Source organism: Dendrobates tinctorius, unplaced genomic scaffold, assembly GCF_039654945.1.
Source record: "Dendrobates tinctorius isolate UK_male_01 unplaced genomic scaffold, ASM3965494v1 ptg000104l, whole genome shotgun sequence".
NCBI lineage: Eukaryota > Metazoa > Chordata > Amphibia > Anura > Dendrobatidae > Dendrobates > Dendrobates tinctorius.
Window position 1 is genome coordinate 12,296,212 of NW_027361772.1, and position 144,179 is coordinate 12,440,390.

Below are 144,179 nucleotides of genomic sequence, written 5' to 3' on the forward strand. Positions count from 1 at the left end.
TGCTGAAGGCTTCCTCATGCCTGCGCTTTGCAGGCACTGAGGAAGCCAGCTTCCTCAGGCCCCCGAAGGCCCCCGTCGCAATCTTGGATTCGGGGGCCTGGAGGAAAGGAGCCCCCCGCAGCAGCGCTGCACATTGCGCTGCCGTGGGGGGCTCAGGGAAGCACGGAGGGAGCCCCCTCCCTGCCGATGCTTCCCTTTAACCCCCGGTACACCGTGATCGTGTTTGATCGCGGTGTGCAAGGGGTTAACGTGTCGGGGCGGTCCGTGACCGCCCCTGACACATTGTGCCGGGTGTCAGCTATGATAATTAGCTGACACTCGGCCGCGATCAGCGGCGCTCACCACGTGGGCGCCGCTGATCGCGATGACGTAATATTCCGTCCATGGTAATTAGGTCCATGGTCACATGGACGGAATATTACGTCAATTGTAGGTAAGGGGTTAAAAGAACCTGCCATGTCAAAAACACTATTAACCTGAAAATGTGGGGTTAATCTGCAGGTTAATAGCATTCTAAAGCTGTATGGGCGCCCCACTGAGAGCCCAGCTGCCAGGAGAAAATTAACTTTATTCCTTCTGCTAGCCTCCGACTTTCAGTCATAGAGGCACAGCTGAGTGGCTTCGGTTACCGCTCAGCACATAGTGATCAGCGGCTGTAACCACGCCCTGGCACTGACTGACAGCCAGCTCTATATTGATGCACTGCTGATCTGTCTGTCAGTCAGTGCTGGGGTTGAGCGGTGAATGAAGCCGCAACTCCATGACAGAAAGCAGGATGGTTCCGGTAGGAATAAAATTAATTTTCTTCAAGCAGCGAGGCAATGGCAGCATGGGTTTTAGAAAGCGATTAACCTGCAGATTAACCCCATATCTGCAGAGTAATAGTATTTTTTTTATACATGACAGGTTCCCTTTAAATACTGACTAATATAAAGAAGAATTACTTCATACAAAGAGTTGTTTCCAGTTGGGTGTGGGTTTAGTTCTGCTCTGGTTGTCTGTTAGAGGAAGGAACAGTATTGCTTTGAAATAACATTAAAACCTCAAAATACACATATTTACATACTGTAAACTGCCGTAACAAATTAATCAAATATTTGGACCGGGAAGGGGAGGTTTGGATGTGGGTTGATTAGTTGTATGTGGTCAGAGCCTTGTATAAAAGCAGAACTCAATTACAACAATAAAAAGCATCAAGAGGCAAATATGGATAACGTGTACGGGAATGCAACGGGAAAAACTAAACAAGGTATTACGACGGTTTTATTTCACTTTTTATGGAACATGACATTATTTAGACAGAGTTGAGACATTTTCTTTGAAGTGGATAAGACTTGCGGTATCTATTCTTTACTAACATGTTTATGTAGTTGGGACAGTCAGTGATTTTATGCTGTAGTTTGTGTTTTTTGTGGTTTTAGGATTCCATGATTATCTTGTTATTTTTGTTCGTTTTTGAGGGCTATAATGTGGGTTAGATATTGGGAAACGTTTTGCAGTTTGGTTGAAATGATGGAAAACCCTATTGATTCTCTTTATAGTCTCTAAGATTAGACTGAAATGTGCCAAATTTATTGCAGAATTTTTTTGGACTCACTCATTCATCTGAGTATGGTCTGCCGATATCTATGCACATGCTGCAGTACGAATCCTGTTCACATGTATGGAACTATTTAACCCCATCCCGCCAATGCCTGTTTTCACCTGCCTGAATAGATCAAGTTTTTCAAATCTGAACATTGTCACTTTATGTAGTAATAACTCTGGAAAGCTTTTTATGACACATTGTACTTCATGATAGTAGTACATTTAATTCAATACGATTTGTGTTTATTCATGAAAATATCTAAAAATATGTTGAAAAATTTGCAATTTTTTGAACACTGACTTTTTATGCCGTTAAATAAAAATCACACCACTCAAAATAGTTAATAAATACCACTTACCATATGTCTATTTTACATCAGCATCATCGCTGAAAGCACTTTTTATTTTTTGTTGGGGCGTTAGAAGGATTACAATTTAAGCAGCAATTTTTTATTTTGTCAAAACCTATATTTTTTTTAATAGACCACTTTGCTTTTGAAGTGACTTTAAGGGGCCTGTATATAAGAAATCCCACAAACATGACCCCATTTTAAAATCTGAACCTTTCAACATATTAAAAACCACAATTAGAAAGATTATTAACCCCTTTGATGCTTCACAGGAATGACTGAAACCTGCGAGAAAGAAATCAAAAGTGATTTTTTTTTTAACTAAAATGTTGCTTTAACTCCAAATTTTTCTTTTTCACAAGGGTAACAGGAGAAAATAGACACCAAAATTTGTTGTGCAATTTCTCCTGAGTACAGGGATACCCCATATGTGGATGGATACTACTGTTTGGGCACACGGCAGGGCTTGAAAGGGAAGATTGGCTATTTTATTTTTGAAGTGTAAATTTGGTTGGAATAGATTGCAGATGTCATGTCGCATTTAGAGATCCACCGAAATCCAACTGAAGAAACTTCGCACAAGTGACCTCATTTTGGAACCTACAAACCTTGAAGGTATTGATCTAGGGATGCGATGAGCACGTTAATACAGCAGGTCATTTTCAGAATTTTATAACATTGACCAGTGAAAATTTAATGTTGTGTTTTTTCCTTTAAAATGCTGCTTTAGCCCCAAATTTCAAATTATTACAGGGGTAACAAGAGAAAATAGATCCCACAATTATTTGTGTAATTTCTCCTGCATACTCCAATACCCCATATGTGGTTAGAAGCAAACATTTGGGCTCACGGCAGGGCTCAGAATGGAAGAAGCATGATTTGACTTTTGGATGCCAAACCAGAAGAAAGAGATCCCATGTTGGAAATCTCTTGAGGAGTTCATCTAGAGGTGTAGTAAGCATTTTAAACCCAAAGGTGATACATAGAATTGTACTACATTGGGCAGCGGAAATTCTTTATATATATATACCGTATTTTATTCAGTTATATAGCACCGTCATATTCAGCAGCACTTTACAGACATCAGCATCTCTGTCCCCATGGGAGCTCACAATGTAGATTTCCTATCAGTATGTCTTTGGATTGAAGAAGGAAAACCTCGCAAACATGGAAAGAACATACCAACTCTTTGCAGATGTTGTCCTTGGTGGGATTTGAACCCAGGGCCGTACACTGTAAAGCAATATTGCTAACCACTGAGCCACCCCGTGCTGCACATAATAAATATAAATATATATATATATATATATTATAGATTTTTGTGGTCATCCATCACACCAAATAACTTACAAAATTTAGTCAAAGGGTTATTACAGTCATGTGGATGCCTGATATGTGGAGATTGTTTTATGCACTTAATAAATTGTATTGCATTTGCAAAAATATATATAGTTTTTAAGATAGGGAAAGTTTAAATTACTTTTTTAAGATGTTTTATTTATGTAAATATTTTGTACAAAATTCACTAAAATTGTTCATTTTTTTTCACTATAGATGCAGCATCTATAGACGCCCCAGTTAAACTATGATCCCATGGACTCTTTGAGATGACGGATCAGCCAACAAAGTTTTCCATGGGAAGCCGCTTCAAGAAATGAATGGCCGCTGTTTTCCTGAAGCGGCTTTACCACTGCCTTTGGGCTTTACATTTGTTCTTTACAGGGACGAAGAGCATAATAAAGTGACATAAGTCACTGGCAGCATGGAACAGGTTGTGCTAGGACCCAGCAGCTCTTCCATGTAGGGCAGACATCGGGCGATCATGTGATCGCTGGATCATAAGCATCGGCAGTGACAATCCTTCTGTACACCTCACAATGCTTATACTATGTAGTTGGCAAAGGAAAAGACAGAAGATTTAATAAACCACTTTTATCTTTTCCAGGTCCCCGACTGTGTCTGATAACTTGAAACCTGACTTGCTCCTGCAAGATTACAGGAGCTTTAACTTTGCTCCATAAATTTACAGTGGCTCAGGTTTAAAGCCCAGGACCAAGTGACTTATGGCGCTTGTATTTTATCAGGTTAAACTATCAAGGCTAAGTTCATGATATATATAGCAGTAGCTAAATACTTCATAACTACACAGACTATAATCAAAAGTTTATTAACACTATATTAACCCATGACATAGTGACTGTATCAATACTGCTGCAGAGCAGAGAAATACCTGGATGTGCGTTTTGCCTCCTTTATCAAGAGTTATTTGGGCTACCCTCACATGCAAGCAGAGAAGAAGGCATTTTTTCCTTCAGTGTCAGGAGCGTCTGGCAGTGAGAGAGTACAGCGTACACCATTACTTCTGCCCTTACTCCAATTACTTCTGGATGGCCACACACCAGCCACCCTGTATGGGTGCACTCCCAATCCTATACCTAAATTTGTGAACTGATCAAAATACTGGGCACGTGCTCTCCTGAAGAAGGCTGCAAAACACGTGAATTAGGGTGTTTCTTTGCCTGCTGCTAATATATTATGTACTTAGTTGTTTGATATATTATTAATTGCAAACCCAGTACCAATACTGGATGTATTCACTTGTATAGAATATTTTGGATGGACCCTAACTATTGGCTACGTAATATATTACTACTGTTGTTGTTATTGTTTTTTTGTTATTGAACTAGTCATCTACATGTTGTTGTTATTATTATTATTATTATTTATATGGCACCATTGGTTCCATGGTGCTGCACATGAGACGGGGTTACATCAAAATACAAATATCACTTACAGTAAACAAAACTAACAATGACAGACTGATACAGAGGGGAGAGGACCCTGCCCTTGTGGGCTTACATTCTACAGGATTATGGGGAAGGAGACAGTAGGTCGGTTGTTGCAGTAGCTCCGATGATGTTGAGGTGGCCGTGTGGTCATTACAGGCAGTAACCTTTTTTGAAGAGATGGATTTTCAGGTTCCGTTTGAAGGATCCAAATGTGGTGGATAACCGGACGTGCTGTGGCACAGAATTCCAGAGGATGGGGGAGAAGTCATGGAGGTGATTGGGTGTGGAGTGAATAAGCATGGAGGAGAGAAGGAGGTCTTGGGAGGACCGGAGGTTAGGTGAGGGAAGATATTGAGAGATTAGTTTGGAAATATACAGAGGAGAAAGGTTATGGATGGCTTTGTAGGTCAGTGTTAGTAGTTTAAACTGGATATACTAGGAAATTGGGTGCCAGTGAAGGGATTTACAAAGAGGGGAAGCAGGAGTGTAGCAAAGAGAGAGATTAATTAGTCGGGCAGCAGAGTTAAAGGGAATCTGTCACCCCTTTTTTCGTATATGAGCTGTGGCACCGACATCAGGGGCTTATCTACAGCATTCTGTAATACTGTAGATAAGCCCCTGATGTAACATGAAAGAGAAGAAAAAGGAGTTAGATTATACTCACCAGGGGGTGCGGTCCGGTCTTGGTCTGATGGATGTTGCGGTCCAGCGCCTCCCATCTTCATACGATGCTGTCCTCTTCTTTCCTTCCTGTCGTAGCTCCGGCACAGGTGCACTGCTCTGCCCTGTTGAGTTGAGGGCAGAACAGAGTACTGCAGTGCGTAGGCGCCGGACCTCTCCCGGAGCCTGCGCACTGCAGGACTCTGCTCTGCCCTCAACAGGGCAGAGCAATGCACCTGCGCAGGAGCCACGACAGGAAGGAAATAAGAGGACAGCATCGCATGAAGATGGGAGGCGCCGGACCGGATGGCAACACCCATCGGGCCGAACACCGGGGTGAGTATAATCTAACTCTTTTTTTCTTATCTTTCAGATTACATCGGGGGCTTATCTACAGCATTACAGAATGCTGTAGATAAGCCACTTATGTCGGTGCCGGCAGCTCATATTCGAAAAAAGGGGTGACAGATTCCCTTTAAGGATGGACTGGAGGGGTACGAGAGTGATAGAAGGTAAGTCACAGAGGAGGATGCTGCAATAGTCAAGGTGGGAGATGATTAGGGCATGCACAAGCATTTTGGTAGAGAGAGGGCTGAGGATAGGACAGATTCTGGAAATATTTTTGAGCTGGAGGCGGCAAGTGCTTGGATGTGTTGTTTGAAGGACAGGGCAGAGTCAAGGATTACTCTGAGGCAGCAGATTACTGGGACAGGGGAAAGTGTGAAGTCATTTAATGTGATAGATAGATCAGGTAGGAAAGGTATATGAGATGGAGGAAAGATAATTAGTTCAGATTTGTCCACATTGAGTTTGAGGAAGCGAGAGGAGAAGAAGGAGGATACGACTGTTAGGCGTCGAGTTTCCCCCACTGCACAGGGGGAATCTCAAGCCATGTCCTCTGCTGTCTCCCATTCCTGTGCAGCCGCAGAGATTCCTGCTCAGCAGAGACTTTGGTCCAGGTGTCTTGCCCAGGTTAATGCTAGGCGTCTGGTTGCTCCTTCAGGCTCTGCTGTAACACCATGCTTGAGTCAGCAGCAAGCAGACGCTTCAAGGACTAAGTCCTGTATTTTGCCTACTGAGCATGCCCGTGGGACGACATCTCATTGGAGGTCGGAGGTCACATGCGCAGGTCCCGTTCCTGCTCTGATTGGTCCACTGGGAAGGTCCCGGAAGGATGCATGGCCGCTTGACCACGCACTAGTATAGACTCATAATTGTGACGGACTCAGCTCCTGATAAGCCCATTTTCCTTTTTAGAGTGGACCCTCTGGGCCGTGGCACCCACCCACCTAGGGCGAGCTGACCTAGTGAGAACCCACCCCCTGTACAGGGAGTGTCAGGGGCAAGACCAAGGGGGTGAGCCACCACGGCAGCTGGACCAGACGGCCGGCGCAAGGAGACACTATTGAGTGTCTGACAACAGGACGGACAGGATACCAAACATAAAGCGAAGTCACACAGTTTCTTCCTCAAACGTGGATTCACACTTTATTCAGGTGCAAGGCATAACAGGGAATCAGGTGCAGGGCACAAACAGTGAAACATGGCAGGATGCGTGCAAGGGCACGCCAAATGTTCCAGGCATAGTACGTGCACGAAAACATACCAGGGTCCAGGACAGGATATGTGATAGGGATCACACAAGAGTTCCTAGAAGGGATGCATGCTAGGACATGCCAGGATCCAAGACGGGGTGCGATGGCATCGGACTCCGGACTACTGGCAACAACCGACAGGGCCAGGCATCAGGCTGCGGACATCAGCTCCGGACATCAGGCTGCAGTCATCTGGTTCCGGACCTCTGGCAATGGTCGGCAGGTTTCGGGAATCCGGCAGGCAAGCCAAGGTTCAAGGCAGGGTGCGTGCTTGGAGCCACGCCAGGGTTCAAGGCAGGGTGCGTGCTTGGAGCCACGCCAGGGTTCAAGGCAGGGTGCGTGCTTGGAGACACGCCAGGGTTCAAGGCAGGGTGCGTGCTTGGAGACACGCCAGGGTTCAAGGCAGGGTGCGTGCTTGGAGACACGCCAAAGCACAAGGTAAGACAGAGTGCGTGTGTAGAGACACGCCAAGGCACAAGATACTAGACAGAGTCCTGCGTGTGCAAAGGGGCACGCCAAGGTCAGGCGAGGCAGAGTCCTGCGCGTGCAGAGAGGCACATCAGGGTCAGGGTTCCAGGACTGGGTTAGGGCCTGTGCGTGCAAGAGGGCACGACAGGGGACATGGCAAAGCCTGCGTGTACTTTTACAGAAGCACGGGGAGGTATGCCATGGGCAGGCGAGGGCCTGCGCGTGCTTTAGAGAGCACGCAGAGCACAGTGCGGAAACAGAGTGAAGTGCAAGGGAGCACAGAGGGCACGGCTGGGGCACTGGCTAGCTGATCGGGCTGCGGCACTGAAAGATGGGCAAGACTCCAGCGAACCCGGCTGAGGCATGGCAGGCGACACAGCTGTCACTGACCGACGAGCACGGCTGAGGCACAAGCAGGCAGGCACGGCTAGGGCAGGCACGGCTGAAGCACAAACAGGAGGCTAGGAAGGCCAGGCGCATGCAAAGGGCACACGAAGAAACAGAGCAAGGGAAGACAAGACGAGAAACAAGACAGAGCTTAGGCAGTGTACGGAACCAGGAACAGAAGCATAGGCAGAAACACGGAATCAGGTCAGAGCAAGAACAGAGCTAGCAGCGGAGCGTAGGCCAAAGCCCAGAGCTGGGCCAAGGGAGAACCTTGGGACTAGCCTAGAAACGTGCAAGAGAGCATAATAGGAAAGAGTCAAGCAGCGGAGCGTAGGCCGAAGCCCAGAGCCGGGCCAAGGCAGAGCCTTGGGACTAGACATGGAAAAGAGCACGAAAGGAAAGAAAGGAGGGATGGTGCGTGTGCCAGGGAGCACTACAGAGCACCATAGGAGAGAGCGAGGCAGAGCAAGCAAAGACTGAGACCAAAGGGAGGAACAAGGCAGAGCAAGGCAAGGTACGAAACAAGGCATAGCGAAAACAGGCAAGGCAGAGAATAACAGAAGGACTACAAGTCCAAGCAGGACAAGGACGAACATGGCACAACGGACAAACATAAGACAAGGCACGGGACAAGAGATGGAGTACGAGCACGGAGCGTGTGTAGAGACGCACGACAGAGCAGAGTGCAAGGGCACAGAATAGAGGGAGCGCCCCACAGACCAAGCATCCATGCAGGGACACCACACACTACTCAGGCCCTGAACATAGGAAGGGGCGGTCTAATATAGGGCATTATAGCACCTCCTCTTCCAGGTCAGGACCAGGGGAGAACTTCCTAGTTCAGATGCTCCAAGATCTCAGAGCGCAGTCACATGATCAGGGTTTCAGATATGACGAGATGATCACAGAACCAGACAGTGCAGGATCTTAGGAAACGTCACATGATCAAGGTTTCAGACATGACGAGATGATTGTAGAACCAGACAGTGCAGGATCCTAGGAAAGGTCACATGATCAGAGTTTCAGACATGACGAGATGATTGCAGAACCAGACAGTGCAGGATCTTAGGAAAGACACATGATCAGGGATTCTAGACATGATGAGAAGATCACAGAAGGCAAAGCAGAAACGCGGGCATCTTGCAGCTCAGCAGACATGAGGTGAGTGTGCACACTGCTCTAGGGAACAAGCAGGATAGCAGACATGAGATGCACGTGCACACTGCTCCAGGGTCATGAGGCAAAACAGACATGGCGGACATAACAGACATGGCGAGCATGACAATAATGTTATTGGTGTGTGTGATGATGGATGCATGAATCTGGTGAATGACTCATTATATTACCCCCTCCTTTGATACACAAGAGATAGGGTATTTGAGTCAGTGCCAATACGTGGCTATGCTTTGGGATGTTCCGCAATTCCTAACAATATAGTAGTGCTTTCCCAGCTGAGTCCTGTGAAGTTAACAGGCTCTGGCTTTACTTCCAGCAACTTTATGAAGCAACAGAGTTCGCTCCTATACGCAACGGGGCAGTGGTTAACCGCCGGTGTTCAGGTAGAAATCCGCCATTACTTAGCAGCAGTATACCATCTCTGCACGGTGGACCCCAGGCTGCGAACGCACCTCATTATAATTTTATTATTTGGTGCTTTCCGCCAGCCTAACAACGGCTGATAGACACTCTGAGATTCTGGTGAGCAGAGAGGAGACATCTGGGCCAGTGAGGTAGATCTGAGTGTTGTCAGCATATAGATGGTCCAGGAAGCTCTAGGACTTTATGACTTGTCACAGGCCAAGGGTATTGATTAGAGTTGAGCGACTTTTGTTTTTTTAGGGTCGAGTTTCGTTTCGCGAAACCCGACTTTTCCAAAAGTCGGGTCGAGCAAGATCGGCCGACTATAGGGAAAAGTCGGGGTCGTCCCGAAACACGAAACCCAATGTAAGTCAATGGGGAATAAAAGACGGCAGTGAGAGGAGGACAGGAAACACACCTACAGTGCCCATTTGAATGCCAAAAGCATCAATTCTTCTTACTTAAGCTTGTCAACCTTAATTAACTTCATAATACAAGTTACGCACTGAAAAATGGGGGTTATTTGGCTAAAGTTGTGGAGGGGTAGGGCTGGCTCCAGGTTTTCATATGCCCTGGGCGAAATAGCGCCCCTTTAACACATACCACAACTCACCATGCTCCGATACGGCAGAGAAATAGCGGTATAGTACAATGAAAAATACTTCACTTTTTACATCTCATGACAAGGCCCATCTATTTCTCCATACAGAATCATTGGTCCCATATAATGTTTGAAACAGTATATGATGAGCTCCACATAATGCTACAGTATATGTTGGTCCCCATGGATGAAGCTCCACTGTCTTATGGGCCCAAATAATGCTCCAAACATAATGGGCCCCATTTCTAATGCTCTAGTGTATAATGGGCCCTGTAAATGCTGCTCCAGTGTCTGATGTCCACCTTTGGAATGTTCCAGTGTATGGTGGGCCCCATCTATCATTCTCCAGAGTATAGTGCTCCCCAAAAATTGCTGTCCCAACATTGAAAACAATGAAATAAGTCTCCTCGCTAGGGAATCCCTGTACTAGTCTGGACTCCTCATCGTCCCCATCTTCCATCTCACTGCACAGTATTTCAACCTTGCAAGTGCTGTGGTCCTGAGCAAGCAGGGGGGGCCCACTCGTTGGCGACGGCACTGGCACAGGGCCCCTGATAGTACGGTGGTGTGTCTGATGGCGGGTGGGCTGAACCTGCACTTTCATCTGCAGCTTCCTCTTTGTCACCGTGTAAGATGGAACTGCATATGGGAAGGGTAACCTGAGTTTCATCAGGGTCAGATTCAGGCCGTGAAGCGTGCGAGGGGAATGTAGTGGTCTGGGTCAATGTACCAGCAGATTCATCGAGCAGTGGCTGGGCATCAGTGCACTTGTGTCGCCCCCAGGAGTACGGTCGCCACAGTGGCATTACCTTCCTCCTAGGGAGTGTGATGTCATGCTTGGGAGCAATGAAGGATCTCTCTAGCAGGTTAACTGATTGGGCGGCGTTATTCCCACGAGTCATGACCCTCAAAACAGCGTTCATGAAGGCAAAGTGTTTGTTTTACGTGGGCTGTATGGTTGCAAAGCTGAACCTTAAAGGAATGTCCAGAAGGGCACCACCAGGAGTGGAGCCTACGGTTTAATTCGACTCCATCTGGGAAACCTCAACCATGCCAGCTACAGAAAAGATGCACACATTGCAAGCTTAATTCCGTTAACGAACGAGACTCCGTCATGCCCCGCGGTCCGAGTCCGGCTTACTAGAGGGACACGTGAGGCTCTGGCACATGAGATTGGCCAATAACTGGTGTGTCATGCCCTTACATGTCCGTGGCTGCATGTGCGCTACACTGAAAAGGCCAGCGTTTGTCGCTTACAGGTGCAGATAACCCCCTGAACAACGATACTGATGGGGATCTGTGATTACAATTATTACCCGCGAACGATGATTTCCCAGTAAGTGCAGTTCAACCGCAGTTCCGGAATTAGGCCTAACCGTCATTCCTGAAAAAATGAAAAACTTACGTGTGCAAACCACAGGTGCTGTAGCTTGCTTAACAGCTCGCCAGCCGTTCTCAGGCCCAGTATGGATTACACGTGATTGCACAAAGGTGAGAAAGGGTACCGTATCCCCGGATAACATGTATGGATAGCGTACACATTCAAAATATATGTCTATACATCAGGAGGCAGGCTCAGACGGTGTCAGGCACAGTATGGATTTGACGGCCCAGACTACACAGCGGAGGAGCAGGGAGAGGTAAAGATTGCAAATGCTGGGGCCCTGCCCAAGCAAGGGGGGCCCACTCGTGGGCGTCGGTACTGGCACTGGGCCCCTCATAGTACGGCGGTGTGTCTGACGGCGGGTGTGCACCACCACCGTCAGAGACACTTGATTGCACTATGAGGGACCCTGTGCCAGTGCCCGCGCCCAAGAGTCGGCCTACCCACCTGTCCAGGGCAACGGCACTCGCACGGTGTCGTGCGCTAGGTGATGACCCCGGCCATGGGGGGGGGGGAGGCAGCACAGTTAGGGAGTTTTAGAAAGTGGCATATGTTGATGTTGGACATTCAGCTGATGCAAAAGGCGAAATAGGTCAAGTCCCAGGAAGAGGTGGACCAAAGCAAGCCATTTTTCTGTCACCCTATGTGTCATCAGGGGAAGGTGGGACAAAATCCTTGGAAACCCATGCATGGTTCATTTTAATGAAGGTTAGATCATCCACATTTTGGGTTGACAGACGGGTCCTTTTTTCTGTCAGGATTGATCCAGCTGCACTGAAGACTCTTTCCGATAGCACACTTGCAGCTGGGCAAGCGAGCTCCTGTAAGGCATATTGTGCCAATTCAGGCCAGGTGTCCAGTTTAGCGGCCCAATAGTCAAAGGGGAATGACCTGTGTGGGAGAACATCGATATGGGAGGAAAAGTAGTTTGTAACCATAGTTGACAACTGCTGTCTCCTGTCACTTTCCATCGATGCAGTATTACCAGTTGTGTGAGCGGTACTTGAAAAATCAGTCCACAACATTGTCATGAAACTCCTGTCTCCAACGCCACTTCTGCTGTGTGCACCACGAACACCTCTGCCAAGCTGCCCCCGGCCCGTGCGGCTCGTGTGAGAACCATCACCGCTGCTGTGTGCTGGGAATGCCTCAAGCAACCGATTTACCAGAGTTGCTTGTTTATTAGCCAATATTAGGTCAAGGTTCTCCTGTGGCATGATGTTTTGTAATTTGCCTTTATAGCGTGGATCCAGGATGCTGGCCAACCAGTAGTCGTCATCGTTCATCATTTTGGCAATGCGGGGGTCCCTTTTTAGGATCTGCAAGGCATAATCTGACATGTGGGCCAATGTTCCCGGTGTCAATGATGCACTGCGAGTGCTGGTTGGAGGAGCACTTTCTGGCAAATCCACATCCCTCCAGTCATGCACAAACCCTGTATCAGACCTTGCCACGCCAACATTTTCACTTGCCCCACGAGATGCATCCTCATCCCCTAAGTAATCATCCACATCATCATCCTTCCTCCACCTCGTCCAGGAGAGGTCCCTGAGCAGACAATGGCTGAATGTCATCAAGGATTCCCTCCTCGTCAACATTGGCTGCAGATGCCTGCTCCTTAAGGTGCGTCAAAGTTTGCATGAGCAGACACATAAGTGGGATGCCTATGCTTAGGATGGCGTCGTCTGCGCTTACCAGCCGTGTGCATTCCTCAAAACACTGAAGGACTTTACAGAGGTCTTTCAGCTTCGACCACTGCACACCTGTCAACTCCATGTCTGCTCTCAAAGTGCCTGGCCGTGTATCCTCCCACAAATGCATTATGGCCTGCCTCTGCTCGCACAGCCGCTCAACCATGTGCAGGGTGGAGTTCCACCTTGTTGCAATGTCGATAATGAGGCGGTGGTTGGGAAGGTGGAGCAATCGCTGCAGCTTCTGCATACGAATGGAGTGTACAGGCGACCGGCGGATGTGCGCGCACAGTCTTCGCACCTTCTGGAGCAGGGCTGTTAACTCCGGATAATTTTTGAGGAAGCACTGCACCACCAGGTTCAAGGTGTGAGCCAAGCAAGGTATGTGGCTGAGTTTTGAAAGGGCTATGGCTGCCACAAAATTATGGCCGTTATCACTAACTACCTTGCCTGCCTCAAGTTGTACACTGCCCAGCCATGACTCAGTTTGTCGCTGAAAGTACTCGGCCAGCACCTCGGCGGTGTGTATGTTGCCCAAACACATCATCTGCAACACAGCCTGCTGATGCTTTCTACTAGCCGCTCGATAGGGGGACACCTCGTGTGCAACAGTGGCAGCTGCAGATGGAGTGCTCGTACGACTGCGCTCTGTGGACGAGCTTTTGCTTCTGGAGGAGGAGGGTCGAACGCCTACAGCCAACTGTTTCCTATACCGTGGGCTAGGCAGCACTGTCCCACCACCGCTGTCCCCTGTGGACCCTGCATCCACCACATTAACCCAGTGCGCAGTGATGGACACGTAACGGCCCTGGCCATGCCGACTGGACCATGCATCAGTTGTGAGGTGCACCTTTCCACTCACTGAATGCTTGAGTGCATGGACAATGCGGTCTTTCACATGATGGTGGAGGGCTGGGATGGCTTTGCGAGAGAAGAAGTGGTGACTGGGTAGGTCATAGCGTGGTACTGCATAGGCCATGAGTTCGCGGAAAGCTGCGCTTTCCACCAACCGATAGGGCATCATCTCAAACGAGATTAGTTTGGCAATGTGGGCGTTCAAACCCAGTGTACGCGGATGAGAGACTGAGTACTTTCTTGACCTACTCATAGTGTCTGGGAGGGTGAGCTGGACTTGAGAGCTGCATATGGTGGAAGTAGCGGTGGACAGGGCGGACTGAGAGAGGGTTGATGATGGTGATGGAGTTGGTGTTCTTTCTGATGGCCTAGATTCAGTATTTTGTTGATATAACAGTGGGATTCCCTGACTGCTGTGGCCTTGCAACGACACCTCAACATTTGCTGCTGTGCTGACCAGTGGGCTTACAGTGGGGGAAACAATGTAGCATTGCTGACTACCTTCTTTGTGATCAGTTGCACATGTGGTACTTGAGGTTTGGTGTTGTGTCCATGCTTGCAAGTGCATGGTGGTTAAATGTCTAAGCATGCAACTGGTATTCAAATTTTTCAGATTTTTCCCTCGGCTAAAGGTCTTTGCGTACTTCTTACAGATAACCTTGGCCTGATCATGAGGATTTTGTTCAAAAAAGTGCCACACTGCACTCTTCCTACTTTGGCAGACATTTTGCGGCCTAGCACGCTGTGATCTTTTGACCCTCTGGACAAGCTGTCCAGCAACTCTTTTGATTTTTGGAACCTGTCTTTGGAGTGCTCCGTGCCTGCCAGATAACAGCTGTTGCGATGTCGATGTCTGCTGTGGATGCTCCTCATCTGAGCTATTGGAAGCAGCACCCTCTTCCCCCAATGGATGCCAAACTGGGTCAACAACTGGGTCATCCATCACCTCCTCTTCAATGTCATGTGCACCTTCCTGTGTGTCACCGTGTATGGTGGTATAGTGTGCGGGAAGGGGCACCTGAGTCTCATCAGGGTCAGAATCTGGCTCTGTACACTGCGAGGACAATGTAGTGCTCTGAGTGAATGTACCAGCAGAATCATCTATCAGTGGCTGTGCATCAGTGCACTCCATGTCAGATTCATCTTGGCCTGGGTAATTCACCATTTCACTTGATAATCCAGGCATGGTATGTGAAAACAGCTCCATGGAGTAATCAGTAGTATGGCCTGCGTCATCCTTCAATTTGGTTGGGGTGAAGGACACAAGGAAAGGTGTGGTTCATGAACATGAGCCTCCAATGACGACTCAGTGCTTTTACTTTTTACAACTTCAGAAGAGGAGGCGATAGAGCTGGAGGCTGAGTCAGCAATGTAAGCCAAAACTTTTTCCTGCAGCTCTGGCTTTAAAAGCGGTTTGCCAACTCCTAGAAAAGTAAGCCTTCGAGGCCTTGTGGAGCCAGACGATGACGCAGGCTCAACACCTCCTGCATTCGATCCTATTTTGCGTTTGCCACTACCATCAGATCCACCACCAACACCATCATTACCAGCTGCCAACCCCCGCCCAATTCCACGGCCTCTTCCACCAGCCTTCCTCATTTTTGGTAGAAATGTAGACAAAATCCAACAAACTATATAGTAATGTAAAACAAGGTACAAGGTGTCTATAGGACAGGGGAGATTTTGAATTTCTGCACACACTTGTGGACACTGGACACTTATGGATTGTGTGAGGCCCACTGAATATCAGAGCGCTATGTCACAGGCTCGATGGCACAGGTGTGAAAAAAGTGACTACAGGATAAGGGAGATTTTGAATTTCTGCACACACTTGTGGACACTGGACACTTATGGATTGTGTGAGGCCCACTGAATATCAGAGCGCTATGTCACAGGCTCGATGGCACAGGTGTGAAAAAAGTGACTACAGGATCACGGAAATTTTGAATTTCTGCACACACTAGTGGACACTGGACACTTTTGGATTGTGTGAGGCCCACTGAATATCACAGCGCTATGTCACAGGCAGAAATTGGCTAGTGTATCACAAACTACAAGGTGTATATAGAATTGGGCAGAATAGGAATCTCCCTAGAGTGTAGGTCTGTAAGAACGGAACAAGTCCTCCACTTATCCTTCCACAGTGACACACAGATAGCTTCACTGTGGCCGTGATAACAGCTGTTACACGGTACTGAGAGGAGCGTGCACGTACACGGCTGTCCGGTGTACGTAAAATTGTCAAGCTCCGTGTTTTTTAAGTATACGGACTGACACACGCTGTCTCTCTATAGTTTTGAATGTGATCAAACAGCAAATATATTTAACTGTTTGAAAGCTAGACAAAACTAGAAGGTGCAGGTCTGTAAGAACGGAACATGTCCTCGACTTATTCTCACAGAGTGACACACAGATAGCTTCACTGTGGCCGTGATAACAGCCGTTACACGGTACTGAGAGGAGCGTGCACGTACACGGCTGTCCGGCGTACGTAAAATTGTCAAGCTCCGTGTTTTTTAAGTATACGGACTGACACACGCTGTCTCTCTATAGTTTTGAATGTGATCAAACAGCAAATATATTTAACTGTTTGAAAGCAAGACAAAACTAGAAGGTGCAGGTCTGTAAGAACGGAACATGTCCTCGACTTATTCTCACAGAGTGACACACAGATAGCTTCACTGTGGCCGTGATAACAGCCGTTACACGGTACTGAGAGGAGCGTGCACGTACACGGCTGTCCGGTGTACGTAAAATTGTCAAGCTCCGTGTTTTTTAAGTATACGGACTGACACACGCTGTCTCTCTATAGTTTTGAATGTGATCAAACAGCAAATATATTTAACTGTTTGAAAGCTAGACAAAACTAGAAGGTGCAGGTCTGTGAGAACGGAACATGTCCTCGACTTATTCTCACAGAGTGACACACAGATAGCTTCACTGTGGCTGTGATAACAGCCGTTACACGGTACTGTGTGAGGAGTGTGCACCGCTGTATGGTGTGAAAAAATGCACGCTCAGTACCTCAGCAGGACAAAAAAAAAAATTGGGATTGCTTTTAAAAAAGCAGTTTGCAGAGCAGTGGGTAAACAGCAATGCAGCCGTCAGGAAGCCTTAGAAGGCAGCCTAACAACCAACACCGCTGATCCACCAAAATATAGCCTCCCCTTGCACTGCACACACAGTGACTGGTGTGTTGTACAGGCAAAATCGCTAGCAGCAGAAGCAGTTTTTTTTTCTTCTTCCCTGCCTAACGCTCTCCCTACAGAATCAGCAGCAGCAACCTCTCCCTATGCTAAGATCGGCAGAAGTAAGATGGCGGTCGGCGTGCACGCCCTTTTACACCCCCTGTGACGCCCACCAAAGCAAGCCAATCACTTGCATGCCCTTCTGAAAGATGGTGGTGACCCCTGCCTATGTCATCACGTTGCCCACAGTGTCCGTGGATCCTGATTGGCTGAAAAAGAGCGCAAAACAAACTTTTGAAACGCGACTTTGGCGAGTAAGTCGCCGACCTCGTGGCCGACCTCATCCTAGGGTCGGGTTTCATTTCATGAAACCCGACTTTGCCAAAAGTCGGCGACTTTTGAAATTTTTCGACCCGTTTCGCTCAACTCTAGTATTGATTAAAAAGAGAAAGAGAAGGGGTCCTAGGACAGAGCCTTGAGGGACACCAACAGAGAGGGAGAGAGATGAAGTATGGGAGTAGGAAATGCTAAGTGTGTGGTTGGTAAGGCATGAGAACATCCAGCATAGGGCAAGGTCTTTGACACCAAAGGAAGAGAGGATCTGTAGTAGGTGACAGTGGTCAACTGTCGAAGGCTGAGGACTGGTCTAGAAGGAGGAGTATAGAGAATTGTCTATTAGCTTTTGCTGTAAGTTGTTAGTAAGTTTGTTCAGGGCAGTCTCAGTGGAATGGTGGGGATGGAAGCCAGATTGTAGGTGGTCGAAGAGCGAGTTAGATGCAAAGTGAGAGGAAAGTTCAGCGTGGACGTGCTGCTCCAGGAGTTTGGAAGCAAATGGGAGCAAAGATATGGGGCGATAGCTGGACATAGCGCTCGGGTCAAGGGATGGCTTTTTGAGGATAGATGTGATTGTGGCATGTTTGAAAGCAGAGGGGAAGGTACCAGAAGTTAGTGATAGATTGAAGAGAAGGGATAGGGATGGGATAAGTCTAGTGGTGAGGTTGGGGAGGAGGAGGGATGGGGTCAAGTGCACAAGTGGTGACGTGTGATTTGGAGAGAAGATGAGCAAGCTCTCCTTCACTGATTTTGGAGAGAGAATTTATGGGGTTTGGGCATTGGTCTGACATACAAAGAGATTGTGGTGGTCGGACAACAAAGACTTGCCTTGTTTGGTCTATCTTATTTTTGAAGTGCGTGGCAAAATCCTCTGCAAAGATTAGGGAAGTCGGAGGGGCAGTGGTGCGCGGAGGAGGGAGTTAAAAGTGTTGAACAACTGTTTGGGTTTGTGGGATAAGGACGATACAAGGGAAGTAAAGTAGGCCTGTTTAGCAGAGGTGAGAGCAGATTTGAATGCGAGTGTTGCTTGTTTGAGTGCAGTGAAATCATCTTGCGAATGAGTTTTCTTCCAGCGCCGTTCTGCATTTCTGGATACTTGCCGAAGCTTTTTAGTGATGTTATTGTGCCAGGGTTGTCTATTGATTCATCGCACTCTGCTATGCATGACAGGAGCGACCGAGTCGATGGCTGATGCAAGGGTGGCATTGTAGAAACATGTTAATTATTAATTAATTCATTCATTATAAAGCACACATTTTTCTGCAATGGTTTTCAAGTGTGATGTGATATTTGCAAAATGCTTAAGAAGAGAATCTGTTTTGGAAACTACACCATTTAAAGCACCACTCCAGCACTTTTTTTATTTCTTAGCTTTGGAATAGTGCTACTAATCTAAGTTTCCTGAGTCTAATCTTATACTTACCAGCCACTGTCTAAAGGTCTTCCAAGCACCACTCTGGTCCTGCGCCGCAATCTTGCAATCACAACTTCTGACTGACTGGAAGTCAGAGTTAACATTCACAAGCTCTCAATGCAAGTCTTTGAGGGCCTCATTCTGGCCTTTTTATGGCTCATATAGACTTATATTGAGTTGTGACTTCCAGATTGACTCCCGGATCGCCCAGCAAACACTGGAGCAATCTGAAAGGTCACACTCTGCTTGAGACAGACAGGATCAGCACCAAAAAACATTTGAAGACGACAGCTGGTAGTCATGAGACTAAGTACAGGGAAATTAGTTTAGTAGCACCACTCCAGCACTGGAGTAAAAAACGCTCCGCTTCAGGGTTCGGAAACCATGAAGCAGTAAAAAGAAGTGACCTAATCATTCTTCACGGGCCTAGAGTTTATAGGAGCCGCTGGTGAAACCGTTTCTGGAAAGCAACCATCAACCTGAAGTGACTTAGCCTGGGAAAACTTACCGACTGCGACCAGACCTACAAGATACCATGTTCACATAGCCTTATGAGGATTTTTTTACCTTTGTTTTCCCTGAAAAAGGTTTTACAAAATGCTAGATGGAAAAAAGTGCATTTCATTTCTTTAAATCAAAGGGCGGCAGGAAAAATTTTTTCCAAACCTGTCCCAAATTGCTTCAGGAAAAAAAAAACTCCAAAAATTCGGTAACGGTATGTGCACAGTGTAGCCACTGAGCTTTTTCTATACAAAGATGCTTCAGGAAAACACCGGTGGCGTCATTTAAGACCTCTTTGTGGCGCTTTTGCCACTGAGATTTTTTTTGTTGTCAATTACTTATAGTATTGATCGACTTTCAAATGGAAGCCACAAGAAGAATGGATCGGACGGTTCTTTTAGCTGCTTCATGACTTTCAAAGACTGAAACAGTTACAAGAAACTGAAACACACTGATCGTATGTACGGCAAGTTGTTTTGACATTACTGTGCTTTTGTTCTTTCTTTTCAATGCTTTATGAGTTATTTTTCAGGTGGGCTCCACAAGGAATATACCTGACAAAATTATGTAGTGTGCACATATCTCAAAAAAAGAGAGTTTATTGAAGCATTTTCTTACCTGATAAACTTGTAATTTTTGAATGCCTCAAAAAACTCTTAAAAGTTATAACTTTTTTACTTTTGTGTTGATAGCGGTGTGTGAGAGGGCTTGCTTCTGGCAAGAAAGCTTTAGTTTTTACTATTTTCATCGGGCACTTGGGAGTTTTTGATCACTTTTTATTTGATTTTTTGGAGGCAAGGGGACTAAAATCGGCTAATTTGGCTTTCCATTATTTTAATGGCATTCACCCCATGGTAAAAATGACATGATAATTTGTAATTTTAGTCATTACAGATGTGGAGATATAAGTATGTATAGTTTTTTCATTTTTTAAAAAATAGAATTTAAAGGTTTAAAGGTATTTAATCGGGAAATAAAACAGGCAATTTACATTTTTATTAGCTATTTTTATTTTTCAACTTTTTTTTATTTTCTTGCTTATTCCAGCTTTTAAATCCAGTGCTCATATCACTAGTATAATACACCTTAATAACTCTGTGTTTTAGTGTACAGTGTCATGTAAAAGTTTGGGCACTCCTGATAAAAGTTACTGTTATTGTGAACAGTTAGGAAAGCTTAAGATGAAATGTCTCTAAAAAGGCTAAAGATAAAGATGACGTATTTCCTTTGTATTTTAGGCAAAAAACAAATATTCAGAATTTACACATTTACAGAGCATCAAGCCCTACATAAATCAAAACGCAAAATTATGCTAAAAATAAACACTATATTGTTCATCACATAAAAACACAATTGTCATAGTAATAATAGATGCAGTGGTTGGTATAAAGAAACAAACAAGACATTCCCAGGAACCACTCAAAGCATAGACACAGTAATATGCACCATTCAAATACAAAAGAGAACCAACCATCTCAGGGAGAAAAAATAAAGCGGTAAAACAAGCCACAGTGCAAAAATAAACAATTGCCAGTTGCCTCTACCTACACATATGTTCAGATAGTTATCTGTTAAGGTACCACATGTATCACAGATGGAAGTCCATCAAAAGGTAGAAGGACTGTAAGGAGTTGATAAATAGTGTGACTGGCAAAAGAATGTGACTGACAGAAAAAATGGCATCCCAAGGACTGATCTATATGTCAAAGACTGGTGTCCATTAATGCATAAAGTGACGGTGCAACTTAAAGTGCCGCTTAGTGCTTACCCATCTGGGTGAGTATCCCGGTTCCAGGAACGTGCCCCGACGCACGTTTCGCCGATTTGTAATTTTTAACATTTTAAAATTATTGAAAGGAAAGTGGGACAATGCAAAAGTGTGGGCACCATGTATGGTTAGTGCCTAGTATCACCCCTTTTGCAAGTATAACAGCTTTTAAATGCTTTTTGTAGCCAGGCAAGAGTCTTTCAGATTTTGTTTGATGGATTTTCATCCATTCTTCCTTGGAAAATTTTTCCAGTCCTGTGAGATTTCTGAGTCGTCTTGCATACACTGCTATTTAGAGGTATAGCCACAGATTTTCAATGATGTTCAGATCAGGGGACTGTGAGGGCAATTGTAAAACCTTCAATTTTTGTCTTTTGAGGAAGTCTGTTGTGATTTTTGATGTGTGATTAGGTTCATTATCCATTTGTAGATGCCATCCTCTTTTCAATGTCAGCTTTTTTACAGATGGTGTTCTGTTTGCATCAAAAAATTGTTAAAATGTTATTAAATCCATTCTTCCATCTATTTGTCAAATGTGCCTTTGGCTGCAACACAACCTAAAAGCATGATTGATCCTACCCCATATTTAATGATTGGTGAGATGTTCTTTTTCTGAAATTCTGTGCCCTATTTTCTCCACACATGCCTTTGATCATTGTGGCCAAATAATTCTATTTTAACCTCATTGGTCCACAGGACTTGTTTCCAGAATGTTTCAGGCTTGTTTAGATGTTATTTTGCATTCTTTTGCTGCTGAATATTATGGTGAGGATGCAGAAGAGGATTTCTTCCGATGACTCTTCCATGAAGGCCATATTTGTGCAGGTGTCTTTGAACATTAGAACAATGTAGCACAACTCCAGAGTCTGCTAAATCTTCCTGAAGATCTTTTGCAGTCAAGCAGGGCTTCTGATTTGCCTTTCTGAAATTTTGCTTGGTCTTCCAGACATTATCTTGACCTCCACGGTTCTTGTTACTACCATTTCTTAATTCCATTTTGAACTGAGGCAAGGGCAACTTTAAAATGCTTTGCTATCTTCTTAAAGCCTTCTCCTGCTTTGTGGGCCTCCAACATTTTCATTTTCAGAGTACTAGGCAGCTGCTTAGAAGAACCCATGGCTGCTGATTTTGGTACAACATTAGAGGAGGATGGGTTTTTATAATAACATTTAAGGTTCATTCTCATTGCAAATAAGAATTAATTTCAATATTTTTGAACTGTTCTTTTTCTGCTCACTGGACCATTCTGGTGCTGAAATCTATAGTCTTTTCTAAGGTGTGGCTGAGCATCATTACATTAGGCTAGGGTTTTATGAGTCACCCTGCCATGTCTTGCTTGATCAACCACCCATAAAGGGTTCTTCCTGTCCTGAAGCAACGGGGGGGCGAAGTGTCACCTCTGCGGTAGGGCAGAAATAGATGTTCCCAAAGGACAGCCTAAAATAGCAAAACTAACATTTACCATAAGCAATGCTCCATATCATAATTTCAGTTTCGATTTACTCTGTACACTTTAGAAAATAAATATATAGATCTTATGTCAGTGTTTGGGTATGTGAGATGATAAATAGTTCAATAGAGAGGACAACTTTTCTGCTTAAGACTCCATGGCAATATCTTCTGGCCTGTGGTTGATGATGCACCCAGCAGTGTGGCCAGAGGTGGATACAGACATCTTGGGTAGCCACTGTGCAATATAGTGTATGGGTCTTTTATTATCCAACATCTCATTATATAACACCACCCTATGTCTCACTTACAACTGACAAATAGCCATAAAAATTAATTAATGCAAGTATTCGAGTGTGGCCACCATCTTTTGGCCATGTGTCCTCATTTGTAGTTGAAGACATTTGGTGATGGTGCAGTCCAGTGCCGAGCTGATGCTGATGCAGGGATCAGGAGGGACTGGTAAAAATGTATATGAGGCGAAGAAAGGTTGGAGAGCCGAACGATGTGACTCAGACAGAATGTCATGCCATAAGAACCTGCAGCATTCACTAGCATGTGGCAGCCCACAAAAGGTGTGGAAAGGAGCTGTCCATCAGGACCAGAGCACTCTAGTAAAATATTACAATTTGAGAATCTGCAGTAGTTGTGTAACCTTTTGAGGACTCTCAAATCTTAATATTTTTCTATCTACTGGCTAACATGGTACAAAGATATATATTTTACCCCTTTAGTAGTAAAGTAATTCCTCCTGTGGAGCATATATAGGGGGAAAAGTGTCCAGTACCGTACAGGGCACCATCCAAACTACTCTTGATTGGAGCTCAGATGCTTGAAAAAGGAGCATTTCAGGAATGACCAGTTTCTTATTTTTCTTGTACAGTGACAGACACAGTTAATGATTATTATGTAGATCACAACATGAGTATTTGACAAAGGTGAAGCATGGGACAACCTGATAGGTAGGATTTATTGCTGTCCACCCAAATATTAGCAGGAGAATTGAAAAGCAAATTATCACTGATGTGGAGGAATTGGAGTGCACTGCATAGAACATTGACCTCTACCTCAATTAAATACTATCACAATTACGGTAATTGAATTGTGACCCATGTGTGATAATCCAGCATCGGTATACCACCCCATTTATGCCCTTATGGCTAGATGGGTACCAATTCCAGAGAAGGAACAATTCTATGGTTTTAGAATGTGATCTTCAACTAGAAAATTTGGGTATTACATTTGGATCTTCACCTACTTTTGTCCATAGTCAAAACTCTGACCCAACTGCACACCTTATGGTAAGTCACGGTATTACAAGCAGAATTTGCAGGCTTTGATGATAGTACAAACCTAGGGCAGGTGCAGAAGATCGTAGTTTTGGTGTGAGTGTGATCCGACAAAACTTCAGATAGGACTCGGACCAATGTTATTCTATGGAGCTGCACATATGTCGGATTTTTTCCTTGGACAGCAAGGAAAAAAATCACTGCATGCCTGAGTGATCTGATATTCAGATTGCAAGTGGCCATGGAAGCCAATGAGTGCATGGGAAACATTGTACTGCACTTGGATGACATCTGAGAATAATCCATTTTTCATGGACTGACAGAATGTAGAAGATGGAGACATTTTTTTTCTCCATCTTCTCCTCATCCAAGAGAATCTGATCACACTATGATCAAAATCTGGTCTTACCCTGAAATCCCATTACTTACAGATAGCTGAAATGTTCTATGTCATTATCTCAACATTACGTCAAGTGAAAAAATGTCTGGCTTGAAAAAAATGTTTAAAATCCATTAATCGTTAGTAAGAGTGGTTGTCAGAAGATTCCCTCACCATTCAGCAGTTCTATGGATAACATCAGTACATTGAATCCAGTGAGAACTGTAAAATGCTTTATGACTCCTGTTTGGGCTATGCACTTGCTTTTGGGTTGAAGAAAGATCGTCTAAAGCAGAAAGAAATGTAAGTCTAGTCTATATTTTGAGATGTTGAGTACAAACTATGAGTGGTGGTGACGTTTTTCTATTATACTTTCCCTATGATTGTTCCTCTCCTGATTTTGGCTTACAAACACTGATGTAAAATAGTGACCGAATACTGACCGTGTGTGAACCTTGCCTCAGAGCGATGCTTGCAAGTGTAATATGCAGGTGCTGGGATGCAGTAACACAAATGCTGCAGAGTAGAAATTAGCTATATTTAATGAACTCCTTGCAGAGAGATAACAGGGAAAAGGGATGCAAAACCTAAACTGTATAACGGTTGTTTAACTAGACAGTCTTTTATTAACAGATTCACTTAAAGTGATGCTGGTGGTGGTCGGTGCATCTTCAGGTGTCCCCACCCAACACATGGTCCAGCTTCTGGCGGCAGCGGGCGGTCTCTGGTTTTTCCCGCTGAGCCCCTAGTCCATTTAACTGTGGAGCAAGAGGGTATAGCCCTCCGCAAGGTTCCACTTGGCACGTGTCTTTCTGAACAGCCGCTGTCACCTGAATGGCTGTGCTGCTATGCTCTGCCCGGCGTGCACCTCTCTGTGTGTCAGCCGACACCTGGACGTCCGTGCTGTAATACTCTGTCTGTCGTGCGTTCCACTGCGCACCCGCCGGTATGGGTGAATCTCTCACGCTGTGCCCAGTCTCTGCACGCTGCGGCCTATCGCTCCCCTCACTGCAGTCTCGGTCCACGCCTGCTAAGCGCTCTGGTGGGAAGTCCCCTTATATTCCCACGCAACCCCTTTTAACTTACTCTCTCTGGCCGTGCCCCCCTTACCCAGGTTACTGGCTCGCTCCATCTGCAATCTCAATCCCTTCAGCAACAGGAGGTTTGGCCCCAGCAGTTCCGGACCCGGCATTTCAGCAGCCCTTGCAGCCCGGTCCTCTCTTCTACACAAGCTCTAAAGGGAAAGGGCTTTCAAACACTTCGCTCCTTGCCTAGGAGGCTTTCGAGATTGCTAGTAAAGAATAAAATTGAAAATTTTTCCATTCCATTCACAATTTAAAAATTTATAATGTTGAGAAAAACTTTTTAAGGATACTTCGTACAATAAATAAGTAAAACTAACTGCATATTAACTTTACCTTTATCTTCAGTCTTCAATTCAACCAAAGATAATGATGACAACGATGATGATGATTATGAAAACTTCAACCCTTGTGACAAAGCACCAGTTGTGCCTTCCAGAAAGACTAGGAGAACAAAGAACGCTCTCAAAAATGACCTGCCTTTGAAATGTAAAGTAATGATTTTGTCAGTGTTGTAGCACATTGCTGAAAAAGGCCATATGTCCCAATAGATGGTCGGCATGTGATCACAAATATTCAATGAGCAGTCACATGATGACCACCGGGAGAGTGAAATATACCAAATCCTAACAGTGTTTATATTACACACTGCCAGGATTCAGCATGTTACACCCCCTCTCTAGTTATATACCCCTAAAATATATTTATTGTTAAGTTTTGCACTAAAACCCTGTGTATGTCGTGGTGTTATTGGGACACAAACACTGAAGGCAAGAGAACAGTTGGGTTTGGATGACATCTGGACAGTAGTATCGTTGCTCAGGTCTCCCTTAGCATGCTCGGGTGATTTCTGAGTATTTTGGCGTGCTCGGAGATTTAGTTTTCGTTGTCTCTGCTGCATGATTTACAGCTGCTAGACAGGCTGAATACATGTGGGATTTCCCTAACAAACAGGCATTCCTAACATGTAATCAAGCTGTCTAGCAGTCGAAAATCATGCAGCTGAGACGACAAAAACCAAATCTCCGAGCACGCCAAAAAAAATACTCGGAGACCACCCAAGCATGCTCTGGGAAACCCGAGAAACCCGAGCCACGAGTATGCTTGCTCATCACTACTGGACAGTATTACTAGTTGAGTGCGTCTGTGTTGGAGTTGAGTAGGTTGGAATTGAGAGGAAATGTGACTTGGACACGTGGTGGTTTATATATGGGGAAGCTTCAGAATGCTCCCACCATGAACAAATGTATAAAATGTTGTTTCCCCATTAGTAAGGTCAGACACGAAAGGCTTGATCAGCTGGTGGGTGCCCAAAACAGCCGGTAACTTCATGGTGAGGGATGGACCTGTATTTTTTAACCACTGGTGGACACAAACAGGAAAGGGCCCCATGTGCAAAAATATAGGGGCCCTTTTCAGTCCAATAGTTCATCATAATGTACAATTTCACCTGTTTTAGAGGTGTAACTGGGCCCCTTTACCTCTTGAACCATTGTGTGGCTACACAGGTTGCCCCAATGATATGTCCGCCCCTGGTTTTAACAGTCTGCTGCCTGTATCAATGGATGGATGGTTGCCTCTTTGACTGTCTTAAGTGTGAAGCTGCTACTGAGAGTGAGAGTTGAAATGAAGCAAAGGCACACAAAAGAGAGCTTGCCTGCATACATGACCAGAAAAGAGCTTGCTGTGAGAGATATTGTACTGTGAACTGAAGTCATTGAGGGTGAAAGGGTCCTTGTGGCTGTGAATGGTTTAAAGATTGGGTTATGGATAGAACAATGACACCCAAGTAGAACGAGGTCAGACAGGGTGCATCTGGTGAGAGGGATGCCCTACCCATGTGGGAAGGTCACAGAGAAGATGCATGAGTGAGTCGAGTGGAGTGGTGAAGTGTGAATCCTGACTAGGCTCAAAAGAAAATCCTGAGTGCTGAGTCAGGATAAGGGCTAATGCCAGTGAAAATGCATCTAAAGGTATGAGAAAAAGAATAGTAGAAATTACTACTAACAACTTGTATAAAGTAACTGTAATGTTCAAAAACTATACATCCAACTGAAAGCACTCTAGTCAAAAACATTGACCTGTTTCCTATGGTGTGACTTCCTGTTGGAACATCCACATTGTTGCCCGGCCCGGTCTTGGTAGATAGAGGACATAGCAACATCCAACCGATCTCTGACATGCTGTGCAAAAATTAATGCTGGAGAATAGCTTTACTAAAAGTAACATATGTTACCTGAACTACAGGTATGGATAAGCCTGCAAAACAACATCCATCTGTTTGGACGACTCCCCAGAAAGGTAAGTCATGGATTCTTTACTGCTGGCTTTTATTACTTCAGAATTTTTATTTTTTTTCTCCATTCAGTTTAACAACCAAAAGCATAATTTAGGGCACGGTATCTGGGCAATAACACCAGGCAGGTGCTTTGTTACATAAGGTTTAAAAAGCTACTCTTCCTTGGCCAAATATTGCAGATTTTGGGGCAAAAAAAAAGAAAGCATAACCAAAAACTATAACATCAGTAGGTCCTGTTAACATGTTATGATCTGTAGAAAGTTTTATATATTTGAGACTTTACCTGCCTGAACTAATCATTGCCCATCATAATGTATATGCAGTAGCTCAACACTCCATAGACTGTTGCATGTTTTGGGCACTCTTTAGACCTATTACCCTTGGCAAACACCAAAGGCTTTTGATCATTTTGGTCTCAAGCTTATAGCCTGTATTTCCTCCTTTCGTCTTTGCATTATCTACAGTTATAACTAATTGCACCTCACCTTGAGCGGATATGTACTTTCTTAGCTGCTGGTCCACGCAGAAAATACTCTGCCTTCCAATCTGAGAATGGGGGATGCTGAACTTCCTTCAGGTGTTCCCTCTTTTAACCCTGGGTTGGGCACATCTCCTATAGAAAATACTCTGCCTTCTACACTAGTTGTGATGTTGATGTCTGCCATAAAGATAATGCACATGGCCTGTGTCATAATTCTTCCAGTCAGTGTGTCTTGGATACAGGGATGACAGCTCAATTGTCTATTCTAGTGCAGGGGAGTGCTTAACTGTCAGTAGTTTGATACACAGCTCAGCCATCCAATCTGACACCGGGACTTGCTTAGCTGCCTTCAGGTGTTCCTTGTTTTAAGTGAATACCCAGCAACTTAACTAAGCTGTCATTCCCAGATCTCAGTGGTTCAGTGGTGTTTGTGTGCCTTGTATTCCTGTGCTCTGCTTGTTGATCTAATGCTGCCTGATCTTGGACCTCATTCTGACCACCCATTTGCCTAGCCCCTTTGCTCTGATCTGCTATCTTCTTGGTATTCTGACATCAGACCATGACTGGACTATGTCATTTTCTTTCATCCTTTAGTTACAATGTGCTATCTTGGAATCTGACCCTGGAATGTATGACCACCCAGCATCATGGTTTGTCCATGAGCAGTGACAAGCATCACATTACGATTGGCCATATGCCGTATACTTTTTTCCCCACCAATGGATCCAGTTCATACACTCTGTGATCAGGTGGCGAATCTGACCCAGATTTTCCAGGATCTGGCTCAGGATCACCAGAAGCTAGAATTTTCACAGTCCCAGCTGCAGAGTCAGTTTTCTAGTACCATAGGTGCTTCGCAATGGTCTCAGCTACCGACTGTAGTTAATTCTTCTGTACCTTCTGACGGGCAGTTGGTCTCTCCTGAACCAGTAGTGTCACTTACAGATACATTTTCAGGAAACACCAGTTTAGGGTATTCAGGGAGAGCTGTAGACTATTTTTTACATAACAACCTGTTTTCAGGGAATGAGTCCCAGCGGTGGGAATAATCACGTCCCTATGGTGGCCCTCAGATTTGGGCATTTTGTTTGTCCCATCAAGCCCCAGAACAATTTTTTGTAGACACCTTTTCTGATGACTTATGGATGATGAATCTGACAGAGTGTAATTCACGGAGGTAGTGAGCAGAGGGGGATCACACTGCTGAGGACTATAGTTCCAAATTCTGGCAATGATCCTCTGAATTTCTGTGGAATGATGCAGCTCTCAGGTGCCAGTTTGACAGAGGTCTTTTTGATACTCTTAAGGACTGTATGGTTCTGCATATCTCACCTTATTCCTCGGGGGGCAGCGATGACTCAGGTGATTCGAATGGATCGAAGAATTCGGGAGACATGTGATAAGCGACAAGGGGTTTTGGTCATTCTTCCTGAATCCATCCACTTACCTCCGGCGGAAGCAACGGAGATTGGAGTTGCCAGCTCTTGGACCATTCAGAGGAGATATCGGCGCAGTCTCAGACTCTGCTTCTATTGTGGTCATTCTGGACCTTTCCTTAAGGAGTGCTCGGCATGCCCTCAAGCAAGCAAGCCAATGGGAAATGCTTAAGTCTGGGTGATTGTTGAGGAGGTCAAGCAGACTCCCAGGTAACTTTTTACTTCTCAAACAAAATACAAACATGGAACTACTTTTTAAGAACCAATGGTTATCTGTGTTTGCTTTCGTTGACTGTTGGTCTGCTGCCAACTTCATTGATTCTGGACTGGTTCTGAAATTAGGTTTCGGGACAGTTTGGTTGGAAAGACCCATTCAAATTTTTGCCATTGACAAGACATGGTAACTCCAGAATCTTTTTGAGCTGATAATGGTGGAGTTCACACTTAGATTGAGAACACTTCACTCTGAGTCCATCTCCTGTTATGTGTTGGACAATTTACATGCTGGGTTGGTATTGAGACTGCCCCGGTTATGAATTCACAATCCTGTTATTGATTGGTGTCTGAAGTATATTGTTAAGTGGAGCCCCAATTGCAGTAAAAAATGTCAGTTCTGTACAAATTTGCTCCGCTAGTCTGGAGGGTCTGATGGGGTACCTGAAAGACTTCGGAGATATGTTCTCTGAAAAAGAGGCAGAGATGTTACCTCCTCATTGTCCTTATGATTTTATTTGATCTTGTCCGTAATGCTAAATTACCTAAAGCTCATCCGTATAATTTGTCGAGACCTGAATGCACTGTCATGAAAGAATATCTATCCAAAAGTTTAGAAAAGGGTCATATCTATCCTTCATCCTAGCCAGTAGCTGCTGGATTTTTCTTTGATAAAAAGAAAGATTGGGTCTCTGGCCTTGCCTTGATTTCCGTGAATTAAGCAAAATTATGGTTAAAAATACCTACCCACTTTCACTCATCCATGCCCTATATTATCAGCTTATAGGGGCTAAATGGTTTTCTAAACCGGAACGTAACTGAGTCAGCGGTATTATGAAACCACACTACCCAAGCACCCCAATGCACGTTTCGCGTTAGCTTCGTCAAGGGGTGTATCATGGCACATGGTGGTTATGATGACTCATCTACATATTGACTCTATCTGCAGGCACTAATATAGATGTTATGTCTCATTATTTCTTGTTATACATACTTATAATAATTTTTTATGAGTTGGTGCCACATTCGTCCAGGGACAATTTATATCGTTATAAGAGTTGTATTATATATTATATGCTGCTGGTAGATTTTTGATATATAATTCCATACCTGTACCTACCTAATAATATTGTCTGCAGTCAAGTGCATTTTTCATGCTTTTATGACCACACTGCCCATTCTTGCTTCAATTGGGTTTTATGTTTTTTTAAGGTACGGTAACTGTTTTGTCTTGTAGTTGTGATTATATTGTATATTAGTGAAGTTTTTGAAATTATTCAAAAAATAATTGGCTTATACCTTATTATATCTGTTGTGGTGGTAAACATAGGATTAAGGAAAGGAATGTTAATCTGAGCATATGGGGGCAGTGGGAGGCTAATGGTGGACTCCAGGGAAACTAAACATGAGAAATATTTAGTCACTTTTCAGTCCCAGGATGGACGGTTACTTGAAACTTTTACTAACACTTAACATGTAATCAAAACATTTTTCATCATCTGTATCCAGGGAGAGCTCATTCATAGAGATTTTCCCAGCTAACATTAATTTTAATATCAACTGTATAAATCCACAGGCATCAAATAGTAAAGGCAGCATTTTTTTATTTCTTTTGTAAAAATAAGTTGGTGTATTGCTGATGGCATTGACTTATCAATTTATTTTTTCATGTTGTTTCCTGCAAATATATGGAAAAGTATGTTGTTTCGATCGGGCAATATTTATAAATCACTCACACCACTTTTTTGTGACATAGCGATGAAGGTAAAGTGGGCATTCCTAATGGTATTGATGACAGATCTATATATTCTACTATGTAATAGTGCTAAGTCTTCTGTCACCTCTTGTAAATTACATATATTTCTTCTATCTATAGAAACTTTTCCTAAGGAGACTTCGAAGTTTCAGTCACCGCATATAGGTGAGAATATAAAGCATAGAAAATTGTCAGTCTATGGGGTCCTCTACCTTCACCATACTGTGTAGTGTCATACAGTGTACACATAAAAATCAAGTAATATAAACATGTGGTGTTCAAGTAACACCTCTATAATAAGATTTTCTAATATCAGTTTTATTTACAATGTCTAATCAAAACCTCTATGCATGTAGTATAAAGATTCATGATGCTTGCAAGGCACAAGTACCAGGCCACCCACAGCAGGGGCATGATGAGTTATGTGCAACACTGCAGATAGCGCATCCCTAAGGGTGGCCCTGAGACACGTGAGAGGGTAATATTATGTAAAGTTAACAGTACATAGACATAGGTTTTCAGTGCCTGAGTCAAGTATTTTCTGCCCCCCCAAATCCATAGATTGTTATAACTCCCTGAGTCCCTTCTACCAGTCCAGTATTGAATCTTCAAACCAAAAGCAGGCAAATATCAAAGCTCATCCATCACAACAAGATATAATACCCAAAGAAAAAAATTGTTATACAAAAATTACAATAAGCCAAGACCCAGACTTACTATTAATGGAAAACGGGACCCCAACGCATGTTTCGCTATTTAGCTTCCTCGGGGGGCATTAGTTTTCCACTAATAGTAAGTCTGGGTCTTGGCTTATTGTAATTTTTGTATAACAATTTTTTGCACTGGTTCTTTTTGACTTTATTATATCTGGCAGTGTTATCTATCACCATTGACATATGATTAAACCCTCTATCTCCTTATGTATATATGGCAGATCCGTTCTTTAGGATTGCTTTAATATTATTTATTATAGACCTATGGATATATTTTGACATACGCACCTGTGCACTGTAATATCTAATTGGTGACATAAACTGCCTTGTTTTTCATATATACATATTTGAAAAAACTTGCAACTATGCATTATACTATATATTTTGCCACATATGTATGTATATATATATATATATCTACTATATGAAACCAATTTTTGGGCAATCTATTTTTACTTGCCTATTTAGATACCCTTTCTAATCTATATGTGGATACTAAGTGTCGCTGATTCCTTTATATATATTATGATTCTTGATTGACTCATTACTTGTATTCTATTATTCCTTTTTTGGAAGAAAATAATAATAAAAATATACATTTTTTCCTTTATTGCTCTTTAATCCATTTTTTTCTTTGGGTACAGTATTGAATCTTTTAGCCCCCAATGTATCGTATTTCAATACAATGTAATATATACTTACCTTGTAATGTCTTCACATCCTGTTCCGTCCAGATGTGTCCGGATCTCAGAATTGTAAGCAGCGGAAGTTCACCGACCGCCATATTGGGACACTCAAGTGATAGGTGTCTCAATATGGAAACTGCTGGTGGTACCAGCCTCTTGCACGGTACCACCAGCGGAACACCGTAAGCACCACACAGACACAAATACACATTGTATATGCCGTACACACCACACACACACACACATACACGCTGTATACACTGTATGCAGCCTTTTGCACGGTACCACCAGCGGAACACCGTGGTGAACACGCCGCCGCCGGGATAAGCCGAATGATTCACTGGCCGCCGCCATCTTTGTACAGGAGGAGCGCACGCGCAGTTTTAATGTGACCACCACTGTGTGTTTGCACAAAGATGGCAGCGGTCTGATTTACTGTGCCTGCACGAATTCCGTGCAGGCGCAGTGAATCATTTGACTGATCCCGGCAGCAGATGCGCGACGAGTCTACAGGCAGAGGAACATTAAAGGGGTTTTCCAACGAACCAAAGTTCATTTTAAAAATTGTCTGTGCCTGACCGTGTACGAAGCATGCCACATCTCCTGGGCAGGGGAGGAAGCAAAAGACAATAATGACGTTACAGCAGGGAGATTCATTTTGTGAGGTAAAATATTTCACTGACTGTTTTTAAACAATATTTTACCTCACAAAATGTATCCTCTGCGATCTCCTGCTGTAATGTCAGTATTGTCTTCTGCTTCCTCCCCTCCCCAGGAGATGTGGTATGTTCTGTACATGGTCAGACACAGACAATTTTTAAAATGAACTTTTGTTCATGGGAAAACCCCTTTAAAAAGCAAATATCAATGCCAACATCAAAAACATACCAAGAATATACCATCAAAGAAAAGGTTGGCTATCCAAGTTACCGCCGAAACAGGACAAGGGGAATAGCACATGGGGTAGACAGGTCAAAGAAGAGAGCACATACGGGAGAAGTCAGCACATGGAGAAAGGGAGAATGGATAGGTGGGTGAGCACATGGAGGGGGAGAGATTCTCAACGCTGCAAAGCCTGCCCCCACCGTGACATTAGCGCCCTCCTGATGCGATAGCATCGGGCCTCCATCTAGTACTGATATAATTATAATAATAGTGGAATAAAAGGATAGTAATAGTATTGTAATGAAACCCATTTCATCATACTGAGAACCTTGCCCTCCTGGTCACTGTCTAAGAAGAATGCAGCATCCAATGAGAAACTCATCTTAATTGTTGCACTCTGCATAGGATCTATTGGCGCCATGGCACCAACAGAATTGTCAAAGCAGCCCCTATTTGCTTTCCTCTAGTTCTCCAGCTGCTGCCGAGCCAGCACTTACTAGACCCAGAAGAATAAGCAGCAGTTGGGCAGAGGCCAAATTTTGCACCTCCATAAAATTTGTCACCTGGGGCAACCTCCTTTATACCCTCCCGCTAGGTACTTAGCTGAAGGCAAATTTAATATCGTGGGGCAAACAATACGTTAACTGCCATTAACCCCAATAACTTAACCAGGAAGAGGAACTGCTGAAGTATAGCTCTGTTCTCCAACCTAAGGCATAGTAAGGTCCATTGGAAATTCACCTGTCAATATTGTAATGCACCAATAATGTAGCTCCAAAGTACCAAGTGACAATTTAGTTCTGTTACAATGATATGGACAGAACAGCTTCAATTTGACATTTCATTGTTTCCATTTTCAGGTCTTGATTTTTCCTCAGGAGCAGTTAACTCAGCATTTTCAGATATAGCAGGTAACCATCTATCTAGTCATTCAGAGTCAATGCAAAGAGTGATGTGTCTCACAGAAATCTAATCTCTTAGAGATCACTGAAGTATATTTTTCTTCAATAGATCAACTAGAATTTTCTGGCATTTCCTCCTTCACTTCCTTCTGCACATTCTCATCTGTTTCTTTTACCCCCTTTTCTTTACATCACTTTCTTCTCACTTTACTTTTCATTCACATTCTCCTTTACCTCCTCCTTCTCATTTACTGTACTCACCATTTCCGTCCAATCTTTCTTCACCTCATCATTCTCTATAGTTTCACCTCCTCCTTCACCGACTCTTCTTTCATCTCTTTTACCACCTTCTTTTACTTCACCTCCTTCTGATTCATCGCCTTCTTCTCCTCATTGTTCGCTCTTTGCTTTACATTCTCCTTTCACTTTAACCTTCTTCCAATTTACCTTCTTCACCATTTCCTTCTACTTCAACCGGCTTCACCACATCACCAGTCTCTTTTTCACTATCTTCTTCACAGCCTGTTCTTTCACCTCCTTTACCTCTCTCTCTATTATTACATCTCCTTCTTTTTCACCCTCCTAGTCTTCTCCATATGATTCATTTTTTCAAACTACATTCTCCTTCCACTTTCATCTTTCTCCAATTTGCACTCTTCACCATGTTCTTCTCTTCCTTTTCTATATCACCTTTTTCCCATTCGCCCTCTTCTTTTTTCACCACTTTCCCCCCTTTTTATATCCCATTCTTCTCATTTGCCAGCTTTCCCTTCTATTTCACGTCTTACCCTTATCATTCTCCCTTATTTACCTTCTTTGCCATCACCTTGAATCTCTTCTTCATTACCGAACTGAGGCAGCTTCACTCAGGCTGGATCCTCCGTCTGTCACCCCCAGATTGGGCTCCTCAGCTGCTTCCTTCAGGCTCAGCGCTTTGGCCTACCTTGGATTGATGGCAGTCTGATCCTTCCAGATAGATTGATGGACTGTATGGGCTGTATTTTTATTCATTTCTTGCTATTTTTATAGAGGTCAAAATGGCATCAGTTTTGGGTAATACCACATTTCCAGACTTGGAAGGTAACTCAGACTTCAATTTTTTTTCACGCTACTGCTACAAAAGCGCTTATAATATCTACAGTTCATTGTTTGTGTTTCAGTTATATCAAATGTTAACAAGCCAAGATTTAGAAGGCCTAGAAGGTGCACGTTGGTGTTCTTGACGATGTTGATTGTCATCATCTTCATCGCCTTTGCGGTCTTCACTGGATTCATATTCTTTCGTTGTGAGTAAAAGTTAAGCAAATGTTCTTCCTGAGCATAATAATTTCTATTATTCCTGACGACAGATAGCTTTACATTGCAATATTTATCCCTATAAACAAGTGATACGGAAATATGGTCTACTAGGGAAGATCTGGTCTTCACATGTGATCTGAATAAAAAATATGTATATTGCATATGAGATATGAGTTACAAATGATAATGGAGGGGTAAGAGATAAAAGAAATGCATGCATGGAAAATCAATACCATAGTTTTGAAGGTCTGGCTTGTCCCTCCCAAAAAAGTGTCGTATTTATGTCAAAATTCTGGCTCGTAGCCATGAAGCTTTTGCACATGCCCAAACCCAAAAAATGTTTCACATCAGTAAAAATTAACCAATTCATAACAAAGCAAATTATAAACAATCATTAAGGACGTTTATGTCTTAAAACTTGTCGAAACATCTAGTTTCTATGAGTCAATCTTTATGAAGCAGAGCATGTGAAAGAAAATGTAAAAAAAATCCAATTCTGTCCAATCCAACTTTTTGGGTGAAATTTGAGGCAATATTTATTCACATTGAACGGATTCATATCTAGCTTATATTTGCTTTAAATATCAATATATAAAATGCACTTATATACTTGCTTAACAAAGATGTCCACATCTGAAGATACAGTATCTGTTTTAGAAGCTCCAATTCCTGCTTCCATTATTCAAAGTAGAAAGTAGCAACAAATAACTGGAGGATCCAGCATATCTGCACACTATATAGACAGCCCATTGATTTCAATAAAACAGTGTAAAATCAGTCTCTCCCATGGGGTAGCCCTGCAGGAAAAATGAACACTTTCTGCTTGTTTTAACATGCCCTTGAGAAAGTGGCATTTTGCTGCCGTGAAACACGCGTCGGGGTGCTCTACATCCCTGGACTCCCCTCTCCATACCCTCCCTTGGTAAGCCTATATGCTTTACTCGTTTATGCCTGCACTTTATTATGTTTAGAGCCATGGGATAGTGTGCAATAGAATCCCCATTGGGGAAACCATAAATTTATGGCCATTGACTCTTATACCTGATTATGTGACTGGCAGATTTTCTCTTGTGCTACCATATTAACCCCTTCTTCCATTCTTATATGGGTTAATTTGTGAGGGATTGGAGTGATTAGGGTTGTTGTTTTTGCAATTATCACTGGTATTTACTGTGTGTTATGTGTTTTTCTATTTATTACTAATAAAATATATATTTTTTAAATTATTTTGAAGACATTTTTTGGCTCCGGTTTTCTCCTATACTTTTTTGTTTTAACCACGTTGAGTGCTCACTTTTTGGGGATGCATCAACGGGATATCAAAGAATCAGTCTATCCTCAGGGGACTCTTTCAGCAAAACTGTGCAAGTCCAACAAGGACAACACCTTTAAGGAGGATCTTTCACCAAATTTTTTATGCTGAACTGGACACAGGATGTAAAAGTGGCTGCACAACAGAAAACCTCTCTTTTTTTAGTTTTTTTTTATTTCGCCTTTCCATTGCAGAGATATTAGGGAAGTATTGGCACCAAAAGAGTTAACTGTTTTAAATTCAAGTGTGTGTTATCAGAGAGTTTTCGCTGGGGGCGTGTACTTCTTAATCCTGCAATCTTAATATATTACATTGTGTGTCCAGTTCAGTGTGAAAAATTTGGAGGGATGTTATGCCTGCAATGTAATCCCAAATGGAGTTGAACTTATAAAGAATTTAAACTTGTGATGATTTTCTTCTTCTTTTTTATAGACATCGCTTTCTCAAGAAAAGTGGCCGACGTAGAACAAACTGGTAATATCATCTTCATATAGTAAATGTCTATTCTTCTAAATATAGGCAGCTGGATTCATGGATATGACATTGCTTCTTCATTACTGGTTTGGATTTGTTATCACACCATGAAAAGTCTAAATAATATAATGTAGCCAGGCTTCCTTTCACATGTATCTAAATACCCTGACTGAGGGTACATTCCAACTATTCTGACCAGACTCTGAGTTTGATCACATTTTGATCAGAGTGGAATCAGTTTTTCATCCACTCAATGCGAACTTTTATTCCCCATTGACTTGCATTTGGGTCGGGTTTCGGACAAAACTCCGACTTTTTTTGCCCTAGTCGGACCAGTTTCATCCGACTCAAATTTTGTTTCAGTCGGGTTTCACGAAACCCGATCCGACCAAAGTCGCTCAACTCTATATATAATGCATGCTCTCTGATATTGTCTGCCAGTACTGACATGCTGCATTTTCTGTTTCTTATAGTTTTTATCTGAATCATCCATAACTGTGTTCAACAATCTCTGATATCATCTACAACTTTGTACAACAACCCCTGATCTCATCTTTACTGTGTTGCTACCATCTGTTGTCATCTCCCATCGTTGTCCATATCATCCCAATAAATGATATACTTAAGCACCCATGCAGTCTTGTTACTGGGAGTGGATGAAAGGTTTAGCCGTATGCTGGAATCCACACAGTGTCATACGTGGAAGAAGGCAGAACATTGATACTGCTTGACCTGTGAAAAGTAGTGTACTCCACCCTTAAAGCGGTTGTCCAGGCTTGGGGCAAAAGTCTGCAGTCACTCTATGTAATTGCAGACTTGTGAGTCCTCATAGCGCAGAGCGCACAGTGATTCTTTTGTGTCGGCAACGGGAGCAGGTGGGAGCGTAACAGAAAATACTGAATTTATATACTTTACAATCAATATACTTTACAATCATGTGCCGACTAGACATGCACAGCCACGATCAATACAAGTGTATTGAGTGAGGTCGGACATGTCTAGTTGTAATGTGGCCGTAGGCATGCAAATCACATACTTGCAGTTACATGACCACTCGCTCCCGTCGCCGAAGACTTCTGACAATGTGCACTGTGCATGCTGTGCGGATTCACGGGGCTGCAGTCATTCTGTGTAATTGCAGAATTGTACTCCAAGCCTGGACAACCCCTTTAAGGAATTGTAGAGCTATTGAACAGATATGAAAGAGAAAGACTAGGGGGCAATATGGAAGCACAGACATATAGAACACAAATGTAAATAATCTTTATTTTAATCATCACAAAAAGATATAACAGTGAAAACATTTAAAAACCCCAGAAAACTGGTTCCAGTATTATTAAACGGAGGCACCTCCTCTTCCGAGATTTGCACTATATAGCTTCAGACCAAAATGATTCAACTCAAACAATATGTTGTATTCAGCCGATATAATAAATAAGCCCAACCACAAAAGCTAGAAAAGAGTTGTTCAATATAATATTAACCAATCTTTCTACTGGGATAAGCAATGGTATATATAATCATTTGAGACTATTGGTTGGACAAAACGGACAGGGAGATGAAAATTCACATATAAAATTAAGCTAAAACCTGATAAAGTTTGTTTCAGAGTAAGATAATGAGCGCTAACCCGCTTGTTTCATCGGTCAACTCTGCAGCTGCCTCAAGAGATCCTGAGGAAGCTGCAGTGTAAAGAAGCAATATTCGTGGGGTTCATGCTTGCTCTCTTAGGCTGCTTGCCCATGATCAGGAATAATAGTGTTTTAGAAGCAGCATATTTTTTGCTGCGTCCAAAACGCTGCGTTCTACATTACGCACTTGTTTTTTTAGAACTATGCGGATTTACCGTGTAGCAGTGGTGGGGACTGATGGATTACTCCCTGACATTTCAAAGGTTAAATGGATTTAATGTTCATGTATGTTATAAAAGGATGATACCCAATGGGGCTGCAGTTAGCTGAGACAGGGTTAACTGAAATGCCCGGCCCAGTTTGGGAGGGGGAACTGTGAGTTAGAATTAGGTTCAGGAAATAACAGGGCCAGTCACTGTGTGGAGAGCAGTGTGTGAAGCCACAGGTCAAGGTCAGAGGCTGCTAGGGACCGCATGGGCCTAATACTCAAGGCAGTGGAATGCCGGAAATACCCTTCCGTGAGATTTCGTCTACTGTCCAGGGGTAACCTAAAGATGGACATCGTGGACCTGGGGCAAACTCAGCCTGTGAAGCTACAGGGAAAGATTGACTCAGACTACATGGGACGAAAGGTATTGCAATCCGAATATATGACAGTCTATTCAGGGAAATTACACAATTAAAAGGTCTCTCCTTGTATATACATGTAAGGTATCAAGCAGGAACGCAGGATGCAGTGACGAGACGTAGGCAGAGCAAGGGTTAACACTTTTATTTACAGGGGAATGCACTCCAGGAGGGAGTGAGGGATTTAGGGTGATGATAAGGAATGAGGGCAGAAATAGGTGGCAGGGTAGGTCAGGGACAAACAAAAGTTCAGTAATAAAGAGGTGAAACTTATGAGTCTGTAGTGTTCTTGGGTGCAGCTCCTCAGGGTTCCAATGTTGGCACCAACAACAGCAGAGCGGGACGTCTTGGCGAAGTCTCTGGGAGGCAGGAAGATTTTCCATGCTAAAACGTATCTAGCACAGTACTGAGTCTAGTGTGGGGGACCGCCGGAACAGGACTTTCCTCTGCGGTGTACACAAGTCCTTGATAACGAGGCTCTGTCCTAGCCGTCTGTCTCTCTCTCTGTGTGTCGCTCTCACAGTGCAGTCTCTGCCTTCAACTAGGGTCGCCTCTTAGCGTGGAGGGTAGCGAGGAGCTGACAGTCGGTCATCCACAAACGGTGGACCTGTATGCAGGGGTCTGTCAAGTATGCGGTCACTCTTGGGCAGAGCGTGTACAGTACTCACTATCACGCCGAGTACGGCACTCAGTTTAGCTCTGCTCTGCTTGCATGGCTCTGCACGGTTCCTCTCTGCCGGCACAGCTCCAATCTGCCTGTGACGGCGGCTCGTTCTATACAGCCCATTGTCACACAGGTACTTTCTGGTGGAGGAAGCTGGGCGCGCTATTCTCTGCTCTGCGCTTTCCTCCGCACTGCTCTGCGCCGGCGCCTGACTGACCTTTTTGGCGTGCTTCTCCCTTTTATACCCCTGCTGCTGCGCGCGCTTTTCCGGCTCTCCTGGGTGAGCAGGAAGCTCCGTCTCTCTCCTCCTTCCCTCCTTCAGCAGGGGAAGGTCCACCTCTCTCAGGCTTCCCCCCCGGAAACAGAGGATGCAGCCCTTTTAGTTCCGAACCCGGCATGCAGGTACCCGCGGTCTGGTCTATCTCCTTACATTCACACATAGGGAAAGACATGAGAGTTAAGAGGGAAGGAGCAGAAGTTGCCTGGCACAGGCCTCTTAGCTAGTCAACTGCGACCTATCGTTCCTGTCCGGGTTTTAAAAGAAGGTTTTCTCTGATACATCATAGCATTTCAAAGAAACACATTTATGATTGTGATAACGCATCCAGACTGATTCATAAATTAAAATAATCATATTTTAATTTGCAATTTAGTGTTAATTAAGCAATTTAACCTTTAATTACCAATACTTTAATACATTCAGTCTCAGATTTCAAGAAGAATGATATGGAGAAGCAGATCAGTCTGATGACTAAGGTGGCCGATCTCAACAGTACCATAGGTAAGCGCTTTTCTGACATTTATTCTTTTACTCTATTTTTATTCATATGCCCAAACGAAATACCGTACCTGCCTCCTGATCTTTAAATATCATTTTGCATTTTTTTTAATCCTAAAATTCTGGATTCTGCGCTGATTAACTTTATTTATTTATTTAACTTGCTTATATAGCGCCATTAATTCCCCAGAGCTTTACAGACATCATCTTCACTGTCCCCATTGGGGTTCAGAATCTAGATTAGCAATTAGTATGTCTCTGGAGTGTGGGAGGAAACTGGAGTTAATGAACACAATAACGGGGAGAACATATAAACTGAAGGCAGACTCAATGCATAACTTCTTGATAAAAAACTTTAAAAAAAATAATAATAAAAAACTAAAGATTTGTTTTTTTTTTTACTTTTCTAATTTTCTGTATACGGATTTATAATAAAAAAAGGAGCTGATCACTATAAAGGTACCGTTATATAAAAATATTAGCAGAAAATATTACCGTAGTCTTAAAAAGAACTTAAAGTGGTGGTCCAAAACTAATGTTAATTTATTTCTAAATGTCTGTATTTAATGCAATATAATGTCTTTTCTAATATATTGTACTTTAACTGAAAAGTCCCTACCATTCCTTCTATGACCTATCTGCTTCATATATTTATTTTTTTTAACTCACGGTTTGATGATGTTTTGCTTGCGAAATCCCCACTACATGCTGGAATACTCAAACGAGAAGTCATTTGTCATATAAGTCATATTCACTGCCACAGCTGCCTTCTGAAACAAAGTGCCATCAGTGATGTCTGTTTTGCGGGAGGGCTGGTCAATTTTTTTTCCTGCTTGCTGCATTCTCTCCTTACAATGCGCACTGACAGTGCGCTCTCTTGTCAGGTTGTTACTTCTCATTAGAGTTGGAGAGTGGAGTGCACTGTCACTGTGGATTGAAAAGTAATATCGCACAGTGAGCAGGAATCCTGTACTGAGCATGTGTTGGAATTGAGAACCGATGAATACTCAGAAGAGCAGGGACTAACCCTTCCCCTGGTGTGATAATGCTTTGTTTGAGGGTGGAGGCACAGGTTGCAGCCTGTGCTCCCTAATGATGTCCTGTTTGAGCGTCCCAGCATCCACCGTGGATTCTCAAATGAGACGTCATCAAACTGGAAGTAAAAAAAATAAAACAAAGCAGTTAGAGACAGTAGAGAGGGAACGGTAAGGATGTTTTCATTAAAATATATTAGAAAAATGATTTGATCATTACATTAAAAAGTTTCACATTTAGGATTAAAATTAATGTTAGTTTCGGACCACCCCTTCAAGGATAACCAGTAGAGAATCACTTTAGCCACTTCAGAGTCAGGGTATATTGGGCCTTTAGGACATAGGGTAGCAGTGTTTAGTATATATTACTTTAAAAGTCATTACTTTTTTTCTTTGATTGGGATATTCATGATTTTTACCCACATCAAAAACATATATATAGATCTAATGTGGCTACGCAAAAATTTAGAAAACTAAACACAAAGTTCTTCGTTAACATTATGGTCATAATATATGAAGCCCACTGCCACGTCACGGCGAGCCTCTTGGTGGGTCCGTAACTTTAGAGGTGAGGTGCTGTGCGGCGACCAGTGCTGAAGTGATACTACACCGACAGAGGGAGTGACCCAGGTCGCCCCAATGCAAACTAGGCAGAACCCCCTTTTCTGTCTCCTACTAAAAATACCAAGTATATAAAAAACAGTGATGTCACAGGCTATGCAATGCATGAAAAAACAACAATCTGCATGGTAAGTATAAATTTGGCCTATGGTCAAAGGAGTATTCCCATTTCTATAAATGGATATTGCTGGATAGCACTTGGATGTACAAGCCATTTTGCAATTTACTTGTTATTAAAATGTATTGAATATGAATGACCACAATGGCGCTCCTGACTAGCCTCTTCACCCAGCGGCAGGTAATCCGATCAATCCACTTGACGCTACAATTTCATTTGTTATTAAAATTTTGCAGATATTAACACTTTTCTTTTGTTTATAGCTCGTTGACCGACCAATGCTGCTGAACAACAGAACATAATCAGTGCTTACAAGATCTTTTATGTTGAGCTTGTAAGCACTGTGTTGAAGCTGGCCAGGATCTCTAGAGTACACTGTTACCTCTAAACCTCAGCCATATTCAGCGCAGTGCTTAGAAGCTCTAGACAGCAGCAGTGGACGGTCTCCTAGGCAACGGGCTCTAAACTAAAGAAAAGTGTTAATATTTCAAAAATGGTAGCAAAATTTCCTAAGAAGTAAAAAGCAAAAGTGCTTATTTTTACAAGCATTGTCTGACAATATCCACCTAGGAAAAATGGGAATAACCTTTTAGGGAAAAAAGGAAAAGAAGCTTCTATAGAACTAGTAGTGATGAGCAAACGTGCTGGGATAAGGTATTATCTGAGCATACTAACCGAGTGTCTTCGGCGTGCTTGAATATTATGTTCCAGTCCCAGCGGCTGCGTGTCTCACAGCTGGTCAACAGCCTCTACGCAGGCAGGGATTGGCTAATAAACAGAACAAACAGGAAATCCCCGCATGTGTTGCAGCTGTCAAACAGCCACGAGACATGCAGCCGCGGGGACTCAAACATAGTTTTCAAGCACCCCAAAAACACTCAGTTAGCACACGAGCATGCTGAGATAATGCACGTTCGCTCATCACTTAAAACTACTGTAGATACGTCAATTGGTCGACTATTTTGACCGCTCCGAATGATAATATCCTATAAGTGAGCGCCAACTGGAGCTGAAGCTGTGGACACGTTCTGCTTTATTTTGCAGTGAAATTGCAAGACTTACTCAAGGCCAATGAAAAGCACATTAACAAAACACTGGGTAAGTTGCACACTTAGGCGCACATTGTTAGGTTACTTTTTTCTGTTGCTTTATGAAGACACTAATGTTTTTAGTCCTCTATACATTACTATGTTTTACTAAACCTCCATAAGTAGCAGATATACGTGTCACCTCCAATCTAGTAGTCACACGTGTACCTATTTAATATTTGCTATAGTACTGTTGTTGATGTGAGGCTAATACTATGTCACAGATTATATGGACATTAGGCACCATTGTCCTTAAAGGGGTTGTCCACCTTTGGGGACTTTTTTTGTTACATAAATGAATGTAATTGGGGCTAAAAATCATTTTTCAATTTGGTCTCATTAAAATTTTTCTACCGTTTTCCTTTTATATCATCTCTATGACACCGCTTATTACAAAATGAGGTAACGTGGTCGGCCACATTGTCTTTATTTTGTCAGATGTGCTGGGTACATGATTTGTGCCACTTCCTATGATATTAGTATGTCAGGTTCTCCTCCTGCTCTTTCCTTAGACCGCACAGCTCTCCGGTTCATATAATGGCTGCTCCTGGAGGAGCATGTGACCAGACCGATGCATCAGACTTGTCCAATTGAAAACCTCCCATGAGAAAACAGCTTTTCTATTGGAGGAGACTGATGGACGGGTCTGGTCACATGCTCCTCATCAGCGACCATTGTATGGACCAGAGAGCTGTGCGGTCTATGAGGAAAACTGCGCTAACAAGAGCAGGAGGAGAATGGGTCATACAGTACCTGTATAATAGTAAGTGCCAAAAATCATGTCCTCAACACATGTGCTAAGATATAGACAATGTGGCCGACCCCGTCACCTCATTCTGCAGCCGGCAATAGTCGATGTAATACAGCAGCCATAGGAAGGAAACTGTGCAAAATTTTTAATGAAACCCAATTCCAAAAATGTTTTTCGTAGGCCCAATTGTATGCATTTAAGTAAGTAAAAAAATGTCCACAAAGGAGGATAATCCCTTTAAATTGAAAACCTCACCTGTGGTCTCATCTTCTGTTTATTAAAACTAATTTTAAAAGGATCATCCAGTCACCAAATATTGATGATCTATCCTAAGGATAGTTCATCTATATGAGATAATTGAGAGTTCCACACCCGGCACCACTGATGATCAGCTGATACAAGCCCTGCGGAAGCCAGCTGTAAACGCATTGAACAGAACTTCACTGCACAGCTGCATTTGTGGCGCCCCTGAGGGTTCAGTCGCCACAGAGGTACTGCACCGCCTCCTGAGGTGTGGTACCCCACTATCCAGGTAAGGTGGAGACACCTGACCACACTCCAGCACCTGCACCCAGCACAGTCACTTTAGAATAGCGGAGCACCCTGTAAGTCAGCTGCTTTGGTTCACGAAGGGTGCTGGGGAAGCGGGTGGAGCTTAGACTGCACAGAGAGCAGAAGAAGATTAGGAAAGGGTCAGTTAGAGAGAGAAGATCCCCGGAGAGGGATGGAGCGGAAGCAAGTGCAGCAGCAGACTGTTGTGAGTCCGGAGCTGTTGGCACGGGAAAGAGCAAGAGAAAGCCTGATTCTTCAGAAGGGAGATAGATTAGTACAGAACATGGGGAGAAGAGAACTGAGGACAAAGGTGAGAGCAGAGCCCTTCCTTAAGTTAAAGAGCATGGTTCGGAGTCCGGTATCCGAAGTTGTATGGATGCTGATGGTCCTACAGCAGAAACCGGAGGAATGGAAGTTGTCACCACTTTATTCCCACCTAAGACTCGGGGGCACGATAGCAACGTGTGTGAGCCGGGACCTGATAGTAGGAAGTCAACGAAGTGGGCTACAGCTGTCTGCTGTACGAGTGGAGTTCCAAGTAACATCTGGAAGGAGGAACTTGAGTTTAATTCACAACTACAAGTACTTCAATTTAGGCGCTAGTGAGGAGACGTTCAGGAAAGGCATATGTTGGAGGAGTGCTGGAAAAGTGTACTCTGTCTTGCCTGGGAGTTGGCTGAGCCCCTGACCTGGAGGACACGGCACCGAAGTGGGCATCTGTATGCGCAACAGACTGTGAAAAAAGCCTTGGAACTACAAGTCCTTGTGTCCTCCACTTATTCCTGCGCCACTCATCTAGCACTGCTACATCTCTGTGCCTAAAACTGCACCATCTACCTCAACACCTATTACTACTGCCTTGGGACTACAGCTCCACCTGTGGGGAACTCCAACATCATTGCTGCACCACACCATCTGTCCTAGAGAAGCTACCCTGTAGCGCTGGTCAAACTGACCAGAAACCAAAGGTGGCGTCACGAATCATCTCAATAACTTTATCCCCATCACTCTACCTCTTTTACATTGACTGCCTGAGGCCACGGACCGGGTCACTGCCACTGTGACATCTCCCATTGAAATCAACGGGCCTGGCACCGAGTACCCTACTGCCTCCGGGGTGGGTCAATTTTGGCATCACGAACAGGATGACGAAGCCCGGTACCACTGGGTCCTGTGTGCTGAAGATTTATTACATTGGATATTGCTGAAAATGTGCAAAAGAACCAAAATGATAGACTGTAAAATGGACTCTCAAAATGGCCACCGGCGCGATGAAGAAGGGCGTGACAACATGGGTGGCCCTAAGAAAAGAGAGTGCGAAATGTCCTGGGCCTCCCCTGCCTGAACTTTTATGCAACAGCAACATGGCCCACCCCCAGAGGGGTTCGTATACTGGCTTGGTATGGAGGAAGAGGAAGGAGGCGCCACCCCAGGAACGATGAGCAGAGCTGTGAGGTGGGAAGGGAGCCCAGAGAGAAGCCAAAATGCCAGGACACCATGATAGAAGGAGGACGGAGACCTGAAGAGTGCGAGGAAGAGGAGCTTGCCTTCCCCGGCGCACTAGTTGAAGGCTCCAGCCCCGCTTCCGTGATGGACCGTCAGCAATTAGAAGAGGAGATCGCTATGCTGAACCGCAGTCTGCGGCTGAAGCAGGAGGCTCTGCGGACCTTGGATCGGCAGCGCACCCAGGAGGGGCCTGCAGAAACGGTACCTCCACCACCGGTACCCGCCGCCGCTTCATCAGTTCTCCCCCAGGCAGCACCTGTGAAACCTGCGGCCACTGCGATGCCATCGGCAGCGCTCGCCATCACCTCCACGCCGCTACCGCTGCTGGCTGCTGCCTGCCAGGAGGAGTTACCTGAGGGCCCGGAAGCTGACTGTGAAGCAGAGACTGTGTTCCTGCCCGAACCAGGCGCGGCCGCGCAGGTCCCACCGAAGGCCTCAGCAGACCTTGAACCAGCACCAGCTCCACTCCAGTCGCCGCCCGCTGACAAGGCAGCTCCAACAACTACCGCTGCCACCGGCTGCCGCCCAGTACCTGCACTGGAGCCAAAACATCACCGGGGAATGGCACCCAAGGGGGGTATCCTAGAACCTGCTCCTATACCCACGTTACCGTCCACCGTGTGCAACAGGCTGGTGCTCCTCATGGAACAAATGGAGGAGTTGTGTTATCAATTCCAAGATGCTAAGCTGACCGCAATAGAGAAGTGGAAAATGTCCCTGTGGAAAGGAGAGCATTTAGTGAAGCCGCGTCCCCTCCGGCAACCCCTGATCTCCACGGAGGAGAAAGCTGATAACAAGATGACACCATTGGCTGGTATGACCGCAGTTTCAACGGCCTGTTCGGTAACCCCTTCAGTACCGCCAGCTGTAATGTCGATAACTACTGCATTATCTACAACTTCAGTTCAATGCAACCCTAAAGTGCAGGAACAAATTACCCAAACCTTGGTGGAGGAACCTTAAAGGGAATCTGTCACCCTTTTTTTCCCCTATTGGCTGCCGGCATAGACATCGGGGGCTTATCTACAGCATTCTGTAACGCTGTAGATAAGCCTCCGATGTAACCTGAAAGACAAGAAAAACACGTTATATTATACTCACTGAGGTGGGAGGTCCGGTCCGATGGGTGTTGCGGTCCGGTCTGGCACCTCCCTTCTTCATGCGATGACGTTCTCTTTTCCAGTCCTGAAATGTGTTATGAATGGGTCACCGAGGAGGAAAAAACCTAAACATGCTAAGTCCAGAAAAACCAGAGAGGTTGGTAACTAAGCAGATTTCAGATCCCTGATCCTAACCACACAACTAGCAGCAGCCGTGGAGCGTACCTACGATGAACCTAGACGCCTCGTCACGGCCGGAGGACTAAATAAGCCTAAAGCAAGAAAAGGGGAAAACTAACTGCCCCAGAGCAGACCCCAAAGGAATAGACAGCCCCCACACATGTATTGACGGTGAAACAAGATGAAAACACAAACAGGCAGGAAAATAGGCTGAGCAAACGATGGGGCCCAAACTAACTAGAAAGGAGAGGAAAGGAAAGACACTGTCTGCAATCTGCCCAAAACCCTACAAAATAATGTCCAACACTTCTGATAACAAAATTAACCCTGAAGTCACTAGACTTCTCCACTATATCAGCACTCTGAAATATTCTGAGACAGAGCAAAAAAGAGGCCAATCTAATAAGGGACAAAAAGCAAATAAAGATATATAAGAGTGGAAATTCAGCACAGCCCCAGCCGGGGCTGGCTGACCACACAAAAAACTGAACAGAACAACAAAATCAAGTGTGAACATTAGCAGAGAAACTTAGCTTGAGCTGACTGGAACAGAGCTGAGAACCAAGACCTGACAAGCAGAAGGAATCACCAGCACCAGAGTAGGGCGTCAGCTGTCTTAAATCCAATCTGAGATTCCTGAGGTCCAATCATCATCCTCATTATCAGGTGGCAGATCTCTACTGATTAAATCAGCCTCACTACCTCCTGTTACCACCAGAGGGATCCTGGAAGGAGAACTCACAACTGGTAGACCAGAAAATGAACTCACAACAGAAATGGCTCCGGCGCAGGCGCATTGCTCTGCCCTGTTGAGGGCAGAGCAGGATTCTGCAATGCGCAGGTGCCAGACCTCTCCCGACACCTGCGCACTGCAGGACTCTGCTCTGCCCGTGAGTATAATATAACATGTTTTTCTTCTCTTTCAGGTTACATCGGAGGCTTATCTACAGCATTACAGAATGCTGTAGATAAGCCCCCGATGTCTATGCCGGCAGCTAAAAGGCCAAAAAAAGGGGTGACAGATTCCCTTTAACTGCTGGTGGGTGTTACCTTGCATCACAGATTTCCCCTACCAGAGATTCGTCATCCCCGCATTTCACCATGCAAGCGACAAAAGCCTGATGCTTAAGGCAAAGCTAATCAGGAGGACTGAACTGAACTGTTACCCAGGAGGGTATGAGCACCGTTGTGCCCTCAACATTTGCTTCTGTTTTCTTACCTCAGTTTGGCATTAAAGTGCTCTGATACAGAGACTGAGCGATCATGAACTTGGAGTGATCCAAAAACTTTGCTGTATATAGTTTGCGCCTCTTAAGGTGCTCTCTCTTGGTTTTACTCGAACCTCAACAAAGGACTACCTCAGACCTGAAGTTCTGCTTCAGCACCAGGGACACTGCAAGAAATCCCGGCTGGGAGCGGTGTCCAGCACTTGCAAGAATTATTGCTGTTTTACCGTGAAGTCTTTTATATTGAGCCTTATGAAAGTGTTTGTAGCAATGTTTAGCTATCTGATTAGGAACAATGTTTAATAAAAATGTGAAGTTTTGAATAAAAATTTGAATCCAGGTGATGAACCAGGGTCAGCGTTTGTCACCAAGGTAGCACTTCAGGTAGTAGTAGCAATTGTAAAGTTATCTTAGGTAACGTTTAAAGAAAAATGCCTCTCTTAGGAGATGTTTTATAGTAATATAAGTAATGTTTACTGCTGGCAGCACTGTTAAAATAACATTTTGTATGTTCCTTATGTAACATCATTTGTTTCACTTGCAGCCCACGGACGTGCTATGTTTAACGGGGGGGCATGTGGCACCCCTTAGGGTTCAGTCACCACAGAGGTACTGCACCTCCTCCTGAGGTGTGGTACCCCACTATCCAGGTTAGGTGGAGACACCTGACCACACTCCAACACCTGCACCCAGCACAGACACTTTAGAATAGTGGAGCACCCTGTAAGTCAGTTGCTTCGGTTCACGAAGGGTGCTGGGGAAGAGGGTGGAGCTTAGACTGCACAGAGAGCGGAAGAAGATTAGGAAAGGGTCAGTTAGAGAGAGAAGATCCCCGGAGAGGGATGGAGCGGAAGCAAGTGCAGCAGCAGACTGTTGTGAGTCCGGAGCTGTTGGCACGGGAAAGAGCAAGAGAAAGCCTGATTCTTCAGAAGAGAGATAGATTAGTACGGAACATGGGGAGAAGAGAACTGAGGACAAGGGTGAGAGCAGAGCCCTTCCTTAAATTAAAGTGCATGGTTCGTTCGGAGTCCGGTATCCGAAGTTGTATGGATGCTGATGGTCCTGCAGCAGAAAGAGGAATAGAAGTTGTCACCCACTTTATTCCCACCTAAGACTCGGGGGCACAATAGCAACGTGTGTGAGCCGGGACCTGATAGTAGAAAGTCAACGAAGCTGGCTACAGCTGTCTGCCGTACGAGTGGAGTTCCAAGTAACATCTGGAAGGAGGAACTTGAGTTTAACTCACAACTACAAGTTCTTCAGTTTAGGCGCTAGTGAGGAGACGTTCAGGAAAGGCATATGTTGGAGGAGTGCTGGAAAAGTGTACTCTGTCTTGCCTGGGAGTTGGCTGAGTCCCTGACCTGGAGGACACGGCACCGAAGTGGGTATCTGTATGGGCAGCAGACTGTGAATAAAGCCTTAGAAATACAAGTCCTTGTGTCCTCCACTTATTCCTGCGCCACTCATCTAGCACTGCTATATCTCTGTGCCTACACTGCACCATCTACCTCAACACCTATTACTACTGCCTTGGGAATGCAGCTCCACCTGTGGGGAGCTTCAGCATCATTGCTGCACTACACCATCTGTCCCAGAGAAGCAACCCTGCAGCGCTGGTCAAAGTGACCAGAAACCACAGGTGGCGTCACGAATCATCTCAATAACTTTATCCTCATTACTCTACCCCTTTTACACTGACTGCCTGAGGCCACCGACCGGGTCCCTGCCACTGTGACATCTCCCATTGAAATCAATGGGCCCGGCACCGAGTACCCCACGGCCTCTGGGGGTGAGTCACATTCATTGTTTAGTGGCAGCTGCCGGGTGCTGCAGAACAGAAGAGGCGTCTGGAATGTCACAGGTAGGAGGAAGTTCGCAGTGTTCCGGTCTAGTGGCCACAAACTACTAACTTGACCACTGGTCCTGGATCCTGCAAATATTTTTGCTCAACTCTATCAGCCACACCTTTCTAACTTGAGGTCCTATAAGGCTATGTGCCCACGCAGTTTTTAGGTGCTGTGGATTTCTCCCCACGGATTTTGTAAAATCCACAAGTAAATCCGCAGGTCAAAAGACCTGCGGTTTACCTGCGGATTAGCCTGCGGTTTAGCCCTGCGGTTTCACACCTCATAATGGATAAGCTGTGAAACCGCAGCGGAATCCACACAAAGAATTGACATGCTGCGGATTGTAACAGGCAGCAAATCCGCGCGGAAAAATCCGCAGCATGTGCACTGCGTTTTCCAGTTTACCATTGAAAACAATGGTACTGTACAACGCAGCAGAAACTGCTGCGGACCCGCAGGGCCAAAACCGCTGCGGATCCACAGCAGAATCCACACCGTGTGCACATAGCCTAAGTCCTCTTTCACACTTCAGTTTTTTGACGTCAGGCAAAATCCGCCACTTTTTCCCCCATTGATTTGCATTAGTGGCGGATTTTGATTGATGGTCGTCCGTTGGGTCCGTTTTTTGATGGATCCGTGAGAATTTTATCGGCTCCCGGGCGGACCAGACGGACACTGCATCATTTTTTTTGGTTGACGGTCCACTATTTTTAACTGCGCATGCCCAGAAGGTGAAAACCGGGAGAAGTTTTAACCATGCAATGCCATTCCGGGAGCCAATAAAATTCTCTCTCTCTCTCATCAGTTTCTGACCTTGCGACGATGGAAGGCCTCTCTCTCTCTCTCCGATCGGCATCTGACCTCGCGACGATGGAAGGCCGCGAGATCGCGGCAATGGAAGGCCGCGAGATCGAAGGTCGCGAGATCGTGGCGATGGAAGGCCGCGAGATCGCGGCGATGGAAGGCCGCGAGATCGCGGCAATGGAAGGCCGCGAGATGGAAGGCCGCGAGATTGTGGCGATGGAAGGCCGCGAGATCGCGGCGATGGAAGGCCACGAGATGGAAGGCCGCAAGATCATGGTGATGGAAGGCCGCGAGATCGAAGGCCGCGAGATTGCGGCGATGGAAGGCAGCGAGATCGTGGAGATGGAAGGCCGCAAGATGGAAGGCTGCGAGATCACAGCGATGGAAGGCCGCGAGATCGAAGGCTGCGAGATCGCGGCGATGAGATCGCGGTGATAACCTCGCCTGGAAGGCCGCAGTCACTTTAAATCACGCCGCTTTCCATCTTCCACGGATCCGTACTACAATGTGGTCCGCTGTCATCCGTACATCTCTAAACGGAGACGGATCCGTTGTTTTGAACCTTTGGCGGATTTCAGCTGACCGCCGTCGACGGAGGTATGAAACAGGCCTAAGTGAGGGTTTTGTTATTAAGTAGGAAAGTGATCATTTTTATAATTATGCATATTATCATTATTATTTCTTTTTAACTGCTTGTGTCTCACGTCTCTATATTCCCCTTCATAGAGAAAATCTGCACGACGTGCCCTGTTGGCTGGTATACGATTGGTTCTGCTTGTTATTATGTCTCTGGGCAAGAAATATCCTGGGATTTGGCTCGTGAAGAATGCTACAAAATGTCCTCTATCCTTGTAATGATAAAGGACAAGACTGAATCGGTAAGAGCTAGATACAGATGGCACTTAAATATCTATCTATTATCTATCTATCTAAAAAAAATAAAAAGTAAGAGCAGCACTAGTAATTACAGGTTGGGTGCAGAGCCCCCCAGGTAACCACCAAACAACAAGTAGAAATTCAGAGATTGGAGGCAACACACCATTCAGAGTGGAAAACAAACTTCTGTTTAATGGTTCAGTTCATTAGTGAGAACCTTTCTCAAGCATGCTCTCTCCGTGACTATCCATGTCAGAAAGTAGAGATCCAAGGTGATTGTCATGGCTCCAGACTCTGCTTTTTCCCCTGCACGCTCTGGCCGGCGTGCTCCTGCTTCTCGGCGCGTCCCCGCGCCCGGCCTCCGACTCCCCCGGCGTCAGGCACCCAGCGCGCAGCCTCCTGGGTAGTCTGACGCCCTGGCCCCGCCCCCAACATGGCGGCGCCCACCGCTATTTATGCTCAGCGTCTCCTCAGGTAAGACGCCTGGTTATCGTATGCGGTGACGCCTGTCTTGTGCAGCGATCACTGTGTCCTCAGGCCCCTTCTCATTATCTCTGTCTGCACTGCCCTTTTTACCTCTGTACTCCTCGCCCTGGTCCTCTGTCTTCTGCCTCGGTACTCTGCCCTCCGTGCTTCCCTGAGACTTCCTGCCTCGCTACCCTGTCCCTGCCACCTTCTCTCCCACTCCGTTCCCTTCCTGCCGTTTGTCATCCCTTTTTGCCGTGTACTTCATTGTACTTCTTTTTATTGCAGCCTCCAGTCCTTGTCTTCCCCCTGGCTCTCCAGTCTTGTTAGGTCTCCGTGTGTCTCGGTGTCCAACTAGTCTGATACACCTGTGCCTCCTCACCTGTTTACTACCCCCTGTCGCCCCTTTGGTTCTGGCTGTCGCGGTTCTACCCCCTAGGGGTCTGTCCCTGACGCTCCATGTATAGGGGGCGGTCCACACCTGGGCACTCGCCCTCGGGGCTCTGGAGCCGTGACCCAGAGGGTCCACTCTCAGGTAAATTTGTCTTTCCTCTTTTGCACAAGTATCATCGCAACAGTATAACCAGGCCATGGACCCCGCTGGAGCCACGGCTGCTCAAAAAGAGTTAGTTTTTCTTCGGTAGAACCAGACGCGCATGATGTCCTTCATGAAACTATGGACTCGCGTCTCTCCGCCCTCCAGTCTTCTGACCCTGGTAACGCCGCCCAGTTGGCTGGCTTACAAAAAGAATTGGCTCAGCAGTGAGACACCCAGTCACATATCCTCAGCTACATGGCTTCGGTGGATGGTCGGTTGCTCGCTTTGCACTCGGCCGCATCTGCTCCTCCTATCACGGTTTCCCATCCTCCTCCGCGTTTAGCCAAGCCACCCCGGTTTAGCGGTGACCCCAAATCATGCCGGGGTTTTATAAATCAGTGCCGTCTCCATTTTGAGCTGCTGCCCCAGCAGTACCCTACAGACTGAGCCAAAGTGGCCTTCATCATTTCCCATCTAGAGGGGGATGCTTTGGCTTGGGTCAATCCTCTCTGGGAGCGTGATGACCCGGTAGTCACTCAGCTTTCCGTTTTTCTTGTTACTTTTCGTCGGGTTTTTGATGAACTGGGCCGTTTAGCCTCCACCACTGAGGCTTTGTTTAATTTATGCCAAGGTTCTCTAACTGTGAGCCAGTACGCTATTCAGTTTAGGACCCTCTCCTGAGACTTAGGCTGGAATAACGAGGCCTTGGTGGGCGCCTTTTGGCGAGGCCTTTCAAGCCGTATAAAGGATGAGCTCGCTGGCCACGACACCCCAACAATTCTAGAGGATTTGATCTCTTTAGCCACTCGAATTGATCTCCGGTTTCAAGAGAGGGCCAGGGAGAGAAGGGTCTCTCGTCCATTTTCTTCTGTCCGCAGGCCACCCAGTCCTCGACCCATGAGCCTCCCTTCATCTCCAGCGCCCAAACCTATGCAGGTGGAGCGCATAAAGCTCTCTGACCAGCGTCATAAGGAGAGGAGCCTCCATGGTCAGTGTTTCTACTGCGGTAGCGGTTCCCATCTCATCTGAACTTGTCCAGAGCGTCAGGAAAACTTCTCCACCTAGGCCAGGTAAGAGAGGCCTCCCTAGGTGTATGTGATACCTCTCTCCCCCACACTTTGTCTGTCCTCTTGCATGTTGGTGGGAAGCGGGCTTCCCTGGTGGCCTATGTGGACTCGGGTGCCGCCAGAAATTTTATAAGGCTAGAAGAGGTTAATAGACTTTCTGTTCCCGTGAGGGCCTTGCAAAAACCACAAGTTCTCGCTTCCGTAGATGTTCGACCTCTGCTAGAGACTGTTAATCTAGTTACTCATGAAGTAGAGTTACAGGAAGGGGCGCTGCACAAGGAGAAAATTACGTTTTACGTCTTAGCAGGAATTTCTCATCCTATCCTGCTAGGTCTTCCTTGGCTGCGGCTCCACGAGCCCACCTTATATTGGCATAGCGGCAACGTCTTGTATTGGGGGGAGTCTTGTCAGACTCGGTGTCTGCTGTCGGTGCGTCCCGTAGGTATCCCCCTTCCTTCCCTTGTTCCCCCTGGATTGCCATCAGTGTACCATGATTTTTTGGATGTTTTTGACAAGAAAGAGGCTGAGACTCTTCCTCCACACCATCCCTACGACTGCCCCATTGAGCTCGTTCCTGGTACCACCCCGCCTCGTGGAAGGATTTATCCTCTCTCCCCGGAAGAGACCCACGCCATGTCTGAATACATCCAAGACAACTTGGCTAGAGGCTTCATTCGGAAGTCTTCGTCCCCTGCTGGAGCGGGCTTCTTTTTCGTAAAGAAGAAGGATGGATCCCTGCGCCCGTGCATCGACTATCGTGGCTTGAATCAAATCACGGTGAAGAGTAAATATCCACTCCCACTCATCTCTGAGCTTTTTGATCGCCTGAAGGGGGCACGTGTGTTTACTAAGCTGGATCTACGAGGAGCCTATAATCTGGTTCGCATACGCTCCGGGGACGAGTGGAAGACTGCGTTTAACACGCGAGATGGACACAACGAGTATTTGGTTATGCCCTTTGGGCTATGCAACGCCCCTGCCATATTCCAGGAACTCGTGAATGATGTCTTTCGAGATCTCCTCTACTCCTGTGTCGTAGTCTACCTGGACGACATTGTGGTCTTCTCCCCCGATCTGGCTACCCATCGTCGAGACGTTCGCCAAGTTCTTCTACGTCTCAGAGAGAACCACCTTTTTGCCAAGTTAGAGAAATGCCTCTTTGAGCGAACTTCGTTGCCTTTTCTTGGTTACATCGTCTTGAACTCAGGATTAGAGATGGATCCCGAGAAAGTCTTGGCATTTCTCAATTGGCCACGTCCACTCGAAGTTAAGGCAATTCCGCGGTTTTTGGGTTTTGCCAATTATTACAGGCAAGTTATCCCTCATTTCTCTTCTTTGACAAAACCCATCTCAGCTCTTGTCCGCACAGGAGCCGATCCCAATCACTGGCCCTCTGATGCAGAGGTTGCCTTCAAAGCCCTGAAGCAAGAATTTGCTAAGTCTCCTGTACTCCATCGCCCAGATGCCAGCAGGCCATTCATCCTCGAGGTTGATGCATCCTCAGTGGGAGCTGGAGCAGTTCTTCTGCAGAAATCATCCTTGGGCCGCACTCTCACCTGCGGATTCTTTTCTAAGGCTTTCTCCGCTCCCGAACGTAATTATGCGGTTGAGATAGAGAACTCCTGGACATAAAGATGGCTCTTGAGGAATGGCACCATCTTCTCGAGGGTGCCCTCCATCCGTTCATCATTTTCACGGATCACAAGAATTTGGCCTTCCTTCAATCTGCCCAGAGGCTCAACCCACGTCAAGCCAGATGGTCAATGTTTTTCGAAAGATTTGACTTTGAACTCCACTTCCGACCCGGGGAGAAGAATATCAAGGCGGATGCTTTTTCACAGTCATTCCTGTCTGTCGACAAGGAGGAGGGTCCAATCCATCTCATCGACCCTACCAAGATCCTTACCGTGGCTCCATTAAGCCTAGTCTCTCCACCATCTGGTAAGACCTTTGTTCGGAGTGGAGACAGATTAAAAGTTCTACGCTGGAGTCACTCATCTAAATTCTCCAGACATGCTGGAGTTAAAAAGACTCTCTCGCTTGTCTCCTGCCGTTACTGGTGGCCTTCGCTTCGCAAGGATGTCCAAGATTTCATCGCCTCCTGTCCATCTTGCGCCCGGAACAAGGTTCCTCGACATTCTCCTGTGGGACTCCTGCATCCGTTACCAGTACCGGCCAACCCTTGGACTCATATTGCCATGGATTTCGTCACTGATTTGCCTCCCTCTTCTAGATGCACGGTGATATTGGTGGTCGTGGATCGATTTTCCAAAATGGCTCATTTCATCGCTCTGCCAGGTCTGCCTACCGCTCTTGAGTTAGCGAAGATCTTTCTGCTTCATGTTTTTCGCCTCCATGGTTTTCCTCAGCATATTGTCTCAGATCGAGGGGTCCAGTTTACCTCCCGTTTTTGGCGAGTTCTCTGCGGATTACTGGAGATAACATTGGATTTCTCCTCAGCCTATCACCCTCAGTCAAATGGTCAAATCGAGAGAGTCAACCAGGTGCTAACATCTTACCTTCGGCATTTTTCCAACGCTCATCAGGACGACTGGGCCTCTCTTCTTCCTTGGGCGGAATTCGCCTACAACAATCATCCAAGTGAAGCTTCCTCCAAATCTCCCTTTTTTGTGGTTTTTGGTCAACACCCCGGGGCATTCCTCTTCCTGTAACCCCCACCTCGGGTGTGCCAGCAGCGGATTCCTTATCTGTGGACTTCTCTCAGATTTGGAGGGAGACCAAAGTGGCTCTTGAGAGTGCCAGTCTCAGAATGAAGCGGTATGCCGACAAGAGACGGCTAGACGTTCCCCCGTATCGCCCTGGGGAAAAGGTTTGGTTAGCTTCTCGGCATATCAGGTTGAAAATTCCCTCCTACAAGTTAGGTCCACGTTACATTGGTCCTTTTGAGGTCTTGAGTCGCATCAACGACGTGGCCTACAAGTTGAGATTACCCGCCTCACTAAAGATTCCCAACACTTTCCATGTATCTCTCCTTAAACCTGTGTTTAACCACTTTCATTCTGCACCTTCTCAAATCTCCCAATCATGTAGCTCAGATAACACCTTTGAGGTACGGGATATTTTGGCTATGAAGACTGTTAAAGGAAAGACTCTGTTTTTGATTGATTGGAAGGGTTTCGGCCCCGAGGAAAGATCATGGGAACCCCAGGAGAATATTTATGCTCCCCGCATTATGAGATGGTTTCTCTCCAACGTTAGGAGGAGGGGGCGTAAAGGGGGGGTACTGTCATTGCTCCAGGCTCTGCTTTTTCCCCTGCGTGCTCTGGCCGGCGCGCTCCTGCTTCTCGGCGCGTCCCCGCACCCGACTTCCGGTTCCCCTGGCGTCAGGCACCCAGCGCGCAGCCTCCTGGGTAGTCTGACATGCTGGCCCCGCCCCCAACATGGCAGCGCCCACCGCTATTTATGCTCAGCGTCTCCTCAGGTAAGACGCCTGGTTATCGTATGCGGTGACGCCTGTCTTGTGCAGCGATCACTGTGTCCTCAGGCCCCTTCTCATTATCTCTGTCTGCACTGCCCTTTTTACCTCTGTGCTCCTCGCCCTGGTCCTCTGTCTTCTGAGACCATAGAAGGAAAGTTCTGCTCCAGCTGCTATTAAAATCTTCTTTAATGAAAAACCATTAAAACATACAATGGTGAAGACTCTCCATATAACCTCACCACAACAGAGATGACAGGCTACGCGTTTCGACCAGACGGTCTTTGTCAAAGCCATGTTTGAAATTTGCCTTAGATTAGACATATATATGTAGCTTAACGAATAAAACATCATATAAAAATCACATGATCACATGAGCCAATCCAATTGGACACATGTAATAAAATACAAAAGCGACATAGAAAAAAAAAAAAAAAATAAAAGGGGAAATTCAACAATAGTGCAACAATAGATCATGTCTTTTATTGAGACCGTTTGGATGTCTAGTATTTAAATGGTATATCCAAAATGCTTCCCGAGTAAGGAGACATCGCCTGATGTCTCCCCCACGGGATGACAGCTTTACTTTTTCTATTCCCTGAACTTTAAGGTGAGATGTATTGCGGGCGTGGCAATCAATAAAATGTTTGGAAACTGCTGAGACATTCCGTATAAAATTATTTGTATTGCTAATATCATTTAAATGTTCCCTTATTCTTATTTTTAGCTGCCTCGAGGTGCAACCAACATAGGATAAATCACATTGTTCACAATTAATTTTATACACTATGTTGCTAGAATTGCAATTGATATAATTTTTTATTTTAAAACATGAAGTATGATCATTATTAGTGAATTCCTGAGAAATTTGGGCATATTTGCATATTTTACAAATGTTAGCACCACATTTGTAAAAGCCCTTCACCGTTAACCAGTTTTCTTTAGGCTTGTGATGTGTTAGTGAAAACATGCTGGGGGATAGTATACTCCCTAAAGACGGTGCTAAATTCTCACCCTCCCTTGCAAATCTTGTAATGTCATTCTGGGAAATGGAATATATATATTCCACTGCCAACCCTTTTTCAAAGCAATTAATCTGGTATGGTAGATATATCGATGATACCCTCATCATTTGGGGTGGAGATATTTCTGCCATACCAGATTTCATAAAATATATTAATTCTAATAACTATAATATCAAATTCACGCATAACTACAGTTCTAACAATATTGCATTTCTGGATTTGTGTTTGAGTGGCACAGATGGTGCGGTCATTCATACAAAAACGCACCATAAACCATACAGTGGGAACACGGTGCTACATGCAAGGAGCAGTCATTCAAAACATACAATCAGGTCAGTCCCTGTTGGTGAATACACCAGAGTTAAACGTAATTGCAGCTCAGAGGAATCCTTGCAAGAGGAATTTGCACATGTTACCAATAAATTGACAAATCGCAATTATCCAAAATGGACCCTAATTAGAGCACAAAAAATAGTGCAAACCAAAGATCGAAATGACTTGCTGGCATCAAGTACAGAAGGGAAAAAAAAGGCAATAACTATGGGAAAAAAACCCTATATATGTTTCCAGTATAGCCCGCAATTCACATCTATAAAAAATATTGTTCACAAGTTTCTACCCATTCTGCACCAGGATAATGAATTGGTTAAAATTTTATCATCAGGAATTAATGTGGTGTCAAGAAAAGCACCGTCTTTAGGGAGTATACTATCCCCCAGCATGTTTTCACTAACACATCACAAGCCTAAAGAAAACTGGCTAACGGTGAAGGGCTTTTACAAATGTGGTGCTAACATTTGTAAAATATGCAAATATGCCCAAATTTCTCAGGAATTCACTAATAATGATCATACTTCATGTTTTAAAATAAAAAATTATATCAATTGCAATTCTAGCAACATAGTGTATAAAATTAATTGTGAACAATGTGATTTATCCTATGTTGGTTGCACCTCGAGGCAGCTAAAAATAAGAATAAGGGAACATTTAAATGATATTAGCAATACAAATAATTTTATACGGAATGTCTCAGCAGTTTCCAAACATTTTATTGATTGCCACGCCCGCAATACATCTCACCTTAAAGTTCAGGGAATAGAAAAAGTAAAGCTGTCATCCCGTGGGGGAGACATCAGGCGATGTCTCCTTACTCGGGAAGCATTTTGGATATACCATTTAAATACTAGACATCCAAACGGTCTCAATAAAAGACATGATCTATTGTTGCACTATTGTTGAATTTCCCCTTTTTTTTTTTTTTCTATGTCGCTTTTGTATTTAATTACATGTGTCCAATTGGATTGGCTCATGTGATCATGTGATTTTTATATGATGTTTTATTCGTTAAGCTACATAGAATCATACAATCATAGAATCGTAGAGTTGGAAGGGACCTCCTGGGCCATCTGGTCCAACCCCCTGCTCAAAGCAGGATTCGCTAAATCATCCCAGTTAGATGTCTGTCCAGCCTCTGTTTGAAGACTTCCATTGAAGGAGAACTCACCACTTCTCGTGGCAGCCTGTTCCACTCATTGATCACTCTAACTGTCAAAAAGTTTTTTCTAATATCTAATCTGTGTCTCCTCCCATTCAGCTTCATCCCATTGCTTCTAGTCTTTCCTTGTGCAAATGAGAATAAAGTTGATCCTTCTACAATGTGACAGCCCTTTAGATATTTGTAGACAGCTATTAAGTCTCCTCTCAGTCTTCTCTTTTGCAAACTAAACATTCCCAAATCCTGCAACCTTTCCTCATAAGACAGGGTTTGCAGACCGGTCACCATTCTGGTCGCTCTTTTCTGAACTTGCTCCAGTTTGTTGATGTCTTTTTTAAAATGTGGTGCCCAAAATTGGACACAATATTCCAGATGAGGTCTGACCAAAGAGGAGTAGAGGGAAATAATGACTTCACGTGATCTAGACTGTATGCTTCTGTTAATACATCCTAGAATTGCATTTGCCTTTTTTGCTGCTGCATCACACTGTTGACTCATATTCAGTCTGTGATCTATTAGTATACCCAAGTCTTTTTCACATGTGCTGTCACTTAGCCCTATTCCTCCCATTCTATATATGCTTTTTTCATTTTTATTGCCCAGATGTAGTACTTTGCATTTCTCCCTGTTAAAAACCATTCTGTTAGTTGCTGCCCACTTATATATATGTCTAATCTAAGGCAAATTTCAAACATGGCTTTGACAAAGACCGTCTGGTCGAAACGCGTAGCCTGTCATCTCTGTTGTGGTGAGGTTATATGGAGAGTCTTCACCATTGTATGTTTTAATGGTTTTTCATTAAAGAAGATTTTAATAGCAGCTGGAGCAGAACTTTCCTTCTATGGTCTATGACGTTGGTCTGCACGGAGCTCCGAGTTTCTGCGCTTGATCTCTGGTGAGCTGGCTATTTCTTTCTATTTCTATTTGGACAGTTTTGGACTGCCGTGCTCCCATTGATTATCTCCACTCTGATTGAGAAATATTTATAACCCACCACTCACAGATTATATGTGCTATATTCTTATGCAACATAGACATGGATGTTGCTAGAGACCGATCCAGAAAGGTTGCGCAGGTGTTCTCTGATCCATCTAATCAGGGGGTGGCAGACCTAGACAAAAGTCTCAACAAATTTGAAAAGCTGCTTATATTGGAAACTAAAATCTGGTGGGATCATGCCACCTTAAATAACTATATTGCAAAGGGCATGATACCAAGAGGTTTACGTATAAAAAAACTGCCTACTACTGTTTACTCAGATGAGTTTAAAAATGAATGGAATGCTATATTGAGCAATTGTTCGGCAAATTTAATGAAATTAATAATAAAATATGAAGATCAGAAATTGAAGGAAATACAAGAGGAATTGAGTCTATTGAACATTTCAATGGTGGAATACAAAACATTACCACAATTTGACTCTTCAGTGACTGCTGTGAACAAAAAGGTGTCAACATTGGAAGATGAAATTATGGATAGAAAGAAAAAAAAGTTCACAAGAGACTTGAATGACTATTCTACCAATATGGTGTATGAATGGGGAAAATGGAAGGGTCTAAATAGAACCCCAAAATCTATCTTGAAGCAAAGCCATGTTCACAATAAGCGCAGAAACTCCACCAGAATTCCAAGATCTCATGTTTCCTTCACTTCATCAGAGTTGGATTCTTCTGACAATTTTTCAAGCATATCTGATGTTTCATCTAATGAGATCACTCCAGGTGCATCCAGACGTAATCTTCATTATTCAAAAAACGTCAGAGGCGTGGAGGCAGAAAACACCGGAGGAACACAAGGAATTACAACTCGGAGAAAAAAATATTGGCACCAATAAAAAGCTGCAATAATGTCCTCAATTTATCTTCAATTATTCTAACCAAAGAACAAACCCAAATATTATCATTGGGTCTCAATTTTGTCCCTGATCGAGATTTTGATCTGTTTTCCACCATTATGGACGTTAAGAAATTTATTCGCAATTTGACAGTTAAAAAACATTTTTTTGACATTGATAATTCAGATTGTGTCCCTCTATCTAGTCACCCCTCAGATGCTAACAATGAGTTTGTGGACATGAATTTTGAGGAACAGTTAGCACTGGTTACTCTGCAGGATCTAGACGAACATTCCCTTTCCAGCAATGATCAATGTGAACAGACACATGCTTTTGAGACAAAAAATCCGTATTTTTACCCAGTGCAAACGAGATCAGGTTGCATGGAACAATTTCAGGATATGGTAGAGAGGGATTTGCTCCATTTATATGATCAAATGAAATCCAAAGATAAATCAAACAACAAAAAAATTTTTTTCAAATTATCAGCACAAAATCCTGCAGGATTTGAAAAATAATGCTGATTTAGTCATTAAAATGTCAGACAAGGGAGGAATGGTAGTGGTATTGAATGCCACTGATTATTATCAAAAAATGATGGAATTATTATCAGACAGTACCATCTATAAAAAACTACCGCATAACCCGTCAATAAGATTTAAGGAAATAAGTAGTGCTCTAATAAAGGAAGGTTCCAGTTTGGGGATTTTAACAGCTAGTCAAGCAGAATACTTGGAGGTAAAAAATCCCATTTTGCCAATAATACATGGGGTCCCCAAAATCCATAAATCTGAGGGTATTCCACCTTTGCGCCCAATAGTATCGGGCATTGGCTCAAATAATGAGCATTTATGTCAGTGGGTAGATTCACTGTTACAACCTTTAGTGCAGCGTACCCCGGGATACATCAGGGACTCCAAACAGGTTTTGGGGGCATTCTCAAAAAAAACTTGGTCATCCAAATATAGTTGGCTAACTTGTGATGTTATTTCATTATACACGTGCATTTTCCATGATATAGCCATACGAGCATTACAATTCCATTTTGTCAAATACAGCAATTTTTCATCTGAGCTGCAAAATTACATTTTACAAGTAGTTGCATTTCTTATGTCACATAATTTCTTCACGTTCAATGGAGAATTTTTTTTGCAACTTAGAGGAGTTGCAATGGGAGCTAAATTCTCACCCTCCCTTGCAAATCTTGTAATGTCATTCTGGGAAATGGAATATATATATTCCACTGCCAACCCTTTTTCAAAGCAATTAATCTGGTATGGTAGATATATCGATGATACCCTCATCATTTGGGGTGGAGATATTTCTGCCATACCAGATTTCAAAAAATATATTAATTCTAATAACTATAATATCAAATTCACGCATAACTACAGTTCTAACAATATTGCATTTCTGGATTTGTGTTTGAGTGGCACAGATGGTGCGGTCATTCATACCAAAACGCACCATAAACCATACAGTGGGAACACGGTGCTACATGCAAGGAGCAGTCATTCAGAACATACAATCAGGTCAGTCCCTGTTGGTGAATACACCAGAGTTAAACGTAATTGCAGCTCAGAGGAATCCTTGCAAGAGGAATTTGCACATGTTACCAATAAATTGACAAATCGCAATTATCCAAAATGGACCCTAACTAGAGCACAAAAAATAGTGCAAACCAAAGATCGAAATGACTTGCTGGCATCAAGTACAGAAGGGAAAAAAAAGGCAATAACTATGGGAAAAAAACCCTATATATGTTTCCAGTATAGCCCGCAATTCAAATCTATAAAAAATATTGTTCACAAGTTTCTACCCATTCTGCACCAGGATAATGAATTGGTTAAAATTTTATCATCAGGAATTAATGTGGTGTCAAGAAAAGCACCGTCTTTAGGGAGTATACTATCCCCCAGCATGTTTTCACTAACACATCACAAGCCTAAAGAAAACTGGTTAACGGTGAAGGGCTTTTACAAATGTGGTGCTAACATTTGTAAAATATGCAAATATGCCCAAATTTCTCAGGAATTCACTAATAATGATCATACTTCATGTTTTAAAATAAAAAATTATATCAATTGCAATTCTAGCAACATAGTGTATAAAATTAATTGTGAACAATGTGATTTATCCTATGTTGGTTGCACCTCGAGGCAGCTAAAAATAAGAATAAGGGAACATTTAAATGATATTAGCAATACAAATAATTTTATACGGAATGTCTCAGCAGTTTCCAAACATTTTATTGATTGCCACGCCCGCAATACATCTCACCTTAAAGTTCAGGGAATAGAAAAAGTAAACCTGTCATCCCGTGGGGGAGACATCAGGCGATGTCTCCTTACTCGGGAAGCATTTTGGATATACCATTTAAATACTAGACATCCAAACGGTCTCAATAAAAGACATGATCTATTGTTGCACTATTGTTGAATTTCCCCTTTTTATTTATTTATTTTTTTTCTATGTCGCTTTTGTATTTTATTACATGTGTCCAATTGGATTGGCTCATGTGATCATGTGATTTTTATATGATGTTTTATTCGTTAAGCTACATATATATGTCTAATCCAAGGCAAATTTCAAACATGGCTTTGACAAAGACCGTCTGGTCGAAACGCGTAGCCTGTCATCTCTGTTGTGGTGAGGTTATATGGAGAGTCTTCACCATTGTATGTTTTAATGGTTTTTCATTAAAGAAGATTTTAATAGCAGCTGGAGCAGAACTTTCCTTCTATGGTCTATGACGTTGGTCCGCACGGAGCTCCGAGTTTCTGCGCTTGATCTCTGGTGAGCTGGCTATTTCTTTCTATTTCCTCTGTCTTCTGCCTCGGTACTCTGCCCTCTGTGCTTCCCTGAGTCTTCCTGCCTTGCTACCCTGTCTCTGCCACCTTCTCTCCCTCTCCGTTCCCTTCCTGCCGTTTGTCTTCCCTTTTTGCCGGGTACTTCATTGTACTTCTTTTTATTGCAGCCTCCAGTCCTTGTCATCCCCCTGGCTCTCCAGTCCGGTGTCTCGTTAGGTCTCCGTGTGTCTCGGTGTCCAACTAGTCTGATACACCTGTGCCTCCTCACCTGTCTACTACCCCCTGTCGCCCCTTTGGTTCCGGCTGTCGCGGTTCTACCCCCTAGGGGTCTGTCCCTAACGCTCCCTGTATAGGGGCGGTCCTCACCTGGGCACTCGCCCTCGGGGGCTCTGGAGCCGTGACCCAGAGGGTCCACTCTCGGGTAAATCTGTCTTTCCTCTTTTGCACAAGTAACCTCGCAACAGTGATCGTTTTAGCATGGGTCTAGCAGGGTGAGCAACCTGTTTCTTTTTTGGTGAAGATGAATATAAATCAAGGGTCACCTCCTCATTCTCTTCGTCAGCCCATCCACGGAGGAGAGACGGGACTAAGCTTGTGTGGGTACTAGCCTCTGTTGTGCTCCTACTCCTCCTCATCCTCAACTTTCACATCCTCATTGTTACCCAAAACACGCTGAGGAGATGAATTGAGACTGGGTAGTATCTCCCTGGAGAGGTCTGGCTCCTGCACACTGCAGTATTCTGCTCTGTCCTCAACAGGGCAGAGCAGTGCGCCTGCGCCAGGGCCACGACAGGCAGCAAAGAAGAGGACGGCATCGTATGAAGATGGGAGGCGCCGTACCGGGCGGCGACACCCATCGGACCAGACGCCGGGGTGAATATAATCTAACTAGTTTTTCTTCTCTTTCAGGTTACATCGGGGGCTTATCTACAGCATTACAGAATGCTGTAGATAAGCCCCTGATGGCGGTGCTGGCAGCTCATATTCGAAAAAAGGGGTGACAGATTCCCTTTAAGTGCAATACAGTGAGAAAACACTATTCAAGGTGCCAAATACTTGGAATCCCCCTTAGTAGAGTTGAGCAACTTTTGGTTTTTTAGGGTCGCGTTTCGTTTCGTGAAACCCGACTTTTCCAAAAGTCGGGTCGAGCAAGATCGTCCGATTATAGGGAAAAGTCGGGGTCGTCCCGAAACACGAAACCCAATGTAAGTCAATGGGGAATAAAAGTCGGCAGTGAGAGGAGGACAGGAAACACACCTACAGTGCCCATTTGAATGCCAAAAGCATCAATTTTTCTTACTTAAGCTTGTCAACCTTAATTAACTTCATAATATAAGTTACGCACTGAAAAATGGGGGTTATTTGGCTAAAGTTGTGGGGGGGGGAGGGCTGGCTGCAGGTTTTCATGTGCCCTGGGCGAAAGAGCGCCCCTTTAACACATACCACAACTCATCATGCTCCGATACAGCAGATAAATAGCGGTATAGTACAATGAAAAATACCTCACTTTTTACATCTCATGACGAGGCCCATCTATTTCTCCATACAGAATCATTGGTCCCATATAATGTTTGAAACAGTATATGATGAGCTCCACATAATGCTACAGTATATGTTGGTCCCCATGGATGAAGCTCCACTGTCTTATGGGCCCAAATAATGCTCCAAACATAATGGGCCCCATTTCTAATGCTCTAGTGTATAATGGGCCCTGTAAATGCTGCTCAAGTGTCTGATGTCCACCTTTGGAATGTTCCAGTGTATGGTGGGCCCCATCTATCATTCTTCAGAGTATAGTGCTCCCCAAAAATTGCTGTCCCAACATTGAAAACAATCAAATAAGTCTCTTCGCTAGGGAATCCCTGTACTTGTCTGGACAGGTGCTGTAGCTTGCTTAACAGCTCGCCAGCCGTTCTCACGCCCAGTATGGATTGCACGTGATTGCACAAAGGTTAGAAAGGGTACCGTATCCCTGGATAACATGTATGGATAGCGTACACATTCAAAATATATGTCTATACAGCATGAGGCAGGCTCAGACGGTGTTAGGCCCAGTATGGATTGCACGTGATTGCACAAAGGTTAGAAAGGGTACCGTATCCCTGGATAACATGTATGGATAGCGTACACATTCAAAATATATGTCTATACAGCATGAGGCAGGCTCAGACGGTGTTAGGCCCAGTATGGATTGCACGTCATTGCACAAAGGTTAGAAAGGGTACCGTATCCCTGGATAACATGTATGGATAGCGTACACATTCAAAATATATGTCTATACAGCATGAGGCAGGCTCAGACGGTGTTAGGCCCAGTATGGATTGCACGTCATTGCACAAAGGTTAGAAAGGGTACCGTATCCCTGGATAACATGTATGGATAGCGTATACATTCAAAATATATGTCTATACAGCATGAGGCAGGCTCAGACGGTGTTAGGCCCAGTATGGATTGCACGTCATTGCACAAAGGTTAGAAAGGGTACCGTATCCCTGGATAACATGTATGGATAGCGTACACATTCAAAATATATGTCTCAGGAGGCAGGCTCAGACGGTGTCAGGCACAGTATGGATTTGACGGCCCAGATTACACAGCGGAGGAGCAGGGAGAGGTAAAGATTGCAAATGCTGGGGCCCTGCCCAAGCAAGGGGGGCCCACTCGTGGGCATCGGTACTGGCACTGGGCCCCTCATAGTACAGCGGTGTGTCTGACGGCGGGTGTGCACCACCACCGTCAGAGACACTTGATTGCACTATGAGGGACCCTGTGCCAGTGCCCGCGCCCAAGAGTCGGCCTACCCACCTGTCCAGGGCAACGGCACTCGCACGGTGTCGTGCGCTAGGTGGTTACCCCGGCCATGGGGGGGGGGGCAGCACAGTTAGGGAGTTTTAGAAAGTGGCATATGTTGATGTTGGACATTCAGCTGATGCAAAAGGCGAAATAGGTGAAGTACCAGGAAGAGGTGGACCAAAGCAAGCCATTTTTCTGTCACCCTATGTGTCATCAGGGGAAGGTGGGACAAAATCCTTGGAAACCCATGCGTGGTTCATTTTAATGAAGGTTAGATCATCCACATTTTGGGTTTACAGACGGGTCCTTTTTTCTGTCAGGATTGATCCAGCTGCACTGAAGACTCTTAGCACACTTGCAGCTGGGCAAGCGAGCTCCTGTAAGGCATATTGTGCCAATTCAGGCCAGGTGTCCAGTTTAGCGGCCCAATAGTCAAAGGGGAATGACCTGTGTGGGAGAACATCGATATGGGAGGAAAAGTAGTTTGTAACCATAGTTGACAACTGCTGTCTCCTGTCACTTTCCATCGATGCAGTATTACCAGTTGTGTGAGCGGTATTTGAAAAATCAGTCCACAACATTGTCATGAAACCCCTGTCTCCAACGCCACTTCTGCTGTGTGCACCACGAACACCTCTGCCAAGCTGCCCCCAGCCCGTACGGCTCGTGTGAGAACCATCACCGCTGCTGTGTGCTGGGAATGCCTCAAGCAACCAATTTACCAGAGTTGCTTGTTTATTAGCCAATATTAGGTCAAGGTTCTCCTGTGGCATGATGTTTTGTAATTTGCCTTTATAGCGTGGATCCAGGATGCTGGCCAACCAGTAGTCGTCATCGTTCATCATTTTGGCAATGCGGGGGTCCCTTTTTAGGATCCGCAAGGCATAATCTGACATGTGGGCCAATGTTCCCGGTGTCAATGATGCACTGCGAGTGCTGGGTGGAGGAGCACTTTCTGGCAAATCCACATCCCTCCAGTCACGCACAAACCCTGTACCAGACCTTGCCACGCCAACATTTTCACTTGCTCCACGAGATGCATCCTCCTCCCCTAAGTAATCATCCCCATCATCCTCCTCCTCCTCCTCCTCTTCTTCCTCCACCTCGTCCAGTAGAGGTCCCTGAGCAGACAATGGCTGAATGTCATCAAGGATTCCCTCCTCCTCTTCCTCCTCATCAACATTAGCTGCAGACGCCTGCTCCTTAAGGTGCGTCAAAGTTTGCATGAGCAGACGCATAAGTGGGATGCTCATGCTTAGGATGGCGTCGTCTGCGCTTACCAGCCGTGTGCATTCCTCAAAACACTGAAGGACTTTACAAAGGTCTTTCAGCTTCGACCACTGCACGCCTGTCAACTCCATGTCTGCTCTCAAAGTGCCTGGCCGTGTATCCTCCCACAAATGCATTATGGCCTGCCTCTGCTCGCACAGCCGCTCCACCATGTGCAGGGTGGAGTTCCACCTTGTTGCAATGTCGATAATGAGGCGGTGGTTGGGAAGGTGGAGCAATCGCTGCAGCTTCTGCATACGAACGGAGTGTACAGGCGACCGGCGGATGTGCGCACACAGTCTTCGCACCTTCTGGAGCAGGGCTGTTAACTCCGGATAATTTTTGAGGAAGCACTGCACCACCAGGTTCAAGGTGTGAGCCAAGCAAGGTATGTGGCTGAGTTTTGAAAGGGCTATGGCTGCCACAAAATTACGGCCGTTATCACTAACTACCTTGCCTGCCTCAAGATGTACACTGCCCAGCCATGACTCAGTTTGTCGCTTCAAGTACCCGGCCAGCACCTCGGCGGTGTGTCTGTCGCCCAAACACATCATCTGCAACACAGCCTGCTGACGCTTTTCACTAGCTGCTCGATAGGGGGACACATCGTGTGCAACAGTGGCAGCTGCAGATGGAGTGCTCGTACGACTGCGCTCTGTGGACGAGCTTTCGCTTCTGGAGGAGGAGGAGGAGGAGGAGGGTCGAACGCCTACAGCCAACTGTTTCCTATACCGTGGGCTAGACAGCACTGTCCCACCACCGCTGTCCCCTGTGGACCCTGCATCCACCACATTAACCCAGTGCGCAGTGATGGACACGTAACGGCCCTGGCCATGCCGACTGGACCATGCATCAGTTGTGAGGTGCACCTTTCCGCTCACTGACTGCTTGAGTGCATGGACAATGCGGTCTTTCACATGATGGTGGAGGGCTGGGATGGCTTTGCGAGAGAAGAAGTGGCGACTGGGTAGGTCATAGCTTGGTACTGCATAGGCCATGAGTTCGCGGAAAGCTGTGCTTTCCACCAACCGAAAGGGCATCATCTCAAACGAGATTAGTTTGGCAATGTGGGCGTTCAAACCCAGTGTACGCGGATGAGAGACTGAGTACTTTCTTGACCTACTCATAGTGTCTGGGAGGGTGAGCTGGACTTGAGAGCTGCATATGGTGGAAGTAGCGGTGGACAGGGCGGACTGAGAGAGGGTTGATGATGGTGATGGAGTTGGTGTTCTTTCTGATGGCCTAGAATCAGTCTTTCGTTGATATAACAGTGGGATTCCCTGACTGCTGTGGCCTTGCAACGACACCTCAACATTTGCTGCTGTGCTAACCGGTGGGCTTACAGTGGGGGAAACAATGTAGCGTTGCTGACTACCTTCGTTGTGATCAGTTGCACATGTGGCACTCGAGGTTTGGTGTTGTGTCCATGCTTGCAAGTGCATGCTGGTTAAATGTCTAAGCATGCAACTGGTATTCAAATTTTTCAGATTTTTCCCTCGGCTAAAGGTCTTTGCGCACTTCTTACAGATAACCTTGGCCTGATCATGAGGATTTTGTTCAAAAAAGTGCCACACTGCACTCTTCCTACTTTGGCAGACATTTTGCGGCCTAGCACGCTGTGATCTTTTGACCCTCTGGACAAGCTGTCCAGCAACTCTTTTGATGTTTGGAACCTGTCTTTGGAGTGCTCCGGGCCTGCCAGATAACAGCTGTTGCGATGTCGATGTCTGCTGTGGATGCTCCTCATCTGAGCTATTGGAAGCAGCACCCTCTTCCCCCAATGGATGCCAATCTGGGTCAACAACTGGGTCATCCATCACCTCCTCTTCTATGTCATGTGCACCTTTCTCTGTGTCACCGTGTATGGTGGTATAGTGTGCGGGAAGGGGCACCTGAGTCTCATCAGGGTCAAAATCTGGCTCTGTACATTGCGAGGACAATGTAGTGCTCTGAGTGAATGTACCAGCAGAATCATCCATCAGCGGCTGTGCATCAGTGCACTCCATATCAGATTCATCTTGGCCTGGGTAATTCACCATTTGACTTGATAATCCAGGCATGGTATGTGAAAACAGCTCCATGGAGTAATCAGTAGTATGGCCTGCGTCATCCTTCAATCTTGGATGGGGTGAAGGACACAAGGAAAGGTGTGGTTCATGAACATGAGCCTCCAATGACGACTCAGTGCTTTTACTTTTTACAACTGAAGAAGAGGAGGCGATAGAGCTGGAGGCTGAGTCAGCAATGTAAGACAAAACTTTTTCCTGATGCTCTGCCTTTAAAAGCGGTTTGCCAACTCCTAGAAAACTAAGCGTTCGAGGCCTTATGTAGCCAGACAATGACGCAGGGTCAGCACCTCCTGCATTCGGTCCTATTTTGCTCTTGCCACTACCATCAGATCCACCACCAACACCATCATTACCAGCTGCCAACCCCCGCCCAATTCCACGGCCTCTTCCACCAGCCTTCCTCATTTTTGGTAGAAATGTAGACAAAATCCAACAAACTATATAGTAATGTAAAACAAGGTACAAGGTGTCTACAGGACAGGGGAGATTTAGAATTTCTGCACACACTTGTGGACAGTGGACACTTTTGGATTGTGTGAGGCCCACTGATATCTGAGCGCTATGTGACACGCTCGATGGCACAGCTGCCTGTGACCAAAGTGACGAGAGGATAATGGAGATTTTGAATCTCTGCGTACACTTTTGGACACTGGACACTTGTGGATTGTGTGAGGCCCACTGATATCTGAGCGCTATGTGACACGCTCGATGGCACAGCTGCCTGTGACCAAAGTGACGAGAGGATAATGGAGATTTTGAATCTCTGCGTACACTTTTGGACACTGGACACTTGTGGATTGTGTGAGGCCCACTGATATCTGAGCGCTATGTGACACGCTCGATGGCACAGCTGCCTGTGACCAAAGTGACGAGAGGATAATGGAGATTTTGAATCTCTGCATACACTTTTGGACACTGGACACTTGTGGATTGTGTGAGGCCCACTGATATCTGAGCACTATGTGACACGCTCGATGGCACAGCTGACTGTGACCAAAGTGACGAGAGGATAATGGAGATTTTGAATCTCTGCGTACACTTTTGGACACTGGACACTTGTGGATTGTGTGAGGCCCACTGATATCTGAGCGCTATGTGACACGCTCGATGGCACAGCTGCCTGTGACCAAAGTGACGAGAGGATAATGGAGATTTTGAATCTCTGCGTACACTTTTGGACACTGGACACTTGTGGATTGTGTGAGGCCCACTGATATCTGAGCGCTATGTGACACGCTCGATGGCACAGCTGCCTGTGACCAAAGTGACGAGAGGATAATGGAGATTTTGAATCTCTGCGTACACTTTTGGACACTGGACACTTGTGGATTGTGTGAGGCCCACTGATATCTGAGCGCTATGTGACACGCTCGATGGCACAGCTGCCTGTGACCAAAGTGACGAGAGGATAATGGAGATTTTGAATCTCTGCGTACACTTTTGGACACTTGACACTTGTGGATTGTGTGAGGCCCACTGATATCTGAGCGCTATGTGACACGCTCGATGGCACAGCTGCCTGTGACCAAAGTGACGAGAAGATAATGGAGATTTTGAATCTCTGCGTACACTTTTGGACACTGGACACTTGTGGATTGTGTGAGGCCCACTGATATCTGAGCGCTATGTGACACGCTCGATGGCACAGCTGCCTGTGACCAAAGTGACGAGAGGATAATGGAGATTTTGAATCTCTGCGTACACTTTTGGACACTGGACACTTGTGGATTGTGTGAGGCCCACTGATATCTGAGCGCTATGTGACACGCTCGATGGCACAGCTGCCTGTGACCAAAGTGACGAGAGGATAATGGAGATTTTGAATCTCTGCGTACACTTTTGGACACTGGACACTTGTGGATTGTGTGAGGCCCACTGATATCTGAGCGCTATGTGACACGCTCGATGGCACAGCTGCCTGTGACCAAAGTGACGAGAGGATAATGGAGATTTTGAATCTCTGCGTACACTTTTGGACACTGGACACTTGTGGATTGTGTGAGGCCCACTGATATCTGAGCGCTATGTGACACGCTCGATGGCACAGCTGCCTGTGACCAAAGTGACGAGAGGATAATGTAGTTTTTGAATCTCTGCGTACACTTTTGGACACTGGACACTTTTGGATTGTGTGAGGCCCACTGATATCTGAGCGCTATGTGACACGCTCGATGGCACAGCTGCCTGTGACCAAAGTGACGAGAGGATAATGGAGATTTTGAATCTCTGCGTACACTTTTGGACACTGGACACTTGTGGATTGTGTGAGGCCCACTGATATCTGAGCGCTATGTGACACGCTCGATGGCACAGCTGCCTGTGACCAAAGTGACGAGAGGATAATGGAGATTTTGAATCTCTGCGTACACTTTTGGACACTGGACACTTGTGGATTGTGTGAGGCCCACTGATATCTGAGCGCTATGTGACACGCTCGATGGCACAGCTGCCTGTGACCAAAGTGACGAGAGGATAATGGAGATTTTGAATCTCTGCGTACACTTTTGGACACTGGACACTTGTGGATGGTGTGAGGCCCACTGATATCTGAGCGCTATGTGACACAATCGATGGCACAGCTGCCTGTGACCAAAGTGACGAGAGGATAATGGAGATTTTGAATCTCTGCGTACACTTTTGGACACTGGACACTTGTGGATTGTGTGAGGCCCACTGATATCTGAGCGCTATGTGACACGCTCGATGGCACAGCTGTGACAAAAGTGACTAGAGGATAAGGGAGATTGGATTGCTTTTAAAAAAGCAGTTTGCGGAGCAGTGGGTAAACAGCAATGCCAGCGTGTCAGGAAGCCTTAAAAGGCAGCCCAACAACCAACACCACTGATACACCACAATATAGCCTCCCCTTGCACTGCACACACAGTGACTTGTGTGTTGTGCAGGCCAAATCGCTAGCAGCAGAAGCAGTTTTTTTGTCTTCTTCCCTGCCTAACGCTCTCCCTACAGAATCAGCAGCAACCTCTCCCTATACTAAGATCGGCAGAAGTAAGATGGCGGTCGGCGTGCACGCCCTTTTATACCCCCTGTGACGCCCACCAAAGCAAGCCAATCACTTGCATGCCCTTCTGAAAGATGGTGGTGACCCGTGCCTAGGTCATCACGTTGCCCACAGTGTCCGTGGATCCTGATTGGCTGAAAAAGAGCGCAAAACAAACTTTTGAAACGCGACTTTGGCGCGTAAGTCGCCGACCTCGTGGCCGACCTCATCCTAGGGTTGGGTTTCGTTTCATGAAACCCGACTTTGCCAAAAGTCGGCGACTTTTGAATTTTTTCGACCCGTTTCGCTCAACTCTACCCCTTAGTAATTCACCATACCTTGTGGAGCCGATGAGTAGATATCAAGAAGTAGAATTGCAGAGCAGCACAATGTGTCCCTTCAGCTTGATGCACCTTTCGCCACCTGCTTCTTCCGTATACTCGAGTGATATTCTTTTCTAACTGTATTGTACTTAATCCCCGCATGTTTATTGGCTGTGTAACAGGCACCAAACATGCAGGGGGGGGATTCGAGCATTACAACCAAGTACCAGCCAATGTTCGGCAAGTGCCAAGCACATCTGAGTACCCAGATACTCGTGAATTCCGAGTATCAACGAGCACGTTCGTTGATCACTAGTGCTTTGTTCATTAAACGGTCCCTGATATCAATGGTGTAACTAGAGTACAATGGGCTCCAGGACAAACTTTGGAATTGGGCCTTCCAACAGCAGCCTGTTGTTCCCATCTGTGGACTCCATTGTGACATGAATCATTAAGGGATTTGTGGCAGCTCTAGGTCTGCTATAATTTAAATGTAGTTTTTTTTTCCTTTGTTCCAGCAAGAGTTATTGTCAGTCTCTTGCTGGCAGCTTCTTTTAGACTGGTTAGCTGATGTTGGTTGGTAACCACTACCACCTCCCTTTAAATAATCACATGATCCATCAGCTGATCGTCAGTTATAGAGTTACTTCTATGCAGACCAGCTAGGTGTGTGGAGCTTTCCTGAGACTGTGGTATTGCTGCTTTTGGAGTCCTGTTTACCTGGTGCCATTTTCTCTGGTGCTGTGGAGCATAACAGCAGATTCTGAGGTAAGTGTTATTATTTCTGTCAGTTGTCTCTTTCCCTGTGTAAGTTTACCATCAAGGCTAGCGTCCTTTTCTGCTAGTGCACTAGCCAGGGTTAGCAGAGGTGACAGTCAGGGACTAGGCACCGATGGCGGCTGTTGGAAGGACCCATATATGGCGTTAGGGGAGGTTAGGGACAGGCACAAGTTGGTGTGAATAGGTGTCCTACCACCCTCTCCCTACTGTTAGGGCCTTCCTCTCCCTTTATCATCCCATTGTATGTATTTGTTGTGTCGTCTGCCAGACATAACCATGTCCGTTTGTGACTTTATATCCGAACAGTACCATTTTCATGAGTCTCTATGGCTCAAGCTGAAGCATTTGCACACCTGATTCAGACCCTAACAGATGAGGTTACTGACTTGCGGTCACAGGTGGTGCAGCAGCTTCAGCTTATGTCTGGGTTCTTTATCTCAGCTCATGCCCAGGCTCAACAGGAACCCAAAATATCTCTCCCCAACAAGTTCGCTGGAGGCTAGCTGAGGAGTACTGCTCGGAGTTCTGGAGATGAGCCACTGATACTCAGTGAAATGACCCTACCATTAGGAGTAATTTTTTGTCAGGGTCTGTCAGCTAGACTTTGAGAGTTTCTGGTTCAGGATGGATAGAGGCCTCCGAGACAGACCTACACCAACCTATTGTTTTTCCTAGGGATAACGTCACACAGGTGCTGTCTGATGAAACCATGCAGTTGGGGGGTACCTTCTTTCATACTAGGTTACCTGTGGTTCACCGTGGGCATGTTTTTACTGTGGTCTTACGGATCATTACATAAAGGTCTGTCCATCCCGCGCCAAATATATTACTCCATCTCATATCCGTGTTCCCCTGCTTATGTAAAGAGAGATAGAATCATAGAATCGTAGAGTTGGAAGGGACCTCCTCGGCCATCTGGTCCAACCCCCTGCTCAAAGCAGGATTCGCTAAATCATCTCAGACAGATGTCTGTCCAGCCTCTGTTTGAAGACTTCTATTGAAGGAGAACTCACCACCTCCCATGGCAGCCTGTTCCACTCATTGATCACTCTGTCAAAAAGTTTTTTCTAATATCTAATCTGTCTCCTCCCATTCATCCCATTGCTTCTAGTCTTTCCTTGTGCAAATGAGAATAAAGATGAACCTTTCTACAATGTGAAAGCCCTTGAGATATTTGTAGACAGCTATTAAGTTTCCTCTCAGTCTTCTCTTTGCAGGCTAAACATTCCCAAACCCTGCAACATTTCCTCATAAGACAGGGTTTGCAGACCGGTCACTTTTCTGGTCGCTCTTTTCTGAACTTGCTCCAGTTTGTTGATGTCTTTTTTAAAATGTGGCACCCAAAACTGGACACAGTATTCCAGATGAGGTCTGACCAAAGAGGAGTAGAGGGCAATAATGACTTCACGTGATCTAGACTGTATGCTTCTGTTAATACATCCTAGAATTGCATTTGCCTTTTTTGCTGCTGCATCACACTGTTGACTCATATTCAGTCTGTGATCTATTAGTATACCCAAGTCTTTTTATATGTGCTGTTGCTTAGCCCTATTCCTCCCATTCTGTATATGCTTTTTTCATTTTTATTGCCCAGATGTAGTACCTTGCATTTTTCCCTGTTAAAACCCATTCTGTTAGTTGCTGTCCACTGCTCCAGTTTATTTATATCTTTTTGAATCCTCTCTCTCTCTTCTCTAGTATTAGCTATCCCTCCTAGCTTTAAGTCATCAGCAAATTTAATCAGTTTATTTTCAATTCCTTCATCTAAATCGTTGATAAAGATGTTGAACAATAGAGGACCCAGGACAGAGCCCTGTGGTACCCCACTTGAGACATTCTTCCAACTGGATGTGCAGCCATTTACAACCACTCTTTGGGTGCGATCACTAAGCCAGTTATGAATCCACCTAACAGTTGCCTTGTCCATTCCATACTTGAATTCATTTAGGATAGCTAAGTGTTTCCTCACTATCTTTCTGTTTATAGATTTCCTGGATTCTTCTTAATAGGACAGTGAAGAACAGTTGATGTTACATTTCCATTCTGAGAGAAAACAGATGCAAAATAGGAATTTAAAAGTTTGGCCTTCTCAACATCCTGTCTTATCATTTCATCATTTTCATCCTGTAAAAATCCTATAGCATCTTTGACTTTTCTTTTACTTTTGACATATCTCCAAAATCCTTTATTATTGCTTTTGACGTCTCTTCCAAGCCTCAATTCATTGTCAGCTTTAGTAAGTTCTGCAGACAGCATTTTATTCTTCTTTAGATATGCCTCCCTCTTTCCATTTTATAAAAATGTCTTTCTTCCTTTTTAGCATGTGCTTAAGTTCTGTGTTCATCCATCCTGGTTTCCTTAAATGCTTCCTATTCTTCCCTCTTTTCCAGATGACCAGATTGTGTGCATTTCCTCCCTTTTTACATCTCTGTTCACCATTTCTGCTGAAATAGTGGTTGGTAGGAAAACGGAGGCTATTCCGGTCCTTGTGGATAGTGGAGCTGGAGTCAGTTTGATAGATACTTGCTGTGCTCAGACCCATGGTCTAATTGGTAGGATGCTAGCAAAATCTATTCCTATTCTTGCTATTGATTCTGCTCCTTTCAGCCAGAAGCATTTGACCCAAGTCATACATAATGTGAACTTGCGCATAGGGACTCTACATAAAGAGTTCCTGTCGTGCTATGTCTTGAAGGGTCTACCTACTCCCTTCGTCTTAGGCCTTCCCTGGCTGAAGAAACACAATCCGGCCATTGATTGGCGGTCCAGAGAAATATTCAGTTGGGTAAATTTTTGTGAAAACAGTTGCCTGGGTGCTACTATCTTTGCCATCTTTGTTAAATCTACCCCTTCCTCTCCGGTGGAGGTAGCTAAGGTGCTACCAGAGAATAGGGGCAAGACTCTACTCACAACTCAGTTAATTCTAGACCTCAGTGTCCTCCTGGGAAGATTGGTCAGGGGAGGGTGGTGGTTGCCATTGAGTATCCTAAGGTGTCACGGGGTCCTTCTCCGATACCACACAATCAACAGAGTGAGGGAAGTGTGAACAATCCCAAGACTTTTATTATAGGCAAAACTAAAAGGTCCATAAACAATCCACCACACTGAGAATACAATAGTCCAGAACACAAATGCAGTTCAGTAACAGGATGAATGTCCAATGAGATGAGAGTCCAATAATCCAACAGACAGAGGATAAAATGGGTCCATATGCTTCCCCTTCTCTCTGACATGCTGTCTTCACACGATCATCACCACTCAGCGTCTGACTTGTACAGCTCCTGTCCTCCCCAGCCCTCTCCTCATGTCCAGGGGTAGTCAGACAGGTTGGGGCGGTTTTCAGGCCTCCCAGTCCTGACAAAGGTGCCTTGGGGCTTAAGGCATTGCAGGGGTTTCATCAAGAGGCATAGATACAGTCAGGCTGCAGACAGTAAGTGAGCTAATTCAATTATCAGACTTTTGGAAGGTAATTGAGACTCTAGACAATATGGGGAATACACGGAATGATACAGCGCAACAGGAGAACACTATGGAAATCCGTAAAATATAAATAGACACAAAATGATACCCACATAACATATCATACTATCACATGAGGGTAAGAGTTTTGTTACACGGGGGGAGGACACCTCCGCTCTGTGTCCTTCAAGGAGATTAACATCTTGTTCCAAATATACGTGTGGTAATAAACATTCAGGTTCCACCTGTGTGTGAGTGTGGATGTATGCACCTGGGACTCTGAGTTCTAGAGTGATTGATCCATATAGGTTGGCGGATGTTCTCAGCCCTATGACCGTCCAATTGGAGTTACCCCTAGTGAGGGAGATCCATAATGTGTTCCACTGGTCATCACTCAGGAGATTTATCGCACTTCCGGAGCCTTTGTTATTACAATCACAGTCGGTTTGCGTTTGCAATGACCTTGAGGACTAGGTGACTACAGAGGTGAATGCAAATGTTTTGATGTGACCCTGCCGTACTTCATTGTGCTTCTGGTCTCCCCGCCCCCTTTACCCACCTCCTTTGTTTGTACTATATGCTTTTTTAATTGTCCCTTGTTTTAATGTCGCAATAAAATTCATGTTTTAATAAGTTAAGGCTGCATTCACACGTTTCAGATTTTTTCGAGTTTTCGCGTGCGTTTTTGCAGCGAAAACGCAAAAAAAAAGCATCCCATGCAATCCTATGGGATTCCACAATGCTGTGCTAATGCTGCGGATTTTTCCGCGGCGGAATCGCATTGCGGGATAAAAACTCAGAATGTTCATTAATTTTGCAGAATCACGGCGATTCCGCTCACATAGGAATGCATTGTTCTGCTTACTTTCCGCATGTGGCTGTGCCCACCATGCGAAAAGTAAGCAGAACATTTGCGGATGGTACCCTGTAAAAAATAGAATAAAAAATAAAAAATTGGATTATATTCACCTTCTATCGTCCCACGCAGCCTTACCAATGCTCCTGCCAACTCCCGTTCCCAGTAATGCCTTGCAGCAAGGACCTGTGATGACGTAGCGGTCTCGCGAGACCGTTACAGTATCGTGAGACCACTACGTCATCAAAGGTCTCGCGAGTCATTACTGGGAACGGGAGCTTCGCGATGATCGGGAACGCTGCGCAGGACGTCGGAAGGTGAGAAAAACACCATTTTTTATTTTTTTCATTATTTTTAACATTAGATCTTTTTACTACTGATGCTGCATAGGCAGCCTCAATAGTAAAAAGTTGGTCACATGGTGTTTGACGAGTGTGACCAACCTGTCAATCAGTTCTCCAAGCGATGCTACAGATCGCTTGGAAAACGCTAGCATTCTGCAAGCTAACTACGCTTGCAAATTGCTAGTTTTTCCGCGGGAAAATCGCGGGAATTTAAAAAAGCGGTTTTCCCACGGAATGGAATTCTGGAATTCCCCGTGGTAACTTCCGCGGGAATTCCGTAACGTGTGCACATAGCCTTAATCAAATAATGCTGATGCTGGATTATTAATATGTATTATTAATATGCAATATACAGCTTTGGCAAAAATTAAGCGACCACCGCACAGTTTTATAAAAATCAGCTTCTCTACATGTCTGACAGCCATTCCATTCCAGTGTCAGTTGAATTCCAACCAGAGGACACCTCATTCTACTTAATGTGCTTCTGATTAGGTGATCACCTGAACCAAATCTTATTTAACAAAGGAAAGTATAAAAAAAACCCTGCTGTGGTGTTCACAAACCTCTTGCAATAGGACAAGCTGGATGGCAAAGCATGTGCTAGTATTATCCCAAAAGTATTAGGAATGAAAAAATAACTTTTAACCATGCCAAAGGAGTCGAAAAGAAAACTTTTGAGTGAGGAAAAGAAGGGTTCAATTCTGGCTTTACTAGCAGAGCGATTGTCATGATCCCAGTGCAGGTTTCGACCTCCACGTCAGGGGTTAATGTCTAGAGCTCAGTGCAGGCTTTGACCTGCACGCCTGGGGTTAATTATTGTGGCGTCTCTTTCTCGTTCTGCGAGAGCTTCTTATAGCCCTGAGAAACTCCCATCCCTGTCAGTTATACTTTTGCCTTTTGCCGAGTGTGTTGATCCCTGTGTGCCTGTGCATTGTCTTCTAGCTTGCTATATGGTTCTGACCCCGTTCTGTCTTCTGTTGTGAGTTTGCCTGTTGATTCTGTACTGCGCTAACCTCTCTGTGTATGACTCATTGCCTGTGACCCGACTATTCTTTGCTCGCCCCTTTTGTACTTTGCAGCTATATCCGTGTATGACTCATTGGCTACGTCCTGACTATCCGTTCTGTCTAAACCCCTGGTTTTGTCGTGCTATCTCGCGCTTTGACCCCGGCCTGATCTGTTTACGTCCCTGTCTATGCCCCTTGGTAACTTTGTCCAGTCGTTACCCTGCTAGGTGTTTTCCTGCAGCTCCTAGCTCTCTGAGGTCTAGACCACACCCCCAGCAGTCACATGCTTCAGGTCCTGTTGGTCTGAAGAACGCACCTTCTCTGCTGCTGCCCACTCCACAGGTATCTCTGAGCACAGTTTGTCTTAATCAGGACACGCGCACTGGCTCAGTGAGCAAGTGCAGTGCGGTGTTCCTGACAGGGATACAGTGAGCGTCATGTTGCCTCCATCCTTAAAATTTCTAAGACGGCAGTCCATTACAACAAGGTCAAGCAGCAGACATTGGGGACAACAAAGCTACAGACCGGCAGAGGGTAAAAACGACTCTCCACTGACCGGGATGATCGGCATCTTATTTGAATGTCACTCAAAAAACACTGGATGACATCAAGTGATCTACAAAAGAAATGGTAGCTGGGGTGACGTGCACAGCAAGAACAGTTCGTAACAGACTCCTAGAGGCATTGCTCAAGTCATGTAAAAGTAGAAAAAAGCCTTTCATCAATGAGAAGCAGGATGGCCGGGAAAAAGTGATCGCCTATGGTAGCCGGTCGCTGCACGACTCGGAACGCAACACGGACAATTACAGCTCCTTTAAGATCGAGCTCCTCGCGGTAGTGTGGGCAATGACGGAGCGGTTCGCAGAGTACCTGGCAGGCTCTGAGGTAGTAGTGCGGACTGATAACAACCCGTTAGCCCATTTGGAGAATGCCAAGCTGGGGGTCCTCGAGCAACGGTAGGTGGCTCGGATGGCCAAATTCAATTATAAGATCATCTACAAACAGGGAGCTGAAAACGTGCACGCCGACGCGCTCTCCAGAATCCGACACACCACCCCAGGGAGAAGTCAAGACGACGAATTAAAGGCAGATGAGACGCCGTTCGCCCTCACCACCGCCGCGCCTACAGTCAACACGCAGGAAGCGCCTCATCCGGGACTCCTAGGAGGGATGCTGGAACAGCCCCGTGACAACTGGATCCAGCAGCAGCAAGACGATACAGAAATTGGACTCCTGCGCCGATGGGTGGCCACCGGTAAATTGCCCATGGGCTCACAAAGATAGACTTTGACCCAGGATATGTTGCTGATGTTGCGCCAGTGGGAAAGACTAGCCATCAAAAAAGGACTTTTATATCGAAAAGCCACGTCACGAACCACGTCAGCTACGATATGGCAGGTGATTGTGCCCGGAGCCCATCTCAACCAACTGGCCCGGGAAGCCATGAAAAGGGGGCTCATTTTGGTGCTCAAAAGACTTTATAATGGCTACAGCAGATAGTGTACCACCCACGCTTGCACGCTGCTGTAGAAGAAGTTTGTGTCGAACCTGCCGCTCGTGTGAGCTCGCTAAACCCCCCGCGCAACGAGCCCCGGTGCAAACTATTGTAACATCAGCCCCCCTGGAGCTTCTTACGGTGGACTATCTAACCATAGGTCCTGCTCATCAGGGGTATGCACATTGCCTCGTTATGGTGGACCTTTTCACCAAGTTTGCCGTGGTCACCCCCACCCAAGACCAAACAGCGGAGTCGGCCGCCTATGCGATTTGTAAGAACTTTATTCAAGTGTACGGCTGTCCACAATGAATACATTCGGACCAAGGGGCATGCTTCCTAGGAAAAGTCATGGAAGAGCTACACCATCTTTACGGTATCGATAAATCGCGGACTTCGCCATACCACCCGCAGGGAAATGGAGCTTGCGAGCGATTCAATCGTACGCTAATCCAAATGCTGCACACCCTGGAGAGCGACTGCAAGGCCCGCTGGCCTGAATATGTCCCCGAGCTGGTGTGGGTGTATAACAATTGGGTGCATCGAGTGACTGGTTACACCCCCTACTCATTGCTGTTCAGACGGGAAGGAAAAGGAATTACAGAGGTGGAATTGAACATAGAAGAACCCCAACCCTGGACCGGAGTATCCTCGTGGGTCCGGAACCACTGGCACCGGCTGCAGACCCTCCACCGTATTGTCCATACAAAGCTCCAGGATCTATAACACCAGGGGGAGCACTGCCCCCACCCATTGACTTTCAGACTGGGTATCGGGTACTCGTACTTGATCAACGCCCCCAAAACAAGTTAGAAACAAGGTGGGAAGTAAACCCATATCAAGTGTTGCGCCGAATAAGGCCTGTGTACGAAATACAATCTGAAGGAAACAACACGCCTCTCACTCGGGTTGTGCACCGTAACGTGTTACGACCTTGTACGTCTACCGATCCCCCGCGGCTCGAACCGACCCTCCAGGTCCCCGACCCTCTGGCTCCGGTCTGGGACCTGGATGACGAAGAGGACTTCCCCGTCGCATCTGCGGGGTGCCCTAATAGTGGCACTACAGTAGACCCGGGCATCCCACCAGAACCAACTTTTCGACCACCCGCCACCACCCCAGAAGACTCCACTACACCCGAGCTTCGACGCTCCGAGCGGTCAACAGCTGGCAAACCCCCTGAACGTTACAAACAGGACCAGTTCGTATGGCGACAAGGACTGTCGTCCCAAAAAGCTAACCCGAATCTACAAAAACCCTCGCCCGAGGACTGGCGAGCACACAGGGCGGGGGAGTGTGGGAGGAACGGCCCCCGTCGAGTGTCCGGGCCGGAACCAAGGGAGCCGTCATCTGGGTTCCGGGGAAAACTGTCCCCGGGGGGCAGGATTCAGGGACGGACCGGTGTGACAGACAGATGGACTAGGGGAGGGACCAATATAAAGGAGGCGGGGAATTCCCGGGGCGATGAGTCAGCAGACTGACACGGAGACAGCAGGAGACGGTGGGAGCGGCTGAGAGCGAGAGCGACTCACCAGTGCCAGGGAGGATGCTCATCGAGGACTCCAGAGGGACGTTACCAAGGCGATTATCCAGGACTTGCTGCCCCACTCCAGCCCGCGGCCGCTGCGGCCCCAGTTCAACCTGCGGCCGCTGCCGCCTCCCCTCGGCCAGCAGCTGCGACCTGCCCGCGGTCACTTGTGGCCGCTGCCGTCTCGCCCCAGCCCGCGGCTGCGGCCTGTTCCCCGCCACCCGCAGCCGCCCTGTTCTCACCAGTGGCCGTGGAAAGTCCAGTACTGCCGGCGGCCACCACTGTCCCGCTCCAGTCCGCAGCAGGGGCCGGTCCTCTGCTGACCGCGGACCCCCCGTCGCAGCCGTTAGCTGTGCAGGTGGCCTGTCATTCGCCACCACACATCGCTGCCGCTTGCCCCAAGCAAGCGGCTGTGGCCCAACCGTCCAAGGACTCCGCCGGAGCCTGTGGGGCTCCAGTGTCATCAGCGCGCCGGAGTGCGCGAAGACTTCGTCATCGCCTCAGCAACTGGGCCCAGCATCTACTACGCCGAAAGACCACCAACCCGAACGGCGAGGGACGTCTGGACGGCTAAGTTGACTTTACAAATTAAGGACCCGTAGTTGGCCATACTGCGGCCCTATAGTGACCGGCTGTGGCCGGGAGTAGTCGTGTTCTACCCGTTTGTGTGTGCCTGTATAGAACCCCTGCAAGGGCAATCCGTGTTACCCCTTTTTGGTGATCAGGCCGGGACTGAGGAAAGTTCGTTCTAGTCTTATAAACGTTAATATAAAAGCACCTAATTGTCTCGCGACTCGTCACTGCATCCTGCGTATCTGCAAACACCACACCTGCAGAGAGGAAAACTGGAGTGAAATGCAGAATGCAAGTCATATAATGTCCAGAAAGTGTTATTCTTTGTATGCACAGATAGGACTTCTTACTCTGTATTTGAAAGGGAACTTGTCATGTCCCAGAACAGTATTTATCTGCAGATATGGGGTTAATTTACAGGTTTATAGTGGTCTAAAGCTGTGCGGTTGCTCTGGAAGCCCAGCTACCATTAGGAAATTAACTTTATTCTTCATGGTACCTGCCAGCTATTAGTCAGAGTGATGCAACCAGCAGGGGCTCAGGCACCACTCAGGTCAAAATAGGTGTAACCATGTCGCGGTGACTAAGGCCTCTTTCACACTTCAGTTTTTTGCATCAGTCATAATCCGCCAAAAGGACGGATGGCAGATCCGTTTTAGTACTGATGACAACGGATGGCACCCGTCTGTTTTTTTGACGGATCCGACAAAAGAACAATTTTAAAGGAATCGCAGCCTGGGAAAAGAGAGAGAGAGAGAGAGAGGAGAGAAGAGAGAGAGAGAGAAGAGAGAGAGAGAGAGAGAGAATGAATTTTTTTTGTCCGGCACCCGGAAAGAATTTTGGGTTAAATGAGTGTCTGGAGGATCCGTCACAGAAAAAAACCTTGCAAGCTCCGTTTTGAAATCTTTGAGGATGGTAACGGACAGGAACTTTTGGCGGATCCGCAAAAAAAAAGGATGCAACGGACGGCAATCCGTCACAATCCGCCAATAATGGAAGTCAATGGGGAAAAAAACGGATCCTCAAAAGAAAATTGAGGATCCGTTTTTTTTTAAAACCTGGCGGATTGTGACTGATTGTAAAAAACTGAAGTGTGAAAGAGGCCTAAGGCTGGTTTCACACTGGCGTTTAGCGCAAAAAAAGCATGCGTTTTTTCCCCTATACTTTAACATGGGTGCGCATATGTGCGCATACATATGCGCACGTACGCGTTTGTATGCGCATGCGTTTTTTTGCAGTGTGCGCTCGGGCACACAAAATGCATCCTGTTGCATTTTTTGTGCGTCCGACTTGCCCCCCAAAAACGCATGCGCACGCAATGCGTTTTTTTTTACAGCAAAACACAAAGCATGCGTTTTTTTAAAAAAAAATGCACCAAAACCCGCAAAAAAACACACAAACGCATGATGCGTTTTTTTCATGCGTTTGTGTGCGCAAAAAACTCGCAGCAAAAAAAACGCAAGTGTGAAAGTAGCCTAACAGCGGTATAAACCCAGTGGTACTTTTTCTTGCAACTCTTTCTATGTGTCTATACATTGTGAAAAGTGGAAATAAAATAGGTAGGGTAAAAGGTACTAACACTGTTTTCCTCATTGACCTTTACTCAATATGTATAGTCAGAAAACATCTAAACTAACCTTGAAAATATTGGATTTCTTTTATTTAAACAAGTTTGTATGAGAAAGATATCATTGAACACAACATTATTTAACACCAGTGGAACACACGCATGTTTCTAGGAGTCTTTGAAGAAATTATTTTCGCCTGGTAAAAAATACTGGATTGGACTGAGGCGAGACGCTAAAGAAGTTCACGTATGGAAGTGGCTGGACGGCACACAAGTCACGTTTACGTAAGTGGTGGGATGTGATGTATTAGTACTAAGAGGTCCCAACAAGAAGACATAACCGCAAGGGTTAAGGTACAAACAACAGTTCTTAATTTATGCATAAACTGTATGAACCTTGGTGGTTCCCGCTCAAATGAAAAGGTTCATATTTTTCCCCCTCAAATTTTGGAGTAGTCAATGGCAGTGTTAGTGAATGGGGTACATGTATCTATCTGATCAACAGACATGGTAATATTCATTCCTTCCCAGTCTACAGGTTCTATGGTCTAGGTCCCGTCCCCCTGTCATAGGCAAGGTCTCCGTGTCACTCTTTTTGCGTTTTAGCTACTACAATATTTTATGAGCATGGTTCCTAGGCCATCCACTCAAAGTGGGTAAACCTTGCAATTAATTGGTTCAAAATTGCTGCCTGTGCCATCTGTCCCACATGCCAAAGGCCACTGTTACAGAACTCACTAATTACATGATCTCCTCCCTAGGAACATAGTCTTACCAGTAGACAATGGGTTAGAAATTCTGTATATTTTTTAACATTATTTAAAAATGTCTATGTAGGAACCAAAGGAGCACATAGAAGACTAAAATAAGGCCCCTTTTTTGCAGTCACTGACATAATCACACCTTTACACCTAATATTATTTGGCAGTTCTTTGCCTATCTTGTCTTGAGCTTTTATCTTTAGCTTGACTCTCGACATCATTGCCTGTGGAAAATGTAGAAGTTTTGACCACCCATTAAATTAAGTGAATTGGTCAACTTGAGCCAACTTTATGTACCCTGTTGTACCAATAGGTGACTTCTTCCATGGTAATCATGTCAGAGATGAGCAGAAAGATACCAAATATCCTGATCTGGCACCAAGGTTGGTCCTCAGTGGCAGCCGGACCAGGAAAGTGTTCACTTTTGCACCTACAATCCTGTGTGGTTTATTTGGCCCCTGCGACATCATGCCAAAAATGACCAAACTAGACTAAATAACTTGAATCTTTTCTCATCTCTATTGCATGTCCTTCTGATTAATACGTGTATAAACATTTTTAGAATGTGGATAAAACTATAAATATACAAAACTTGATAAATGAGGAATTGAACCCAAATAAAGCAGATACATCCTCTCTTCTTGTCATCATCTCAAACATTATGTTTTACAAAAGTGCAAGGTTATAATATCACATATAAATGACCTCGCTATGGTATAATGGCCAAATGAACATCTATAGGGGTCAACAGTCAACACCCAAAAGTTATATTGTGCCACTGATGGCACTGCAGTTGGGAAAAAAAATTGGGGTTGTCGCATTAACAACATTTATCACATATTCACAAGATAATGAATGTATGACTGATGGAGATATGATTGACGAGACCCCACTGATTAATAGAACAGATTGTCCAAAGAACCCCTGAGTGAATGAGTCATTAATGGCCACTGCTTCATTAATTGCCGGTAACTCCTATAGACCGTTAAAGGGGTTATTCGGGAGTATTTAATTTTTTTTTACTAGCGGCTTTCAAACTAATAGGCAGGTAGTAGGGATGAGCGAGTAGTGAAATACTCGGACTCGCTGTACTCGTTACGAGTAGATCCTAATACTCGGGTACTCGTAACGAGTAGCGAATCCAATGTAAGTCTATGGGAAATGCGAGTAATGGGCTATGTGTGTGTGCTGGGCTGGGCAGGGACTGTGCGGGGCTGTGCGGGACTGTGCTTGGCTGTGCAGTTACTGTGCAGGGACTCTGCCGGGCTGTGTGTGACTGTGCTAGGCTGGGCGATGCTGGGCTGTGCAGGGCTGTGCAGGACTGTGCAGGGCTGTGCGGGACTGTGCAGGGCTGTGCGGGACTGTGCTGGGCTGTGCGGGACTGTGCAGGGACTGTGCCGGGCTGAGCGAGGACTGTGCTGGGCTGTGCGGGGACTGCTGGGCTGTGCAGGGACTGTGCAGGGCTGTGCGCGACTGTTCAGGGCTGTGCAGGTACTGCGCTGGGCTGTGCGGAGACTGTGCCGGGCTCTGTGGGGACTGTTCAGGGCTGTGCGGGACTGTGCTGGGCTGTGCAGGTACTGTGCTGGGCTGTGCGGGGACTGTGCCAGGCTGTGCGGGGACTGTGCGGGCTGTGCCGAATATTGCGAGGCAAGTAGTGAAATTTACTCGCCAGGATTCGAGTACCACGAGTACCGCATTACTCACCGAGTACTGAATCCTAACGAGTACACTCGCTCATCCCTAGCAGGTAGTTAACGTCACAGAGCAGCAGTTTCTCCTCCACTTTGCTCTCTTTGTGAAGAGTGACTGCCATTGTCATGCTGATTGACAGCCCACTCTTGGCAGTTAGGCAGTGTGGTCTCAGGTGTCAATCACCATGATGTCAGCAGTCACACCTCATTGATAGAGCAGACCAGAAGTTGCTCTGTTGACATGGAGCAGCTGAATCGCTATCAGGAGCGGTTGGTGACTGATCTGAGTATGCGTCAGGTAAAACAGTCAGGTAGATAGCAACTACCTGCCTGTTAATTTTTAGGCCCATAGTAATGAAAAAAAAAAATAGTCCTGGATAGTCCCTTTAATGGACAGATAGTGGACTAGTGGTCGCACATGCTCACTAATGCTTCATTTACATGAGAGACTTTTGGACCTTGTGCTCGGTGGGTGAGTCCCCCAGTGACCATACTTCATGGGACACCCTATTTAAGCAGTTTAGCAATGGACCAGATAAGAAGTATCATGAATTGAGTTTTCGGAATTTTACCACTGATTGGCTTATATTACAATTCAGATATTATGTGAAAATTAAATGTTTGTTCTCTTTGATTTATTTACAGCAACTGGGATGTGAATGAGCCCAACTATCATTCAAGCCGTGAACACTGTGGAGAAACCAAATCGGGACCTTGGAACGATCGAAACTGTATAGATAACTTGTTTTATATTTGCAAGAAGATTAAAAAATGCTGAGATCCATTATATGCATAGGAGAGGCATTGGGTGAAGCTTCTGGCCCTAATCGAAAACCTGTACTAGGATCCCTTCCAAATACTGTATATGCCATTTATACTGCTGGTGTCTCCGTATGTGTCAGAAGAGCCTGAGTTTTACGATATTGTTATACCCAATTTAGATTAATACAAATAAATAGAAACCAAATAATTAGCTAATAAACTTGAAAGATATAGTAAAACAACTGGAATATGCCTTGGTGCACCTAGTGTAATTGCTACACACCTCTGCGTAGAAAACTTCAGCAAATCACACAGCACAATCTGAACTCTGTCCCTGTTTTCCTTCAAAAAAATTCTACAATTTCCAAGGTTTTTTAAAAAGTAGCTGAAGTAAAGAAGGTCTCTTCTTTCATGTGATGTAATACGCCTAAACTAAAAGCCATAGCTATTTTATTTTTCCGTCACTATAGCAGTGGGAGGGTATGTGTTTTGCAGGATGAATTGTACGTTTCCACTGTTTAGGCACATTGGGGGCTCTCCAAACGAGACATGGCGTCCGCTAATTATTCCAGTAAGTTTTACATTCAAAAAAGTCAAATGGCGCTCCTTCCCTTCCAAGCCCTGCCGTGAACCCAAACAGTTGTTTTGCTCCACATATTGCGCACTCAGGATAAATTGCACAACAAATTGTATGAGCAATTTCTCCTTTTACATTTATGAAAATGCTAAATTTTAACCTAATTTTGGAGGCTGGTCCCAATCTGGTTGGGGACGACATGGCCATTTTGGTGGTTTAGACTCACGGCCCTACCAGCCCCAACAGGAGAGTCGTCTCCAATATCGTGCCCAGTATCCACCTCAAGCCCATGAGCCGGCCCACTACCTCCTTCCTGGGCAAGAGTATGCCCCCACCCAGGCCGAGGGCCAAGTTGGCCAAACTAGCCATCAAGCAACACAGGCTGGGCTGCCGCCTTCTCCTCCCCCTACATACTACAATTTATAACTTTGTGTGTTTTTTTGTGGTTAATGCTGTATTGTAACATTTTAACAATTTTTTTTTTGTTCTAAGGCCAGTTATGGCCATTTTGCTAAATAACATATAGCTCGAATATGTTTTCACAAGGCCTTTAAAAAAAGGATACATAAAAAGTTTTAACTTTCAATTGTTGTTGTCTTTATCAATGATGCACTTACATCACGACATGCTGCCATATGCTTACACAGTGATTTAGAAACAGAGAAAAGACATAAGGGGTTGTAATATATCTAGTTTCCCAAAGGCCAAAAAGAAAAATTTACAACATAGAGACAGCATGCTCTTGCCAAGAAGTTTCCCCCTCAGGTGACATAAAGTAATTTGTGAAAATATCACGCACTTTGAGTCCAGAGAGCCATCTACGGTAAGGGTTGATAGGTGGTCTCGCCCTACGTACATTGTCTGACCCACACACAACACCAGCAGAGGAGGAACAATCATGTATCCTGGTGAAGTTATGGCGAACGCCACATGCTTTTAATTACTTCATTTACATTTTGTTCACTCAGCTGAATGGCAGACTGTAGGACCCGCCATTTGGCCTAAAGAATGCCAAAAGAACACTCCACCAGTCGCCGAGCACGTGATAGGCGCAAGTTAAAAATTTTGCGCCGGTGTTCCAGGTTGCGCCGGGATATGGCTTCATGACATTGCGCATTAACTGAATCACCTCATCTGCCACAAGGACATAAGGGACTGATTCTTGAGTGGAGCCTGGTAGCTGGCGTGGTGGTGGTTGATCCAATTGGTTGGTGCGTAGCCGCCGAGCCATAATGGAAGTATTGAAGACTCTACTCCCATCCTTCCATAGGCCCCAATGTCAACAATTCTAAACTTGTATTGAGGGTCTACCAGAGCCAACAATACAACAGAAAAGTATTGTTTATAATTGAAGAATTGGGAGCCAGAGTTCAGCAGCTTACGCACCCGGATATGTTTGCCATCAAGGGCCCCAATACAATTAGGAAACTGGCATTCCTCCTCAAAGTCCCTTGATATCCTCAACCAGTCTTCCATCCTGGGCTGGGGCATGACGAGTTGATGTAGTCTTGACCATATTTGACTACATGTCGACCTGACTATGCCAGAAATGGTAGATCTTCCAATGAGAAACTCATGGTGGAGGATGGCATAAGACAGGCCAGTGGACAGGAAGCTGGAGAACAACAGAAATGGAACATTTTAGAATGCACAAATTTACAAAACACCAACACCAGGTACATACATACCAAACTTGTTAGTGATTCATATCTACTAACACACATATATTTGGTCGCACAATCACTACGTGATATTCAGTACATATTACACATAACATTCTGGTCTGTAAGTTTATATATAGCTGGAATAAGATGAGGGCATTAGACTTAGAAAAAAATAAAAAACATACTTTGGGAAACACATCATGAACATAGAGAATGTGGTTGTGTAGTACATACCGTATTGTGAGTAGAAGTCGCTCCTCTGCAGATATAGCTTTGCGCATCCTTGTGTCCTGAAAGGTTATCCCAGGGCGCACTGTCTCCAAGAGTCGATCAAATGTTTCAAGGCTCATGCGACAGTATTGGTAAAATTTTTCCGGATGATCCCGCAGAGAAGAATAGAGGCGGTGAAAATGACCTCTTGTCAGTCATTGCCTCAAAAGTGGATGGACCCACATGTGTCTCCTCCTCCTCAGATCCACAATCACTGGGTATGGCTGGTCAAAGCGCCTGGACAAAACCCAGTTGAACAGAACACAGTCAGTTGGGGTGAACTGAAGTGTGTCAGACAGGTTTGCTAACAACCAGCAAGACACCAACACAAGCACAGCACCAAAATGGGCAGCTTGGAGGCTGCCACCTGATGTTGAGGCAATAAATAGGGTTGGTGCTGATGATTTAAATTCTGTGCAGGCCTCAAAACCGTTAAATGTCCATTTTGCAAGGTTGCGAGAAAAAAATGCTATACGGATCACATACGGATGCTTACACGAGGAAAATACGCGGCCACACCCTGACAACGGATGACATACGGAGCACTATTGAGGGACCATTTATGCGTATTACAGACGTAAAATACGGTCCGTATTTTTTTACGTTGTGTGTGACTCCAGCCTTAGGGTTCTAGTATCCAAAATGGAGTCACTTGTGGGGGGTTTCCACTGTTTAGGCACATCAGGGGCTCACCAAACATGACATGGTGTCCACTAATTATGCCAGCAAATTTTACATTCAAAAAGTGAAATGGCGCTCCTTCCCTTCCGAGCCATGCCGTGTGCCCAAACTGTATATTCCCCCCACATATGGGGTATCAGCATGCTCAGGATAAATTGCACAACAAATTGTATGGTCCATTTTCTCCCGTTACCCTTGCAAAAGTGAAAGAAAAGTAACTGTTTATTTTTTCCTTCCACATTCCAAAAATTCCTGTGGAGCACGTGAAGGGTTAATAAACTTCTTGAATGTGGTTTTGAGCACCTTGAGGGATGCAGTTTTTAGAATCATGTCACGTTTGGGTATTTTCTGTCATGTACAGTAGGCCCCTCAAAGTCACTTCAAATATGATGTGGTCCCTACAAAAAAAATGATTTTGCAAATTTTGTTGTAAAAATGAAAAATCGCTGGTTAACATTTAACCCTTATAACTTCCTAGCAAAAAAAAATATAAAAATTGGGCTGATGTAAAGTAGACATGTGGGAAATGTTACTTATTAACTATTTTCTGTGATATGACTCTCTGATTTAAGGGCCTAAAAATTAAAATTTTCACCAAATTTATGTTTATTTCCCAAATAAACGCAAGTCATATCAAAGAAATGTTACCACTATCATGAAGTACAATATGTTACGAGAAAATAATCTCAGAATCAGTGGGATCCATTGAATCTCAGAATCAGTGGGATCCATTGAAACGTTCCAAAGTTATGACCTCATAAATTGACAGTGGTCAGAATTGTAAAAATTGGCCTGGTCTCATTTTTGTCTCATCTGACACATCTCCTTTTTCCCCAATCACTCACAGAATCATCCAGGTGTTCATTGGAAAACTTCAGACAGGCCTGCACATGTGCCTTCTTGAACAGGGGGACCTTGCGGGTACTGCAGGATGTTAAACTTTTACGGTGTAATGTGTTACCAATGGTTTTCTTGGTGATTGTGGTCCCAGCTGCCTTGAGATCATTACCAAGTTCCCCCCATGTAGTTTTAGGCTAATCTCTCATCTTTCTCATGATCAAGGATACCCCACGAGGTGAGATTTTTGCATGGTGCCACAGATCGATGTCGATTGACAGTCATTTTGTATTTTTTCTATTTTCTTACTATTGCACCAGCATCTTACTTATGGTTTTATAGTCCATTCCAGCTTTGAACAGGTATATGATCTTGTCTCTGACATCCTTAAAAAGCTATTTGGTCTTGCCCATGTTGTAGAGGTTAGAGTCTGACTGATTAATTGAGTCTGTGGATAGGAGCCTTTTATAAAGGTGACTATGTAAGACAGCTGACTTTAATGCAGGTAACGAGTTGATTAGGAGCATCTAACTGGTCGGTAGGAGCCAACTCTTAATGGTTGTCAGAGGGATCAAATATTTATTTCTCACTGCAAAATGCAAATAAATTTATATAATTTATACAATGTGATTTTCTGGATTTTATTTTTAATATATCTCTCAATGTTAAAATTAACCTACCATCAAAATTATAGACTGTTCATGTCTGTCAGTGGGCAAACTTACAAAATCAGCAAGTGATCAAATAATTATTTTCTTCACTGTAATTACAAATAAAAAAACAATATCCCTCACCTCTCCATCGTTCTGTGCCATGTCGTAGTCCATGTCTGGGGGATAAATAGATTTCAACTTGGATGTTGCCAAGTTGCGACTGTCCAGGCTGAGAACCAGTAAGAGAATCAGCTTCTGCGAGCGCAGCATCAGTGACTAGCGGTGACATCATTGAGGTTACTGCTGGTCACTGAGGTTGCGTTCCCAGAAGGCAAACGAACTTTGGTGACATCTGCACTGTGAGAAAAATCTCACGGTGCAGAGGCGAGTTCACAGTTCACAGGGAGAATTTCACTGTGGTGAATTTGAACTGCGGTGAGCTCACCTCTGCACCGTGAGAATGGGAACACAGCCTCATTGACTGGTAGTAACCTCAATGTCACTGCTAGTCACTGATGCTGAGCTCGCAGCAGCTCATTCACCAGTGGTTCTCAGTCTGGATGGTCACATCTTGGCACTGTTCAGGTTGAAAACTATTTATTCCCCCAGACATGGATAATGTCGTGGGACAGACCAATGGACAGGTGAGGGATATTGTTTTTTTTTATTTTTGTTTTATTACAGACAACAATTGCTTTGGTGGAATTGGGCTTTGGGTAAGTATAACTGTGTTTGCTATTTTTAAATAAAAAGTAAATGTGTTTTTTTGTTTTATTTCTAATAAAGAACTTTATTCTGGCTGTGTCTTTATTTTCCATATAACTATAGGATTAGTAATGGATGGGTGTCTAATAGACGCCTCTCCATTAGTAATCCATGGGCTTGACAATACAAAGGTGACATCAACCCCACAAATATGAACCCCACTTGTCAATGATACAGGGCAAGTGGGAATAGAAGGGCAAAGTGCCAGAATTGGTGCATCTAAAAGATGCGCCATTTCAGGGCAGACTGCGGGCTGCTATTTTTAGGCTGGGGGGCAATAACCGTGGCACCTTACCAACTTCTACTGTCTGCTTTAGCAAGGCTGGTTGTCAAAAATGGTGGGGCCTCCGCTGTTTTTTTCATTATTCATTTAACGAATTAAAAATATGGCTTGGGGACCCCTCTATTCTTGATAATACAAGGAAACCCAAACCGTGTTTTTTTAAACTATTCATTTACAGTGCATGATACGACTAATGAGTACACCTATCAGCCACTCCTGCTCTCACTGTTATTAGTGGCAGCAAGTATCAGCTGATGGGAGCAGTAGTCCCATCAGCTGACACCAATGATCAGAGGTAAACTTTATACCTCCTAACATAGCAGCGGGCTCACGCCGTCATCTGCAGACTGGGAACCATGGCTGTCTGACTGGCGGTGAAGATTTTACAGCCGATCAGAAGCTGTGTTTATCACGTTGTCGTACCCATGACAGTGCGACAAACACCCGGTGTTTGGGGAGCCGAACCCGAACAGTAAGACGGACTTCCTGGTGAAGTTCGTGTTCAGTGTCCGTGCCCGAGCAGTAGGTGTTCAGTACGGACCCCGAACTTTACTGTTCAGGTTCACCCATCTCTGGTTGTCACTCATGTTTTTGGCAGAATAAATCCCATTTTGATATCATCACCTGGAATTTGGAAGCTGTCTGTTTTGCATACGTCTGCAATAAAAAGCTGCATAAATACGATGCTTGTCTAGTGTTCCCTTTATTTTTTTGAGCAGTATATATATATATATATATATATATATACAGTGGGGAAAAAAAGTATTTAGTCAGTCAGCAATAGTGCAAGTTCCACCACTTAAAAAGATGAGAGGCGTCTGTAATTTACATCATAGGTAGACCTCAACTATGGGAGACAAACTGAGAAAAAAAAATCCAGAAAATCACATTGTCTGTTTTTTTTTCATTTTATTTGCATATTATGGTGGAAAATAAGTATTTGGTCAGAAACAAAATTTAATCTCAATACTTTGTGATATATCCTTTGTTGGCAATGACAGAGGTCAAACGTTTTCTGTAAGTCTTCACAAGGTTGCCACACACTGTTGTTGGTATGTTGGCCCATTCCTCCATGCAGATCTCCTCTAGAGCTGTGATGTTTTTGGCTTTTCGCTTAGCAACACGGACTTTCAACTCCCTCCAAAGGTTTTCTATAGGGTTGAGATCTGGAGACTGGCTAGGCCACTCCAGGACCTTGAAATGCTTCTTACGAAGCCACTCCTTCGTTGCCCTGGCGGTGTGCTTTGGATCATTGTCATGTTGAAAGACCCAGCCACGTTTCATCTTCAATGCCCTTGCTGATGGAAGGAGGTTTGCACTCAAAATCTCACGATACATGGCCCCATTCATTCTTTCATGTACCCGGATCAGTCGTCCTGGCCCCTTTGCAGAGAAACAGCCCCAAAGCATGATGTTTACACCACCATGCTTTACAGTAGGTATGGTGTTTGATGGATGCAACTCAGTATTCTTTTTCCTCCAAACACGACAAGTTGTGTTTCTACCAAACAGTTCCAGTTTGGTTTCATCAGACCATAGGACATTCTCCCAAAACTCCTCTGGATCATCCAAATGCTCTCTAGCAAACTTCAGATGGGCCCGGACATGTACAGGCTTAAGCAGTGGGACACGTCTGGCACTGCAGGATCTGAGTCCATGGTGGCGTAGTGTGTTACTTATGGTAGGCCTTGTTACATTGGTCCCAGCTCTCTGCAGTTCATTCACTAGGTCCCCCCGCGTGGTTCTGGGATTTTTGCTCACCGTTCTTGTGATCATTCTGACCCCACGGGGTGGGATTTTGCGTGGAGCACCAGATCGAGGGAGATTATCAGTGGTCTTGTATGTCTTCCATTTTCTAATTATTGCTCCCACAGTTGATTTCTTCACTCCAAGCTGGTTGGCTATTGCAGATTCAGTCTTCCCAGCCTGGTGCAGGGCTACAATTTTGTTTCTGGTGTCCTTTGACAGCTCTTTGGTCTTCACCATAGTGGAGTTTGGAGTCAGACTGTTTGAGGGTGTGCACAGGTGTCTTTTTATTCTGATAACAAGTTTAAACAGGTGCCATTACTACAGGTAATGAGTGGAGGAAAGAGGAGACTCTTAAGAAGAAGTTACAGGTCTGTGAGAGCCATAAACCTTGATTGCTTGTTTCTGACCAAATACTTATTTTCCACCATAATATGCAAATAAATTAAAAAAAAGCAGACAATGTGATTTTCTGTTTTTTTTTTTCTCAGTTTGTCTCCCATAGTTGAGGTCTACCTATGATGTAAATTACAGACGCCTCTCATCTTTTTAAGTGGTGGAACTTGCACTATTGCTGACTGACTAAATACTTTTTTTCCCCACTGTATATATATATATGTCTACTACTAAGTCATTTGATTTACAGTGCATTGTCGTTTGTATACAACCTGTGTTTCAAATCAAAACCGGATCAATTCAAAGATCCAATTCTATCTAGCTCAACTCTGAGAAACTATTATCTGAGCATCCATAATGCATTACTCTTCTGTAAAAGGTTTCCATCCTTAAGTTGTTTTGGCCTAAACTGACAATAACACTTTATTTGTCGATCACATTTTGTTTTATTACATAAAGAAAAATATCTGTTAAGCTATTCTAACACATGACATGTTATCACAATCGACAATAAGTCCAATGAATCAGTCTATACATATATATTTCAAAAATGTTATAAATCCCCTTAAGCACAAGCCCCTCCATCTAATACTGTTCCATCAAGATTCCGAGCTCTCCATCGACTCCAAATCCCACTTCCCCAGTAAAGCATGACCACATGTTTTTGATTATTTCCGAAGTTAAAGAAAAGATTTTCCCTTTTGACTCCCAACAAGGTATCATTGTAGCAATCCCAGCTCAAGGTCTTGTTAACATCACATTGATAAAGCCTTAGTGGCTTCTGTGATTGAGGCTTTCCCTCCACCCCTACACAGAGTCCTTCTTCTGAGCTCATGAGCCTGCCTCCTGGGAGCCAATGGAAAAGCTGAGAGTTGGAAAATGAGGAGCAAACAGAAGCGGTGAGCTCAAAAGGCTCTCTGCGATCGGAAAGTGAGCGCACCTCTGCACACTTGTTATGGGCCTCGTTATATAGAAGGAAGGAACCTGTGGAAATAGAAGGCTGTGTTTTATTAAAGGACTTAGCAATATAGCTAATTAATGGTATAACTTGAAGCTCCTGAGCATCGGGGAAAAATATGTAACAAGGACCTCATCTACCATGTGCCATTTATAATACCGGACTCTACATATCTGGCAAAGGTGCTTCTGGGTGCCTTTAGATACTAGGGCGGGGATGTAACTGTTACCTCTGCACCAGGGGCGTACCGTCCAATGTGACAGCTCACATGACCGGGCCCCCTCTCCATCCCCTGTTGTCATAATTTCAGCAATATCCACATCCACAGGAAGCGGATATCTTTGAATAGTATGGTGGATTAGGAAGCCGAGAGCTCCATCATCCACCATTCAGCCTTTGCCTGTGAGTCTGCTGGTACGATGATGTCACTACATTGTGTTCCCCCTGACACTGCATGCCACAGAGCAGTGCACCGGGGTAATGATTTGAGGTACGTAGTAAATTATTTTTTTTAAATGTCAGTAAATATAGGGGCCATCATATTGGGTGGGGAGCTACTGAGGCCCTTATACTGAGTGGACCATTATACTGAATGGGGAGCTGGTGGCAAACATTATAATGAGTGGGGTGGTTGGTGAAGGCCATTATACCGGATAGGACAAAGGTGGGTGATACTGTGTGGAAAGCTGGAGAGGAGCTGTGAGGGCCCCATACTGAGTAGAGGACTGTGGGAGGCTCCCATACTGAGTGGTGTGCTGTGCAGGTCCTCATTCTGTGTAGGGGGCTGTGATTGCCCTAATACTCTGTGAGGGACTGTGAATGCCCCTATGCTGAGTGGTGAGCTGTAGGGGCCATCATACTAAGTTTGGAGCTGTAGGTGCCATTATATTGTGTGAGGACCTATGGGGGTCATTAAACTGAGGGGCGTTTTGGGGGTTTCCATTCTGAGTGAGGGACTGTGGGGGTGCTAATTCTGTGTGGGTGTGCTATGGTGACCCTCATAATGTGGGAGCCCGCATGCCAAGTAGAGAGCTGTGTATTCTCTCAAACTGAGTAGGGGGATGTGGGGGCTATCATGCTGAATGTAGGCAGTGGGTGCCATCAAACTGAGTGGGGGCATCATACTGACAGGTCGTTATCCTGTGTGGGGACCATGATATGGTGTGTGTGCGTGGGGGGGACTATGGGGATATCATACTATAGGAGGACACTTTAGGGGAATCATGATGTGGGGTTCTTGTCCTGTGTTAGTGGCACTGTGGGGGCTTCATACTTTGCTGGAGGCACGGCGGAGTCATCCCACTGTACATTTGTGGTAAAATTGTGGGGATACCATATTCAGTGTGTGTGGATGGAGGCATTTTTGGAAGCATCACATTCTATAGTGGCCATAAAAGATATATTGTTAGTGAGTACACTAAGAGGCTTCAATAAGGATATAATTATTGTATGCATGTCACAATACATGTCCTTCTCCTGGTTTATAAAAGTTGGAGGACATGACTCAGCCCAATATATAAATATATATACAGGTATATACAGTATATATTTTTTTGGAGGGGGTGAGTGATCCCAAGATCAAACTTTTGCTATGGGCCCTGTGATTTCTATGGACGACACTGCTCTCGACCCTATAGAGTATGTGTATACATAAATACTTACCCATCGTTATGTGCCTTCTATGCTGTTCTTTTACTTTCTCTAATTCCGTCCCCATAGCATAATCTGCAAATTTAAAATCATGTTTGTTTTAAAGAAAACAAGGGGAAATATATTACATTCAATATTAGAAGGAAACATCTGAATGTACTAACTGAGAGCTATAAATTGATAAACCTGGGAATTCTGATGTTTGTTCAATCTGCTTTGGGACATGTCATTTTAGCATTGATCCCTTGTGAGTCCGGTGAGGTCTATTCAGACTTTTCTCAGATTAATGTAACTGATCCACATAAAAAATATTTAAAAGTTTTAAAATGTGACCCATTATAGGGACAGGGCTAAAAAAAAATCATAAAATGTTCTAAAGTTACTAAGAACATGTCTCAATATTTTGGCACAAACTTTATTGATTTGCTCTAGCCAAGGCTTGTCATGTGAATGGATTCACATAGAAATTATCATAAGGGTGATTTTTGGCTTTAGAAGCCAAACATTTGGAACTGGAATATTCATTAAAGAAATGAACATATTTAACTTTTTTCTATCTCAGGTTAGAAAACAAATATCACAGGATGTAAAATATAGGTCTCTACTTACACTTGGTCATAAAATAACTCAAGATGAAGATGCTCAAGAGCAGCAGAAGGCCACAGGTAGAAGCAGCAACCAAGAGTCGGGACTTCTGATAACAACCTGGTAAAGAAGAAAGTGTTTCAGAGGTGGGCTTCAAAACCAGTGTCGCAAAGTGCAAGGGTTAGACTTGAGGTGTCTTCCTAGTATCCAGAAACCTGTATTTGAGTCGTTAAAAAAGAGTGAGATTTTTGGAACTTACTAAAATAAAGTTTAATGATAGTTACACTTTGGTTTCTCAACCATTACCACCTCTACTATATTAAACCACCAGGAATATTAAATAATAACCCCTAAAATAATGATAGAACCTCTAGAGATTTTACGTATTTGCTCACAACCACCCTAAACCAACATGAATTATTGCCATTACCAATAGCGCTATCCATCCAGTGACATCAGAGATAAAGGCTACTACTCACCTAACCACCCTAGACCTCCAGGGGTGTTACAGGAAAACTAACGGTAGTCATATATGTAAAAAGGCTGCTATCCATCTAAATACCCTAAGCCACAAGGAGCGTTATAGGAATGCTATCACTAACCGTACATGTATATGTGACATAGTGCATGCAGAATGTTCACAAAGTTATTAAAATCAAGGGACATTTTGCCTGCTTTCTCATTATCACCAATCCACTTGGAAATTCCCTGGGTGTTTCATTCAGATATTATACTGTATATTTTATGCACTTGAATTATATATTTCATTTGGACATAAATGAAGTTTTTCGTGTACTGGAGTGTTCTGTTGAGGAGGAAAGAACTAGTCTCCTTACATAATTTATTAATTCTTCCCCATTGCCGGGATAGATAAGAATGACTAAATATTTATGTGGAGGTGGCTTGGTCAGGAGAAACCTTGGATTTTAGCTTGTTTGGTTAGGAGGCTATATGGCACTATAAGTTGGCTATGAGCTAGTGCTTCCCAGCAGTCATGGTACCCTGGTGGTGTTCTTACAATGGCTTTGATAAGAAGGGATCCATGCTTTACTTCTTTTTGGCGGGTCTGGGTTCCACTGGAGCGTAGTATCTTCGACACTGCTTCCAGTGGATGATAGTCTCCAGAGGTTCTCGGAATCCGGCTTCTCCCTCCTCGGCACTGGTTCATATATACTTTCTTCCTGAAGATATATGTCACTATGTTCTGAAAACAGAAGATGAACATATTTTGATTAAAAAGGTTAGTGCCATGAATCATTTGCAAATGAAGAACATGTTTGACTTTCTTCCCAAAGTATATACTTGAGAAGTATGGATTTAGGCAGAGTAATAAGTTATCACTATTACCTAAGTATACAATATATTCACTCAATAATGTCCAAAAAAGAAAAAGGCATCAAGGCAAAGATCCAAATAGGCCCTATATAATAATAATAATAATAATAAATTTTATTTTTATAGCGCCGACATATTCCGCAGCACTTTACATTTCAGAGGGGATTTGTACAGACAATAGACATTACAGCATAACAATAATCACATACAGTAGATTATAACAAATACCAAGAGGAGTGAGGGCCCTGCTCGCAAGCTTACAGTCTATGAGGAAAGATATATAAAATTTTGGTGAAAGGTTTCAACACCAAGGGCAGAGAGGTCTGGTGTTTGATTCATCTTCCACAACTGAAAAGTCCATTTCTTACCTACCTCTTTTTGAAAAATGCAGTTCCTCTGAAGAGGGAAGTCCTACCCTATGATCTTGCTATATAATAGGAAAAAGAATAGGAAGATCTAAAGACACCAACACTCATTCGAACAAAATTGGCAGAGCCATCTGATTATCTGATGTGCCTGGAGGCCTCCTGCCTCTTGCCTGCAGATGTTGGCATCACTGAATAGTCACTTTGAATTCAAATGTCCACTTTTTTTTTTGGAGACAAGCCACCAACAGAGGTGTGGCTTACTCTTCTCTCCCCACACCGAAGGCAAGGATGGACTTCTGAGATTGGGGAGAGATTTCTGTCGGACAACAAGCATTCAGCCAACAGCTTCTTTGTATGGCTTCTTTAAGGCTTCATAGCAAGTGCATAGTTTTGGAACTGAATATTATTAAAGTCTATTATCTCTATACACTTCCTTGAAAAATTCATATAAGGACTAATTGTAAGAGTTTTGCATTGCCATAAGACGGGAAATGAGCCCAGGATGAGGCTCTCAAGTCTCACTTTTCCTAGAGCTCAGAGTTGTGGATGACTTTTAGTTTGAAGTTCCTGTTTTACTTTACTTTCTACCACAGTCTGTCAAGATGATTTTGTGTTTGCTTGTCATTATCATAGATGGGATTTCCGTTTTTTGTAATCACTATGTAACAAAGACTTTTTTCTGCCTTCCACTTTTTTCCCAGTTTGCTGTCAGCTAATTGAAACTTCCCTGTTTACATTCAGAGACCGTCCTGGTCGCATGCTGAATACAAATGAGGATCTGCCATGATATTTCACAATACAAACTAAATAGGTTATTAAATGGGCATCTCTGATCTGACGTGGCTGGTGTTCTTGCTTTGAAAAACCACCTCAGAATTGCTGTTTGATTCTTTCTGAAAGTTTCCTTGCCTAATTTTAAAATGACGATTTCTTTTTTGGAGTCTCCTAAAATGTACATTTATTTAAATTTCCGAATTAATTAGTCATACTAGCGTTAATTTTCATAGTAAGCCCACTAGCTTCATCAGGTCTAAGACATCTCAATAATGATGTATGCAGTTTGTATTGTGAAATATGGTGACAAATCCGCTTTAGGTCCAGCAATTCTGCCATTGTTGTAAAATGTGAACTAAGTCTTAGGTCTCTTTCACACATCAGTTTTTTGCCATCAGTCACAATCTGTCGTTTTTTGAAAAAAATGGATCCAGCGCTGGCAGCACACAGGGCCCCAGGCAGCACACGGGGCCACAGGCAGAGCACAGGGGCAGAGACAGCGAACGGATTCCCAGGTAGCACACGGGGGGGCCCCAGGCAGCACACAGGGGCCCCTGGCAGCGCACAGGGGACAGAGACAGCGCGCAATGGGGGAAGAGACTGTATCTGCCCCCGTGCGCTGTTTCTGCCCCCTATGCGATGTTGGGACCCCCTGTGTGATATCTGGGGCCCCTTGTGCTGCCTGGGAACCCGTTCGCTGTCTCTGCTCTTGTGTGCTGCCTGGGGCCCTGTGTGCTGCTTGGGGCCCCGTGTGCTGCCTGGGGCCCCTGTGCTCTGCCTGGGGCCTTGTGCACTGCCTGTGACCCGTGTACTCTGCCTGGGGCCCCCGTGTGCTGCCTGTGGCCCCGTGTGCTGCCTGGGGCACCATGCTCTATCTGGGGCCCCCATGTGCTGTCTGTGTGCTGACTGGGACCCCGTTCGCTGTCTCTGCCCCCCATGTGCTGCCTGGGGACCCGTGTGCTGCCTGTGGCCCCTATGCTCTTCCTGGGGCCCCATGTGCTGCCTGAGGCCCCTTTGCACTACCTGGGGCCCCCATGTGCTGACTGTGGCCCCTGTGCTGCGCCTGGGGCCCCGTGTGCTGCCAGAGGCCCTGTGTGATGCCTGGGGGCCCTGTGTCCTGCCTGTGGCCCCATGTGCTGCCTGTGGCCCCGTGTTCGGCCTGGGGCCCCTGTGCGCTGCCTGGGGCCCCCCGTGTGCTACCTGTGGCTCCTGTGCTCTTCCTGGGGCCCCATGTCCTGCCTAGGGCCCCTGTGCTCTTCCTGGGGCCCCGTGTTCTGCCTGGGGACAGCGTGCGCTACCTGGGGCTCCTGTGTGCTGCCTGGGGCCCCGTGTGCTACCTGTGGCCCCTGTGCTCTTCCTGGGGCCCCGTGTTCTGCCTGGGGACCCCGTGCACTACCTGGGGCTCCCGTGTGCTGCCTGGGGCCCCGTGTGCTGTCTGTGGCCCCTGTACTGTGCCTGGAACCCCGTGTGTTGCCTGTGGCACTTTGTGCTGCCTGGGTCCCCCTGTGTACTGCCTGGGACCCCATTTGCTGTCTCTGCCCTGCGTGTACTGCCTGATCTACTGCAGCTGGGGTATATTCTGGGCGGGGGGTTAATCTGGCCTGTTACACCAGTGCATCAGTTTTTCACAGTCTGCACAGGATCCGTTTTTTGAACACTTTGATAGATTGTGACTGATTCTGAAAAACTGATGTGTGAAAGAGGCCTTAGCACACGGATGCTGACGATTGTTACCATTGATGGACTGTAATCAAAAATCTTTAAAATTTTGAGAAATGTATATTAAAAAGTTACAAAATGTTTCCTTACAGTATGGTTGGAGAGGATTGAATTGCTTACAAGCTGAGTATTCACTGCTATGTCCTTTTTATAAAAAACAAACAAACTGAACCATATAATGACTAATGGTCAGAAACAGACATGCTGAAAAGCCTGATCATTGTTCTGGGGCCCAGTGTATGGAGCTGGAACAGCACAGATGTTTGTAGGTGTATGTAGCTGGAGCAGCACAGCTCCGTACACAGTCTATTGGCCATTCTCGGGTACTGCAGATCATCTTGTATTCATCTGAATAACTGATCCCGTGATCAGCCGATCAGAGGGGTTCTTGTTCTCAGACAATTGCCAATCTGAAATTGGCCTCTTTATATTTGGCTAAAGTCGGCCAAATGTGCTACTAGTTTAAGTAGGATTGGCCTGCAATCTAATGTGTGTGGGGGGCCTCTCAATGACATCAGAGGAGAAAGGGACCCAGTGTGTTGACCAATCCTTTTGTTCTCTGGCAGATAATTCTGGCATAGACTCTCCTACAGAGAATAAAGAAGCGCTTGGTCAAGTCGACCATTCCTGCGTATGAGAAAGGTAAGACAGGGAAGATAGCTGTCAGCAATAAACAATTGTCCAATCAACAGGTTTCTTAAGTGTATAAATGGAGATGGTGGATTAGAATAGGCCATTGAAATCAATAGTAGCCGACAAACCCTTTAACCTCTTTACTACATTATATTAGACCATTTGAGGTGTTATCAATAATCCCATCATCTCCCTAGACCAACTGGGATGTTACCATTGACCTAAATGAAATATATACAGTGTGTTTAGAGTATACGCTGTCACATACATGAGGATGTTTTTCATTGCTTTTCACGCTTTTTACTAGTCTCTTTAGATGACATTATCGTGCAATCTCTTATACAAAATTGCAGTGCAAAATTACTGTTCTCCTATGAAGATCAGCCACAAGCTGGGCTTCATAGGTGACCATACATGACCATGACCATGCCATCGGCTCCCTATTTCCAACCTTTTTAATGCCGCTGTGATAATTTACAGCAGCCTCTAAGGGGTTGATTTCTCCATGGCTTGACGAACTGAGTGACATTTGTCCGGGTTCGCTAGTATCTGGTGCTGGACCTGGGTGTATTATTTAGTGTATCATGTGTCACTATTAATGACCCCTGAACTGAACTTTTAAAAAGAGGCAAAAATCAGAAAACCCATTTGAGCCATATACCGCCACATGAAAGCTAAAGAAAAACAACCAATCCTATAAATATGGCCCTTATGTTTCATTACCCTTAGCCATATTGTCTCAATTACCTGATGGGCTTCTCTTTAGGAAAACGTCTCCATGCTGAGCTGGGGGAACATAATCCACATTGCCGTACATGTTTCCATAAGAGGCAGATGATGAAAGTGAGCAGTGTGGGCACAGAGAGGACTTATTGTAGAAGGAGATAAGACGATGCATCCGGAGACACATGGTGTGTACAATTATACATCTGCTCATCATGTTTGGGTCCATGAGACAGTGAGCAGGAAGAGATAGGGGAAACAAAGCGTCTCCCAGTATGACAATGTCACTACCGTATAGGAATCCAACAGGCACAATAATATTATTAGTACTTCCAATACTTCCGAATGGTAGCTCAGCTGATTTTGTTCCCTGACTCCTCCAAGCATAGGAAGAGCCACTGGCAGACATTGGTGGCAGAGGCTTATGGAAAGGATCTGCAGTGGGAAATCTAAAATGTCTGATTGTTCTCTTCCCCCACCAGCATCTGTCAAGGGAGAGTTGGGAGCCCCCCCCCCCATACACAATGTAAGGTCGGATGGTCCTGCCAAGATTAGCCGGTTTGGCCAACTTTTATCTATTGTGCATGGGATGGGGTCTTTACTAAAATCTTCTTCTTCATTTTAGGCATTCCTATATAGGACCAGCCCTTCTTCAAGGGAGAGCTTCAGATTTCCTGGATTTTAATAGCACTTGTATAACAGTATCATTATATGTAGACAGGTGATCACCATTATAATGTAGACAGTGTATAGCAGCAGTATTCGATTGCATTAAGTGGATTTTTCCTGAGCTGGTCCTCAAGAGGGTAAATAAATCTCATTATGTTTTTTTTTTACAGTGAACTGTACAAGTTTTTTGGAAAGATAAATTTTTAAATATTTTATCTCAATTTCCTTAGAAAAGTCATTGTCATCACACTAATCCAAAATATGATCCAGCAATGCAGCCTGCTGATGCAACCAGACAATTTTACGTGCTGTCTAGTAAGCGCAGTACCAATAAAGATTAAGCCAGTGAAGGGATGATAGTTTAATTAGACTCGCATAGCTGGAAGTTTGGGTATTTTAATTACTTAGACCAGGGAACCCCAACCTGTAGCTCGGGAGCCACATGTGGCTCACGATCTCATGAATTGTGGCTCACGACTGTCTGCCAGCTTGGTGCATTAGCTCCAGGTCTAGCAAAGAGCTATGAAGAGAACATCTCAAAATGGTGAATTTGGTGGGTAGCCCTGCACAGAAGAGCAGCTCTGGATGCACATTTACTGGTCTTAGGGGTTTAGAAATAATTTAAGGATGAAATGCTGGAGACAGAATGATACTACTGGTCAGAGGAGGTGCTTGAAGCTTGATATGACAGTGTGGTGGAAGTGCTTGATGGGAGAATACTGAAGGGGGATTGTGGGAACCTTTGGCTCTTGGTATACTGCTTCTGAGGAAAAGCTTTGGTTATCATTATACCCATAATAGGGGCTTTGGTTGCCACTACTCAGAGGCGTAGCTAGGGTTTTGGTTCGGGGGGGCGAAACTTCTGAGTGGCCCCTAACCAGAGAACCTCAGCAGATGCCCGCGCTGCTGCCAAAAATAATCTATATAATATATATTCCATTATTGCGGCATCAGCGCGGCCCCCCAGTGCGCGCCGCAATAATGGAAGAGAGAGCGTCACATGACGCTCCCTCTCCCATCATTACCCTCTTCCTCTGACAAACAGCGGGTGCGTGATGATGTCACTTCATTGCGTCCCCACTGTGTGCCGGTCTGACTGCAGCACAGCTCCTGACATCAGAGCAGAGCCACCGCCAAAATTAGCGTGGGAGCGAGAAGGAGAGGCGAGTATAGTTTTTTTTTATTATTATTTATATAGTTAGTCCTGGTTGCATGATTATGATACCCCATATGGGGGGGGCGGCAGTATGATACCCGTATGAGGGGGCAGCATGATATACCCCGTATGAGGAGGGGGCAGCATGATACCCTGCATGAGGGGGTAGTATGATACCCCGTATGAGGGGGAGGCAGCATGATACCCCGTATAAGGGGGGCAGCATGATACCCTATGAGGTGGGGGGCCGCATTATATTCTGAAGGGGCTACATTATATTCTTTGGGGGGGCTGTATTATACCATATGAAGGGGGCTACATTATAGAGAAAGAAAGAAAGAACAGAGAGAGAGAAAGAGCAGAGAGAAAGAAAGAACAGAGAGAGAAAGAGAGGAAAGAGAGAACAGAGGGAGAAAGAAAGAACAGAGAAAAAGAAAGAAAGAACAGAGAGAAAAAGAAAGAACACAGAGAGAGAAAGAAAGAACAGAGAGAGAGAAAGAAAGATTAGAGAGAGAAAGAAAGATTAGAGAGCAAGAAAGAGGGGAAAGAAAAAAGAACAGAGCAAAAGAAAGAACAGAGATAGAGAGAAAGGAAGAGGGGAAGAAAGAACAGAGAGAAAGAAAGAACAGAGAGAGAGAAAGAAAGAACAGAGAGAGAAAGAGAGGAAAAAAAGAACAGAGATAGAGAAATAAAGAAAGAACAGAGAGAAAGAAAGAAAGAACAGAGAGAGAAAGAAATAACAGAGAGAAAGAACAGAGAGAGAGAAAGAAAGATTAGAGAGAGAAAGAAAGATTAGAGAGAAAGAAAGAGAGGAAAGAAAGAACAGAGCGAAAGAAAGAACAGAGAGAGAGAAAGGAAGAGGGGAAAGAAAGAAAGAACAGAGAGAAAGAAAGAAAGAAGAGAGAGAGAGAAAGAACAGAGAGAGAAAGAAAAAAAAGAATAGAGAGAGGAAGAAAGAACAGAGAGAGAAAGAAAGAAAGAACAGAGAGAAAGAAAGAACAGAGACAGAGAGAAACAGAGAGAGAAACAAAGATTCTCTAAAGATACTATAGCAGCCCGGCTCCCATTGTAGTGCCCACCTGAGCCTCCCTGTGCAGGACATATCATGATCCGCTCACATGGCCGACATCCCCGAGTCCAAGACGATCCCGCTGGCCGCGCTGTCGGAGGAGACAGTGATGGGCCTGAAGCATTCCTTGAAGTGCCTACATGGTTCTGTCACAATCTCCTCCCGAAATTACCTAATTTCCTGTCAGCTTCCAGCACGTCACTTCCGGTGGAACGTCACGTGTGAATTTTAAAGTGCTCCTCGGGGCTCTGCCATGTACTCCTGTGTCCACGGGAAAAGTAAGCTCCCGACCGGGGTAGACTCTCTCTCAAAATTGAGACGGTTGGGAGGTATGAATGCTCCCCACCATACACCTTGTAGATGCATAGCTCCGCACACCTCATACACACACGGTTCCGCTTTCTATGCCTCGTACATACACGACTCCGCTCCGTACACCTCGCACACACTAGGCTCCACTCTGTACACACATGGCTTCACTCCGTAGACCACATGCGGCTCTGCTCTGTACACCTTGTACACGCGCTGCCATGCTCTGTACACCTTGTACACACATGGCTCCACTCCATAAACCTTGTACACATGCGGCTTTGCTCCATACACCTCGTACACATGCGGTTCTGCTCTGTACACCTCATACACACACGGCTCCGCTCCGTCCACTTCCTACACACGCAGCTCCACTCCGTACACCTCGTACACGCGCGGCTCCGCTCAGTACACCTCGTACACACACGGCTCCGTACACCTCGTACACACACGGCTCCGCACACCTCGTACACACACGGCTCTGCTCCGTACACCTCGTACACACGCGGCTCTGCTCCGTACACCTTGTACACACACGGCTCCACTCCGTACACCTCGTACACATACAGCTCCGCTCCGTACACCTCGGATTCACACGGCTCTGCTACATGCACTCTGTAAACCCCTCCTGACCCCAAACATAAACTTCCCCTCATCCAGCATTATGACAACCAGCACAGCAGAGTCCTGCATATTGGAGAAAAAAGGATTTAGTTCAGCTCACCCCTCATTGATGCTGCAGCAAGGTCCGAGCAAGGACACGTCTCCACTTGAACGTGTTGGAATACTTCATAGAAAAAGGAAAGTCCAGCTCAAGGAGTAAAATCCAGAATTTTCTTTATTTATTTCATTAAAATACAAGCATGGCTGCTATAGTCATCATTGCGGTTTTTACCCTGACATGGGATAGCCGCACAGAAAGTGCCCAGGAGGATCTATACGCGTTTCGAGCGGTATACAAGCCATGCTTGTATTTTAATGGAATAAATACAGAAAATTCTGGATTTTACTCCTTGAGCTGGACTTTCCTTTTTCTATGAAGAGTCCTGCATATGCATAGTGCATACACTGAGGCCCCTGATCATATGACCTCGACTCCTCCTCTCCTGTGACCACATCACTGGTCCTGTGGCCGAGAAGAGAGCATAGTGGCAGAGTAGGGAGATGATTGATTCTCCCTGCTCTGCCGCAGATACAGTTACAGTAGCGTAAATCCGGGTGGGCCCCCTCAGAGCGCGGGGCCCCGGGGCAACCGCCCCCTTTGCCCCCCCTCGGTAGCTACGCTACTGCCACTACTATAAGGGGGGCAGGAGCTGGATGTGGCTCACGACCCTCTCTCAGAGCTGGATGTGGCTCTCAAGGTCAGAAAGGTTGGGGACTACTGACTTGGACAAAGCTAAGTGTGACTGTAGCAGAAGTAAATATATATAGTGGAGGGGTGGAGCAGCTCAGAAACTTGTATAATGTAGGTCATTTAGGCTGGTTTCACACTTGCGTTTTTTTCCTATACTTTATATGGGTGCGCATACACATGCGTTTGTACACGTTTGTATGCGCATGCGTTTTTTTGTAGTGTGCGCTCGGGCGCACAAAATGCATCCTGTTGCATTTTTTGTGCTCCCGACTTGTCTCAAAAAAACGCATGCGCACGCAATGCGCACAAAATTCACCCAAAAACCCATTATAGTCTATGGGTGCGCTGACGTGCGCATGGTAAAAAAGCATGTGTTTTTTTTTAAAAACCATGCGCAAAAACACAAAAAAAGCACACAAACGCATGATGCGTTTTTATGTGCGTTTGCACTGCGCACGGTGCGCAGCGCAAAAAAACGCAAGTGTGAAAGTAGCCTAACGTTGATTATGCAAAGCTCTGAAGTCCATCATTGAATATGTATCACAAGATATATGTAAAGAACCAGAAACATTGTAGTATTGCTTTCTATAATGTTCCCACATACAAAAGGACAACATCTGCAAGGAGTTTGTATGTTCTCCCCGTGTTTGCGTGGGTTTCCTCCATGTTTTCCGGTTTCCTCCCACATTCCAAAGACCATATTGATAGAGATTCTAGATTGTGAGCCCCAATGGGGACAGAGATGATGATGTATGTAAAGAACTTGCGAATATGATAGCTCTATACAAGCAAAGCAAAATAAATAAATAATATGGTACACACAATTCACTTCCATTTTTCACTGAAGTTCACAATCTTCGTGAGCAGAACATTTTTGCCTCTCTCATCTTTACCCTTCCAGAACCCTGATTAACTCGTAGCAGCATAAAGACGCTACCCCATACAACAACTCCCATCCCCACACATCCCGCTGTAGCCACAATTGAAGAACTATGCAGTCTAGCAATCTTGTAGGCTATAGGCCAACTTAGACAAAACAAAGTAAGCAAATATCCTACAGTAAATAAATAAATAACAACAGTGCATGAAAATAACATAGGATACTAAGTTAAAATAATTTTGATCAAAATAATGAACAAGCCATCCCACCACGTCACAGTGACCCTATTCGAGACGGTCCAAACCTTTAGTATTAAAACCTTAGCATATGTCAAATGACTGTGAATGCGAATAAGGGCTGAGCAGGACCGATACCTCAACTAGTGGACACCCAGCAATGAGGAGCTATAAATGTAATGTACAGCTCAAAGAAAAGGAAAGCCACACCGTGACATGGTGGATGGCTTTTACATTATTTCAATCAAAATTATGTCAACTAAGTACCCTTTGTTATTTTCATGCACTACTGCTATTTACTGTAGGGTATTCTATTCACACACTTTCTTTTCTTTTTATCTAAGGCTTTGTATGTTTAGTGGCCAGTGTGAACATGCACTACAGGTTGCATGTATATCAACTTGTTTTTTCAAGTTCATTCCTTAGGTTTTTGCTTCATTTTTTTTGCACTCTGTGCAAATAAGGGTGTGGCTTCTCTTTTTTTGAGCTGGACATCACATTTATAGCTTTTCATAGCTGGGTCTTAACTATTTGAGGTCTCAGTCCTGCTCGGCACTTATCCACATGTAGTAATCGCAGGTACGCAGGATGCAGTGACGAGACGAGAGATGGGATGAACTTAAGATGTAACTTTTTATATATAGATGCCTATGGGGCCTATCTTGAGCAATCAAACAAGCTAACAGTAGTTATCCTCGCAGGGAGCAAAACAAGAATACACTGGTAACACGAACATGACTAACCCGGTAAAGACCAGTCGCTATAGGGCCGCGATATGGCCGACTGCGGGTCCTGGGTATTAACTATAACGTGTCACTTATCCTCTCTGACGTCCGGCAGAGTGGTGGTCGGTGATGCTTCGGCGTTTCAGCCACTGGGCCCAGCTGACGAGGATCTGGCGGAGACTTCGGGCGTTCCTACGCCCAGGCGAAGTGGGGGCACAGCAGGCCCCTGAAGAGTTCCTCTGCGTTGCACCTCCCGGTGGAGGCGGGATGGTGTTGCCCGGGGATCGGAAGGTGTAGGCCGCAGCCACAAGCTGGGGACGGGCAGCGGTGGCCGCAGGTGGCTGCGAACGGGCTACAGTCGCGGCGGGCCAAAGCTGAGCTGCGGGGGCCATGGGCGGCAGCGGACAGGCCTCAGCCATGGGCTGGAGTGAAGTGGCGGCGGTCGCAGGCGGCAGCGGATAGGCTGCAGCCACAGGCTGGAGTCGGGAGGACAGGCCGCAGACAGGCCGCAGCCATGGGCTGGAGTGGAGCGGCGGCGGCCGTGGCCGGCAGCGGACAGGCCGCGGGCTGGAGTCGGGCGGTGGCGGCCACTGGGAGCGTGGTCGGACGGTCGGTGTCTCTCTGCTGGACAGCTTGGTGCTGTCTCCCTTCTGTCTGTGGTGAGTCTCCCTTCAGTCTCTCCAGTCGCTGCTCTCCTCCTCTTGCTCTGGCTCTCGCTCTGGCTCTCTGGCGCCCTCTAGCTTCCTTGCTCCTTCTCTCCTGCTCCGTTGACTGACCACTGCTGGCATCATCAGCCCTTTTTATACTGGCTCCACCCCCATCCCTTCTTGAACTCTCTGTGTTCCGTCTCCCAATTATGTCCCCCGGAAACAGTCCTCCCAGGAACCTTGGTGACAGTCCCCTTGGTTCCGACCCGGTTACACAACGGGGACACCTCCTCCTTCACACTTTCACAACCATTAACATATGGTAAGGTATTTTTAATACTAGAGATTAGGTTCGTCCAGAGTATTGTCACCATGACATGGTGGGATTGCTTTTACATTATTTTGATCAAAACTATGTAAGCTAAGTTCCTTTTGTTATTTTCATGCACTCTACTTTCATAGCTATTAATTTACTGTAGATTTTTTGCTTACTTTCTTTTTATCTTAGGTTTTATCTGTTTAGTGGCCAGTGTGATCATGCAGCTACAGATTGCATGAATAGCAACTTATATTCCAGGTCATTCCTTAGGTTTTTGTTATAGACCAATTTAGGTCTACAGCTTACAAGGCTTAAACGAGGTGTCCAAGAATATGGTAATGATTACCTATCACCAGGATAGATCATAAATAGCTTATCAGTGGGGGTACAACACTTGGCATCTCCACCATGTACCTATTTAAGAGCAGCTTAGATCTAAGTGTAGCAACCGGTGCCGGCCATTGACAGCTACAGCAGTACAGAATTTATACAAAAGAGTAGGTACTGTGCTAGAGTAGCCAGTAATGGTCAACAGCAGCTACAAACCTTTTATGGGAGCTGTGCTCAGCAGCTTCTTTCAAAGTATGTAAATCCGTTCTGCGCTGGTACAAAAATCATCAATATCCTATGCCTGTACAATCTCTTTAGTGGGAATCCGCTGATCTAGCAACAGCAGCAACCACAGAGTGAATCTTGGTGCAAGCACGGAATTTAGGTGTGGTTGTATACCTTTAAATATATTTAGGGTACGGGGACTATATTGGTGATTGGGTAGAGTGGTGGAATTAATGCCATTATATATAGGAGAACAACTTTACTCACAGCAGCAAATATTTTTTTACAAGAGCTTACCTGGTAGTTACAAACTCTGCCACAAGACGCCATGATTTGGCTTGAACAAAGTTAGTGTAGCAATCATATTCACTTCTGAGGCCTACGTACTGCACATCAATCCCTCGCACATAGACACCAGTGTTCTTATCATCTCTGTGTTGGCAAAAATGTTCCCTCACTGCCATCAGCACACACCCTTAGTCTATCTATCTTCTCCACCTTGTGTGTCGACCCTTCACCATTTTTGACATATGTACTCTTAGCTCAGAGGAATAGACCTCTCGACCCTCCATCTTGTGATGGCAATCTGCACCTTCTTTCTCTCTGTGCAATGTTGACACTCTCTCATGCACATGGGTTGGTCATATTTACAGATCGTACTAAAAACTGGATCACTGATTCTCTGCGATCCTCTCCATAGCTCTGAGGTAGTGCCCCAATTATGACATGTGATACTTACCCCCACTTCTAGGTAACTAATATGTAGACACTCACACTCATTACTGAGCTCCATAACCAAACTTTTTGTGTCTGTAAATTGTCTCCCATCCTTTCTGTGAAATTGAGGACGTCTTTTTTTCAACCGCGACAGTAACTATTTAAACCGCTCTCTATGTATAAGCTTCCAGTCTGGATCCACCAGGGTGGAAAACTATAAGTGGCACATAAATTTGGGTCTGGTATTCCCTCTACAAATTGTATTTTGTATTTCAGCCACTGGAAACGTACAGAACCAAATAATTGAGAAAAACAAGAAAACTGTGTAGATGTAGGTAACAGCAGGTATTAGGATGCAGTGACGAGACGCGAGACTGAGTTGAACTTTGGGAAGAAAACTTTTATAAATTTAAGCCGCTAGGGCTATACTAAGCAACCAAAACACAATAACAGCTATTGTCCTCTCAGGGACTCTGCACAAAGGCCCATTGCCATAGGGTCGCGATATGGCCGACTACGGGTCCTTATTTCCTATAGTGTCACTTATCCATCCTGACGTCCCTCGGCGTCTCTGATGAAGCTGCTTTGGTGTCGCAGCCGCTGGGCCCAGCTGCTGAAGATCTGTCGTGGTCTTCGGGTGCCCCAGCGCCCAGGAGGAGTTGGGGCACAACAGGCCCTGAGGGAGTCCTTTGATGAGGTAACCCCCTGTAGAAACAGTTCCCAGCGAGTTCAATGAGATTCCAGTCCCCAAGCAGGGTTGTGTCACAGTTACCAGGAGTGGCGGTTGGCAGGCCACGAGCACAGCCTGGGCTTAGGCAAAGAGTTTCTCTGTAGGCAAGGAGTAGGCCCCAACTGCCGACTGCAGCGGGGTGATGTCAGCTGCGGGCGATGATGAACAGGCCGCAGCCGCGGGCTGAAGCGGGGTGGTAGCGGGCAGGCCGCAGCCGCGGGCTGGAGTGAAGCGGCTGCGAGAGGTGGCGGACAGGCCGCAACAGGCTGGAGCACAGTGGTAACAGCTGCGGACGACCGTGGGAAGGTAGTGTCCCCGGATTGAAGTGAAGCGGCAGTTTCTTGTTGGTAGGTTCAGCGCTTCCTCTCCGCAGGCCACTCTAACATGTGCATCTTGAAACAGCCACACCGCTAGTTTTCAGAGAGTCCAGTATTTCAGCTGATGTTATTTGTGGGTCTTTCTTTTCATCCTGAACAATTTTCCTGGCATTTGTTACAGGTCACAGGTGAGGATGTTACCTTTAGTAGCCATTCAAACCCATTTGCGTCAACTTCTGTGCATGTTATCAGGTCGAGAAAAAATTTTGGTGTTATCATTCATATTCTCTGAAAAAAGGCCAAGAAAGCAAACATTCTGCCGGGGTATGTAAACTTTTGAGCACAACTGTATGTTATTACTTGCTCATGTGGACTAATTTACATAGGCAAGACATAGGCAAGCTAGAATACATAACCACAATAGCACAATACACTCAGGCAGGGCCGGCTCTAGGTTTTCGTGGGCCCTGAGCGAAAGCGTCTCAGTGGGCCCCTTTAACAAATACCATGATTCACGATGCACAGATACGGCAGAGAAATATAGGTATAGTACAATCTCAAATATATCACTCATGTACTGTAAGAAGTAAGTTCAACCTATTGTAAATTCTACAATACTGTAAATATAGTATAATGTATCCCATATTCCTCCATGTAGTATAATGCACAGCCCATAGTCCTCCATATACCATAATGCACAGCCAGGGCCGGGAAGAGGGGTAGCCAGGCTAGGCACTTGCCTAGGGTGCTACCTCCTGCCTATCCGATGGAGGCGCAGGCACGGAGGTGAGCGATATCAGTCACTGGTACCACTTACCCCTCTCTCTGTCCTGCGCCCTGGCCATCGCTCTCTCCCTGCTCTCAACTGCATTGGCGTCTATCAGAGGTGAACACAATTGCTGTGAGCCGCGCTGCCCAGGACTGGAGCAGAGGATCTGTCATCTCCCTTGCTCCACCGGGCTCTCTAGAAAGATGCAGGCTACTCCCAGCCTTCGCCTTGTTGGAGAAGGTGCACACAGGGGCTATTGAATAGTACCTCGCAGTGACAATATTGCGCTGTTCAGCGCCCACTGCTGTACTGCAGCTTTTTCCATCTCCAAAAAGCTTGTCAGCAGAGTGAAGCATGAAATGCTCTAAAATTTCCTGCTCTGACTTTTGTCTTGATAAAACAAAGTATACCTATACCAGAAGATGACATCGCTCCCAAAACCATCACTGATTGTGGATACTTCACACTAGACCTCAAGCAGCTTGGATTGTGGCCTCTCCACTCTTCCTCCAAACTATGGGACCTTGAATTCCAAGGTCTAGTGTGAAGATTCCACAATCAGTGATGGTTTGGGGAGCCATGTCATCTGCTGGTGTAGGTCCACTGTGTTTTATCAAGACCAAAGTCAGCGCAGCCATCTACCAGGAAATTTTAGAGCACTTCATGCTTCCCTCTGCCAACAAGCTTTTTTGAGGTGGAAATGTCACTGTTCAGCAGGACTCGGCACCTGTCCACACTGCCAAAAGTACCAATTCCTGGTTTACAAACAACAGTATCACTGTGCTTGATTGGCAGCAAACTCGCCTGACCTTAACCCCATAGAGAATCTATGGAGTATTGTCAAGAGGAAGATGAGAGACACCAGACCCAACAATGCAGACGAACTGAAGGCTGCTATCAAAGCAACCTGGGCTTCCATAACCCCTCAGCAGTGCCACAGGCTGATCGCCTCCATGCCACACTGCATTGATGCAGTAATTGATGCAGAAGGAGCCCCGACCAAGTATTGAGTGCATTTGCTGAACATACATTTCAGTAGGCCAACATTTCAGATTTTAAAATCGTTTTTCAAGCTGGTGTTATAAAGTATTCTAATTTAATGAGATAATGACTTTTGGGTTTTCATTGGCTGTAAGCCATAATCATCAACATTAACAGAAATAAACATGTGAAATAGATCACTCTGTAATGACTCTATAAAATATGAGTTTTACTTTTTGTATTGAAGAACTGAAATAAATTAAGTTTTTGATGATATTCTAATTTTCTGAGATGTACCTGTACAATTAAATCTATACCACTAGGGGAATTAACTCGCATTAATAGAAATTGTAATGAGGATGCAATTCTAGAAGAAGAAATGAAAAAATGCTGTGATAAATTAAAAAGAAGGGGTTATCCTCAATGGTCTTTTGAATAGAGCAGTGGCTATAGTGCACAGAAAGGACAGGCAAGTCCACAATGGGTAACAACATGTCAGTTCTTTCTATTCAGTATAGCCCTCAGTTTTCAAAAATTAAATCGCTAATTCAGAAACGTATTCCTATTTTATATGAGGATTCTACTTTACCATTTTAGAATCAGGTTGTCACATTGTTGCTAAGAGAGCTGCGACATTGTGAAATATAACTGTATTTCACCTAGCCTCTTTAATCCCACAGCCAGACAAAAGACATGGTTAAACCATCCGTGTTTCTTTGGCTTCAGAGGATCATGTAAACATTCTGCAACAACTCTCACATTTTCCAACTTCAATAACACCCAACAATTTAAAATTCAACTTTGCCATTGCCATGGTTTTATAAGAAGCATTTTCTAATACATTTTTGGATTCAAAGAAGCTGAAACACATCTCCTTTTTCTTGAACAAAGTAAACATGGCCGGCCTTTCTGGCATAATGGCAAACACAAAACAAAAGTCCTATAGAATCCTTTTTCCTGCAAGATTCACCCACAGGGAACACTCAAAGTCCTCAGCTCCTCCTAGAGCCACGTCTGGTGACTTTCCTCTCCAAACACACAGCAGAGAAAAAAAACAGTGGCTGATAGAGTTGAGCGACTTTGGTCGGATCGGGTTTCATGAAACAAAATTTGTTTCAGATGAAACTGGTCCGACTAGGGCAAAAAAAGTCGGCGTTTCGTCCGAAACCCGACCCCAATGCAAGTCAATGGGGAATAAAAGTCGGCATTGAGCGGATGACATTCATCCACTCAATGCCGACTTTTATTTCCCATTGACTTGCATTGGGGTCGGGTTTCAGACGAAATGCCGACTTTTTTTGCCCTAGTCGGACCAGTTTCATCTGAAACAAATTTTGTTTCATGAAACCCGATCCGACCAAAGTCGCTCAACTCTAGTGGCTGAACATTTATCTCCCCAGCCACACCCTTGAGGTGGAGATATATTGAGTAGGTGTCCAGCTCATCTCTTACCTACTCACCAAAAAAACCTGGTGCCTTATCATGGCTGATTAACCCCTTCAGCATATAAAAAGCTGGAGAGAATCTTATGGATTTTTAGATCACGGAAGAAAGTGTGGGAGAGAGGGTCCCCGTCGAGTGTCCGGGTCGGAACCAAGGGGACCGCCACCTAGGTTCCAGGGGAAATTGTTTCCGGGGGACAGAGTTCAGGGACGGACCATGGAGACTGACAGGTGGGCTGGGGGAGGAGCCAATATAAAAGGGGCGGGGAACGCTAGTCACAGTGAGTCAGCAGAATGGTACAGAAGGAGCAGGAGACCGTGGGAGGGACTGAGAGCCAGAGCAACTTTACCGGAGCCAGGAAGGAGGACAGAGACAGGAGAGACACTCACCCTGGACATCAGTGGGACGGGCGCCGAGACGACCGTCCGAGAACCGCTGCTCCATGTTGACCAGCGGCCGCTGCCACCTCACTCCAGCCCGCAGCTGCGGCCCGCCCACAGTCACTCGCGTCCGCTGCCGCCTCACTCCAGCCCGCGGCTGCGGCCTGCCCGCGGTCACTCGCGGCCGTTGCCGCCTCGCTCCTGCCCGCGGCTGCGGCCTGCCCACGGGTCCCAGCGGCCACTGCCGCCTCACTCCAGCCCGCGGCTGCGGCCTGTCTCCCACCACCCGCAGCCACCCCGCTTCCACCCGTGGCCGCGGCTAGTTCAGTGCCGTCGGCGGCCATCACTGTCCCGCTCCAGTCCGCGGCAAGGGCCGGGCCGTTGCTCGCCGCGGATCCCCCGTTGCAGCCGCTGGCTGTGCAGGTGGCCTGCCAGACGCAACCCCGCATCGTCGCTGCTTGCCCCTCTCCGGGGGCTGCGGCTCATCTGTTCAAGGACTCCTCTGGGGCCTGTTGTGCCCTTGCTTCACTGGAGCGTCGGAACGCTCGAAGACTAAGACAGATCCTCAGAGGCTGGGCCCAGCGGCTGCTACGCCAAAGAACCATCGTCCAGGATGCCGAGGGACATCGGGACGGTTAATTAACACTATATAGCTAAGGACCCGTAGTCGGCCATACCGCGGCCCTATAGTGGCCGGCTTTGCCGGACATAGTCGTGTTCTTATACTTCCGTGTTTGCTTGTATTGAGTCCCTGCGAGGACAATCCCTGTTATTTGTTCGGTTGCTTAGACCAGGGTTTCCCAACTCCAGTCCTCAAGGCACACCAACAGATCATGTTTTCAGGATTTCCTTAGTATTGCTCAGGTGATAATTGCTTCACCTGTGCAATACAAAGGAAATCCTGAAAACATGATCTGTTGGTGTGCCTTGAGGACTGGAGTTGGGAAACCCTGGCTTAGACTACCCCTGTGGATAGTTACCTATAAACCTATAAAGGTTATTACCAAAAACACAAAACCGTCTCGCGTCTCGTCACTGCATCCTACGTACCTGCTAGTACCACAAAAGCAATCTTCGTGACACATATATCCCCTTACATACAGTGCCAGTGATCCTGTCACAGGTCATAATATGGACAGATATTTTTATGTAGAGGGCATTTTAATAATATTTATTTTTAAGAGCATTGTGTTGGGATGTGATGCACAAGACCAGAGAGGACCGATATCTGCAGAGAACCGTTATGTCATCATGGCATCTAGACGAAAAGAAAGAGTTTGCAAAATGAAATCTATAAGGTATCTGGATGTAAATGTTTATTTGGGAAACTGAATAATTATCATTAGTTCTGTGGTTCCTGTATGGTCCGCAGTCTTTGATGGCTGGTAATAACAACTCTCAGTATCTCCTTACCATTGTTAAGGACATACTGGGAGTTGTAAGGTTGTAGGTTCATGCGATACAATTGTTTATGGGGCTGACTTGATATTACAATTGATTGCTGTGCTAAGCTTAATTCTTGTATTCAAGTACTCTTGATTCTGGTCATGTATTCATGTACTAATGGTGGTTCTGGTGACATATTCATGAACTGATGGTGGTGCTGGTGATGTATTTATTTACTGATGATTGACTTCTAATTTGTAATCTCTGATTATCTGTTTGTACAATTTTGCAGTTATTTATTAGGAAGAGTATAGAGAAACTTACATATTCTTAATCTTTATTTGTTTGCAGTGTTTTGGCTCCCTCTAGCGGCCAGAGTCATGTTCACGGTCCTATTTTTATGTTTTCCTATTTTCTATGTCTGAATCTCCTCCCCTCTTTTGCAATGCATTATGGTAGCTCAGCCTCCATCTCCCTCCATTTTCCTTCATCTGGTATCCAAGAAGGAGTTAATTTCTGTCCTAATGTTAGCCTAGCATAGTCAGTCGTACCCCTGGGTCAGCTACTAGTGTGTAAATGTCAATGCACAATGTATGATATGTATTATGTGTATTTTTGCTGTACCATGCACTGAATGTATGTATATGATTGTTTACAGTTTCACCGCATCAATATACTATAACGTTCAATAAAAGCACAGACTCAACCATAGTCTCCTTATTGGACCTCAGTATAGAGGTTTATCTGCCTGTATAGCTGCATGCATCTGCTTCATTTAGTGAGGACATAACAGTAAAACGGCAGCCATCCAGCTAGTGGGATTCAAGTCACCGGCTACACAGAGACTTAATACAGCTAATACAGCTACAGCAATCTCTGCACAACCAAGCTTTCCTTCAAGACACCATGTCTCAAAAATCACACAGGACAAGATCTGTTACTTCCATCTCCTCAATGACTACATCTATCAGCAGCGCTGTCGCTGTCGCCATTGCCAGCGCAAATGCTGAAGCCGATAAAATGCAAGCAAGCTTTGCTGACCAAGAGATGCAACTCAAGATAGAGAAGGCACGCGTAGATGCCGCCTTAGAGAGCCTAGCTGCAAAAAGAGAAGCTGCCGCAGCCCTCACCGAGGCGGAATTGCTAGAAGCCGTGCAAAACTCTGAGCTGCATAGCTCAAGCAGTATGTCAAGTCTGGAGTTTCCACTGCAAGATTTACCACAACGCATATCCCAGTGCGTTAATGAACTTCCTGATTCAAACTATAACCCTGAACCAGTACCAAAACAAGAACACGACATCTCCAGTGAAGCGAGCGAGAGTCATCATGAGGCTCAGCTCCAGGAAAGAAACAAACTTGAAAACGTGGAGCAAAACAACTCTGCTAATGACTATCTTGCCCCTCACCAGGTAACCAACGTAGATCACCTTGCTGACACATCGTACGTCAGACCAAAGCAATATGACACCGGCTGGCGTCACCCTGAGGATGCTAACAGGTACGAATGCACCTCACATCACTATCAGAGCGACCCATCACCAGTATACTCTGCTGACAACCGATTCACAACAGAATTTGTTAAGTTCTTCACATGACATGAACTGGTTGCCAAGGGACTCATGAAATTCACTGACCAAGATGAAGGTTACAGAGCTTGGAAAGCTTCCTTCCAAAATGTCACTAGAGACTCGGGGCTACAACACAGGGAAGAGATAGAACTCTTAGTCAAATACCTGGGAGAATAGTCAGTCAAACACACAGTAAGGATCAAAGACATTAACATAAATGACCCTCAAATCGGCCTCAAAGAGATCTGGAAGAGGCTGGATGAGTGTTACGGCTCAGCAGAGGTAATAGAAAGAGCCTTGTTCAAAAGAATCGATTATGTAAGAAGGTGACAGGGACTAGCCCTGTAAATATGGACATCATTGTTTTATCTTGTTATGCTTGACATGTTTGTGTGCAGTATGTGTGTTATGTACATAAGTGTTTGCGGCCACATGACATTATTTAGATAGGTATGTAAAGCTAAGTGCAGTTTGGGTGAAGGAATTCTAGATGGGGGCACTGAGCACACTTATGTTGGGGCCATTCTGGAGGACACTAGAGGGTTAATGTGGCGCCCCTGAGGCTCAGTCGCCACAGAGGTACTGCACCTCCTCCTGAGGTGTGGTATCCCACCATCCAGGTAAGGTGGAGACTCCTGACCACGCTCCAACACCCCCACCCCACACCACAAAGTAGTGTAGCAAAGCACCTTCGGTGGCTCCCTGCTTGGAGTATAGCAAAGTACCCATTGGTGGCTCCCTGCTTGGAAAACGAAACGTGCTGGGAGGTGGCTGGAGTTAGATGACATTACAAAGAGCGGGAAGAGTTTAGGAGTAGTGAGTCAGTCAGTTGGTTCGAGAGTTGGAGAGAAGAAGATCCCCGGAGAGAGGGATAGATGGATGTAAGTGCTGCAGCAGATCCCAGTGACCTGGGTCTGCTGGCACGGGAAAGGAAGAGAGAGCAACATAGACTGGAAGCCTGACTCTCCATAGAGAGGAAGATTAGTGCAGAACGTGAGGTGTAAAAGAGAACAGAGGACGTGGGTTAGAAGAGAACCCTTCCTAGAAGTTCTAAGCGCAAGGCTGGGGCCCTGTCCCCGAGGTTGTATGGATACTAATGGTCCTGCAGCAGACACCGGAGGAATAGAAGTAGTGACCACTTTATTCCCACACAAGACTCGGGGGCACAACAGCAACATAATGGTGATCCGGGACTTAGTAGCAAGGAGTCCCCGAAGCAGGCTACAGCTGTCTGCCGTACAAGTAGAGCTCATAAGAACATCGGACAGGAGGAACTCCAGTGTAACTCAGTACTAGGAGTACTTCACCTAAAGGCGCTATAAGAAGAGACGTTCAGAAAGGTACATGTTGGCGGAGTGTTGGAAAGGAGTATTCCATCTGGCCTGGAGGTTGACTGAGTCCCTGACCCGGATTACACGGCACGGAGGCAGGCACCTGTTTGTACAACAGACTGTGAGTAAAGCTTTGTAACTACATGCCCTGGTGTCCTCCACTTATTCCTGCGCCAACCTGCCCAGCACAGCTACATCCCTCGCATCTGACACAGCAGCATCTACGTGTCACTCCATTTACTCTGCCCTGGGACTACAGCCCTGCCTGTGGAGGGCTATACCATCACTGTTGCACCATACCATCTGTCCCAGAGGCTCTGTCTGCAGCGTCGGCTTATATCTTCATTGCCGAACACCACAGGTGGCGTCACGAATCACTTATAAACTTTCATCACCACAAGCACACTGAAACAACCCCTTTTACAATGGGCGCCCATGGCCACGGGCCGGGTCACAGCTGTCGTGACATCTCCTATTGAAGTTCATCGGGCCCGGTACCGAGTACCCCACAGCCCTGGGAGGGCGACCCATTAAGACGAGAGAAGTGGTTAGCTGGTAGTTGAGGAGACAGATTTCCTGCTTGTGCAGTGCAGCTGGGTAGCCTCAGGTACGAAAGTGGAGGCAGAATACCAGAGCAGAGGAGTGGAGAATTGTGCCTACAGCAGCAGACGGTGGGGAGAGCCATTGAAGCCATTAGCTAGGGGCTGGGAGCTGATGTGGAATTGAAACTAGTCTGTGGAAGAAGTCAGCGTCTTTCTGAGAGCTACTGAGCCAGGGAGAAGAATAGTGGAATCCCTGTGGAGATGACAGCCGGAGTCAGGAAGCTGTTAAGACAGGGTGTACAGAGAGTCCCTGTGGAGAGGACAGCTAGTGTGTGGAGCTGAGCAAGCAGTAGAGTGGGCCACTAGCCTAGTGCATGGACAGAATCACCAGTGCCGTAAAGGAGTGAACTACAGCGTAGAAGACGGTTACCTTCGTGGTCTGTAGTCGGTTGCCAGGATGGAGGACGAAGAGCCGCATTCACCGTGTTTCTTGTTCTGTGTTTATCGTGTGGTCCCATTGTCCCTCTTGTTTTGCTTCTACACCTTTTTTGCTTTAAGAAATGTCTGATTAATGAACTAATAAAGTTTTATATTTATATTTTTTATAAAAAGTCTGACTCTTTTTTCTTCAAAAGAAAGAGTTTTTTTGAAGTTTGTGATATTGTAAATTAAGCTGTCTAGAGTGGACTAATGAATTTTTGACTATTAAGGACCTTATTGTTGTATCAATCCACAGGAGAGGTGGCTCACACATGGTTCCATGTACAAATACAAGAGCAGTGTTCCATTCCCTCCCTTCTCCGTTTTTGTAGACTTTGTACACCAACAAGTGAGAAATGATCCCAGCTTTGACTTTGCAATGTCATATGCCACAACGTCACCAGCTGCAAATCCATGCAAAACGTCTGTGGCAGTGCACAAGACTTATGTTTCTTCTCCAGGTTCTAATTACAGGTCTGCTAGCTGCTCCCAATCAGAGACAAAGATGCAGGACCCTGACAAGCAGTGCCCACTCCATCAGAAGCCTCATCCTCTCCTAAAATGCAGAGCTTTCAGAGGAAAATCTATGCAAGATCGCAGAAGCTTCCTGAAAGAGAACGGCATCTGCTACAAGTGCTGCTCGTCCACAACTCATTTCGCAAAGGACTGCAAGGTCAGTGTAAAATGCACAGAATGTGGCACCACAGATCATAACACTGCTCTACACCCTGGCCCAGCTCCATGGGGTACACAAAACACGCCAGCGGACAGTGAGCATGTCAGTGAGGAAATGGAACACTGATGCAGCTATGCCAAAGATCACTTCACAATGTACTGAAGTCTGTAAAGGGACAATAGACAGTAGGTCCTGTTCAAAGATATGCCTCATCAGAGTGTACCCAAAAAGCCATAGAGACAAAGCTGTAAGACTGTATGCTATCTTGGATGAGCAAAGTAATCGATCTTTGGCTACATCAACATTCTTTAACCTATTTAACATCAAAAGGCCAAGCACTCCCTACTCATTAAAGACGTGTGCAGGTACTGTGACAACAGCAGGCAGGAAAGCTACTGACTACCAAATTGAGTCCTTAGATGGACAATTCTGTCTACCAGTACCTACGATCGAGTGTAACCAGATCCCGGACAACAGGTCTGAATTTCCTACGCCAGATGAGGCAATCCATCACGCTCACTTAAAACGCATAGCACACCTTATACCGGAAATCAATCATCAGGCCCAGATAATACTGCTGTTGGGAAGAGATATCCTACAGGTTCATAAAGTGAGACGTCATATCAATGGATTCCACAATGCTCCCTATGCCCCAAAGCTAGATCTAGGATGGGTCATTTTAGGAAACGTATGCTTGGGACTCATGCACACCCCATCTTCTGTATCAAGCATGCTGACAAATACATTGGCGAAAGGACGCCCATCTCTGTTTCAACCTTGTAACAATGAGTTCCATGTCAGAGAACTACCACACAGCATCCAACTGCCCAATCATTTAATAGACTTTACTCATAACAGCAGTGCAGTGTCAGGAAGCTATGAGGGAAAGTTAGGGTGCACAGTCTTCCAGAGAACTAAGCAGAACAACCAAGTGGCAATGTCGGTAGAGGACAACTTGTTCTTGGAGGTAATGGAAAAACAGATGGTCGCACCTCTTCCCTTCAGAACCCACAGACCACGTCTACCGAACAACAGAAATCAGGCATTAAAACGTTTCTCCTCTCTCAAACATAATCTGCAAAAGAAACCAGAGATGAAAGATCATTTTTTCTCCTTCATGTCAAAGATTTTCGAGAATTGTCATGCAGAGCTAACTCACACTCTCAAAGACTCTGAAGAATGCTGATTCCTACCCATGTTTGGAGTATGCCATCCTAAGAAACCAGGCCAGATTAGAGTGGTGTTCGATTCCAGTGCTAAGTTTGATGATGTTCTACTGACAGGACCAGACTTCAATAACAAACTGCTGGGAGTAGAATCATAGAATCGTAGAGTTCGAAGGGGACCTCCTGGGCCATCTGGTCCAACCCCATGCTCAAAGCAGGATTCGCTAAATCATCCCAGACAGATGTCTGTCCAGCCTCTGTTTGAAGGCTTCTATTGAAGAAGAACTCACCACCTCTCATGGCAGCCTGTTCCACTCATTGATCACTCTGTCAAAAAGTTTTTTCTAATATCTAATCTGTGTCTCCTCCCATTCAGTTTCATCCCATTGCTTCTAGTCTTTCCTTGTGCAAATGAGAACAAAGTTGATCCTTCTACAATGTGACAGCCCTTGAGATATTTGTAGACAGTTATTAAGTCTCTTCTCAGTCTTCTATTTTGCAAGCTAAACATTCCCAAATCCTGCAACCTTTCCTCATAAGACAGGGTTTGCAGATCGGTCACCATTCTGGTCGCTCTTTTCTGAACTTGCTCCAGTTTGTTGATGTCTTTTTTAAAATGTGGCGCCCAAAACTGGACACAGTATTCCAGATGAGGTCTGACCAAAGAGGAGTAGAGGGCAATAATGACTTCACGTGATCTAGACTGTATGCTTCTGTTAATACATCCTAGAATTGCATTTGCCTTTTTTGCTGCTGCATCACACTGTTGACTCATATTCAGTCTGTGATCTATTAGTATACCCAAGTCTTTTTCACATGTGCTGTTGCTTAGCCCTATTCCTCCCATTCTGTATATGCTTTTTTCATTTTTATTGCCCAGATGTAGTACTTTGCATTTTTCCCTATTAAAAACCATTCTGTTAGTTGCTGCCCACTTCTCCAGTTTATTTATATCTTTTTGAATCCTCTCTCTCTCTTCTCTAGTATTAGCTATCCCTCCTAGCTTTGTGTCATCAGCAAATTTAATCAGTTTACCCTCAATTCCTTCATCTAAATCGTTGGTAAAGATGTTGAACAATACAGGGCCCAGGACAGAGCCCTGTGGTACCCCACTTGAGACATTCTTCCAACTGGATGTGCAGCCATTTACGACCACTCTTTGGGTCCGATCACTAAGCCAGTTATGAATCCACCTAACAGTTGCCTTGTCCATTCCATACTTAGTCATTTTTTCAATAAGGATTGTGTGAGATACTTTGTCAAATGCTTTGCTGAAGTCAAGATTTACTATATCTACAGCATTTCCCTGATCCACCCAATCAGTAATTCTGTCATAGAAGGAAATTAAGTTAGTCTGACATGACTTATTAGTTACAAACCCATGCTGACTCTGTTTAAGCACTTCATTCTTATCTAGGTACTTACATTCATGTTGCTTAATAATTTGTTCAAAGATCTTTCCTGCTATAGAAGTCAGACTCACCGGCCTATAGGTGCCTGGGTCCACCTTCTTCCCCTTTTTGAAGATAGGAACAACATTTGCTCTTCTCCAGTCTTATGGGACTTCACCTGTTCTCCAAGAATTTTCAAAGATTATGGAGAGGGGTTCAAAAATTTCTTCTGCTATCTCCTTCAGTGCTCTGGGGTGTAATTCATCTGGACCTGGAGACTTGAATTCATTTGAGTACTTATGTGCTTCTATAGGGATTCCATTGCCTTCATCGCTGACATCCAGCAAATGTTCCATTGTTTCCTTGTGAGAGAGAGAGACAGGAACTTCTTAAGATTCTTCTGGTATAGAGACAATGATCCTACTAAAGAAGTCACAAAGTATCACATGAGAGTGCACATCTTTGGCAACAGTCCTTCACCTGCAGTCGTCATTTACGGTCTCAAAAGGTTGGCTCAAGAAGGAGAAACAGAATATGGATCAGAAGTCAGACAATTCATAGAAAAAGACTTTTATGTTGACGACTGTCTGAAAGCCATGCCTTCAAATGAGACTGCTATCAGTCTTCTCAGGAGAGCACAGGAGATGCTTGCCTGCTTGAACCTCAGGCTTCACAAAATAGCCTCAAATAGCCAAGAACTCATTGAAGCATTCCCTTCTCAGGACTTATGTAGTGGTCTCAGAGACCTCGACTTGGGGTCAGACCCTGCACCAATGCTACGCAGCTTCGGGCTTCTCTGGCAGGGGCGTATTTAGGGGGGGCAGCTGGGGCAGTTGCCCCGGGCGCAGCCGGCAGGGGGCGCAGTCCGGGCCGCCTAATGCAGCGGTCCGCAGTGTCCTCCCTGGCGGCTGCGTTCTGCCGCCCCCCCTGGCCTGAGAGTCGGCGGTTCTCTGTGTCAGCTGTCAAGCTGACAGCTGACACAGAGAAGGTGCGCGTGCCGGCTCCCAGGGAACAATTGTACTGGCGTCTGTATAGACGCCAGTACAATTGCAGCTCTGACCGCCGGGCCAGAGCGACGTCAGCAGCGTGACATGTCATGTGATCACGCTGCTGACGTCACTCCCCGGCGCCCAGAGTGAACGCTCAGCGCTGGTGGTAAGTGTGCTCCAATGTGGAGCTGAAGAAACCACCGAAGATGGGGGGTGTTAATGTGTGGCGATGGGGGTTAATGAGTGGGGATAGTGTTAATGCGTGGGGGGGAGCTAATGAGTGGAGATGAGGTTAATGTGGGGATGGGGATTAATGTGGGGGGGTTAAAGAGTGGGGATGGGGTTAATGTGTGGGGGTTAATGAGTGGGGATGGGGGTTAATGAGTGGGGGGGTTAATGAGTGGGGATGGGGTTAATGTGTAGTGGGGTTAATAAGTGGGGATGGGGGTTACTGTGTGGGTGGTAAAGAGTGGGGATGGGGGTTACTGTGTGGGGGGTAAAGAGTGGGGATGGGGTTAATGTGTGGGGGTTAATGAGTGGGGATGGGGTTAATGTGTGGGGGTTAATGAGTGGGGGGGTTAATGAGTGGGGATGGGGTTAATGTGTAGTGGGGTTAATAAGTGGGGATGGGGGTTACTGTGTGGGCGGTAAAGAGTGGGGATGGGGGTTACTGTGTGGGGGGTAAAGAGTGGGGATGGGGTTAATGTGTGGGGGTTAATGAGTGGGGATGGGGTTAATGTGTGGGGGGTTAATGAGTGGGATGGGGTTAATGTGTGGGGGGTTAATGAGTGGGGATGGGGGTTATTGAGTGGGGATGGAATTAATGTGTGGGGGGTTAATGAGGGGATGGGGGTTAATGTGTGGGGGATTTGGTGTGGGGGGTACATAATGTGTTGGGGGATTTGGGAGTATGGATGGGGGTTAATGAGTGGGGATGGAATTAATGAGTGGGGATGGGGGTTATTGTTTGGGGGAGGTTAATGAGTAGGGATGGGGTTAATATGTGGGGGATTTGGAGTGGGGGGTACATAATGTGTGGGGGGATTTGGGAGTGGGGATGGGGGTTATTTAATGTGTGGGGGATTTGGAGTGGGGGGTACATAATGTGTGTGGGGGATTTGGGAGTGGGGATGGGGGGTTATTTAATGTGTGTGAGGGATTTGGAGTGGGGATGGGGGGTATTTAATGTGTGTGAGGGATTTGGAGTGGGGATGGGGGGGTATTTAATGTGTGTGAGGGATTTGGAGTGGGGATGGGGGGTATTTAATGTGTGTGAGGGATTTGGAGTGGGGATGGGGGGTATTTAATGTGTGTGAGGGATTTGGAGTGTGGATGGGGGGATTTAATGTGTGTGGGGAGATTTGAGGACACAGAGTATGTATGAGGAAACAGTATGGGGGTTGGGTGCAGACAGTATGGGGAGCGAAAAGGTTAATGTATGTGGACACAGTATGGGGAATCAGGGGTATGTGTGAGCAGGCAGTATAGAGAGTGAGGGGGTAAATATATGAGGAGACAGTATTGTGAACAGAGGGATGTTAGAGGAGACAGTATGAGGAGGGAGGGGAATAGTGTGAGGAGACAGTATATTGCAGATATTTGTATTTAGGGGCATTATAATGACACTTCTATCTTTAAGGGGATCGGGTGGAGATTTACTGCAGAAGACCGGAGAAGATGGAAGTCTGCAGAGGCCGCTGTGGATGAGAAAACTCATCATGGGGTTTGGACAAGAAGAAGAAAAGGAGAACGACTCCAGAGACGACGTCATCTATAAGGTACCTGGATGTAAATGTTATTTGTGCTACTGACTTGTTCTCATGTTTTTATTTGTTAGGAACATTATAGGGCTTGTCCAGGTTTGTGCTGAGTCTGCTGTCATTCTATGTGACTGCAGACTTCTGAATTCTCACAGTGCTCACTGAACGCTGTCAGGATTCTCTTGTGCCGGTAATTTACATACATACGGTCACATGCTGACTAGACATGTGTGGCCTCACTCAATGAAAATGAACGGAGCGAGGCCGGGCACGTCTAGTCGGAATGTGGCCAGAAGTATATAAATCACATGCTTGTGCTGACATGACTGTACATCAGCAAGGGAGAATCCTAAATGTGTGCAGTGCATTCGTTGTGAGAATTCAGAAGCTGCAATGTCAGGATTCAGCTCTGCAGGTTCCAGTAGTCGTCACATGGACACTTCACTCATATGCGATTTTCATACTTGACAACGAGCATCTCTTCCTGCTTTCAGTTTTTTTACTGAACATTGAGAGCATTAGGGAGAGCGGCTCGTGGGTACATGGCTAAGTGTGCAAGTCGCATATGTACTTGGTGTGTGTGTGGGGGGGGGCGCCGAACCAAATTCTTGCCCCGGGTGCCAGGAAGCCTAGATATGCCTCTGTTCTCTGGAATCTACAGTCAGACACTTTCACCTTTCAGGTCAGCCAGGAAGAAAGGATTTTCACACGTGTCCTGTCCGCCATCAACAGTCTGTACGATCCCTTGAGTTTTGCAGCTCCTGTCACTATACAAGGCATGGCCCTACCAAGAGACTTAACTAGGGAAACATCTGACTGGGATGCACCTCTGCCACCTGATAAGAGAATCCAGTGGAAAGGATGGAAGAACTCTTTAGCAGCCATCTCCAACCTGAACATACCAAGACCATACACCATTGTGCCGTCTACAGAAATACAAAGCCAAAGATTGTACGTATTTGCACATGCGTCTGTCAAAGCAATTGCCGCTGTTGCCTATCTCAAAACTGTAGACTCCAAATGTCGGAGCCACATTGGGTTCGTTATGGGGAAGGTCAAACTCGCACCACAGCCAGAGCACACTATACCCATATACCCAGGTTAGAGCTTTGTGCCGCAGTCTTAGCTGTTAAGTTAGCGGATTTCATCGCATCCGATATGGATATTGACTTGACACAGGCCAGGTTCTACTCTGACAGCAAAGTAGTCCTGGGATACATCCACAATGAAACCAGGCGATTCTATGTTTATGTCATAGTGATGTATTTATTTACTGATGATGTTTCTGGTGCTATATTCCTGTACTGTTTATGGCTCTAGTGATCCAATTAATGTACTGATGATAATTTTGGCTTTGCATTAATGTACTGATTATGATTCGGGTGATGAATATATAACCAGAATGATCATAACTACGTGACTGCAACACAAGAGTAAGAGAAAAAAAAACGACTAAAGGTCAAAAAATTATATAGTGAATAAAACATGATTTTATTGAGCCAAAAATTGGTAAAAGATGGTACTAAAAGCAAAGAAAGTGCCTGCACTCATGATAAGACAAGATTAAGTACAAAATTTATACAGGACAAAACAACTTGTAAAGATATAGCAAGCATGAAAATTTATAAAAATTCTACGATTATGCAAAAGTTACATATAAGTGCATATACATCAGAGAGCCAAATAAATTTTAAACATGCTTAAATGGGTATATACTGTATATATATATATATATATATATATACATATATATATTATACAAAAATCAGGCAATGCGCCATTTGCAGAAAAGTATACATACAGTGGGTACGGAAAGTATTCAGACCCCTTTAAATTTTTCACTCTTTGTTTTATTGCAGCCATTTGGTAAATTCAAAAAAAGTTCATTTTCTTTCTCATGAATGTACACTCTGCACCCCATCTTGACTGAAAAAACAGAAATGTAGAAATTTTTGCAAATTAATAACAAAATAAAAACTGAAATATCACATGGTCATAAGTATTCAGACCCTTTGCTCACTATTGAGTAGAAGCACCCTTTTGAGCTAGTACAGCCATGAGTCTTCTTGGGAATGATGCAACAAGTTTTTCACACCTGGATTTGGGGATCCTCTGGCATTCTTCCTTGCAGATCCTCTCCAGTTCCGTCAGGTTGGATGGTGAATGTTGGTGGACAGCCATTTTCAGGTCTCTCCAGAGATGCTCAATTGGGTTTAGGTCAGGGCTCTGGCTAGGCCAGTCAAGAATGGTCACAGAGTTGAACTGAAGCCACTCCTTTGTTATTTTATCTGTGTGCTTAGGGTCATTGTCTTGTTGGAAGGTGAACCTTTGGCCAAGTCTGAGGTCCAGAGCACTCTGGAAGAGGTTTTCATCCAGGATCTCTCTGTATTTGGCTGCATTCATGTTTCCTTCCATGGCAACCAGTCGTCCTGTCCATGCATCTGAATAACACCCCTATAAGATGATGCTATTGTAAGGGGGTGAGATAAAATGACCTTCTTGCGTTCTTTCTTCTAATTGTCTTTCATCCGTTGATGTTTACATATGTTAATGTTGATAATTAGTGATGAGTAGTGTTGAGCATTCCGATACTGCAAATATTGGGTATCAGCCGATATTTGCTGTATCGGAATTCCGATACAGAGTACCGATATTTTTTCAATATCGGATACCGGAATCGGAAGTCCCCATAATGCAATGAGCCACTGTTGTGGCTGTGATTGGCTGCTGAAATGATGTCATCATGATGCGCGGTCTGTGCCGGCTGTCGGTGGTCTGTACGGGCCTGCCAGGGGCCTGTGCGGCTGCCGTGGTCTGTACGGGCCTCTCGGGGGCCTGTGCCGACTGTTGGTGGTCTGTGCCGGCTGCTGGTGGTCTGTACGAGCCTCTCGGGGGCCTGTGCCGGCTGTCGGTGGTCTGTGCCGGCTGCCGGGGGCCTGTGCCGGCTGCCGGTGGTCTGTGCGGGCCTGCTGGGGGTCTTGTGTGTGTGCAGGCATTGTCCAATGGGACTACAAGTCCCATCGGGCGATGACTGCTACACTGACAGTGATTGACACATTAGCCAATGATGGGACAGTAGTAGTCCCATCATCCGGCTAATGTGTTGAATGTAAAAAAAAAAATATACATACTACATACATACTACATATATACAACATGCATGCATACTACATATATACTACATTCATACAACATACATACATACTACACACATGCTACATATATACTACATTCATACAACATACATACATACTACATACTACATACATGCTACATATATACTACATTCATACAACATACATACATACTACATACTACATACATACTACATATATACTACATTCATACAACATACATACATACTACATACTACATACATGCTACATATATACTACATTCATACAACATACATATATACTACATACATGCTACATACATACTACATTCATACAACATACATATATACTACATACTACATACATACTACATATATACTACATTCATACAACATATATATATATACTACATACTACATACATGCTACTAGGGTTGAGCGATACCATCCGATATATAAAAGTATCGGATCGGAATGGATCGGCCCGATACACAAAAAAGTATCGGGTATCGCCGATTCCGAAACCAGAAGTCCCATTAAAGTCAATGGGACAGAAATATCGGAATTAAAAAAAACCCTTTCGGGAGGGGGGAAGAGTGTGGGCGATGCGTGGGCGGACACTGTGCGTGTCTGTGTGTGTGGGCGGGGTCTGTGCGGGCTGTTGGTGGTCTGTACGGGCCTGCCGGGGGCCTGTGCCAGCTGCCGGTGGTCAGTACGGGCCTCTCGGGGGCCTGTGCCGGCAGTCGGTGGTCTGTGCTGGCTGCCGGTGGTCTGTACGGGCCTCTCGGGGGCCTGTGCCGGCTGTCGGTGGTCTGTGCCGGCTGCCGGGGGCCTGTGCCGGCTGCCGGTGGTCTGTACGGGCCTCTCGGGGGCCTGTGCCGGCTGTCGGTGGTCTGTGCCGGCTGCCGGGGGCCTGTGCCAGCTGCCGGTGGTCTGTACGGGCCACTCGGGGGCCTGTGCCGGCTGTCGGTGGTCTATGCCGGCTGCCGGGGGCCTGTGCCGGCTGCCGGTGGTCTGTACGGGCTTCTTGGGGGCCTGTGCCGGCTGTCGTGGTCTGTGCTGGCTGTCGGTGGTCTGTGCTGGCTGCCGGTGGTCTGTACGGGCCTCTCGGGTGCCTGTGCCGGCTGTCGGTGGTCTGTACGGGCCTCTCGGGAGCCTGTGCCGGCTGCCGGGGGCCTGTGCCAGCTGCCGGTGGTCTGTGTGGGCCTGTTGGGGGTCTTGTGTGTGTGCAGGCATCGTCCGATGGGACGATGCCTGCTACACTGACAGTGATTGACACATTAGCCAATGATGGGACAGTAGTAGTCCCATCATCCGGCTAATGTGTTGAATGTAAAAAAAAAAAAAAAAATACATACTACATACATGCTACATATGTACAACATTCATACAACATACATACATACATACTACATATATACTACATTCATACAACATACATACATACTACATACATGCTACATATATACTACATTCATACAACATACATACATACTATATATATACTACATTCATACAACATACATATATACTACATACATGCTACATATATACTACATTCATACAACATACATATATACTACATACTACATACATGCTACATATATACTACATTCATACAACATACATACATACTATATACAGTCATGGCCAAAAGTATTGACACCCCTGCAATTCTGTCAGATAATACTCAGTTTCTTCCTGAAAATGATTGCAAACAAAAATTCTTTGGTATTATTATCTTCATTTAATTTGTCTTAAATGAAAAAACACAAAAAGAATTGTCCTAAAGCCAAATTGGATATAATTCCACACCAAACATAAAAAAGAGGGTGGACAAAAGTATTGGCACTGTTTGAAAAATCATGTGATGCTTCTCTAATTTGTGTAATTAACAGCACCTATAACTTACCTGTGGCACCTAACAGGTGTTGGCAATAACTAAATCACACTTGCAGCCAGTTGACATGGATTAAAGTTGACTCAACCTCTGTCCTGTGTCCTTGTGTGTACCACATTGAGCATGGAGAAAAGAAAGAAGACCAAAGAACTGTCTGAGGACTTGAGAAACCAAATTGTGAGGAAGCATGAGCAATATCAAGGCTACAAGTCCATCTCCACAGACCTGAATGTTCCTGTGTCTACCGTGCGCAGTGTCATCAAGAAGTTTAAAGCCCATGACACTGTGGCTAACCTCCCTAGATGTGGCCAGAAAAGAAAAATTGAGAAGAGATTTCAATGCAAGATTGTGCGGATGTTGGATAAAGAACCTCCACCAACATCCAAACAAGTTCAAGCTGCCCTGCAGTCCGAGGGTACAACGGTGTCAACCCGTACTATCAGTCGGCATCTGAATGAAAAGGGACTGTATGGTAGGAGACCCAGGAAGACTCCACTTCTTACCCCGAGACATAAAAAAGCCAGGCTGGAGTTTGCCAAAACTTACCTGAAAAAGCCTAAAACGTTTGAAGAATGTTCTCTGGTCAGATGAGACAAAAGTAGAGCTTTTAGGGCAAAAGCATCAACATAGAGTTTACAGGAGAAAAAAGAGGCATTCAAAGAAAAGTACACGGTCCCTACAGTCAAACATGGCGGAGGTTCCCTGATGTTTTGGGGTTGCTTTGCTGCCTCTGGCACTGGACTGCTTGACCGTGTGCATGGCATTATGAAGTCAGAAGACTACCAACAAATTTTGCAGCATAATTTAGGGCCCAGTGTGAGAAAGCTGGGTCTACCTCAGAGGTCATGGGTCTTCCAGCAGGACAATAACCCAAAACACACTTCAAAAAGCACTAGAAAATGGTTTGAGAGAAAGCACTGGAGACTTCTAAGGTGGCCAGCAATGAGTCCAGACCTGAATCCCATAGAACACCTGTGGAGAGATCTAAAAATGGCAGTTTGGAGAAGGCACCCTTCAAATATCAGGGACCAGGAGTAGTTTGCCAAAGAAGAATGGTCTAAAATTCCAGCAGAGCATTGTAAGAAACTCATTGATGGTTACCGGAAGCAGTTGGTCGCAGTTATTTTGGCTAAAGGTTGTGCAACCAAGTATTAGGCTGAGGGTGCCGAATAATACTTTTGTCCGGCCCATTTTTGGAGTTTTGTGTGAAATGATCAATGTTTTGCTTTTTGCTTCATTCTCTTTTGTGTTTTTTGATTTAAGACAAATTAAATGAAGATAATAATACCAAAGAATTTGTGTTTGCAAACATTTTCAGGAAGAAACTGAATATTATCTGACAGAATTGCAGGGGTGTCAATACTTTTGGCCATGACTGTATATACTACATTCATACAACATACATATATACTACATACTACATACATGCTATATATATACTACATTCATACAACATGCATATATACTACATACATGCTACATATATACTACATTCATACAACATACATATATACTACATACTACATACATGCTACATATATACTACATTCATACAACATACATATATACTACATACATGCTACATATATACTACTGTTGTGAGCTCATCTGTTCATTCATCTTTTGTGTCCGAGGATCTCCCTCTTCTGGTGAAGGAAGGTAGTGAGGATGATTTGGATGAAAGAAACCAAACACCTGATCAGGTGGATCGTGACTGGGTAACAGGAACTACAGACTGGATATAAGGCAGCCAACGCCCTTCTGAGTCACTGGTGATTTTCTTTGCTGGATTCTTGGAGACCAGTCTGATTCCTGCTTCCCAAAGATAAGTTTTTTCTCTGCTATTGAACTTATTAGTTTTGGTTTTGTTTACCTTGCTTTTTGAGTTCAGCCATCCCCGGCCGGGGGTGTGCTGGATTCTTTTTCCGTGATCAGTGTTCTCTTTTGCTCTGCTTCCAGAATATTCTGAGTGCTGATATAGGGTTTGAAGTCTAGTGACTTCAGGGTCCTTTTTGCTTATCAGTTGTGTTGGTAGTATTTTTGGCAGGGTTTTCTCGGATTGCAGACAGCAGCTTTTCTGTCCTGTCCTTTTTAGTTAGCTTGGACCCCATCGTTTGCTCAACCTATCTTTCTATCTGTGTTAGTGTTTTCATCTTGCTTCACCGTCATTATATGTTGGGGGCTGCCTATTGCTTTGGGGTCTGCTCTGGGGCAGTCAGTTTTTCTCTTTTCTCTCTTTAGGCTTGTGTATATCTCCGGCTGTGACGAGGTGTCTAGGATCACCGTAGGAACACTCCACGGCTACTGCTAGTTGTGTGATAGGATCAGGGGTCTGCAATCCGCTAGTTTCCAACCTCTCTGATTTTCTGGGCTGAGCTTTTGTGTTTTATTTTTTTCCTCCTCGGTGACTCAATCATAACAGAATCACCAGCCATACCGCAGATTCTAGGGTACTCAAAAGCAGGAAGGAATTGTTTAAAAAAAAAAAGAAAAGAAAAAAAAAAGGTGTCAGAATTTTTTTTTTGTGTATATTTTTTCCTCTTTTTCTCTGAGGCCGTAGGAGGAATATTTTTTTTTTCTGATGGAGTTTAAGCAATTGTCTGATCATGTGGAGCAGCTTGCTGCTGAAGTGCGAGGAATTTCCACCTATCTTGCTCATTCACATGCTGCTGAACCAAAAATACCCACTCCTGATGTGTTTTTTGGGGGGATCGGTCTAAATTTTTGAATTTTAAGAATAATTGTAAATTATTTCTTGCCTTGAAGCCTAACTCATCGGGGAGCTCTGCGCAGCAGGTTAAAATTGTCATCTCCTTGCTGCGCGGCGATCCCCAGGATTGGGCGTTTTCTTTAGTACCAGATGATCCTATTCTAGCTAATGTGGATGCATTTTTTCAGGCCTTGGGGTTGTTGTATGATGAACCTAATGCTATTGATCAAGCTGAAAAGACCCTGTTGGCATTGAGCCAGGGTCAAGATTCTGCAGAACTGTACTGTCAAAAGTTCCGAAAGTGGGCGGTCCTCACCACTTGGAATGATGGTGCCTTGGCAGCTCTCTTTCGGAAGGGTTTGTCAGAAACTGTAAAAGATACTATGGTGGGATTTCCTGTTCTCTCTGGTCTTGACGATTCTATGTCATTAGCCATTCAGGTTGATCGGCGTTTACGTGAACGTAAAATTATATGCGAAATGCTGCCACCTGTTGAACAAATGTCTGAACCTATGCAATGTGATAGAGTTTTGTCTAGGGTGCAACGTCAGGAGTTTAGAAGACGTATTAAGCTATGTTTTTTCTGTGGAGATGCCTCTTACATTATTTCTGTCTGCCCTAAACGAGAGAAACGTTTTGCACACACATTTGCTGTAGGTGGTGTACAACCTAAGTTTCTTCTGGCAATTACTCTGATCTGCTCCCTGTCCACATTTTCTGCTAAAGCCTTTGTGGATTCAGGAGCGGCCTTGAACCTAATGGATTTAGATTTTGCTAAACGTTGTGGTTTCCCTATGACACCCCTGCGGACGCCTATTCCTTTGAGGGGTATTGATGCTACTCCTTTGGCGAAGAATAAACCTCAGTTTTGGACCCAGGTGGTAATGCGGGTCGCCCCAGACCATCAAGAAAATTGCAGATTTTTGGTGTTGCATAATTTGCATGATACCATCGTGCTGGGGTTCCCCTGGTTGCAAATCCATAACCCAGTTTTGGATTGGAAATCTGTGTCTGTGGTGAGTTGGGGTTGTCGGTGTGCTCTTAGTGACACTCCTGTTTTCTCCACCTCTCCCGAGTCGCATGAGGTTCCTGACTATTTGGCTGATTTTTATGATGTGTTTAGTGAGAGTAAGTCTGCGTCTTTGCCTCCTCATAGGAGTTATGACTGTGCAATTGAGCTGAGTCCGGGGTGTATATTTCCCAAGGGTCGACTTTTTAATTTATCTGTACCCGAACATGAGGCTATGCGTTCTTATATTAAGGAGTAGTTGGAGAAGGGTCATATTAGACCATCTTCTTCACCCTTGGGTGCTGGGTTTTTTTTTGTGGCCAAGAAGGATGGTTCATTAAGGCCCTGTATTGACTATCACTCCCTTAACAAAATTACTGTTAAATATCAGTATCCGTTACTCCTGATTTCTGACCTATTTTCTAGAGTTGAAGGTGCTTGCTGGTTTACCAAGCTTGACCTCAGGGGGGGCGTATAATCTTATTCACATTAAGCATGGGGATGAATGGAAGACAGCGTTTAATACTCCGGAGGGACATTTTGAGTACCTGGTGATGCCTTTTGGGCTCACTAACGCCTCTTCTGTCTTCCAGTGCTTCATGAATTATATTTTCCGGGACTTTGTGGATAAGTTTCTGATCATCTATTTGGATGATATTTTGATCTTTTCCAGGGATTGGGACTCTCATGTGGAACATGTTCGGACTGTGTTCCGGATTTTGAGGGAAAACTCCCTGTATGTTAAGGGATCGAAATGTCTTTTTGGTGTACAGAGGATTTCATTTTTGGGATTTATTTTGTCTCCGTCAACTATTGAAATGGACCCAGCCAAGGTACAGGCCATTTATGATTGGGTGCAGCCCACTTCTTTGAAGGCTCTCCAGAAGTTTTTGGGTTTGGCTAATTTTTATTGTAAGTTTATAGCCAATTTTTCTGTTATTGCCAAACCATTGACTGATTTAACTAAGAAGGGCGCTGATTTGCTGAATTGGTCTCCAGAGGCTGTTTCTTCTTTTCAGGAGCTGAAGCGGAGGTTCACTTCTTCTCCGGTTTTGCGACAACCCGATGTCTCACTTCCATTTCAGGTGGAGGTGGATGCTTCAGAGACTGGTGCAGGAGCTGTTTTGTCCCAAAAAGATCCTGTAACATCTAAAATGAGCCCCTGTGCCTTCTTTTCCCGAAAGTTCTCTCCTTCGGAATGCAACTATGATGTGGGGAATCGAGAACTGTTGGCCATGAAGTGGGCATTTGAGGAGTGGAGACATTGGTTGGAGGGAGCTAGACATCAAGTTGTGGTCCTCATGGACCACAAGAATTTGATCTACCTTGAGTCGGCTAAATGCTTGAATCCGAGACAGGCCAGGTGGGCCTTGTTTTTCACACGTTTTGATTTTGTGGTCTCCTTTCTTCCGGGCACTAAGAACGTTAAGGCTGATGCCCTCTCTAGGAGTTTTTTGGCCGATTCTCCTATTGTGACCAAGCCTGCTACCATCTTAGGTGAGGGGGTGGTTCTTCCTGCCATCTCATCATCCGGCTAATGTGTTGAATGTAAAAAAAAAAAAAACATACTACATACATGCTACATATGTACAACATTCATACAACATACATACATACATACTACATATATACTACATTCATACAACATACATACATACTACATACTACATACATGCTACATATATACTACATTCATACAACATACATACATACTATATATATACTACATTCATACAACATACATATATACTACATACATGCTACATATATACTACATTCATACAACATACATATATACTACATACTACATACATGCTACATATATACTACATTCATACAACATACATACATACTATATACAGTCATGGCCAAAAGTATTGACACCCCTGCAATTCTGTCAGATAATACTCAGTTTCTTCCTGAAAATGATTGCAAACAAAAATTCTTTGGTATTATTATCTTCATTTAATTTGTCTTAAATGAAAAAACACAAAAAGAATTGTCCTAAAGCCAAATTGGATATAATTCCACACCAAACATAAAAAAGAGGGTGGACAAAAGTATTGGCACTGTTTGAAAAATCATGTGATGCTTCTCTAATTTGTGTAATTAACAGCACCTATAACTTACCTGTGGCACCTAACAGGTGTTGGCAATAACTAAATCACACTTGCAGCCAGTTGACATGGATTAAAGTTGACTCAACCTCTGTCCTGTGTCCTTGTGTGTACCACATTGAGCATGGAGAAAAGAAAGAAGACCAAAGAACTGTCTGAGGACTTGAGAAACCAAATTGTGAGGAAGCATGAGCAATATCAAGGCTACAAGTCCATCTCCACAGACCTGAATGTTCCTGTGTCTACCGTGCGCAGTGTCATCAAGAAGTTTAAAGCCCATGACACTGTGGCTAACCTCCCTAGATGTGGACGGAAAAGAAAAATTGAGAAGAGATTTCAATGCAAGATTGTGCGGATGTTGGATAAAGAACCTCCACCAACATCCAAACAAGTTCAAGCTGCCCTGCAGTCCGAGGGTACAACGGTGTCAACCCGTACTATCAGTCGGCATCTGAATGAAAAGGGACTGTATGGTAGGAGACCCAGGAAGACTCCACTTCTTACCCCGAGACATAAAAAAGCCAGGCTGGAGTTTGCCAAAACTTACCTGAAAAAGCCTAAAATGTTTGAAGAATGTTCTCTGGTCAGATGAGACAAAAGTAGAGCTTTTAGGGCAAAAGCATCAACATAGAGTTTACAGGAGAAAAAAGAGGCATTCAAAGAAAAGTACACGGTCCCTACAGTCAAACATGGCGGAGGTTCCCTGATGTTTTGGGGTTGCTTTGCTGCCTCTGGCACTGGACTGCTTGACCGTGTGCATGGCATTATGAAGTCAGAAGACTACCAACAAATTTTGCAGCATAATTTAGGGCCCAGTGTGAGAAAGCTGGGTCTACCTCAGAGGTCATGGGTCTTCCAGCAGGACAATAACCCAAAACACACTTCAAAAAGCACTAGAAAATGGTTTGAGAGAAAGCACTGGAGACTTCTAAGGTGGCCAGCAATGAGTCCAGACCTGAATCCCATAGAACACCTGTGGAGAGATCTAAAAATGGCAGTTTGGAGAAGGCACCCTTCAAATATCAGGGACCAGGAGTAGTTTGCCAAAGAAGAATGGTCTAAAATTCCAGCAGAGCATTGTAAGAAACTCATTGATGGTTACCGGAAGCAGTTGGTCGCAGTTATTTTGGCTAAAGGTTGTGCAACCAAGTATTAGGCTGAGGGTGCCAATACTTTTGTCCGGCCCATTTTTGGAGTTTTGTGTGAAATGATCAATGTTTTGCTTTTTGCTTCATTCTCTTTTGTGTTTTTTGATTTAAGACAAATTATACTACATACATGCTACATATATACTACATTCATACAACATACATATATACTACATACATGCTACATATATACTACTGTTGTGAGCTCATCTGTTCATTCATCTTTTGTGTCCGAGGATCTCCCTCTTCTGGTGAAGGAAGGTAGTGAGGATGATTTGGATGAAAGAAACCAAACACCTGATCAGGTGGATCGTGACTGGGTAACAGGAACTACAGACTGGATATAAGGCAGCCAACGCCCTTCTGAGTCGCTGGTGATTTTCTTTGCTGGATTCTTGGAGACCAGTCTGATTCCTGCTTCCCAAAGATAAGTTTTTTCTCTGCTATTGAACTTATTAGTTTTGGTTTTGTTTACCTTGCTTTTTGAGTTCAGCCATCCCCGGCCGGGGGTGTGTTGGATTCTTTTTCCGTGATCAGTGTTCTCTTTTGCTCTGCTTCCAGAATATTCTGAGTGCTGATATAGGGTTTGAAGTCTAGTGACTTCAGGGTCCTTTTTGCTTATCAGTTGTGTTGGTAGTATTTTTGGCAGGGTTTTCTCGGATTGCAGACAGCAGCTTTTCTGTCCTGTCCTTTTTAGTTAGCTTGGGCCCCATCGTTTGCTCAACCTATCTTTCTATCTGTGTTAGTGTTTTCATCTTGCTTCACCGTCATTATATGTTGGGGGCTGCCTATTGCTTTGGGGTCTGCTCTGGGGCAGTCAGTTTTTCTCTTTTCTCTCTTTAGGCTTGTGTATATCTCCGGCTGT

The 144,179-nt window shown here is 45.1% G+C and overlaps 2 protein-coding genes across 3 annotated transcripts; one reads left to right on the top strand and one right to left on the bottom strand.

Annotated features, from left to right (window-relative positions):
* Window positions 1-1,157: 1,157 nt before the first annotated feature.
* On the top strand, window positions 1,158-91,283 carry LOC141100437 (C-type lectin domain family 4 member G-like). The gene is made up of 13 exons (XM_073588949.1): window positions 1,158-1,249; window positions 25,697-25,837; window positions 27,596-27,649; window positions 31,654-31,698; window positions 34,678-34,728; window positions 35,749-35,799; window positions 35,880-36,005; window positions 37,763-37,804; window positions 41,406-41,507; window positions 44,322-44,375; window positions 53,058-53,209; window positions 87,111-87,223; window positions 90,036-91,283. The coding sequence occupies exons 1-13, from the start codon at window positions 1,207-1,209 to the stop codon at window positions 90,166-90,168; spliced, it is 1,107 nt and encodes a 368-aa protein (XP_073445050.1). The 5' UTR covers window positions 1,158-1,206; the 3' UTR covers window positions 90,169-91,283.
* Window positions 91,284-98,446: 7,163 nt separating this feature from the next.
* Window positions 98,447-106,884, bottom strand: LOC141100454 (uncharacterized). 2 transcript variants are annotated; one of them, XM_073588961.1, is made up of 5 exons: window positions 106,794-106,884; window positions 102,269-102,421; window positions 101,242-101,337; window positions 100,645-100,707; window positions 98,447-99,008 (listed from the first exon to the last, which is right to left on the bottom strand). In XM_073588961.1, the coding sequence occupies exons 1-5, from the start codon at window positions 106,861-106,863 to the stop codon at window positions 98,590-98,592; spliced, it is 801 nt and encodes a 266-aa protein (XP_073445062.1). In that variant the 5' UTR covers window positions 106,864-106,884; the 3' UTR covers window positions 98,447-98,589. The 2 variants fall into 2 exon arrangements, with proteins under 2 accessions (XP_073445062.1, XP_073445061.1); XM_073588960.1 differs by having other exon boundaries at window positions 102,236-102,421.
* Between the last annotated feature and the right edge of the window lie 37,295 nt (window positions 106,885-144,179).

Excerpts from the sequence above, each read along its gene's own strand:
- LOC141100437 (XM_073588949.1), top strand. The coding sequence starts at position 1,207 with ATGGATAACGTGTACGGGAATGCAACGGGAAAAACTAAACAAG. Across the intron at positions 35,800-35,879 it reads CACATTTCCAGACTTGGAAG|TTATATCAAATGTTAACAAG; the intron begins GTAACTCAGACT and ends TTTGTGTTTCAG. Across the intron at positions 53,210-87,110 it reads TAAAGGACAAGACTGAATCG|GAGTCTTTGAAGAAATTATT; the intron begins GTAAGAGCTAGA and ends GCATGTTTCTAG.
- LOC141100454 (XM_073588960.1), bottom strand. The coding sequence starts at position 106,863 with ATGTACGGCAATGTGGATTATGTTCCCCCAGCTCAGCATGGAGACGTT. Across the intron at positions 101,338-102,235 it reads CCCTTCTTATCAAAGCCATT|GTTGTTATCAGAAGTCCCGA; the intron begins GTAAGAACACCA and ends CTTCTTTACCAG. Across the intron at positions 99,009-100,644 it reads TAGAAGGCACATAACGATGG|GTTCCTTCCTTCTATATAAC; the intron begins GTAAGTATTTAT and ends CTATTTCCACAG.